The following is a 144,179-nucleotide window of genomic DNA, read 5'->3' as shown; positions in this document are numbered from 1 at the left end:
GCCTATTCTAAAAGTTCTTTGGTGTGGGCCTTTTTTGAGATGAGTGCATCAGATCGCACCGCTGCTATTTGCAACATATGTCTCAAGCGTATCTCGCGTGGCCAAAACATCAGCCGCTTGGGCACCACATGCTTGACCAGACATATGTTTTTTTTTTTTTTATTGCCACCTCAGTGAGTTTATTCGGGAGACTCAATTCACTTTTAAGTTCATCTATATCTCCTCCCACATTACACATCATTGTGGCTTATTTTTTCAATTGTGTTCTATTAAATATAATTGATTTACAGGTAAACAGCCAAGATATCGAATCTCTCTGCCTACGGCTCTTCTTAGTCTAGCCACCATGGTCATTTCTCTTGTTCTACACCTAGGTGTTTTAATCTACCCGCTTCTCCCCTACCCCACCCCCCCTCCTCTCAAACCCACCCCCACCCCTCATCGCATATAGACAAAAACACACTAAACAACATGCAGGAGAAAAAGAAGAGAAAAAAGACAAGGAACAAAAGGAATATAGACTCTACGAGACACACGATTTTTCTCGACTACCTATAAGGGGATCCCTAATTTCATCAATCCATAACTCCATATCCTTTCAAACTTCTTACTATTGCCCTGTTTAGTGTAAAAAACCCTTTCATTACTAATTATCTTCCTTATATTCGTCAGCCATGTTTCAGGTAATGGACTAGAATGTGACTGCCAGTTTTGAGCAATCAGCCTCCTTGCCTGAAAAAGGCATCTAGTAACTGGTGTAGATACGTTTTTAGGGATTTTATATCCCTCCGGTATAGCCAACAAGCAGGTCCTCGCTGTTGCATCCAGCGTCAAGCTAAAGATCTCATTCACATGCTCTATTACCCGTGTCCAGTATCTGAAAAGCTTCGGGCACCTCCAAAACATATGGATGAAGTCTCCAACCTGACCACATCTAGGACACTGATCATTGTCTCTCCACCCCATTTTAAAAATTTTCCTAGGTGTATGATATACCCGGTGAAAAAAGAAAAGTTGGGAGGCTTTCTGTGCCGGAGAAATAGAAACCTTGGTTCCCTGATCCATTATCCACTCCCAGTCGGGTACGGACATTGGTCCCACGTCCCTCTCCCATTTCCTTTTACTTTTGATCACCGGGATCTGGATCAACTGTATCTCCTGCGATCTAAATTGGGCCTGAATTGCGTGTCTGACCTGGAGATATTTGTAAAATGAGCGGTTTGATAAGGAGAATTCAGATCTTAAGTCAGCAAATGACCTAATAGCTGAACCCTGAACAATTTGCGCTAGCTTATGTATCCCTTGAGTTTCCCATTCCTTACATCTTTCAACTTTAAATAGCTCATCTAAGTTTCTATTATCCCATAGGGGAGCCAACACGGATATCTTCTGATATCCCAGTAGGGCCTTAACTGTTTTCCAGAGTTTAGTAACTTGAGTAGTTGTTGGACAATGCATATTAAGTGAGTTTGCCTCTAACGCCTCCACAAGCGTATTGTGTGGACATCCTAGCATTAACAGCTTGTGGCAGGGATTAGCTTCATTTATTGCTATTGCTCCAGCTAAGTGCTGCAGCTGGGCCGCTAAGTAATAAAGTCTAGGATATGGGATCGCCAACCCCCCTTCTTCCAACGGCAGCTGCAAAGTCCGTGAGCTAATCCTCGATGGACCCTTTTTCCATATAAGAAGTCTAAATAAGGATTCTATTTTCTTAAACCATCCTTCCCCAATCCATGATGGTGAGTTATGAAGGAGGTACAGAATTTGAGGGAGCCATACCATCTTAACCAAATTGCAGCGGCCCGCCATCAAGAGGGGGAGGCGACTCCAAATATCGGCCTTTTGTTTTAATTTTACTAGGAGAGGAGATAAATTATCTTCCAGGTATGAATTTACGTCCCTAGTAATCCATACCCCTAAATATTTAAACTTCTCAACCTGTTTCAAATTCAGAATATCCTGGGGAGGGCAAATAAACCCCCGTTCCAGCGGCAACAGAGCGGATTTATCCCAATTAATGGTTAATCCTGATATGAGACCAAATTCTCTAATCATCTTCATTGCCGCTTTCAATGAGGCTTGAGCATCCCCCAGGAAAAGCAAAATGTCATCGGCAAATAATGCAATTTTTTCCTCTACCTGTCCTCTCCTAAATCCCTGTATATCAGGGCTAGCCCTAATAGCGATGGCCAATGGCTCCACCGCCAAAACAAACAACAAGGGGGAGAGGGGGCACCCCTGCCTTGTGCCTCGTTCCAATAAAAAAGTCTCAGAGAGCTCATTATTAATTTTAATTTTCGCTCTTGGGTCTGTATAAAGCAATTTTATCCATTTAAGAAAGTTTGGTCCGAACCCAAATCTGATAAGCACTTTAAATAGATATTCCCATTCGAGGCTGTCAAATGCTTTGGCTGCATCCAGAGTCAGAACTGCTCTGGAGCTTCCATTATCTACCGGCATCTGGGCATTCAGAAACAGTCTACGGATATTGATACTAGTAGATCTATTTGGGATAAAACCCGATTGGTCAGGGTGTATGAGCTTATGGACAATTATTTTTAGGCGTGTTGCAAGCACCTTTGCAAATATTTTAATATCTGATCCCAAAAGCGAGATCGGGCGATATGAGGCCGGGTCCATAGGGTCCTTATCCTCTTTAGGGATAACCACTATCGTGGCTTCCAACATCGAGGAAGGCAAGGCTCCGCACTGCAAGGCCTGCTTCAGTGTCTCCAATAATTGTGGCAGCAGGACCTCCCCATATCTCTTGTAGACCTCGATTGGTAATCCATCGGGTCCTGGTGCTTTTAAGTTAGGCATCTCTGCCACCACTCTTTGGAGTTCCTCGATAGTAATTGGGGCCTCCAATACTGGTAAGTCTTCTGCTGTTACTGTTGGCATATTCAGATTCCCCAAAAAGGCCGCCATAGCTCCCTCTTCACTCCCCCCTTGGGATTTATATAGTGAGCTATAATAATGATAAAATGTGTTATTGATAATGGATGGTTCAGAAGTAGTCTCTCCCTCTAGGGTTCTAATTGATATTATCGCTGAGGGGGCCGTATTTACTTTAACCAGAAATGACAGCATTCGCCCCACTTTCTCTCCCTCCCCAAAATTTGCTTGTTTCTGCAGTATACGTCTATTGTCCGTCTTATGCCTAATGATTGTCCTATATTCTTGCTGTTTATCAAGCCAAGCCTTCTGTGTAATAGGATTCGGATTTGTAATATACTGTCTTTCTGTCTCTAATACCGCCTTGGTGGCTTCCTCTTCCTGTTTTTTCATCTCGGCCCTGCTCCTAGCGATTTGTTGAATAAAAAGACCTCTTAAAAAGGCCTTTAAAGAGTCCCAAATGACCCCCATTGATGCTGTGCCCATATTAACATTAATGAACTCTTTTAACATGGTTGTCACCCGATCCGTATCCTTCATTAGTTCCAACCATACGGGGTCCATTTTCCATTGGCCAGAATATTGTTTCTTACCTACACAAAGTGTCAATATTAGGGGGGAATGGTCCGAGACTCCTCTCGGGCCATATTCTACCTCGTCCACTCGTAACATCGCACTGCTATTCACCAGAGCCATGTCAAGTCTTGATAATGTGGAGAAAGTTGCTGAGTAACAAGAGTATTGTCGCTCCCCCGGGTGCCGAGTGCGCCATGCATCGCGTAGGCCAGCTTCGTGTAGGAAGCGAGCTAACCTCGTTGCATCTTTCATCGTTGATATATTTACAGTTGGGAACCTATCCAAGAATTTATCCAAAACTTCGTTAAAGCCCCCTACTGCTATCACAGGGATATCAGGTTTATCTATTACAAAGGCTAGTAACTCATATAAGATTTCCAGTTTAAATGGAGGAGGGACATATATGTTGGCTATCACGTAGGGATTATTTTCAATTTGGCAATATAAGAAAATATATCTACCCTCTACATCTATACAGCTATTATAACAAGAAAAGCAAACCGCCCTGTCAACAAGGATGCTAACCCCTCTTGCATAGGTTGAGTATACGGAATGGAACTGGGTCTGGAATTTCCGACCTTGTAGACACCGAATCGTATCACCCATTAAGTGAGTCTCCTGAAGGCATAATAATCCGGGTCCTTTACCCTCTAAAGCTGACAAGACCACTTTTCTTTTGGTCGGATCTCCCAGGCCCCGCACATTCCACGATACTATCCTAATTCTTTTCACCTGCATCACTACTTAGCAACCTATAAATTGGGCAGTTTTTTTCTTTTTTTTTCTCCTTTCCCTTTAAAAAAAAAGTGTATAAATATAATTAATATAATAATACCAAAAAAAAAAAAAAAAAAAAAACCTTCCCCTTTTTTTCTCTTTTACATACGTGTGCTCTATATAGTGCATAATATTTTCTCCCATCCCCTTCTAAGTAATGCATCTCCAAGTTTGTGTATCCTTGTATTACTTTTGTTGTCATTCCCTTAACCCACCCTCCCTTCCCAACTCTCCCTTCCCAACTCTCCCACCCAAATTTATGTGTCCTTGTGTTATTTTTGTTTTTATTCCCTTTCCCCCCCTTCCCATGTCATCTCTCCCACCTCCCCTTTTACCCAACTCCCTCTCCCACCCCCCTCGCCCCATAGGGCTACCCCCTAGGGGTACATTTGTGGCCTTCTTACAACACTCCCACCATTCGCCCATATCAATCCTACTGGGTGCTCTCACCCTTCACCCACTCATGGGAACCCTTTGTCCCCCACTACAAATACCCACTTGTACTCCGCACACCCTTGCTGCTCCACCCCTACCCCCCACCTATATTGTGCATAATACCAATGTAAAAATTTTCAACAAACTTACCCCTTATTCCTATCCACCCCCCCCAAAAAATATATACCCCCAAATCCCTTAAAAACCACCTAACTGCCCTGTAACGTGTATTTATAGGTATTTTTTAGTTTCATCTAACCATTGGGTTACTTCCTCTGGCGTATTAAAAAAGAACGTCTTTCCTAGTGCAGTCACCCTTAAGCGGGCTGGATAGAGGAGTGCATACTCTAACTTATATTTAACCAATTCTCTTTTGACTGGTATAAATTCCGCTCTTCTTTTCTGAAGATCAGGAGAAAAATCAGGATACAGAGAAACCCTAGCTCCCTTAAACCTAATGTCTCCCCTCATTCTGGCCTCTCGCAGTAGGGACACTTTATCCTGATAATTAAGAATCTTGAGCATTATAGGCCTAGGGCGCTCCCCCATATGGCGGATTTTTCCCGGGGTACGATGTGCCCGTTCTATTGCGAATATCAGGGTAAATGTTGCCGCCCCGAAGAGTTCTCGGAACCACCCCTCAAGAAAGCCTATCAGATTCGTCCCCTCACAATGTTCAGGGAGACCCAGCACCCTAATATTGTTTCTTCGATTCCTATTCTCCATCTCGTCGAGTTTGTCCGCTTGTGTAATAGCTGCTTTTTTAAGTGAATCCATTTCCAGCCTCATAGGCCTCAACTCATCCTCCATCGCACCCATACGTTCCTCGAGCTCGGTAGTTCTTAGTATAGTCCTATTCAAATCCTGTCTCATGGTCAATAATTCCTCCTTTATATATCTTAGCTGTTCATCAAAATTGGATATGGAGTTTTTACACTCCTTAATTGCGTTAAAAATGTCTCTTAATGTGGGTTCCTCATCCACATTACTCGGCATCAGGGCATGGGAACTACTTAGCGTTGTTTCCAAATTTATTGTTGCTATTGGTAATTTCCCCCCCCCCCCCCTCCCTTATTACCCCCTAATTTAGCAGCTGGTAAGATGGGATTGGCCAGAGACTGGCCCTGGCTCCTTCTGTCAGTAGAGGAGTTTTTGGCGTCTTTATTAAGTAAATTTCCCTGCTGAGTGCTTGAGTTGCTAGGTGAGGGTGGGCCAGAGTGGGCATAACGCTCCAATTTTGCCGCTGCTGACGCTGCCGCCATTTGATTAGTTTTGTCCTTGGCGGCACGGGTGATCTGTTGACCCTCTGCGGGTAATTGCTCCTCAGGGGATCTTTTTCTTGACATATTTAAGTTAAATGTTCACAAACGATCCCACCTTGCAAGTAATCAACTTCCACTTATCAACTGATCAAGCAGGTAAAAAACAAACAAAACTCAAAAAAAAAGGAGGGGAAGGGGACAGAAATGCTGTAACGTCTCTCCTTGTGTAAATGACCCTTATTTACTAAAAAAAAAAAAAAAAAAAAAAAAAGGCAATACTGATTGGCTACTGACCTCCAGCCCTAGCAATGGCCCCGCAGCAACAAATTCAGTGCTATAGCAAGATATTAGTGTATATCAGCATATATTGAACAAATCAGTAATTCACTTCAAAAATAGTTAGGAACAAAAGGGACCAGAAGGGAAAAGGGAGCACTTATCTTAATTGATGGTCCGTAGGCATATAGCGTTCCACAGGTCTGTGCAGGGCATCCAAGTTATCCAGCACCTTTTCTCTCTCCCCCAGAAAGTCAGACAAACAGCGCTGTCAGTATAGGTTTCATTCCACTGCCTCTCATCTCACCAATCACTCGGACAACTTAGTCTGGTTGGGAAGCAGAGAGCAACGAGCGAGGGAGGGGGGGGGGAGCGCTACACAGGAGTCCCCTCTCCCCTACACACCGCACGCCAGGCAACCCGCCGCCCAGCGTCTAAGGTGCCGGGCACGCCACACGTGTCCGCGCTCCAAGCTCGTACAGAGCAGGGGGAGAAGCAGGGGGAGAAGCAGGGGGAGAAGCAGGGGGAGAAGCAGGGGGAGAAGCTCCACAGCGTCACGGAGATCCAGGAGCCGCGTGAAGTCTCGCGAGAGCCCCAGCGAGACTCTCGGCTCTTGCTCCGATAGCCTGACACAGACAGCGGCAGTCCCCGTGCTCCAGAGAGGAGAAAAAAAGAAAAAAAAAACACTCGGGCTTAAAGGTAACAAACCGCAGCGGCTCAATTTAAACTGTCAAACGTTTCAGCGATATATGTCTAAGCATAAGAACCTGAAAGCCATACAAGCGCTGTGTACTGAGGGACTTTAGGCAGCAACAGCAGGTAACCCTGGGAGGATCCACACGAGGACATCAGAACAGGCAGGGCAACAAGGGGCAGAGCAGCACCATGCTCTCACTCCCCACACACCTCCACTCCCATCAACATCCGGCCACACCCCCCTGACCAGACATATGTTGACCTGCCATGCAGCTCGTTGGCAAGCGTACCTCAAAGACCCACACCAAAGAACAAAGTGGACCTCTCCTTGCTCCTCATCAGCTGGCATCTCCAACCCCACTAGACCTTCAGTCCTCTCTGAAACCTGCTCTGAGAGGAATGAAGGTGTAGAATTAGGTGTGTCACAGCCAAGTGCTTCCGGGAACTCTGCTAGCGGTACACCCACGTCAGATTATAGCAGGCAAATGTCTCTGCCCCAGCTGCTGGACCGGCGTCAGAAGTTCACTCCCAGCCATCCACATGCCCAGCAGTTGAATGCTAGCTTGGCTAAATTGCTAGCACTTCAACTGCTGCCTTTTCAGTTGGTAGACTCGGCCCCCTTCTGTGAGTTTGTACAATGTGCGGTTCCTCAGTTGCAGGTCCCCAAACGCCACTTTTTTCTCACGGAAGGCGATTCCGGCTCTCTACCGGCATGTGGAAGGCAATGTCCTTGCCTCGCTGGACAGGGCGGTCAGCGGTAAGGTGCATATTACCGCTGACTCATGGTCCAGCAGGCATGGACAGGGACGTTACCTGTCTTTCACGGCCCATTGGGTCACTCTTCTGGCAGCTGGGAAGGATGCCGGACAAGGTGCAGTAGTGTTGGAAGTTGTTCCGCCACCACGCCTCCAAAATGCTACTATTGGTTGTGACACACCTCTCTCCTCCACCCCCTCCTCTTCTTCTTCCTCCATGGCCTCTTCCAGTGCTCTGTCCTCAGAACCAGCGGTGCTCAATAGGCGTTCCAGGGACTACGCAAGTACGCAGGCAAAACGATGCCATGCCGTGCTTGCGCTGGTTTGTTTGGGGGACAGGAGCCACACTGGGGCGGATGTTTTGTCAGCTCTGCAGGGGCAGGCCGAGAGGTGGTTGACGCCACGCCAGCTTAAGCCAGGAATGGTGGTTTGTGACAATGGCACCAACCTTCTCTCCGCCCTCCGACAGGGACAACTAACCCATGTGCCCTGTGTAGCTCACGTCCTTAACCTGGTGGTGCAGCGGTTCTTGGGCAGGTACCCCGGCTTACAGGATGTACTGAAGCAGGCCAGGAAAGTCTGTGTGCATTTCCGCCGATCATTTAATGCCTGTGCTCGGCTGGCTGAGCTCCAAAAGGAGTTGAACCTGCCCAAGAACCGCCTTATATGTGACATGCCCACCAGGTGGAACTCAACGTTGGCCATGCTGCAGCGGCTGCACATGCAGCAGAGGGCCATCAATGAATACCTGTGCAACTACGGCACCAGGACAGGGTCAGGGGAGCTCGGTTTTTTCTCACCACACCAGTGGGGCATGATCAGGGATGCATGCACTGTCCTGTCACCGTTTGAGGAGGCCACAAGGATGATGAGCAGTGACAGTGCATGCATCAGTGACACTGTACCTCTTGTCCACCTCTTGGAGCATACGCTGCGTGGAATAATGGACAGGGCACTTGAGGCAGAACAGAGGCAGGAAGAGGATGACTTCCTTGCCTCTCAAGGCCCCCTTTATCCAGACAGTGTTCCTGCTGTGCCACCCATCACACGGGAAGAGGATGAGGAGGAGGAAGAGGAGGAGGAGGATGATTGTGTCAGCATGGAGGTGGAGGCTGGCACTCAGCATCAGCAGCAGCAGCAGTCTTGTAGGGATGATTTACAGTCCCAAGAAACACGTGGACTTGTACGTGGCTGGGTGGAGGTAGCTGCGGATCATGCTGCCCTTAGTGACCCAGAGGACTCCGGACCGAATGCCTCAGCTAACCTACGCTGCATGGCCTCCCTGATCCTGCAAAGCCTGCGGAAGGATCCTCGTATTCTTCGGATCAAGGAGAGGGACCATTACTGGCTGGCCACTCTCCTTGATCCACGGTACAAGGGTAAGGTTGCCGACCTTATCTTGCCATCGCAGAGGGAGCAGAGGATGAGACATCTCCGGGAGGCCTTGCAGAAAGGTCTGTGCAACGCGTTCCCAGAGACTGGGAGGTTACAAACTCCTGGTCCTGGACAACGTGTTGCTGAGGCATCGGTCAGAAGGAGCGGTGGAGAAGGTGGCCGTCTGACTGATGCTTTCAGACAATTTTTTAGTCCGCAGCCCCAAGGTATGATCGGTTCCAGCAACCATCGCCAGCATCTGATTTACATGGTGCAGGAATACCTAGGGGCAAGGTCAGACTTGGACACCTTTCCCACCGAAAATCCTCTGGCTTACTGGGTCTTGAGTAGGGATGAGCTTCGTGTTCGAGTCGAACGCATGTTCGACTCGAACATCGGTCTTTCGTGCGTTCGCCGAATTCCGAACGTTTGGGCCGTTCGCGGCAAAATTCGTGTGGCCCACAATGCACTGCGATGGCGCAATGCATTGCTGTCTCACGATTGGCCAAGCATGCACTGTGACCCCGCATGCTTGGCCAATCGCAGCGCCAGCAGCGAGGAGAGCAATGGTTGGACACAGGCATCCTGCCTGTGGCCAATCATAGCTCAGCCTGTGTAGTGCACGCCCCACACTATATAAAGCCGCCTTTCAGGCGGCCTCGTGTAGTGTTTGTTAGCATCTGAAGCAGTGGGTGTTCTGTGTACCTTCAACACAGTTACACACCAATCGTTTTTGGCTGATTTACTATTTTGCTCTTGTGTAGTGGTTACTGTCTGTGCCCTGACCGCAGTATACACCACTATATTCACCTCACCTATATAGCTAGTGATCTAGCTTTAATAATAGAGCTTGCAGTCAGTAGTGTTAGTGCGTGCTGTCTGCGTGCTCTGTACCCAGTACATACCACTATATACACCTACATAGCTGTTCTCTATTTGAGCCCGATTGTCATCTGCTGGAGTTATTGGAAGTTGTGCTGTGCTTCCAGCACAGCACAGTATACATCTGTATATACCCCTTTAACTCTGCTGTTTTCTGGTTATTGTCTGCGTGCCCTGACCGCAGTATACACCGTGATAATCACCTCACCTATATAGCTAGTGGTCCATCTTTAACAATAGAGCTTGCAGTCAGTAGTGTCACTCAGGAGATAGTGCGTGCTGTGTGTGTGCTCTGTACCCAGTACATACCGCTATTATCCACCTACATAGCTGTTCTCTATTTGGGCCCGATTGTCATCTGCGGGAGTTATTGGAAGTTGTGTGTGCCTCCAGCACAGCACAGTATACATCTGTATATACCCCTTTAACTCTGCTGTTCTATAAAAAAGGCATCTGCAGGAGTTAGTGGGTGTTGTGTGCCTCCAGCACAATATAAACTACCCAACCACTGTTTTACCCAACTCCCTTCAGGCCATTACCATGTCTGGAAGGCCAGCAAGGAGAGGCAGACAGGCGCGAGCCGATAAAAGAGGGCAAGCAGGCTCTGTGTCTAGAGACAACAGTACTGGTCGTGGACGCGGTGCATTGTCATCAGTACGTGGCCATGGGACATGCTTGTCCTTCTTTTCTGCAGCTGGACATGTTGAACCGCAACATACCAACGACTTGGTAGAGTGGATGACCAAGCCCTCTTCATCCTCCTCATCCTCTCTCACCCAGTCTCAGGGTAGTAGAAAAGCAGCTGCCAACACATCGTCGTCCCTCCTCTCAATGTCATCATCAGTGACTCCTTCCCTAGACCCACCACGTCCTCCTGAGGAGTCTCCTGAACTCTTTGAGCACAGTGTTGGGTACATGCTCCAGGAGGATGCCCAGTGTTTGGTGGGCTCTGATGATGACACTCAGCTAGAGGAAGGCAGTAGCGTGAGCGCAGAGAGAGAGGATGCTCAAGAAGCACAGCAATCTGGCAGTCATGTTCCACAAGCTGCAGCATACTGCCAGGTTTGCTACAGTGATGAAGAGGGAGGGGATGATGAGGGCACTGACTCCACGTGGGTGCCTGGAAGGAGGGAGGAGGAGGAGGAGGAGGAGGAGGCACATGTCCAACGAGGCAGGATGCCCTCCGGGGGCCAGCTTAGGGGCAGCACACCGACGGAATCACACCGCAGAGCTCCGCCTGCGCAGAGCGCTTCCTCTGCGCGTTATTCTAAAAGTTCTTTGGTGTGGGCCTTTTTTGAGACGAGTGCATCAGATCGCACCGCTGCTATTTGCAACATATGTCTCAAGCGTATCTCACGTGGCCAAAACATCAGCCGCTTGGGCACCACATGCTTGACCAGACATATGTTGACCTGCCATGCAGCTCGTTGGCAAGCGTACCTGAAAGACCCACACCAAAGAACAAAGCGGACCTCTCCTTGCTCCTCATCAGCTGGCATCTCTAACCCCACTAGACCTTCAGTCCTCTCTGAAACCTGCTCTGAGAGGAATGAAGGTGTAGAATTAGGTGTGTCACAGCCAAGTGCTTCCGGGAACTCTGCTAGTGGTACATCCACATCCGATTATAGCAGGCAAATGTCCCTGCCCCAGCTGCTGGACCGGCGGAAGAAGTTTACTCCCAGCCATCCACATGCCCAGCGGTTGAATGCTAGCTTGGCTAAATTGCTAGCACTTCAACTGCTGCCTTTTCAGTTGGTAGACTCGGCCCCCTTCCGTGAGTTTGTACAATGTGCGGTTCCTCAGTGGCAGGTCCCCAAACGCCACTTTTTCTCACGGAAGGCGATTCCGGCTCTCTACCGGCATGTGGAAGGCAATGTCCTTGCCTCGCTGGACAGGGCGGTCAGCGGTAAGGTGCATATTACCGCTGACTCATGGTCCAGCAGGCATGGACAGGGACGTTACCTGTCTTTCACGGCCCATTGGGTCACCCTTCTGGCTGCTGGGAAGGATGCAGGACAAGGTGCAGTAGTGTTGGAGGTTGTTCCGCCACCACGCCTCCAAAATGCTACTATTGGTTGTGACACACCTCTCTCCTCCACCCCCTCCTCTTCTTCTTCCTCCATGGCCTCTTCCAGTGCTCTGTCCTCAGAACCAGCAGTGCTCCGTAGGCGTTGCAGGGGCTACGCAAGTACGCAGGCAAAACGATGCCATGCCGTGCTTGCGCTGGTTTGTTTGGGGGACAGGAGCCACACTGGGGCGGATGTTTTGTCAGCTCTGCAGGGGCAGGCCGAGAGGTGGTTGACGCCACGCCAGCTTAAGCCAGGAATGGTGGTTTGCGACAATGGCACCAACCTCCTCTCCGCCCTCCGACAGGGACAACTGACCCATGTGCCCTGTGTAGCTCACGTCCTTAACCTGGTGGTGCAGCGGTTCTTGGGCAGGTACCCCGGCTTACAGGATGTCCTGAAACAGGCCAGGAGAGTCTGTGTGCATTTCCGCCGATCATTTAATGCCTGTGCTCGGCTGGCTGAGCTCCAAAAGGAGTTGAACCTGCCCAAGAACCGCCTTATATGTGACATGCCCACCGGATGGAACTCAACATTGGCCATGCTGCAGCGGCTGCACACGCAGCAGAGGGCCATCAATGAGTACCTGTGCGACTACGGCACCAGGACAGGGTCAGGGGAGCTTGGTTTTTTCTCACCACGCCAGTGGGGCATGATCAGGGATGCATGCACTGTCCTGTCACCGTTTGAGGAGGCCACAAGGATGGTGAGCAGTGACAGTGCATGCATCAGTGACACTGTACCTCTTGTCCACCTCTTGGAGCATACGCTGCGTGGAAAAATGGACAGGGCACTTGAGGCAGAACAGAGGCAGGAAGAGGAGGACTTCCTTGCCTCTCAAGGCCCCCTTTATCCAGACAGTGTTCCTGCTGTGCCACCCATCACACAGGAAGAGGGTGAGGAGGAGGAAGAGGAGGAGGAGGATGATTGTGTCAGCATGGAGGTGGAGGCTGGCACTCAGCATCAGCATCAGCAGCAGCAGTCTTATAGGGATGATTTACAGTCCCAAGAAACACGTGGACTTGTACGTGGCTGGGAGGAGGTAGCTGCGGATCATGTTGTCCTTAGTGACCCAGAGGACTCCGGACCGAATGCCTCAGCTAACCTACGCTGCATGGCCTCCCTGATCCTTCAAAGCCTGCGGAAGGATCCTCGTATTCTTCGGATCAAGGAGAGGGACCATTACTGGCTGGCCACTCTCCTTGATCCACGGTACAAGGGTAAGGTTGCCGACCTTATCTTGCCATCGCAGAGGGAGCAGAGGATGAGACATCTCCGGGAGGCCTTGCAGAAAGCTCTGTGCAACGCGTTCCCAGAGACTGGGAGGTCACAAACTCCTGGTCCTGGACAACGTGTTGCTGAGGCATCAGTCAGAAGGAGCGGTGGAGAAGGTGGCCGTCTGACTGATGCTTTCAGACAATTTTTTAGTCCGCAGCCCCAAGGTATGATTGGTTCCAGCACCCATCGCCAGCGTCTAATTTACATGGTGCAGGAATACCTAGGGGCAAGGTCAGACTTGGACACCTTTCCCACTGAAAATCCTCTGGCTTACTGGGTCTTGAGGATGGATCACTGGCCAGAGCTTGCACAGTATGCAATTGAGCTACTGGCCTGTCCTGCATCCAGCGTTCTTTCGGAACGCACCTTCAGTGCTGCTGGTGGCTTCGTTACCGATCACAGGGTGCGCCTGTCCACCGAATCAGTTGATCGACTGACCTTCATCAAGATGAATCAGTCTTGGATCACCCACAGCTACCAAGCACCTGAAGCTGATGTAACCGAATAATTTTTTTTGAAATACCACATCCCTTCAAGACTGCCTATGCTGATGCTGAGTGACTGTCCTGTTATGTTGATTGTCTATCCTTTTCCTCCTCCGCTGATATGTTGGAAGAACATTTTTGGTTCTGGGTGATGCCAGCAGCCCAATTTTTTCTGCCCCTGTTTAACAGGGGCGTTTAAGTACAGTTTTTGATGCAATGCTTTGCAGCAGGGCTAATTCCTGCATTAAAACTAGAGTATATGGCAGAGGTTGCAGTGTGATGGCACCAGTGCCTAAGGCCCAATTTTTCTGCCCCTGTTTAACAGGGGCGTTTAAGTACAATTTTTGATGCAATGCTTTGCAGCAGGGCTAATTCCTGCAATAAAACTAGAGTGTATGGCAGAGGTTGCAGTGTGATGGCACCAGTGCCTAAGGCCCAATTTTTCTGCCCCTGTTTAACAGGGGCGTTTAAGTACAATTTTTGATGCAATGCTTTGCAGCAAGGCTAATTCCTGCAATAAAACTAGAGTATATGGCAGAGGTTGCAGTGTGATGGCACCAGTGCCTAAGGCCCAATTTTTCTGCCCCTGTTTAACAGGAGCGTTTAAGTACAATTTTTGATGCAATGCTTTGCAGCAGGACTAATTCCTGCAATAAAACTAGAGTATATGGCAGAGGTTGCAGTGTGATGGCACCAGTGCCTAAGGCCCAATTTTTCTGCCCCTGTTTAACAGGGGCGTTTAAGTACAATTTTTGATGCAATGCTTTGCAGCAGGGCTAATTCCTGCAATAAAACTAGAGTGTATGGCAGAGGTTGCAGTGTGATGGCACCAGTGCCTAAGGCCCAATTTTTCTGCCCCTGTTTAACAGGGGTGTTTAAGTACAATTTTTGATGCAATGCTTTGCAGCAGGGCTAATTCCTGCAATAAAACTAGAGTGTATGGCAGAGGTTGCAGTGTGATGGCACCAGTGCCTAAGGCCCAATTTTTCTGCCCCTGTTTAACAGGGACATGTAATTACAATTCTTGATATAATATTTCACAGGAGGGCCCCTTCCTGTGCCTACCCAGAGTAACGGTGAGGACTTATAGTGTTGTGGCACCAGCACCACAACCACCAAAGGTCAATTTTTCTACCACTGTTCAACAATGGCATGTAATTACAATTCTTGATATAATCGTTCACAGCAGGGCGCTCCAGCGCCCACCAAGAGTCACTTTGAGGGCTTACAATGTTGTTGCAAAACCAACACCTTGTTCCGCCATTTCTGCAGAGCATATAGGGCAGGCCCCTACTTTCAAACATCCACTTTACAAACATCTCCTACTTGCAAACGGAAGGAGACAACAGCAAGTGAGATGAAAAAAGATGGACGACAAAACAAATTATACAGGGGTGATAACCCTTCCCTATGTTTTCCAAAAAGCTTAAAAATAGTTTTTTTGACTGGAGCTACACTTTAAAAATGTACCAGTTGAAAATTACAAACAGATTCAACTTAACACAACAAACCTTCACAGTCCCTGTCTTGTTTGCACCGCCTGTATACTGCTGTTCTGAGTATATAGGGCATGGGGGCCACACGCATTTCCTTTTTTTTAATATGGGTACGGGGTTCCCCTTAATATGCGTACGAAACCCAAAGGGGCTGGTAATGGGCAGGGAGGGCTACCCATGCCATTTTTCTGAATGATTTTCAACCATATTGCAGGAACCAGATATAAGATTAAAACCGCAAGCAGTTTTAAATGGTGTTATTTCCGTTTAATGTCATTTTGTGCAGGGACTGTTCTAAACACGGGAAACACGTGGCACTTCACAGGCATACTACAGACACCCCCCAGGCACCATATTTAAAGGAATATTTCACTTTTTTTTTTTCACTTTAATCGTCATTAAAATCAGTGCTCCCGCCAAAACGGTAGTTTTTAAAACTTTTTTTTGCAGTGACCCATGTCCCCTGAGGCAGGAGGCAGGTCGCCAAACCCTTTTTAGGACAGTATCTTGCATATTAGCCGTTAAAATTAGCACTTTCCAATTCGAACGTTCGAGTCCCATAGACTTCAATGGGGTTCTAACGTTCGTACCGAACGCGGGGGTCGTTCGCAAGTTCTGGTGCGAACCGAACCGGGGGGTGTTCGGCTCATCCCTAGTCTTGAGGATGGATCACTGGCCAGAGCTTGCACAGTATGCAATTGAGCTACTGGCCTGTCCTGCATCCAGCATTCTTTCGGAACGCACCTTCAGTGCTGCTGGTGGCTTTGTTACCGATCACAGGGTGCGCCTGTCCACCGAATCAGATGAATCAGTCTTGGATCACCCACAGCTACCAAGCACCTGAAGCTGATGTAACCGAATATTTTTTTTTGAAATATCACATCCCTTCAAGACTGCCTATGCTGATGCTGAGTGACTGTCCTGTTATGTTGATTGTCTATCCTCTTCCTCCTCCGCTGATATGTTGGAAGAACATTTCTGGTTCTGGGTGATGCCATTAGCCCAATTTTTCTGCCCCTGTTTAACAGGGGCGTTTAAGTACAATTTTTGATGCAATGCTTTGCAGCAGGGCTAATTCCTGCAATAAAACTAGAGTATATGGGAGGGGTTGCAGTGTCGTGGCACCAGCACCAGTTCCTAAGGCCCAATTTTTCTGCCCCTGTTTAACAGGGGCGTTTAAGTACAATTTTTGATGCAATGCTTTGCAGCAGGGCTAATTCCTGCAATAAAACTAGAGTATATGGGAGAGGTTGCAGTGTGGTGGCACCAGCACCAGTGCCTAAGGCCCAATTTGTCTGCCCCTGTTTAACAGGGGCGTTTAATTACAATTTTTGATGCAATGCTTTGCAGCAGGGCTAATTCCTGCAATAAAACTAGAGTATATGGGAGAGGTTGCAGTGTCGTGGCAACAGCACCAGTGCCTAAGGCCCAATTTTTCTGCCCCTGTTTAACAGGGACATGTAATTACAATTCTTGATATAATATTTCACAGGAGGGCCCGTTCCTGTGCCCACCCAGAGTAACTGTGAGGACTTATAGTGTTGTGGCACCAGCACCACAACCACCAAAGGTCAGTTTTTCTACCACTGTTCAACAATGGCATGTAATTACAATTCTTGATATAATCGTTCACAGCAGGGCGCTCCAGCGCCCAGCAAGAGTCACTTTGAGGGCTTACAATGTTGTGGCAAAACCAACACCTTGTTCCGCCATTTCTGCAGAGCATATAGGGCAGGCCACTACTTTCAAACATCCAACTTACAAACATCTCCTACTTGCAAACGGAAGGAGACAACAGCAAGTGAGATGAAAAAAGATGGACGACAAAACAAATTATACAGGGGTGATAACCCTTCCCTATGTTTTCCAAAAAGCTTAAAAATAGTTTTTTTGACTGGAGCTACACTTTAAAAATGTACCAGTTGAAAATTACAAACAGATTCAACTTAACACAACAAACCTACACAGTCCCTGTTTTGTTTGCACCGCCTGTATACTGCTGTTCTGAGTATATAGGGCCTGGGGGCCACACGCATTTCCTTTTTTAAATATGGGTACAGGGTTTCCCTTGATATGCGTACAAGACCCAAAGGGGCTGGTAATGGGCAGGAAGGGCTACCCATGCCATTTTTCTCAATGGTTTTCAACCATATTGCAGGAACCAGATATAACATTAAAACCGCAAGCAGTTTTCAATGATGTTATTTCTGTTTAATGTCATTTTGTGCAGGGACTGTTCTAAACACGGGAAACACGTGGCACTTCACAGGCATACTACAGACACCCCCCAGGCACCATATTTAAAGGAATATTTCACTTTTTTTTTTCACTTTAATCATCATTAAAATCAGTGCTCCTGCCAAAACGGCCATTTTTAAAAACATTTTAGGCATTGACCCATGTCCCCTGGGGCAAGAGCCAGGTCCCCAAACCCTTTTTAGGACAGTATCTTGCACATTAGCCGTTAAAATTAGCACTTTTAATTTCAAATGTTCGAGTCCCATAGACGTCAATGGGGTTCTAAAGTTCGTTCGAATTTGGGGTCCGTTCTAAAGTTCTGGTGCGAACCGAACCGGGGGGGTGTTCGGCTCATCCCTAGTCAGCAGCTACAGTTTATGTAGCTGCTGACTTTAAATTTTTAAAGAGGTAATCAGAACTCTTTAACCCAAACACTTGTAATCCACAAATACCTTTATTGAATGAAGAGCAGTGTGGTAATACAATAATATGCAGTAGATGTGATAAAAAGATTTTTAGGTGGTCAAAATGAGTATTGGCTTTTCCTAGCCAACATGTGTGTCTTGAGAGGAGGGAAGAATTCAGAAACCCACACAAAAGGAAAAGGAAATTACATTGCAAGAAGAGGAAGAAACTACAGAAAATGACATGCAATACTAGGAAAATTAGAAATTGGTGCAGCGCTCAGAGAAGGGGAACCTGCTCTGGCTCGAATGGCCTCCAGCCATCAGTAGTAGTCAAAATGAAAGGCAACTCTCAAGTCCATACAAATATCTTTATTGCTTACATGAAGTGGAGTATAAAAAAGGGTAAAATGCATTTCAGCAAGTAGCCTTGATCACAGCACGCACTTTGGAACGCTGAGGAAGTCCTGTCAAGGGACGATACGCGTGCGGGAGGACCTCGTGACGTCACTGCAGCCACCTATCTACTGTTTTTGATGAAAATATCAATGTTTGAGGAAAAAACGATTTAATGCCAATTTATCTACCATTTCATCCTAGCACTGGGTTAATAGTGCTGGTTTTTATAAATAAAGCATATATTTTTTAGCCACACAGCGTGCGCTATATATCTTTCATAGATTTTTTTATGGTATGACAGTCTGGCTTATGGGATTTAAGAATGACAATGTGCGGTAATTTGAAGTGGTCAGTTATAGTATTGCAATTACCTGGCGATTTAAGTGTCATCTGTGGTCATTCTAGAGGTGAATGCCAGTTAGTCCTATCTGGTAATTCAGGGATCCAGAGATTGAGGTGAGCGGTTTGGCTAAACGGTGGAGGAAGCACTAAAGAGGCACTTGCCTATGATCACCCTTATCACCGCCGAGGAGAACTTATCTGTCAACTCTTTCTATGTTTCTTTTAATAAAGGGGACTTTTTAATATTTTATATGCAAAATTAGTTTATTGTATCATTAGCGCTGCACTGTTATTTTTTATTATGTGCGTTAGAACAAGCACGTTACCTTGGAACAAAGCCCTCCAGAGGCGTACTGTCACCGCTAACAAGGCTTCCATCTTCCCCGGGCTTTCTTCTGGGTTCGTGGGCTCTGGCTGTATGAGTGACCGGAGCCACAATGACGTCAATTCCACGCATGTGCACAGGAGCCCTCGGCTCTGGCACGAAGCTCTGATGGTGCGGCACAGCATGCCGGACTTCAGGCTTACCTATAGGTAGTGGAAATATCTCCTAAACGTGCGCCGTTTAGGAGATATTTCACTCGTAGTGTGCCGATGATGTAATTGGCTCATGAGCTGTGAAGAAACGGACCTCCGTACCGTTTCTTCCCCCAGCGCGTGTCGTTACTGACGGCTCCCACGCGCATGCGCAGGAGTGACGTCATGCAGCTCCAGACAGTCACAGAGCCGGAGTCCGTGGCCCCCAGAAGGAAGAGGGCCGAAGATGGATGCAGCCTGCACAGGGGACAGCGATGGATTAGTTTGCAGCTAAGTTTCACATAATGGGCTTGCATGCGATGCATACTAGCCCATTATGCTTTTAATTTGCAGGGAGCAAAAGAGGAAGTAAAACCCATCAGCCACCCCCACATCAAATTATTCTCTGCAGCTATTACCTTTTGTACCACCACCCCCACCCTTTAGAATGTAAGCTCTACTAGCAGGGCCCTCCTGTACCTTGTGTATTGAACTGTATTGAACTGTACTGTAATTGTGTTGTCCCCCCTATACATTGTAAAGTGCTGCGTAAACTGTTGGCGCTATATAAATCGTGTATTATAATAATAATTAGGGTTTACTTCCTCTTTAACATGTTATGTGAATCGAATGCAGTTCAAAACGCATTTGATTCGTATATATGTGAACAGAGCCTAAACCTTATTATAGACTTACCTGTAGGTAAAAAGCACAAAGCGAACTTTACTGCCGCTTTAAACTCCATTTATAGACATCCTCCTTTACATATCTACTATTACATGACAGGTACTATTTAAACACAAGCAGTAACACAACTCCCACATTTAATGCAATTCATGACACCACTTACATAGGGCTAAGTGTATTGCACACTGCATTTATAACACAGATTTTTATTAGAAACATGTTTCTAATTAGAGCCTGCCAGTATTAAGTGCTACGTTTTTGTCTCTCATTAGTGCAACAGTAACACATCGGCTTGGATAACAGAAGCTTTCTGTGATGTACAAATTTAAGTTAGAAGACAGCGAGAACCCAATCAAAAGACTAAAAATGTGTGTACGGTAATTTAACATAGTGGAACACAGGGTTTTGTAAACCATATGGTTTATCTAAATAACCAGCAAACTCAAAATGCTAATTCTTTTATGTAGAAGATCTGTGGATAGAAGAGTGACGCAGAAAAAAAAAAGTGGTCTTGTAATATTAGATATACTGTAAATATATACTGTATGTAACAGAACTTCATTAAAACTTCAATATTTATTGATGAGTTCAAATAAGTTCAAATATATCCATCTTAAAATATATTCTAAAAGAGAGAGCGGCGCTCACGGGTCTTGAAAGGTGAACACACAATAAAGGCTTTATTTCGGCGTTTTGACGAGGCACAAGCTTGTCTTCCTCAGGATTGATCCTGAGGAAGAAGAGCTTGTACAACATAGAAATAAAGCCTTCATTGTGTTTTCCCCTTTCAAGGCCCGTGAGTGCCGCTCACTCTTTTGAATTATATGCATTACAGTCTTTGCTGTGCACTCAGGCCCATTTTTTATCTCTGATATGTCTGCAGTGGCAACCATTGAATATTATCCATATAAAAACATATATATAGCCATAACCCATTACGAATGGTCCTTGAATTTAAAGTGGTATTAAGATGGTGAACTTGACATGTTGCACATTTTGGGCTTCTTCAGGGGATGTATTGTCCGCTAAGGGGTCATGACACCTACAGGTGTAAAACTTGAACTTATAATTTAGACTAATCAGGAAATTTTTCCAGTGGTGTCCGCCCAGGAAAGACTATATGTGGCCACAGGAGACATACAAGGACAAGAACAGATGATGACCACACGGGAGCATAGATTCTTCACAAAGGGTATACCAGAGGTCTCAAACTGGTGGCCCTCCAGCTGTTGGGAAACTACAAGTCCCATGAGGCATTGCAAGGCTGACAGTTACACGCATGACTCCCACAGGCAGAGGAATGATGGGATTTGTAGTTTCGCACCAGCTGGAGAGCCACCAGTTTGAGACCCCTGAGATATACTGTCAGCTTGCAGGCAACCATTAAGTCTGCACAACAATCCTGCCCACATGGCTCCAGGAATGTTTCTGTAGCAACCATGTGAAGTGTTACAGAAGTTGGTCATGGATTAAGAAAGTGGAAACAGCGTTCTAGCGGAGGTGTTTTGCTTTTAAGATGGGATGATGCCTTAACAATGATTTTACATGACGGCAGTTTCAGACCACCACTGGGGGCACTAGCGAGAGCTTGCTCCGTGTCCCCGAACTTGGGTGCATTAAGCCCCGCTCACAAGCGGTCCAACTCTCCTACATGCTGCCAGCATAGGTTGTTTTACTGACCAACACTTAGCAGGTCAAAAAGCAAAAGTGTTCCATAAGCAGCCTAACTGCATTACAGTAATAAAGGGGATTCACTTGGTCTTAAAATCACCTATCACCAATGCCAACTAACCATGAAGGACCCTGCTTCTCATCATATTGATGGACATGACCTGGAACATAACACAAAACCCAATGACTATCATTTTATTTTTCTCAGGTACTTTTTAGTGTGGCAGGGTGGCCCGCTGTGCCAAATCACGTACATATACAGGTAGAAGGCACGCATACACACAGTGGCTGCCCCATCTGTGCTGTGCTTCGGTACAGCACAAGTCGCTCAGCAGGTCCCAGCCAATGATTTATAGCTGTGACCCACTGATCGGCTTAGTGAATCACAGTACAGAGCCCTATGTTTACTAATAAGACAGGACTCTGCACACAGAGCAGCGATGTGGCTGTTTTTCTGCAGGGGGGGGGGGGGATCAGCCATATCGATTAATACAAGCAGCACATATTACACATTGTTAGGCACACAGTTAAACCCTTGATTGCCACTAGATGTTAACCCCTTCCCAGCCAGTGTCATTAGTACAATGACAGTGTATAGTATTAGCACTGATCACTGTATTAGTGTCACCGGTGATATCAGTGTCTGTTGCTCATTTCCCACCCAATGACAGTTAGTGTAAGGCCGCGTACACACGCTGGGACTGTTCGCCCAACTTTGTCCGTCAAACAGTTTCGGCAAACAGTCCGCTCAAAATTAGCATGGACGGACATGGCCACACACGACGGACGAACAGTTTGCTGAAACCGCGCGCGATGACGTGAACGGCACGTACGACGGGACGAAAAATACGACGTCCTATACACTGCATTATAACTTTCGGCGTGTAAATCCTTTCTGAGCATGCGCGGAACTTAGTTTGACGAACAAGCCTACACACGAGGGGACTGTTCGCTGAAACAAGGTTTCAGCGGACAGTTTTTCGGAATTTCCGAAAAACCTTGTTCAGCGGACTGTTCGCTGAAACTGTCCGCTGAAAGCCCACACACGAGCGGACTGTTTGCCGAAACACTGTTCAGCGGACAAAGTTGGGCGAACAGTCCCCGCGTGTGTACGCGGCCTCAGATTTCCAGCTGCGATAACACTGTCCCACTATAAGTCATTGATCACTGCTGTTACTAGTATAAAAAATAAATAATAAAAAAGAACAGAAATTCCAGTTTATATACCATAGTTTGTAGACGCTATAACTTTCACGCAAACCAATCAATATACACAAGACATGTAGCCAAATACATTTTGCCCATTTTTCTTTATTGGATATGTTTTATAGCAAAAAGTAAAAAAAATTGGGAGGTTTTTCAGTTTTTTTAATTTATATAATACAAAATAAACAACCCAATGGTGATCAAATAACACCAAAAGAACGCTGTATTTGCGTGAAAAAAAATTTATATCAATTAAATTTGGTTACAGTTTTGCATGGTCGTGCAATTGCCAGTTAAAATAGCGCAGTGCCAAATAGCAAAAAAATGCCCTGGTCATGAAGAGGGTAAATCTTCTGGAGCTTAACTGGTTATTAAATAACCAGGGAAACAAAATGTATCATATTATCTTATTATTCTGCAGCGCGAAAATATGTTTCATGATGTTTGAACAGACAGAACACATAAAACGACTGATAGAAATAATGGTTGGGTGATGGCTGGGCTTAAAGAAGAATTCAAAGTATGTGTTAGTGGCGTAATGCGTAGAGGCAGAGCCTGGCGGCGGGAGCAATTGTCTGGACCATGTGAGACATTGCTGGATTTTTATTATATGCCTGTTTTGTATTCAATAAATGTAAGTGCATCTTATGAAGTTGGGGTTGTACTTTCATTTGTTTATTAACCCGGATACTGCACTATTGGAGGCTTTCTTTTTCACTCTTGTTACCTATGAGTTGTATGGAGATATGCCTAGAGAGAAACTAGACATGTGCGGCGTCAATAAATTAATTTTGTTTTGTTCTGTTTCGTATTAGCCGTTAATTCGTATTGTGTCCGAAATTCTATTTCGATTTGTACGAAATACGAATTTTCGGTTTGTTAACTTTTCGTAACAATTACGAACATTCGTTATGATGAATTTATCATTATGAGGGGCTCCCACCATACCTGTGCTGTGCTCATTATGAGGGGATCCCACCATCCCTGTGCTGTGCTGACTTCCTGGGTTTTTAACTTCATCATAATGAATAATCGTAATTAACGAACATTCTTATTTTGTCTGATTCTGAATCTCCCATCGAATATATACCAGTTTCTCACTCCCATATTAATAAAGGTCATTTTCCCAACCCTCACTCAGCAGCAGAAGAAAACCTCTGATTGGTCAACAAAACACCAGTCATGTTTCCAATGTAACGGAATTTTGTTCTGAAATTCGTAAACGAAATTTCATATTTATTACAAAATTTGGAAGCATAGCAATTCGTATTTTTGGATCCTCCCGAATGTATGAATTTACGGAAATCACATTTCATTAATCACACATGTCTAAGGGAAACCAAACCATTTAAAGAGGAACTGAGGACCCTTATCTGGTGTATGTGATTGATCTCTATTAATGCATTGTTGACCCTAGAGTTGCCACCTCATCCCTTTAATTACCACCTTAATCAGACACAGAACCTGTGTAATTAATATGTGTTTGGGTTTAAAGGGATGAGGTGGCAACCCTAGTTGACCGTTATGTGGGTCTCGGATGAAGGTAAGCATGTATTTCACCAGGTGATTGGAATTGGAACACTGGTTGTGAATTGGTGAAGCACTTCTTGGATCTAATGCCGCATACACACAATCGGACTTTCCGGCAGACTTGATCCGGCGGACCGGAATCCGTCGGACAATTCGATCATGTGTGCGCTCCAGCTGACTTTTTTTTCCCCAAAAGTCAGACGGACCTAGAAATAAACCATATTTCAAATCTATCCGACGGACTCAAGTCCAACGGATTAAAAATCAGGAAACCATTCATCTGTGTGCTGGTCCGACGGACCAAATACGACGCAAGGGCAGCTATTGGCTACTGGCTAATGAACTACCTTGTTTAGTCCCATTTACGCCATCACGTTCAAAATGAACAGACTTTCGAACGGACTTAGTCCGGTCGTGTGTGGCCAAGTCCGTTTGTTCAGAAAGTCAGTCGGACCTCTGCCGAAAGTCCGACGGGAAGACCGTCGGACCTAGTCCGTTTAAAGCTCTGGTCATGTGTACGCGACATGAGAATGAATTATGCACAACTTTATATGAAGAATCACTATTAGAGCACAGTTTGAGTGGACTTTTAGCACTCTGATTATTCTTATCAAGTTTTATCACCATCTCACCACCATTATCACCACCACTGATCTATGCATATATTTGCATGTAATTAATCCCTTTTTATTATGGAATGAATGAAATGTATGTAATTTTTTTTTTTTTTGCTCATGTTATACCGTTTTTTTGAAATATTACATTTTTTTGAACCATTATAATTATTCAGGCAGTGCTATCACACACTATACATATACAGTATATTGTCTTTTGTTGTGGGAACACATTTGGTGATAGCAGCAGCCACACACTACAGTTAGTATTAGGTAGCAGCGTGCAACATTATTTATTTGTATTATACTTCAGTTTTTTTCTAGTTTCCAGGCACATCTTCCTGGTATGAGGTCCCACGGGTATGGTAATATACAAAATTACATCAGTCCAGGCTGAACCAACGTACGGTAACCATGTATAAACACATCCATACCTGGAATTCTTCTTCAAATGATCTTATATTAGGTAAAATGTATTATGCCCCATACACACAGTCGGACATTGGACGTTGGATTTTTTACGATGGATTTTGGCCGAAATTTGTCTTGCATACACACGGTCGCACAAAGTTGTTGGAAAATGTGATCGTTCAGAACAAGGTGACGTATAAAATTTACGAAAGGACTTCGCAGAGGCCAGTAGCCAATAGCTTTCGTCCCCAAATTTTTTCTGAGCATGCGTGGCACTTTGTGCATCGGAATTCTCTACACATGATCGGAAAAAGTCCGATCGGATTTTGTTGTTGGAAAATTTTAGATCCTGCTCTCGAAATTTTTCCGTTGGAAATTCCGATTTCTGACAACATAATCCGATTTATGACCGTGTGTATGAGGCATAAGTCTTATTTAACGACATGCATAATTCCAACCTGGCAGTTCTTGCACTTTTGTATTATTGAAAAACACCGCAAAAGCAAGAATTTCAGTTTAGCAATTATTACCGTATATACTCGAGTATAGGCCGACCCGAATATAAGCCGAGGCCCCCAATTTACCCCCAAAAAAACTGGCAAACTTATTGACTCGTGTATAAGCCGAGGGTGAGACATGCCTGTCCATCCCTGTGTGTGTGTCCGCCCATCCCTGTGTGTCCGTCCATCCCTGTGTGTCCGTCCATCCCTGTGTGTCCGTCCATCCATCCCTGTGTGTGTGTGTGTCCATCCATCCATCCATCCCTGTGTGTGTGTGTGTCCATCCATCCATCCCTGTGTGTGTGTGTGTCCATCCATCCATCCATCCCTGTGTGTGTGTGTCTCCATCCATCCATCCATCCCTGTGTGTGTGTGTCTCCATCCATCCATCCCTGTGTGTGTGTGTCTCCATCCATCCATCCATCCTTGTGTGTGTGTGTCCGTGTGTGTGTGTGTGTGTGTGTGTGTGTGTGTGTGTGTGTGTGTGTGTCCAGCCTACCTGTGTCCCGAGCCTGTGTCCCGAGCCTCCGTCCCGTGCCTTGCCTCCTTGCCTCCGTCCCGTGCCGTGCCTTGCCTCCTTGCCTCCGTCCCGTGCCGTGCCTTGCCTCCGTCCCGTGTCGTGCCTTGCCTCCGTCCCGTGCCGTGCCTTGCCTTGCCTCCGTCCCGTGCCTTGCCAGGATCGCCGCTCTTCGTCGGCGCCTCGGCGGCCATTCTAAAATTCAAAAGCCGCGCCTCCGCCTTCGCCTGTGATAGGCGGAACACTGAATTTCCCAGCAGCCTGTGTTCCGCCTATCACGGACATCGTCTCATCCTCGTCCGTAGTACGAGGATGAGACGATGTCCGTGATAGGCGGAACACAGGCTGCTGGGAAATTCAGTGTTCCGCCTATCACAGGCGAAGGCGGAGGCGGAGGCGCGGCGTTTGAAGGGTAGAATGTCCGCTGTCTGTCTGCTCGACACGCTGATCGAGCAGGCAGACAGCGATGACTCGAGTATAAGCCGAGGGGGGCACTTTCAGCCTCAAAAAAGAGGCTGAAAATCTCGGCTTATACTCGAGTATATACGGTATACTGTACATTTTAGGAGGAATTCTATGAAAACTGTCTAATTTAAGAAATTTGCAATTCAAAAATGATCTCCTCCTAAGCGGATGTTGGAGAATTTGAAAATGTTCACTGAACAAGAAAAACAATGCGCTGAATCTGAGTTGCCATATTGGCATGCTGTACCAATTGTTTTTGTTGGTTGATGTCTTTCACTGGAGCATAATATAATTTGCTTATTGCAGTAGGGACAAGAAGTGTGGAAATCTATCTCTACCAGCTTACCACTCTGTAATATTGTGGGGTTCATCAAAACTTCTGGGGGGAAAAAAAGAAAATCTCCTGTAGTAAATTGAGGTTCCTTCCCCCACTGCAACCCCAGCAGATCCCATGTTTCTTCAAAATGGAGAGGTGCAGTTACAAACTTCATATGTAGTGCTGCCTATTCGTGAAATCTAGTATTTCAGCATGACCTGAAAATTTCCTTAGTGGGTGCCTACTATTGTTTGATTGGAAGGTGTGTAAGGTCTCCACAACATTACTACATGGAGGGGCCCCAGTCAAACAGCATTTCCTAGAAATCCCTTGTCATAGCGTCTACAGCTCATAGATTCCAAGATTTTATCATGAATCTTCTCTAATACTTCTCTGCTGTTTGTTTGTACAACGATTTGGTTGCAAGCATAGGAATGCTGACCAACAATGTGATTGCAAGTGTGAAAAGGAATAATAAACTTCTCCGTTCACCTAAAAGTGGTGTTGCCACCAAAAAATAAAAAAGTGTTTAAAATTCTTAAAAAAATAAAATAAAATCACCTCTAAATACCTGTTGCTAGGGGGTCCCTCGTAGTCTGCCTTCTTCCTTGCCCGGGCTGGTGACATCACTTCCCCTTGCACCGCACAGTCATCTGGGACCTGTCATGTGTCACAGATGACTGTGCGGCGTATCACGGCGCCCTGCCCTGCTCGCGCATGCGCAGTGGGTGCCTGACTGTGAAGCCAAAGCCGGGTGCCACAGTATGAATGACCGCGCCGCGAGCGGAGTAGGGAATGAGGGGGGGGCTTCGTTCCCCCGCATCGCTGGACCCTGGGACAGGTAAGTGTCTGATTATTAAAAGTCAGCAGCTGCGGTATTTGTAGCTGCTGACTTTTATATATATTTTTTTTTTTAGGGGCACCCCACTTTAACAATGTAAAGAAGATCTGTACTAATACAAAACATTCTATACTCACCTACCTGCTCCTGCCAGTGATGCCTGCAAACCATGAGCCTTAAAGTTGACCTAAAATCTGATTTGTGTAATGTTAAAATGGATTTTCAGTAATTTTTCATCTTCCCATCTATTAAATCTTCTGCCCTTGTTGTTTTGACTTTGGATAGTAAAACATTATTTCTCTTCCAGTAAATACCTTATACAGCCCACTTCCTCTTTCTTGTCTGGGCATTAGCTTAGGCTTATGACATCATGCACAGCTCTCTCTCTCACTCTTGTGAGAGTTTGCCAGGAAGGGAGGGGGGGTGAGTCATAAGAGGGCCAATGAGAGCTGCAGAGGTGGAGTAAGGTTGCCACCTGTCCGGGATTCACCCAAACAGTTTGGTTTTGGAATCATGTGTCCGGATTTCAGACTGCCTGAATCCCGGACACATTATTCAGACTTTACTATAGCCTCCCAGCAGGATTGCTGACTGCAGTTGTCTAAGCTGAGAGTGTCTGTTACACTCTGCTTCATGCTGCCCAAAGCCAGCACTAACAATCTCCCCCAAACACACACACACACAGACAATAGAGGAAAGAGGTCTCAATCTGCACCTTTTCCTCTTACCCCTACCCCTCTGTGTCTGCCCACACTCCAGACAGGGGAGGTAGACGCAGGCAGGGGTGGTGGGAAGGGTGTTATACACAGACAGGGGTGATGGGGAGGGTGTTATACACAGACAGGGGTGGTAGGGGGGTTAGACACAGACGGGGTGGTAGGGAGGGGATTAGACACAGGCAGGGGTGGTAGGGAGGGAGTTAGACACAGACAGGGGTGGTAGGGGGGTTAGACAGAGGTAGGGGGGTAGACAGAGGCAGGGGTGGTGGGGGGGGGGGTAGACAGAGGCAGGGGTGGTAGAGGGGTTAGACACAGGCAGGGGTCATGGAGATGGAATTAGTGGTGCTGGCACTTAGTTTCTCTCAGTGTCAGCCAGGCCTATAGCGATCCCTCTTTCATCATGGGGACTCTGCTCAGCAAAAAACTCCTCCCCTTTACGCTGTTGGCCATCAGCCTGTCAGCTGACTTTTTCTTGTCAGCAGCAATGATGGGGGAGCCATGGAGAGGATGTGCGGGTATGACAGCGAGTGCGATAAGGAGAGGAGCGGAGCTCGTCGGTGGAGCGGGGTGGGCAGAGCGGAGCCTGATCGGGTGGGACCACTGTCTTCTTGGGTGTCAATGTGCTGCCCCTCAGAACCTGCCGCCTGGGATCAATGGTCCCATTCGGTCCCATGGTAGGGCTGACCCTGGGTAAAAACACTCTAGCAATACACACCTAACTGAGCATGTGGAGAGTGCCCCCAAAGCTCTGTACTATCAGCAGATAGGTCGGGGGCTGTGGAAGTAGGGGAGAGTCAGAGAAGACAGGATCCAACAGCCTTTTTACACCATGCAGAGAAAAAACCCCATAGTGAGTATAACAAGCATGCTTTACTGCATATACTGTTTTGAGTGATTTTACTGTTGTGGGTTTAGTAACATTTTAGGATGCCACTCCTTGATGAGCATTAGTTAACTGTGGATCGCGTCCCGTCGGAAGTTCGGCCATCACTAGTCTCATGTCTGAAAAGGGAGCAAGTAGGAAGATACTGTTCACCATGTGTCACTCACTGTAGGTCTCCTTCTGAAAGATGTCTGAATGATGAAGGCCACCAACCTACATATTTTACAGGTACTATCCCAGGGGGTAAATGTCCTCTATCCCAGTCCTTTCCTTCTGACCTTTTTACAATGAGGCCGCGTACACACGGGCGGACTGTTCGCCCAACCTTGTCCGCTGAACAGTGTTTGGGTGGACAGTCCGCCCGTGTGTGGGCTTTCAGCGGACAGTTTCAGCGGACAGTTGGACGGACAAAGTCTTTCGGAAATTCCGAAAAACTGTCCGCTGAAACTGTGTTTGAGCGAACAGTCCGCCCGTGTGTAGGCTACTTTCGAAATGAGCAAACTGTTCCCGCTCGGAAAGTCCGCCCATTTCGAGCGCGTGTACAGGTAGGCGGGGCCCGCGAAGGAGACGTCGCGGGCTCCGCCGCTTGGAATGGGCTTAAAGGGGAACCCCAACTCCGAAAAAAATCGGCGTGGGGGTTCCCCCAAAGTCCACACCAGACCCTTGTCCGAGCACGCTACCCGGCCGGCCAGGAAAGGGGGGCGAGCGAGCGCGCCCCCCCTCCTGAGCCGTACCAGGCCGCGTGCCCTCAACATGGGGGGGTGCCTTGGGGAAGGGGGGGCCGCGAGGCCCCCCCACCCCAAAGCACCTTGTCCCCATGTTGATGAGGACAAGGGCCTCTTCCCGACAACCCTGGCCGTTGGTTGTCGGGGTCTGCGGGCGGGGGGCTTATCGGAATCCGGGAGCCCCCTTTAAGAAGGGGGCCCCCGGATACCGGCCCCCCACCCTATGTGAATGAGTATGGGGTACAATGTACCCCTACCCATTCACCTGTGAAATAAAGTACAAAAAAAAAACACAACACAGGGAAAAAATATTTTATTGCACAGCTCCGGGGGTCTTCCGTCTTCGGGGGTCTTCTCGCCGAACTCCTCCGCTATCTGTGTGTAGCTCTTTTACTAGCGGAGGAGTCCGGCTTTCTTCCTCCCCGCCGCCGGCCTCTTCTCCCGACTTCGGGGGTCTTGTCCCCCTCTTCGGTTCTTCTGCCGGGCCACCGCGCCTTCTTGTAGCTCTTTTACAGGCGGTGGCCCGGTCTTCTGTCGCCGCTGTCGTCGCCGCCGCCTTCCGTTCTTGTTCTTCTTCTTGTTCTTCTTCTTCTTCTCCTGGAGATGTTGACTCGACGAGCTCTCCGGCCGGAATGCCAGGGACACGCTCCGCTGCCACTTATATAGTGACAATGGGGCGGTGTCACATGGTATATGTCACATGGGTTGGTCACATGGTGACCCCGCCCCCTTACGATGTCATAGTCCCCATGTGACATCAACCCATGTGACCAACCCATGTGACATATACCATGTGACACCGCCCCATTGTCACTATATAAGTGGCAGCGGAGCGTGTCCCTGGCATTCCGGCCGGAGAGCTCGTCGAGTCAACATCTCCAGGAGAAGAAGAAGAAGAACAAGAAGAAGAACAAGAACGGAAGGCGGCGGCGACGACAGCGGCGACAGAAGACCGGGCCACCGCCTGTAAAAGAGCTACAAGAAGGCGCGGTGGCGCGGCAGAAGAACCGAAGGCGGCGACAGAAGAACGGAAGGCAGCGGCGACAGAAGACCGGGCCACCGCCTGCAAAAGAGCTACAAGAAGGCGCGGTGGCCCGGCAGAAGAACCGAAGAGGGGGACAAGACCCCCGAAGTCGGGAGAAGAGGCCGGCGGCGGGGAGGAAGAAAGCCGGACTCCTCCGCTAGTAAAAGTGCTAAACACAGATAGCGGAGGAGTCCGGCGAGAAGACCCCCGAAGACGGAAGACCCCCGGAGCTGTGCAATAAAATATTTTTTCCCTGTGTTGTGTTTTTTTTTTGTACTTTATTTCACAGGTGAATGGGTAGGGGTACATTGTACCCCATACTCATTCACATAGGGTGGGGGGCCGGTATCCGGGGGCCCCCTTCTTAAAGGGGGCTCCCGGATTCCGATAAGCCCCCCGCCCGCAGACCCCGACAACCAACGGCCAGGGTTGTCGGGAAGAGGCCCTTGTCCTCATCAACATGGGGACAAGGTGCTTTGGGGTGGGGGGGCCTCGCGGCCCCCCCTTCCCCAAGGCACCCCCCCATGTTGAGGGCACGCGGCCTGGTACGGCTCAGGAGGGGGGGCGCGCTCGCTCGCCCCCCTTTCCTGGCCGGCCGGGTAGCGTGCTCGGACAAGGGTCTGGTGTGGACTTTGGGGGAACCCCCACGCCGATTTTTTTCGGCGTTGGGGTTCCCCTTTAAGCCCATTCCAGGCGGCGGAGCCCGCGACGTCTCCTTCGCGGGCCCCGCCTACCTGTACACGCGCTCGAAATGGGCGGATTTGCCTCCGCCTTACGTGGGCGAGTCCGTTCATTTCAAAAGTTGAGCGAACTGTTTGGCAAACAGTTCGCTGAAACAGTCCGCTCGTGTGTGGGCAAGTCCGCTCATGCAAATTTTGAGCGGACTGTTTGCCGAAACTGTTTGACGAACAAGGTTGGGCAAACAGTCCGCGCGTGTGTACGCGGCCTGAGAATGATTGATTTGCTCACTAGAGTAGACATATAAAGCTAGAATTGTATATTCACTGAATGACAAATGGCAGCGTTCTGTTTTGTGGTTGAGTTGCCCTGTAATCTGTTCTGCAGACATCGCTGTCTTCGAAGTGTCATGTTGTATTCTTCTACTTATGCCCCTTTTTCTAAAATAATGCTAACGCTTTAATCTGCAGGCTCAGTATTGTTCCTCCTGGTCTGCTTCCTAAGCAGGGTTTTAGAAATATAGAATCCCTCTGCCGGCAGTACATCGCTAGTTAAGTGTTTCTTTTTCAATCATCCTTGCTACAATTAACACAGTCTGCAAGTCTCCTGCCAGCTGCCACCAGACTTCTAATACACTACTATATTCTGACTTGGTATGCAAGAGGCGTCTTCGGTGTTTTGAGTTTTGCAATTATGTGTGATTTGGATATGCTTTAGTGTTTTGTTGTCACTACAGTGGGTGAAGCAATTTTGTCTGAGCAAAACCTCCCATCCAGTCGCATAAATGTCAATAACGATGTATTTAACTCAGCTTCATTGCTGCGTTTACCGGAACAATATTTACTGCTGGTGCTTTCTAAGGCACTTCTGCCTCTTTGTTGTATAATATCACCATCACTGAAGTGGTTTCAGGTAAACACGCAGTATTGTTCAGAGTCAGACAATAGCAGCGATCATTGATGATTTTGAGGCTGTTAATATCTTTAAAAGCAAGATACCTATGTGAGAAGTTTCAGATTAAAGCTGTTGTTCTCTGACCCCTGGGCTGCATATTCTGAACAGTGATATAACTCATGTTGGTAATTTTCATTGCAATAGATCAGCAACTCTGCCAAAAATGCACTTCATTTCACTGCCATTTTTAGTCTCCCGTGATGTCTTTGTGTTGTCCAGTACAAAACAGATTACAGCGCACACATACAAAAAAATTACATTTATCCTGCAAGGCTGTTTAAAAACACCTGAATGTATTCAAAAATACAGGGGTTTGGTCATGCTATATGGTCGTATAGTGCTAAGCCCACTTACTGCGACAAAGTACCCCGAATTAGTGGGTCCTACCCTAGTAATAGAATGAAATAACCTGTGTCTCGACCACAGGACACCATGGTGGCAAGCTGGATTAGCTGCTGTTCCCCATCAAGCTGGTCAGGAGCTCTGCTCAGCTTCCTCCTCAGATAGGGCATGCACCTACATGCTCTGTCTCCGTCATTTTGTAACTCACGTATTTCGGGTCCAAGACCTATTCCCATTACAGTACTCACAGGTTTCTGGCACAAGACCCACCTTTTTAAATAAAGAATGTCCACAACAACTTGAACTCCTAAAGTCCAGTCATCTTCCCAAATGCTCCTTCACGAGTCCTCCACCAGTGGGTCCTCACATGGAGTCTTTTTCATGGCCTAGGCCCATTAGGCCTACCGACTACAAGCCTATACGGTGTAAGTCAGTGGTAGCCAAGTACCATTTACCTTCTACCCAGGGCCCCACTCACACCAGAAAAGGGGAGCAGTTTCTCTAAAAGGGGTACCACCAACTTGTATACAAGTAAAAAAAGTTTGCTGCTCTTAGGGTTGATCAAATTCATGTAAAACATGCAGAACACGCAACAAAAATTCAGAACAAGCAAAAAAATTACATAACACACAAAGGGTTAATAAAGTCCCATTAGGTGATGAAATAATGTGCTCATGCTTAAACTAACAACTCCCGTGCAATGGTGTTCAGAGTGGGAGCCCCACATAGATGTACACTCACCCTGGTTGTTGACCATCCATCACTAGTATGGTCTATTAGGGATGTGGGGATACCCCTAGGGAGTCTGTTGAAATTATGTCTCTTGCAAGTGTGCACCTCATAAATATAGATGGAAATGACAAAGGAAAACCTTTATTGGGCAATGCCGTAAAACCAAGTTTATTGAATACACAGATTAAAATAACTCCACTCACAACAGAGATGTTCAGTGGGGAAAGGAATCACTAACGGTGGCGGACCATGCTGGACAATACAAGTTTTGCATTACATCTGACTGTGTAAATTATTGCCACTGCACCATGCTGCACCTCACCTACAAGCTTTTCTGGAACAGAGTCATCTAGTAGCAGACTAGCTAGCTGCACTCAGCAAAGGAGGCATTAATAAAACTCTTCTCCAAGCCGGAAACAAAGGACAATCCTTCCAGGAATGAACCCCCAAGCCTGGACGAGACAGTGCAGGAGGATAATCCAGGGGCAGCATGGCAGGAGGATCCCACAGACACAGTAAGTACAAAGGCCCCTCTCCCTGCAGCCATGAATACAGCTAGCACAGGCCACCTTTTCTGCAACCATGTATGCAGATAGCCCAGCAGAGCCTGTCATGGAACCTACACTAGAGACATTCTGAAAGAAGACACCTCTTGTAACACAGCTATTACAGCTCTGACCACTGAAATCAAAGGAGTTAAGCAGGAGATATACCTTGTCAGGCATGACATGCAGAAGCTGCGCGACCGCACCGCTGCATTAGAAGGGAGACTGAGCCATGTTGAGGATGAGGTGGCGCCATTGCAGAGAGAAATAAATCACCTGCAGTCTCACTCCTCTGGCCACACTGCTTGCCTAGAGGACATGGAAAATAGACTCGGACGAAAAAACGTGAGAGCAGTGGGGATATCTGAGAGAGCCGAAGGGAAGAACCCAGTGGCTTTCATAGAAAACTGACTTACCAGTACCTTTGGTGATAAGTCATTCTCCAAGATGTTCGCAGTGGAGAGGGCTCATAGAGTCGCAGCAAAGCCACCCAGACCTGGTGAAATTCCATGTCCATTCCTCTTTAAAATGATCAATTTTAAAGACAGAGATGCAATATTGCAACATGCAAGTACCAAGGGAGATCCCATGAAAATTTGATAATGCAAGAATATCCTTTTATTCTGATTTTTCTGCAGAAGTGCAGCACCGGAGGGCCAAATTTACTGAGGTGAAGAAGCGCCTTAAAAACTTTGGGTCGCAGCTAACGATGAGACTCACTTTTTTTAAACCCTGCTACTGCCTCTGCCTAGCTAGATAGAGTGGAACACTCTGCTGAAAGCAGCTCCACATGCAAATTAATCACTGATGTCTCCTCTATTAAGGGTCAGGGATACTGAAACAGGAGCTTTGGTCATACTTTTTTCTAGCTTACAGATTGTTCATATTCCCTGTAAGGCAGATTAGTGAGACACTAGGAATCAACGCTATGCAGCGTTCTAATGAGAAGCATAAAGATGCAAGTTCCTTTGAATGGTTGTTTGAACCGAGATGTTGGGGCCCCCCTGTTCCCCTATGGTCCCACGAGGACACACTCCTGTTGAACTCTGCCTCTACTGAAGTTTGGAGAGGCAGGGATTTTGGACAGGAAACTGGATAGATTCTCATCCCACTTCAGAGGTGAGGCAGGTTTGAGTGGCCCAACTCCTTTTACCAAACTGATTAGTGAATTGGGGTTGAAGGATGTATGGAGAGAAACAAACCCAAGGGTGCAAAGCTTCTCGTGTTACTCAGCTTCGTACCGCTGTCTAACACGTATTGATATGTGCCTGGGCAATGTGGCAGCACAGGGTAGAATTGACTCTGCAGTCTATGTCCCTAGGAATATATCGGACCACTCCCCTCTCGTGCTAGGTGTTGATTTCTCCCTGCAGAAACAGAATAGGCTCTGGAAAGTTAATCCCTTTTGGTTCGCTTTATTCCCAGCCCTGGACCCCATCCCTAATTCGATTACGCAATTTATACAAGTCAACCGAGGTACAAACAACCCCATTAAAGACTCATATGCGGGGTCTCATTATAGAGCAGATCCCTGCCATTAAAACCAAAACCAAAGAATGGGAAAGCACTGTCCTGAATAAAGCTAGTGAGGTGGAAAGTTCAATATATACAGGCCCCGACAGCTGACACTGAACGCAGCTGGATAGAGGCCCAGGCCCTTTTTCAACAGGTTTCTCTCAATGCATCTGAAAATAAGAGATTCTTTATCAAACAAAACTACTTTAATGAAGGGGAACATACGGTTCACCTCCTGGCAGTGATAGCTAGGACACAGCAGGGTACTACACATATAGAATCCATATATACCCCACTTGGAGACAGTCTGTGAACAGATTTTTTTTAATATGTTTGCACATCTAAAGTGAACTCCACAGAGGAGCCACTCTCCCAATTACTGGATCAATGTCTCATACCTAGAGCAACAGAACAGGAAGTGGACATGCTGAATGGCCCACTCAAAATGGAAGAACTTTTACTGGCTGTGTCCCAAATGGCGAACAGTAAGGCCCCAGGCATAGATGGGTTACCGATAGAAACCTACAAACAATACAGTGAAACCCTACTGCCAAGCCTGTTAGAAACATTTAACGAGTCGTTTAAAATTGTCCGTCTTCCAGACTCCATGGGTGAGGCAGTGGTGGTGGTGCTTCCTAAACTGGGTAAGGACCCCCAACAACCAGACTCATATAGACCCATTTCCTTGCTAAACTCAGATGTCAAGCTACTGGCACGAATACTGGCAACAAGATTGGCAAAGGTTATCTCTGGACTGGTTCATGCAGACCAGTCTGGATTCATCCCGGCACAGTCCAGGGCACTGAACATCAGGAGGCTTTTCCCAAATATTCAGCTCCCAATAGAGAACTCGGGTAATAGAGTGATTCTTTCACTCAACACTAAAATTGACTAAATTCGGATTAGGGGAGAGGTTCATATCCTGGATCAAGCTCTTATATGCAGCACTGTCAGCAAGGATTAGAATAAATGATTCTCTGTCATAGGCCTTTCCATTGTTCCGGGGTACTAGAAAGGGGTGCCCACTGTCACCCCTGCTCTTTGCCCTAGCACTTGAGCCCCTGGCGGCTAGAATCAGAGCATCATCAGATATTATAGGCTTTGGACTGGGCCATAGGGAAGATAAAATATCACTATATGCTGATGATGCTCTACTGTACTTGGGGGATATGGTTGGCTCCCTAACTGCTGCTATGCAGATCATCGAGCTGTTTGGCAAATTTTCTGGTTTTGCCATCAATTGACACAAGTCGGTGCTCCTTCTGCTGGATGATCTGCCTTTGGCATTGCCTGATAGTGTGTCCAGGATACAAGTGGTCATGTCCTTTAGATATTTAGGAATAGTAGTGACTAAAGACCCCAAGGACTATATAACTCTTAAACTAAAACCTTTACTTCAGAAATTCAAAACGAAATGTGCTACCTGGTGTAGATTGCCGTTGACAGTTACAGGGAGAGCTATCTTAACTAAGATGATATGGACCCCGCAATTGTTATATATACTGCATAACGCACCTATCTGGATACCAAAGCAGTGGTTCCAATGTATAGACTCACAATTCAGATCTTTAATTTGGAAGAATAAGGTAGCTAGAATAAAATTAACTACCCTACAGTATCCTAAAGACCAAGGAGGAATGGCTGTACCCCATGCACAGACATACTTCTTTTTTGCGCAATTACAACACTTTACGGAATGGAATATACCTGATGTACCAAACCCATCTAAATCTGTATTTATCAATCCTACCACGATCCTTTCACCCTGCTCTGTCCCATATGGAAATAGGCTTCCCTATGGCTCCTCCCCGGTGTCTTACAGTCCGCCTCCTTAAAAAACTTTGGAGCAGTATCAAACGGAGATTAGGAATAAATGGTTTTCTTCCTAGCACACCAATTTGGCAGAATAGGTTCTACACAGAGCTAGCCCAACTCAGCGGTCACACGCGGTGGGAGGCGGCAGGGATGAAATACTTACATCAAATTTTCGATGAGTTAGGCCTGAAATCCTACAATAAACTAAAATAGGAGTTTCCACTATTGGGCAATTTTCAATATCAGTATATTCAGCTAAATCACGCAGTTAGATCTCAAAGCAACTGCTTGTCCCTGCACTTGGTAGAATCGACCTTTTTGGAATCTGTGTATGAGTAAACTGAAAAGAGGGGTATTATCTTCAGAATCTATACGCAATTGTTGACTCATATACAGGCACCTTTGCAGATGTAGCCAGCAAGTGGAGGCCCTGGTCAAAGTTGAATGCTGGGGAGAGGTAGACCTGCATCCAGCAGAGCCAGCTGTGGACTCCCTAAACCTTATGAAGGTGACAGTTTGTGAAAGGCCCTTTAGGCCTGGCAAAAAGTGCTGAGTGATGCTATCCCCCTGGAGGGTACTGGGAGAAGTGTACCTTTGAAGGAGGTGACTGCAGAGATCCCATTCCAGTAAGTACTAATGACCTCAGATAGAGGTAGAGACTGTCAGAGGGAAGATGGAGTACTTAAAATGCTACATGATGCTTTCACATGTGATTACTGTAATATACTGTCAAGTGACTCCAGATAGCATGTCGATGTGATGTAACAATGGGGCCATTTTCCAAGTACCACCAGTAAATTGCAGCACCCCTAATTATGTGTGGACATTCCTTCCATGGTGATTTAAAGGTAAATGGCTGGGAATGTCATGGAGGTTTCTGGCGTGGAGTAGGGGCACAATATGGCAGAGGGTACAGTCTCAGCAGGAGGGTCACTTTTCAAACAAGGAGAGGGGCAGGGACTTGTGCTTTTGGTGCCTACATCAGCCAATCACAAGCCCCTACTTACAACCTGCTTATTCCCATCCAAATAATCTCCTTTCTAATTACTTTTTATGGGCAGCTTTTCAGCCAAACTACTTGTGTCACATCACTGTATACTATGTATATATAGCATTCCTGTGGCTCTGGGAATACGGAAATATAAAAAACACATTTAAGCTGGCAATAACAGTGAGCTCCCATCATGTGATGGATGTTGCCTTGTCTATTTTTTTCCGATAAGCCTCCTGTCCACAGACTCCCACAACCACCAGGTCACAGTTGTATAAGCCTACTGGCAGGGGCCTTATCGGATTCTGGAAGCTTCCTTCAAAAGTAATGGGCAGCCAGATCCCGACCCTCCTTATGTGAATGAATAAGTGGTATATAGTTTAATTTCCAGCTGCAGCCAGAGGTTCCGTTCTATCAAACATCCATTTAGTGCAGTTGTTTGACCGAACCGGTGTCTCATTACTAATATTAACATCTTACGAATTTGGGAGCGCCAATATTTACTTGCTCCTGCCTGTTCAGCATACTAAATCCTCACATCCTTTTTTATTAATTTGGCTCAGAGTCTTGAATCTTAGCTAGGCCTATGGCAAACTAAATTTTCCCTTATCCTCATAGAGAGCATCAAGTACATAAACTCCACCCCAGATAGCTGCAGGTTTGAAAATGACTTGCCAAGCAACTGCTAGACTTGCCAGGCTTCACAAGTTTGTTGCACAAGTGCAGCAAGTCCGCATTGCATGAGTCCAGATCAACTTTCTTTGCAAACATTCTGCTGCAAGTTCTGGTTCAGTTATGTTGTGCAATAGTCATTTCACCACAGGGGTCGCTGTGGCTCAATTGTCATGCTGTAGACCAGGGGTAGGCAACCCACACACAAAGCCTCTTTTGCCAGCACTAGACTCCCTCCCCATCAGCAGAGCAGCACAGGGAGGCACTGTGCCCCCACACATTGTAAAAGATGGGAAACATTGTTTGGTTCCCTAACTTTGTTGTAGCTGTGATCATCAGCATTTGTGATGGGGAAGAGATTGGGGGCAGTTCTGCTGGGGGGGGGCGTCCCCGTTTCTAGGAGGAGGAGGACTGTCATTGACCACTGCTAAAACCAATCACAGTTCTGCTAGCCCCATCCACCATCTCGAGGAAGATGACTTGCTTGGTTGCCACTACCAATCTCATAAAGAAGGGATTTCACTGTGATTGTGAAAACCACAATCAGGTGACAGTTTGTGGAATTAGGCCATGTTCACACTGGTATGACAAATGCTCTGACGTTGGGAGCTCATGTCGCATTACGTGTGAAAATCAATGTTTCCCTATGGGAGCCGTCTTAACTGGTCCGACACAAGTTGGTCCGACTTTGAAAATGCTCCCTGCACTACTTTGGTCCGACTTCGATCCTACTTCAGCCCATTGAATATCTCTGAAGTTGGATCACCATCTTAACTGATCCGACTTTGACATGCAACTCATGGTCTGATGATTTTGAAGGGGAACTCTATGCCAAAAAAACAGCATGGGTTCCCCCCTCCAAGAGCATACCAGGCACTTCAGTCTGGTATGGATTTTAGGGGGAACCCTGATGCCAAAAAATGCATGGGGGTCCCCCCAAATTCCATACCAGACCCTTATACAAGCACACAGCCCAGCAGGTCAGGAAAGGAGGTGGGGATGAGCGAGCACTCCCCCTCCTGAACCGTACCAGTTAGCATGCCCTCAAAATGGGGATGGGTGCTTTGGGGCAGGGGTCCCCGTGCCCCCACCCCAAAGCACTTTGCCCCCATGTTAAAGGGGACAATGGCCTCTTCCCAACAACCCAGGCCATTGGTTGTCAGAGTCTGCGGGCATGGAGCTTATCAGAATCTGGAAGCTCCCTTTAACAAAGGGCCCCCCAGATTCTGCCCCCCACCCTATGTGAATGAGTATCAGGTACATTGTACCCCTACTCATTCACATAAAAAAGTGTCAAAAATAAAACGCAGTACACAGGTTTTTAAAGTAATTTATTAAGGCAGCTCCCACGTCTCTTCTCCCCTCTCTGGCTCTTCTGCCTCTGTCGGTTCTTCTCCCTCTGTCCACTGTCTTCTGCCTCTGCTGGGCCTTCTCCACTATCTTCTCGCTCTTTTGCCCGGTCTTCTCCGCTGTCTTCTACCTCTGTTCTTCTTCCGATGTTGACTCTGTTGGACTCATGGTGTGCCCCTATTTATATTGGCATGGAGCATGATAGGGCGGTGATGTCATAAGGGGCATGTCTCCGATGACCCTGCCCCATGCCAATAGAAGTAGTGGCACACTGCGCACCCAGCATTGAGCTTCTGGTAGCTGTTGAAACTATTCCTGAACCTTTGTGTCACTTACTACTGAACCCCTGCACTCTGTGTCCCTTTAAGCCACAGCCAGTATTCAGCGCAATGAAAATCACACCTAACATTTGCTGTGGCGCAGAGCGCAGCACTTTTTCTCAGCTGCAGGGGACCAACTTATGATCCTGCACACAGGCCCACTGCTTTTGGAAAATGACCCTGACCTGAGCTCATCATTGCTCATCCATTCCAGATGATTGTATGTGACATCATATACGTCAGAGTGCCCGATGTTAATTTCTCACTACTAAAGTAGTTTACAGCATTTTATAAAAAATCCTTTTCATGACTGAGCATGTGAAGTTGACATTTTTTTTGTTATAAAATCATCACGCTCAATTTCTTTGAAAACATTTTTCGGCACGCTGTGCTCAAAAGGTTGCCTACCCCTGCTGTAGACTAACCACTGCAACTTTACTCTTGGTAGAGACTTGCCATTCAAATTTGCTAAAAATTGGAAAAGTGTCGACTGGAATTTGTGCAGTTTGGCATCTTTGCCCTAGGTGCTGGATGACCTTGTCCCCCCACTGATTGCAGGTATTACATAAAACTTAGACTAAAGGTAAATTGAGTAATAATATCAATGATTTAATTTCTGATTTTTCCGCTTCTTTTCCTTGAGTTGTTCTTGGGGAATGTAAGCACTATCACATGCATAGTCATATGTACACATTTTCAGGGACTATTTCGCACATCCTTTATTTTTACAGCTTGGTGTAAATTATTCATTATGTTAAACAAGTCTCAGTTTGAAACAAAACCACATATGCTGTACATTAACTACAGTAGTATATTCCTCCATGAAGCACATTAAAGGAAAAGTATGCTAAAAAGGCAATACTCTATAAGTGGAATGCACCCTCCTCCCCATCGGTGGTTTCATGGGAAAACTTGATAAATAATGTGTTACCTATGTATAAGCTGGCATATATTAATAGGAATTGTCCTAAGAACTTTGATAGGGTTTGGCAGCAGTTGACTGCGTAGTGAAGACATTCTTCCTTCTGGTCTGATGGCTCTATATAATTACCCTCTACTGGTTCTTAATACGGGTTTCTGCTGTTAATGTTAATTAGACCTAGGGGAGGTTGTTTTATCTGTCCATTGTCTGTATGTCAATGACTTTACTGCGTATGTACATGTTGACGATTATTATGTACCACCCTGTCAAATGTTGTACCTGTACTATGTCTAAGTTCTTAAAAAACTACCATTCTGATCTTAAAGGAAAAGTAATCTAGTGGATCAACAAGAACTGGAAATTATAGTTTTACTTAATGCAGTACCATTCACATATGGGACACCCATTATTAGAAGTAATTATTTCTATAAGCAAATGTCCAAAAATAGTGTTTTCCTGGATTTCAGCTTTTAAAGAGAAGTATGGACAAAGCTTTTGTGGTCATATGTCTCTTGTGAGTCACAGGAGTGCACCTAATTTTTCTAAATTGCATTACCAGCTGATTTTACAGCGCCACTCCAGCCTCTGGAAGGATACTGATCATATTGATGAGATCCACCTAGATGCCTGATTGACAGCAGGCTCCAGCTCCCAGCACACAGCTGAGAGCCAAGCCCAGCTGTGCCAGCCCCCTCTACTATCCAGTGGTCTTAGAGCCCACATGAGAGCAATAGCCCCAAATTTAACACACCTGCTCCCAATTCACACCTGAGACCTTGTAACACTAACGAGTCACATGACACTGGGGAGAAAAAAAAATGGTTAATTGGGCCCAATTTGGACATTTTCACTTAGTGGTGTACTCACTTTTGTTGTCAGCGGTTTAGACATTAATGGCTGCATGTTATTTTGAGGGGACAGCAAATTTACACTGTTATACAAGCTGTAAACTCACTACTTAACTTTGTAGCAAAATGTAATTTCTTCAGTGTTGTCACATGAAAAGATGATAACATGTTTACAAAAATGTGAGGGGTGTACTCACTTTTGTGAGATACTGTATATTATATTAGGAAAATCTTCTTTATACTCCTATTGGGAGACACATAGCTCTCAAACACAAACATGATACATCTATGATTCAATTCACGGTTTTAGATAAAGTTGTAGAGGACCCTAGAGGGGGAGATTTTGATAAATTATTGCAACATGAGGCACAATGGATTTTTAAGTTTAATGCTACTTTGTCACCAGGGCTAAATGAAGCCTTAAACTACAAACCTTTTCTTTGTGGCTGCTTGGATTATGGGGATGTGTCGGGGATAAGCCATAAATAAAATGTGCAGTTTAGAATTGTTTATATACATTTTTTGTTAGGTTAATTGAGTATAGAATATTTTTGATATGTTATCGATATACTTTGTAATATGCAATGTAACAGCATATTATTTTCAGAAGGGACCAATGCTGCCTTTCCTTCTTCGGAGTGGGTGAGTGGCGCGCCATGCGTTCTTTGGTTGCTGTAGATCCATATAATTGGATGGGGCCTCATATATGGATATTATCTGGGGTGGACAGTCTAGTAACAGGCCTCTGCCTGGCCAAGGTGGTGGAGTTGAGGTTGTTGGACATCTGTGTTTCTTTAATAATAAGTCCTGAGTCCTTCTATATCCCCCTGATTTCTATGCATTGCTGGTGAGCGGCATTGTTCATCACGATCAATATGTATAAGTGAGTGGTATTTTGGGACTGATGACACTGTGGCCTTCTGCTCTGTGAGACGTTGATGGAAACTGTTCCTACAATTTAATTTCTCCATGGCCCGGAATCTGCCCAGCATGACTTGTGCTGGGAGACATCCTCCTGTTGATTGTGCCTGGAAAACGGCACTTACCATGCATGCACATACTTTAATTTTACTTGAGCTCACTGCATTTGTTGTGATGATGCGCGGGACATGGGATGGGCGTGTGATGCGGTCACACCCATCAGCAAGAACAGAAGTATCTGATGATACCTTTGACTGCAGGGAAATGCCTAATTAATGTGGGAAGGTGGAACTCCCACATTCACATAGACAGGATTTTTTAACACAGATGGATTCATTAGGTGATTAGATGCCGTTTTTTTGGAGCCAAACGCAGATCATTTTCAGTGAGACAACGGTGGCTGATGCTATGCAGGAGATAACAATCTTATAGATAAGTCCTTTTAGATGGATGTGGCTAGCTAACTGACTGTTTGGAATACTGGATTAGAGCACTGTTTGTTTTTATATATATATATATATATATATATATATATATATATAAACCTCTGGCTAAGGTCTTCTGCTCCCTGCTCACCACTATCACTTGGTAACACTGAAGTCCAGCTTCTGTGTTTACAAGTGGTAGCCCAGGGTTCAGTACAGTCATGGGCAGGAGAGGGTGCGTGGTAGGCTGCAACCTCTGTGGTTTCCATTTGTTCCCTGGTGACCAGTTGTTGATTCTCCTACTGCATGATCTCCCTTGCAAGTGACTGTAGTATTGTATAGTATGCTGGGAGGTACTACAGTCGGATAGGTGTTTCAGCTTAATATTGCAACAAAGGTAAGACATATGACAGACGGTAGAGCTTTCACGGAGGGGGGAGAAAATGAGGGCAGTGGAGGGAGGGGGTTGTATGCAGAGGGAAGGGCTACTATTTGATGCCATTTGGCAGGTATGTGTGTGTGGCAGGCATGGTTGAGTTCCTACACCTATTCTCTGAGAGAAATAGCCTTGTGTGTGTATATATATATATATATATTGTAGGGGATCTTCCCGGGGTAGGGTGTGTTTGGACACAGTTCACAGCAGACTTGGACTTGATAAAGCAGACCTTGGCGTTTATTCTTGGTACAAACAGTCCAACAAACAAAATATACAGCAACACCGTGCTTCTTGTGTATAACAGGAACAAAGTAATAACAAAAAACAAACAACCTGGCCCGGCTGGGCGCTTACTAAACAGGTTCTTCTCACCTATCTGACACTTATAAACACAGCGTCTTTCGCCTGGATATCGCAGGGTGGATTTTAGCTCCAGCAGTGGCTGTGCTTGCAGCTTCCTCAAACACACAGACTGTTCAATTCCCTGGCTGAGAGCAATCACCTGCAGGCCCAGCAGAGCCTTTACCTTCCCAGGCTAATTAGGATCAAAGCTCACCTGATCCAAAACCCAGAACTGGATCGGGGGGTGTGGAATGACAGGTCCCTCTACCAAACCTACCTGCCATTCCATATAAACCCAGGCCCGGCAAAATTAAATAACAACTCAGCAGCATATCGCTGCTGAGAAACTGATCCATCCTGGATTTACCATCTCACACTGTGTAGCAACCTAGGTGAGATGTACACCCCCTCGATCACTTCTCCAGTGACATGTCTACATATCCCCCCCCTCTTTTTCAGACCGGAGGGCTGAGCCTTTTGTCCCCACAGACAACTTACCCTTGACAATGCGTCAGCATTTGCCTGTAATTTCCCTGGCCTGTGTTCCACAGTGAAATTAAAGTTTTGTAGGGAGAGAAACCATCTAGTCACTCTTGCATTTCTCTCCTTGTTTAACTTCATCCATGTTAGGGGGGCATGGTCTGTCACCAACTTGAATTTCCTGCCTAGCAAGTAATATTTTAAAGATTCTAGGGCCCACTTTACTGCCAAACATTCTCGCTCCACAATGGCATAATTTTTCTCGGCCGGGGTTAGTTTTCTACTCAAGTACGTCACTGGATGCTCCTCACCATTCACTATTTGTGAGAGTACTGCACCTAAGCCTGTGTTAGAGGCATCTGTCTGGACCAGAAATTCTCGCCTGAAATCGGGGGTAACTAAGACAGGTGGTTGGCACAAGGCAGACTTAAGGCTTTGGAAAGCCTTCTCGGCCTCTGGGGTCCACGTGACCATTGCTGTCTTTCCGCTCTTTGTCAAGTCAGTTAGTGGAGCAGCAACTGAGGCAAAGTTCGGCACAAATCTACGGTAATACCCCGTAATACCCAGGAAAGCTCTAACCTGTTTCCTTGTCAGGGGTCTAGGCCAACTCTGTATTGCCTCAATTTTATTTAGCTGTGGCTTAATCAACCCCCTCCCAATAATGTAGCCCAGATATTTGGCCTCTTCTAGGGCTAGAGCACACTTCTCGGCATTTATGGTCAACCCCGCATCACTTATGGCATCCAACACGGCCTGTACCTTACAGAGGTGACTTTCCCAATCAGGGCTAAAAATGACCACATCATCGAGGTAGGCAGCTGAGTAATCCCGATGTGGTCGCAGAATCAAGTCCATCAACCTCTGGAAAGTTGCAGGCGCTCCATGTAACCCGAATGGCATCACTACATACTGGAATAGCCCATCAGGGGTGGAGAATGCAGTTTTCTCTTTAGCCTCACCAGAAAGTGGAATCTGCCAGTAGCCCTTTGTGAGATCGAGGGTGGTTATGTACCTGGCGTTACCCAACTTCTCAATCAACTCATCTACCCTGGGCATAGGATACGCGTCGAACTTGGAGATCTCATTCAACTTTCTGAAATCGTTACAGAACCTCCAAGTTCCATTGGGCTTTGGGATTAGCACAATTGGGCTGGACCATTCACTCTGTGACACCTCAATTACCCCCAGAGCAAGCATACGTTTTACCTCGGCAGATACGGCTTCCCTACGTGCCTCCGGTATCCTATAGGGCTTAAGGTTTACTCTGCTTCTAGGCTCAGTTTCAATGTGATGATGGATGAGGTGTGTACGCCCTGGGAGGTCAGAGAACTTGTTTTTGTTTTTCTGTAAAAATTCCTGAGCCTCCTGTTTCTGTGACACTGATAGAGTATCACCTACCTTGACTGGAGGGATTGGTTGTGACAAATTATTAACAGTATTTGTCGCCACCAAGGATTCCCTGTCTTTCCAGGGCTTGATCAAGTTTATGTGATAAACTTGGAAAGGCTTCCTTCTACCTGGTTGGTGCACCTTGTAGTTCACCTCACTGATCTTTTCAACAATTTCATAGGGACCTTGCCACTTCGCCAAGAATTTACTCTCAACAGTGGGGACTAGTATAAGGACCCTATCGCCTGGGTTGAATGTCCTGATTCTTGCGGACCGGTTGTAAATTCTACTTTGGGCCTCTTGAGCCCTCTGGAGGTGTTCCCTTACCAGGGGCATTACAGTGGCTATACGGTCCTGCATTTGTGCTACATGCTCAATAACACTCTTGTATGGGGTGGACTCATTCTCCCATGTCTCTTTTGCAATGTCCAGTAGACCCCTAGGGTGACGACCATAGACCAACTCGAATGGTGAGAACCCTGTGGACGCTTGGGGCACCTCCCTAATAGCAAACATGAGGTAGGGTAATAAATGATCCCAGTCACGACCATCTTTTGCCACCACTTTCTTCAACATATGTTTCAAAGTTTTATTAAATCTCTCCACCAATCCGTCCGTCTGGGGGTGGTATACAGAGGTACGGATGTGTGAGATTTTAAATAGTTTGCATAACTCCTTCATTACTTTCGACATAAATGGCGTACCTTGGTCAGTTAGGATTTCTTTGGGGATCCCAGTCCTAGAAAACATATAAAACAACTCACGTGCAATTGTTTTAGATGCAGTGTTTCTTAAGGGTACAGCCTCAGGATAGCGGGTCGCATAATCCATGACTACCAAAATATACTGGTGTCCTCTAGCTGACTTTACAATGGGACCCACTAAATCCATGGCAATACGCTCAAAAGGCACCTCTATAATAGGGAGTGAAACCAAAGGACTGCGAAAATGTGACACTGGGGCACTAACCTGACATGTGGGGCACGACTCACAGTATTTTTTAATGTCATCATATATGGCCGGCCAAAAAAATCTCTGGAGAACACTCTCTCGCGTTTTGTCAGTCCCCAAGTGTCCCCCAAGAACATGGTTATGTGCCATGTCAAGCACCTGACGCCGGTACGGCTTAGGTACCAGAAGCTGTTCCACAATCTCATCTTTAACCTTATTGACTCTATAGAAAAGATCATTAGTCACCGAAAAATGTGGAAATCTTTTTTCAGCATCTGGTTCCTGAGGTACCCCGTTCATAACAGCAACCTGCTCTCTCGCATTTTTGAGAGTGGGGTCCTGTAATTGTGCAGCCCCAAAATTATCGCTAGACACCTCTAAGTCTAGTATATTTTGCTTAGTGGGAGGAGCCTCCTCCTCCCCAGCCAGGACCTGCAAAGGAAAACAATCATTTTCATCCTGTACACTTTTATCATTCACAGTGGACAAGGCAACCACCTTAGAGGTATCCTCACTCCTTTTGGGGATTTTTCTTTTTTCCCAGAGAGCCCAGAATAATGGAAAATCGCGCCCCAATATTACATTATGCATGAGGTTTTTAACCACACCCACTTCATATTGTACGGTGCCTTGTTCAGTCCCGACTTTAGCCAGCACTATAGGGTACACTTTTGTATCACCATGTATGCACACAACACTCATATGCTTTTTAGACTCTAAGTCCCCAGTCACCAGGCTAGCATGCACCAAGGTTACGAGGCTTCCTGAGTCCATTAACGCTTTAACAGGAAAGTCATTGATTGTGATGTCGCAGATTTGCGGTTCAGTCTCTAGTCCAGGAACTGCAGCACAAGATGGTTCCGCAAATAGCGACTGACGCCGGCTAGCGTCACACTCCATGGGTTCAGTGGTAAGGGGGCAATGGGCAGACACGTGTCCCGACTCATGGCATCTCCAACACTGGATAGGGCCTGGTCTCTTTGGCAAGGAGTCCTTTTCAGAGCCCCTTAGCCACCCGGGACCATCACCAGTCTTTTGTCCCTGAGACACCACTTGAGCCCTTTTCCCTCCATCAGCACCCCTCCACACTCCCCCAATAGATGGAAGTCTCTTACCAGCTGACGGCACAGATCTGGCGCTCCGGGGAGGTGAAGATGCTGCAGGAACATCACGGAGGTAGTCCTCAGTCGCCTGGAACCTCTCCACAAGGTTGACAAGTTCGTTTGCATTCTTAGGATCACCTTGTCCCACCCAGCGTTGCAGGTCAGTAGGAAGCGCTCGGAGGTAGCGATCCATCACGACCTTCTCTAGGATTTGTGCAGGAGTAGAAGTGTCTGGCTCCAACCACTTTCTTGCCAAATGGAGTGGTCATACATCTGGGAAATCGCTGATTTGTCCAGACTGTAGCTCCAGTTGCGTACCCTCCGGGCACGGACTGCAGTAGTAACTCCTAGTCGGGCAAGTATCTCCTCTTTTAGCAGAGTATAGTCCTTAACCTCTTGCTCACTGAGGTCATAGTAGGCCTTTTGAGGTTCACCTGTTAAATAGGGCGCAATTACCTCTGCCCACTCAGCGGCTGGTAACTTCTCTCGCTCAGCCACGCGCTCAAATACTGTTAGATAGGCTTCAACATCGTCCTCAGCAGTCATCTTTTGCAGCGCTTTCTGCACAGTCCTTCTCCCAAAAAAAATCTCTGGAGCGGCTCCCATCACTGTGGGTGGATTAGCAACCACAGGCGCCTCTCGAATTGCTATCAGGTGCTCGATAAGTTGTTGTTGTGCAGCCATGGACTGTTCATGTCGTCTATTGGCCTCTGTCTGAGCCTGCTGTTGTTGCAAACTCACTTGCATAAACTGCTTCAGCATCTCCTCCATGTTGCTGGACTGTTCTTGGAGTGTAGTTGCAGCTTTCACCCAGGACATCAGCAGCTGTAGCCAAGTCTGTCCACACCGTTGCCCCTAGCAACCGTGTTGCCCGCTACCTCCACCAATTGTAGGGCATCTTCCCGGGGTAGGGTGTGTTTGGACACAGTTCACAGCAGACTTGGACTTGATAAAGCAGACCTTGGCGTTTATTCTTGGTACAAACAGTCCAACAAACAAAATATACAGCAACACCGTGCTTCTTGTGTATAACAGGAACAAAGTAATAACAAAAAACAAACAACCTGGCCCGGCTGGGCGCTTACTAAACAGGTTCTTCTCACCTATCTGACACTTATAAACACAGCGTCTTTCGCCTGGATATCGCAGGGTGGATTTTAGCTCCAGCAGTGGCTGTGCTTGCAGCTTCCTCAAACACACAGACTGTTCAATTCCCTGGCTGAGAGCAATCACCTGCAGGCCCAGCAGAGCCTTTACCTTCCCAGGCTAATTAGGATCAAAGCTCACCTGATCCAAAACCCAGAACTGGATCGGGGGGTGTGGAATGACAGGTCCCTCTACCAAACCTACCTGCCATTCCATATAAACCCAGGCCCGGCAAAATTAAATAACAACTCAGCAGCATATCGCTGCTGAGAAACTGATCCATCCTGGATTTACCATCTCACACTGTGTAGCAACCTAGGTGAGATGTACACCCCCTCGATCACTTCTCCAGTGACATGTCTACAATATATATATATATATATATATATATATATATATATATATATATATATATATATAAAATCACTATCTAGATGTCTGGTCTAAGTAGGGTCAGGGTGTTTTATAATGAGAGATGTTTTAAGAAAATAGAAAATCAGACGAAGTGGATCTTCTCCTACATATTGGTGAGTAACCTTCTCTACTCTTGTAATATAGCCGTTTTGTAATGTTTTTGTTTTGTATGTATCTGTTGGATTCTAAAGTAAAGACGCTTATTGTGTTTATTTAGGTACTTGGAATATCCTGTACTATAATCCACCCGCATAGAGCAATACTCTTTGGACATCTTGTGAGCTGGCTGTTTTACTCATTATGGTAATTTTGGTAGGCCATGTGGAAATTATGGTTTTATTTGCCATTGGTTGGAAGGAGTATAAGATGATTATGACATTTAATATGTCATTTTATGGAGGCATTACTCTACTTCACATGAACTTAAACAAAGAATCTCAGCATTAAAAACAACCTGAGAAATTGAACAATTCTCACTTGAAGACCCTGGGTCTTGGATAATGAAACTCTCAGTATGAATGAGGCTCGCTGTCTCTATGCCCCTCCCCTCTCCCCCTCCCATCCTTTCTTTCCCCCCCCTTGCCATTCTCCTCACTACCTTACCCCTCATCTGCTTTCCTCACCTTCTCTTCTCTATCCTATCCTCTTAGGCCTCCCTTGGCCTACCCAAATACTCAAAGGTATCCTGTTCTACCAATTTTAACCCCTTAATACTAAGGGATCCAGTCGGACCTTGACTTATTGGTCTGCTCTGTCGTCGCAGATTTAGCACTAACATCTGTTCTCCCCAGGTTGCAGGCTCCAACAGGGGCGCCCGGAACGGGGAGAAGGTTAACCGTAATGTACCTACTACATGCTTTATCCTGTGAATGTAGATGGGACCTCAAGTGTACTACATGGACAAAACAGAATGCTTTATTTTCACTTGTAAAATTTATAATGTGTTTAACATTCTTGGACCAGACAGCCTATTGCTGGGCTCCTGGCCCTGTTCCTTTCTTGAATTTACTGTTTATAAATGTTTATACTTTGAAAAAAAAAGACTAATAAAAACTTATTGAACCTACTATGTCATTTTATTTTTAACATCATAGGACAGTGATGGCGAACCTTGGCACTCCAGATGTTTTGGAACTACATTTCCCATTATGCTCAACTACACTGCAGAGTGCATGAGCATCATGGGAAATGTAGTTCCAAAACATCTGGGGTGCTAAGGTTCCCCATCACTGTCATAGGAGATATCCTCTTTCAATGGATATGAGGTTGATTCCACATTCTGATTTGGCGCTTTCTATTTTTACCTCTTTCCATTTGGTTTGGGGTGACACCCCTATTTTCAGTAAGTGCCCCCCTTTTATGGCTTTGATGAAGTTCAAAAGGGGTTATACATGATAAGATAGTTAACCTACTATTCTCTTGTTTTTTGTTGCCAGGATGATTTTGAGACTGTTTATTCATTGATGGAAACGTATCAAATACAAAGCTCCATCTACATTACACATGGCACGCCATTACCTTACCTTATTTTGGAGGCATACACGTGGTTTTCTTCCTTTTCCTTCATCAAATGAGGATATGTTACATATGGTGTGCTGTTTACCTTGCATATCTAGGTTTAATTAATTATGTTGTATTTCTTTTGGATAGGCCTACTGTTGTTTTGTCAAGATATGGTCCTGAGGAAGCAGATGGTGAAAGGCACCAACCTCTTGACAGAACAATACAAGCTATTACAGTTTGGCCAACTGCCTAGATTTACATACAGGTATAAGCTCTGCTCTTATTTTTATTTATAAATTCTTTTTATTCGTTTTAAAAGAAAAAGTACAGAACATAGCCTCGGGGCATTCCCCGGCTCACACAATACAACACAACAGGTAAGGCAGAACACCTACAAAACTATCCGCCTAACCCAAAGAACATACAACAACAAAACCCCATAGCTTGCTGCTAAAATTGACAGGAGCAATGTAAGTCTCAGTAATTAACATTAAGCGTAATGATGCACTATAGGCAGTCTACCAACAGAGATCTACAAGTGGGCGTTAATCGGATACTCAGGCATCCCAAACGCTACCCTAGAGAGAGCTTACCAGAGGAGTTGTCTACTGGATAGATTAGGTTGATAACCCAACAGGGCTGTCCCGCTCCCCAATCGTTGTCTCAGACTCCAACCATATATTCCAAACCCTCTGAAACTTCAGAGGGCAACCCCGGATGGAATATGCTTCTTTGTACAGTGGTATTGCAAGGTTAACTAATGATTTCCATGCACTCAGGGTGAGGGTCGCTGTAGGGGCCCTCCACCGAAGCACAACAAGTTTCCTTGCATAGTAGAGTAGCAGCCCCAGCAATGTGCGGACTGCCCGCGAGGGAACCAAAGCATCCACCAACCCAAGCAGACATATCTCCGCCGTCTGAGGTATAGGGATCGTTGTCAGCTCAGTAATAAAAGAGAGTATGCTTGACCAATAACGTTGAACCACGGGGCAAGCCCAAATCATATGAATGTACCCCGCCAAATCCGCTCCACAGCGCCAGCACTGTGACGAAGAGTCAGGGTAAATCCTATGAAGTCTACATGGGGTGTAATAAAATTTATGCAGTATTTTAAATTGAATTAGCCGATCTCTTGAGGAGATCAAATGTCTAAAGGGGGAGTCCCAAATGTCCTCCCAGTCCTCCCCATCCAATCCCGGCAGCTCCTCCACCCAGAATTCCCTAAGTTTTTCCAATCCACTATGAACCGAGGGCTGCAAAGCCTTGTAGATCATGGACAGTGGTTTAAGCAGCGACTCCTGACGTAGAAGCGTCTCCATACTAGACTGGTATAAGGTCAGGGGCGAACCACCAAACTGAGTCCCAAACGCATGACGAAGCTGCAGGAATCGGAAGAAGTACACATTGGGTAAATTAAACCTAGATTTAAGCTGGTCAAATGTCAGCAATGCACCATTCTCACAAACGTGGTGTAGACACTGAACGCCTCTTGACGCCCACACAATCGGATCCGGAATAGAGTAGAATTCAGGTAGGGAGGGATTGAGCCACAATGGAGTATTAGGAGAGAGCACCCGGGGCCCAGTCAGCCGGTGGCCACACACCCCAGACCACGCCCTCAGCACCGTCCTCATCGAGATTGTGAGAGGATGCGGAGCTCGGGGGCCCCTAAATAAAACGTTCCGCAGTGCTTCGAATGTGCCCACAATGGAGGCCTCCAAGGCAACAGCTGCGTTGGTGGCATCCGAGGTAAGCCAGCCGTGGGCATGCGTGAGCATCGCTGCTATAAAGTAGAGAAAAAAATTAGGGCACTCTAGGCCCCCCTGCGTCCAAGGTCTCTGTAATATGGACAAGCGGAATTGGGGAGGCGTGGCGCCCCACAAGAAACTGGAAATGTGTGAGTCCAAGCGCCGAAAAAGAATTTTGGGTATCCACGTTGGAGAATGGCGCATTACATATAGGAGAGGGGGAAGCAATTTCATTTTAATTAAATTAATTCGACCTATTAACGTAAGGGGGAGGTTGGCCCACACTTTGAGCCTATTCTGTGTGGTTTGTAGGATGGGAAGAAGATTAAGTTTACAAAAATCCTGTACCCTGGGAGAAATGATGACACCAAGATACTTAATTTGCCCCGCCCACTGTAGCGGAAGGGAGGGGTCAGCCAGCCTCCCAGCATCTGGGTCCACTGGCAGGATCTGGGACTTGTCCCAGTTAACCCTCAGGCCCGACAGATCCGCAAAGCACGATAAAAGCTCCAACGCCACCGGAGGGACGGGCCGGGATCCCGGAGGAAGAGAATAATATCATCAGCGTACAGTGCAATCTTTTCCTCCAAGGATCCCACCCGCACCCCCCGAACGTCGTCCGAGGATCGCAGCGCAACCGCTAAGGGCTCCACCATCAAGGAAAAAAGGGCCGGGGACAGAGGGCACCCCTGCCGGGTACCCCTCTCCACCGGAAACGGAGAGGACAGCACACCTCCCAGTTTAATTTGTGCATTTGGTTTCCGGTATAACATTCGAATCCACTTCCTATAGACGGGGCCAAAGCCATATAATCTGAGTACCTCCTCCATGTAGGCCCAGGACACTGAGTCAAATGCCTTTTCAAGGTCTAAGGCCACGAGAACCCTGGTGTCCTGGTCCGAAGAAGGGATTTGCAAATGAGTGAAAACTCTACGGATATTGACATCCGTTGACTTCCCTGGCATGAAACCGGTCTGGTCCATGTTCACTAAAAACGGGAGGATTCCCATCAGCCTGGTGGCTAACACTTTTGTCAGTATCTTCAAGTCATAATTGAGAAGGGATATAGGACGGTATGCCGAACAATAGGAGGCATCCTTCCCCGGCTTATGTACCAGAACTATGTGGGCCTGTGTCATCGAGTCAGGTCGAGATAGGGTCTCCAAACAAAGGGCATATAATTTATGGAGTCGTGGGACTAAATCAGCCATGTACATTTTGTACCAGTCACCCGGAAGTCCATCAGGGCCCGGCGTCTTATTAGGAGGTAGGGAGCGGATTGCTGCCTCTATTTCAATGATTGAAATGTCTGCTTCTAGTAAGGCCACGTCTTCCCCCGTCAAACCCGTCAGTGAGATACCCTGAAGAAATGAGAGGTGCTCAGGGGACAACTGCTCAGTGGTGGATCCATACAATGAGGAAAAATATATTTGAAATTCATTAAGGATGTCAGCTGGGTTAGAAGTCACACCCCCTGTCGCAGTATGTATCATGGGTACAACCGTTTGAAATTTGGGGTCAGCCACCAGACCGGCCAAAAGCCTCCCATTCTTGTCCCCGGATTCAAATATCCTGGCTCTAAGTGACCACTCCGAGGAGGTCGTCTTATCAGAGAGGTGTAGGGACAGCTCTCTCCGGGCCCGTGCCAGGGAGGAATATGCCCCAGGAGAAGGATCCGATGCAAACTCCCCCTCTGCCACACACACAGTGGACTCCAGATCCTTAGTCTCTGAGGCACAGTCCACCCTGGCAGCCTTTATGGCCGATATGTAATCCCCTCGTATAGTTGCCTTGAAGGTATCCCAAGCGATCTGTGGGGTGGACACATTATCATTACAGTCCCAATATTGAGCAATCTTCCCTCGCATATTCTCCTCCACCCTCTCATCTCGCAGCCAGCGAGTCGCTAGTCTCCAGCCACCCCTGCCCTTCCCCCCCCCCCAAGCTGCAGAATGACCTCCAGAGGGGAATGATCTGAGATTCCCGCCGGCAAGTATGCTGCCGAGGCTATATATGGAAGCATAGCCGGAGAGCAAAAGGCCAGGTCTATTCTGGAGCCCGAGTGGTGGACCGCAGACAGGTGGGAGAAGCGCCTATCCTGTGGATTCTTCCATCTCCAAACCTCCGTGAGCTGCAGGGCCGTAGCCCATTGCTCCAAATCCGTATCCGGAAGTCTGGTTGGATTGGAAGTATCCAGAGTCCTATCCAGAATACCATTAAAATCTCCCGCTATGAGAAGTCTCGTTACCATATGAGGAGCCAGCCTGTCATACATCGCGTGAAGCACAGATGTCGAAAAAGGGGGTGGAACATAGATGTTCACAATCGCAATCAACTGGGCTTCAATAGACAGCAGCAATATGACAAACCGACCCCCCGGGTCCGAGATAACATGTTCAACCTGACAATTTAGTGATCTATTTAGGAGAATGGACACTCCTCTGGCATAATTAGAATATGTGGCATGAAAGGACTGCCTCACCCACCTCCTGCGTAGGGCCAAATGTCTACTGCCCGTCAAATGGGTTTCTTATAGAAAAAGAATGTGTGGCTTGTGCGTTTGTAAATACTTAAACATAAGTGCTCTCTTGAAACGGCTATTTAGGCCACGCACATTCCAGGACAACAATTTAAGCTCCATCCCGTACATACATATATAGATAATAGAGCAGTCCATCGGACGGAGGGGGGAGAGCAAATCGCCCTGTCCCCCCACCCTCCGACCCGCCACACCCATAGCAGCATGTGCCAACCAACACCCACACATAGTAAATAGTGCATGTACTCAAGTATAAAGATAGCATTAACACATGAAAATTTAGCAGCAAGCAAACAACCCCTGCCAACCCGCCAGAACCAATGAGGTAGGTCAGCTTCATCCCCAAACAAAAACTGGAACAGTCTGTTACCAAAAACTAATCGCTGGGCGAGTAGAACCAAAAAAGGTCAATGTCCTCCACTCCTAGGTGATGCGATGACAGTACTTGAGTTGGAGACAGACTCGAACAAAAGAAAAAGAGAACAAAAAAGAACAATCGAAAATCAAAAAAGCAAAAAAAAGGAAAGGGGGAGGGGACAGCGTCCCCTAGTGTAACCGTCTTCCAAACGTTATAGCTCCGTTAATTGCAGGATGCAAAAAATAAAAAACACCAAAAGAACGAGACAGGAGCATAGGAGGTAACACCATAGAGGAGTAAGGCCATCATAGGACAGAAACATACATCAGCTCGGCATCCGGAACCATCGTAAACAAGGACGCCCTACCGCAGGGTAGAGAACCAGGAGTCCGCCTCCTCTGGGGAATCAAAGAACTTTGTAGCGCCCACATGCACCACACGCAGCCGGCTCGGATATAGCATACTGTAAGGAAGGCCCTTCTGCCTGAGGCGCCGACGGACGTCCTGGAAGGTTTTCCTCCTCTTCTGTAGATCCGCTGAGAAGTCGGGATACAGATGTATTTCGGCGTTTTCATACTTGAGGGTTGGATGTTTCCTGGCTTCACTTAGGATGCGGTCCCGATCCCGGTAGTTAAGGAACCGTACCAGGAACGGTCTAGGTGGAGCCCCAGGTGGGCGACGGCCAGTCGGTACTCTATGTGCCCGTTCCACCACGTAGGTCGGCGAGACAGGAGCCAAGTCCAGGATGCCTTTAAAGAAGGCTTCAGCAAAGTCCGCAGGGCGATCTCCCTCGGAACCTTCTGGCAATCCAAGTACCCACACATTGTTCCTCCTCAGGCGGTTCTTGGCATCGTCGGATTTAGCCACCAGCATTTTAACCGTGCCCTCCAGCGCCTCGATACGACGGTCATGATTAGCGGTCAAGTCTTCTGCGGCTGATATGCGTGATTCAGTTTCCGTGAGGCGGCCTCTAAACTTATCGAGGTCAGCCCGTATGCAGTTACATTCCTCTGCGAGTTTGTCAATATGGGTCAGTAGCGAGGATCTACTGTTTTCAATGGCAAGTAGGATCACCGCCGTGTCGCCAGAGGTTGGGACCTCCGGGGCAGGAGGGCCTCCCTGCCCCGACTCCATGCTCAAATCAGCTATCAAACTATGGAGGCGGTCAGTCGAGGCGGTGGTAGGGCGCTCGGCTTGTGCCAACTGTTGCTTTTTGCTGGAATGCGGGGTAGCGGTTTTGTGCTTCGCCGGCATGGAGGAAGGAGAGATGGGCAATAAAGCAGTCGCTGACGTACCGGAGTGTAAGACCAAGTCTCTCCCAGGTGACGAAGTTCCAAATGGACAGAGGCAGTCGGATGATCAGATAAGCAGCAGAGCAGCACTCAGCAGCAGCAATCCCAGACCAGCAGTCGCAGCAGTAGGATGGGAGAGAAAGGGCAGAAGGGATCAGGGGAGGCCGGTTCACACTATGTGGCAGCTGAGTTCAGACAGTAGCAGCAGCAGGGCTGGACATATAAGAGAGGTGAGGGCAGGTAAAAAGTCCCCCAGGCCTGAGGCACATCAACTGGACTCTGCTCCTGCTTTAACAGCCCTGGCCCGGTCAGCATGCGATGGGTAGGCAGGCAAGGATGGGCCCGGACCACCAGGCGAGGAGAGGCGCGGCCGCGACGATCCTCCGCGGCCGGCCGCCGTAGGAAAGACCGGGGATTCACAGGCCTCACTAGGCCGCACTAAGCCGGAACGGTCCGCGGCCTCCCCGCTCGCCCCCAAAGCCCAGAAACACCACCGGAGCACTCAGGGGGGAAAGCCCAACAGAGGTGGATGGTGGATGGGGATCCCCTACCTCCCGATGCGGCCTATTCCGTCCTGACTTTCGGGCCTTCGCAGCGGCAAGATGGCGGCCGCGAGCCTCCCGGCGGCGATCGTCCCACAGCGGACAGGAGAGGTGAGCAGGAGAGATACTGGCACCGATCGCCTCAGGGCACCCCAGGGATCAGGCCACGGTAGTTTTTGCGCTCCTATTTGGTCTGGTTGGGAAGGATGGTGGTGGATTCTTATCAGGATGCCCGGAGCTCTCACAGAGAACGTCCGCCGCCGCTCACATCCGGTTACGCCGCCGCTCACATCCGGTTACGCCCCCCCTTGTATGAGCTCTGCTCTTAATGTGTTATTTTTAACCTTTGTAATAAAACATTTTGATACAATTTTGGTTGCTGCGTCTCCTTCTGATACCGTTAAAGTCTGTACATTTGTTCTTTTTTTCTTATGTTTTTGGCGACCATTTTGAAATGAAGAGGGGCTATAAATAGCATGATCTGCATCACCAAAAGGATCCTGGTTGGTGAAGTGTATCTAGGGACAGTAACCCATTGGATAGGAACAGCTGAGCTCCACCCTTCAGCTAGGGAGTTAAATCTCTGTTTGAGTTGTGGTGCCAAATCCCTGAAGAGAAATAGTATCTACCAGCTGCACTGCCAGAAGAGCTGTCCAGGAACTTAAGCATACTGTGCAAGCACTGGATTCTTGTTCTCCACTGGTGTCTACTTCCCTTAAAGGAACAAACATGTTGCCTTCCTCTCCTGATACCTTTGCTACCAAGTAAGCATCCACTGCAATTAGACCCCATCACTTTTTTTTTCATTTGCTATGTATGATTAGAGATATTTCTCTGACTTCCTCTCCCAGAGGGAAAAAAGCTGAATTGAAATGTCTCCTGAAGGTAAATCCCCTCTTAAAACAGCAGCCATTGGATATGGTGTCCCCATTGGAAGAATTTCCACACCTGACAAATTGTGTCCTTTCCTTTCTATCACAGTGACAATAGTCACCAGGACAAATAGGGTAATCCTCACCAGCATGGACACAGGCAGAAATAAAAACCTTATATGGGGTTATAACTCCATCCCCATACCTTCCAACTTTTTGAGATGGGAACAAGGGACACCTACTAGCAAAAGTATTTAGGGATAGGACATACCCCTGCCATACCGCCCTTAAAGGAGAAAAAAATGTAAAAATGTAATGATTTGTTAAGCCCACAAATGATTTTCTTCTTTTTTTTTACCACTACTATTATTGGCATTTGAATGCAGCAATTTAGAAACCAGAAGAAAGGTTTGGAACTGTAAAACACTTCTTAGAAGATAAATAGTAATTTTTTGACCAAAATGAGGAGGAAGGAGGGACAGAGGGACTTCCAAATGAAGGGCAGGCCCTCGTAATCAGGTATAGTTGGAAGCTTTGTATTCCTACTTCAATCAAATGCATGGGCTTTAGAACTAGAAAAACTCTAATCTGTGACCAATGTCAAATATTTAAGACCACCAAGGATATGCACCTCAACAAAGAGACACTCTCTGGTCTCAAAGCATAAAGCCCCATTCACACGAGCCAAATGTCGAGAGACAACGGCCGGTTCAATAAAAAACACCCAGCATTCGGCCCGTGTGTATGCCAGCCGGTCCGACAGAAGCCAGACGTTTGGACGTGCATGCTGGAAAATCAGCAGTCGACCAGCTTCAGCCAATGACCAAGATTGCTGATCAGTGTGTCCTGATGGGGGGACCATCCCCCTGTCAGAACACAACAGCTCAGTGGGGGAGATTGCTGTACTAACGTCAGATCGTTAGTACAGTGGCTCCGACTAGAGCTGACAGAACTCATAGTGTGTAGCAGGATTTAGTCTATTAGATATGTGTTTTGTTCAGACCCTTTAATTTAAAAAGGAATTCTGTTGTTGTCTTTATTTTGTCTAATGTACTGGACAATGTCTAATCCATCCTTCACCATGGCAACTGCTACATTGGACTTCTTCACTGCCGGTAAGGAGAGCAGTTGGGCACGTGGATCTATATAGTATAACTTGCTTTGACTAATTTATTATGTTTTTGTTTACTTACATTATTAAATATATTTGCATTTTTTATATCTGAGTATAACAAATGATGTTTAAAAATGCAAATATATTTAACAATGTGAGTAAACAAAAACATAATTAAAAATACAAAAAAAAAAAAAATAATACTTTTTATCAGTCCATAAACTATAGCTTTTTAAATATTTTTACTTTTTTCAGTCAATTGGGCACCTCATATAAATGTATATAAAAAAATAGAATACAAATACAATGCCTTGAAAAGGTATTCATACCCCTTGAAATTCTCCACATTTTGTCATATCACAACCAAAAATATAAATGTATGTAATTATGTGCCACTTTTTGTTGAAGTGGAAGGAAAATGATTTTCATGTTTTTTTTACAAATAAATATCTGAAAAGTGTGGCTTTCATTTTTTACTCAGCCCCCTTTACTCTGATACACCTAACTAAAATCTAGTGGAATCAATTGCCTTCAGAAGTCACCTAATTATTAAATAGAGTCCTCCGGTGTAAAATTTAATCTCAGCATAAATACAACTGTCCTTCGTGAACAAACAGAATCACAAAGGCCAAGGAACACACCAGACATGTCAGGGAGAAGTTTAAAGCAGGGTTAGGTTATAAAACAACATCCCAAGCTTTGAACATCTCATGGAGTACTGTTCAATCCATCTTTCAAAAATAGAAAGAGTATGGCACAACTGCAAACCTACCAAGACATGGCCGCCCACCTAAACTGACAGGCTGGGCAAGGAGATCATTAATCAGAGAAGCAGCCAAGAGGCCCATGGTAATTCTGGAGGAGCTGCAGAGATTCACAGCTCAGATGGAAGAATCTGTCCCCAGGACAACTATAAAGCCCTGTACACAAGATCGGATTGTTGGCCAACAAAATCGTGGAATTTTGTCCAAAGGACGTTGGCCCAAACTTGTCTTGCATACACACGGCCACACAATTGTTGGCCAACAAATACAAATGTAGTGATGTTCTAGGTTGTTTTCAGCTCTTTAGCGCCACCCTTTGGGCTGCTTCTGCTAATTTCGTGTTAGTAAAAGTTTGGTGAGTGTTGATTCGTGCTTTTCTTTTCGTGCTTTTCATTTAGCGCTTTTCAGTTTGTGTTTTTAATTTCGTGCTTTTCAGTTCTTTCTGAATGGCCGTTCGTCAAACAGACATGTTGCGGAATCGGAGGAGATACCATGTTATCTATTATTGGCCTTGGAGTTATTGCTTTGACAATATTTTTTTGGTTGAATAATGATTTGATTTGGTATATTTTCTATATGTTTGGATGCATAGAATGCACTTTTTGGTTAAGTTCTATTGGCAGATAGCATGTCTAATTTTATTTGTTTTCTTTTTTAATGCACAATAAAAAAAAATGTGTAGAATAATACTTGGCTATGTGTGTTACTTCAAATGACATTTTGGGAGTAGGCAGTTACATTTTAAAAAATACAATGTAAAATTAACAAGGGGCACCAACATAGTTGTATCTTTGATCTTAAAAACTACGGGATAATGGTGTTGAATTAACTTGCCCGATAAAAAAAAAAAAAAAAAAAAAGCATAATAGTATTAAATATTATTCTTGATAACACTAGAAGAATAAAGCCTTTGAAAATGTGTTTACAATAACTCCATCAGCATCACCAGCAAAGCAGCTTCATTATTATCCCATTAAAGAAGGAGAAAATATGCGCTGCATTTTGAGATTTCATAAGTTGCCATGTCACGAATGTTAATTCTCCATTACAAATGCTAGTTTACAAGAACGACCGCTTCTGGCTCGTCCTTGCTTCTTGAGCATGCGTGTTTGTACTTTGGACTTTTGTCTGACGAACTTGTGTACACACGCTTAGAAAATCCAACAACAGACATTTGTCCATGGAAAATGTATAAACCTACCATCCAACATTTGTCCACGGAAAGCTGGCCAACAATTGTCTGATGGAGCATACACACGGTTGGATTTTCCACCAACAGCCTGTCGTCACACATTTCCCGTCGGAAAATCGTCGGAATATGTACCCGGCTTTAGTCATGCAGTCCACAAATCTGGCCTTTATGGAAGAGTGGCAAGAAGAAAGCCATAAGAAGTTCCAATTGCAGTTTGCGATAAGCCATGTGGGGGGGACAACAAACATGTGAAAGAAGGTGCTCTGGTCAGATGAGACCGAAATTTAGCTTTCTGACCTAACAGCAAAACTGGTGAAAAACGAACATTGCACATCACCCTGAACACACCATCCCCATCGTGAAACAAGGTGGTGGCAACATCATGTTGTGGGGATGCTTTTATTTAGCAGGGACAGGGAAGCTGGTCAGAGTTGATGGGAAGATGAATGGAGCCAAATACAGGGAAATTTTAGAAGAGAATCTGTTAGATTCTGCAAAAGTCTTGAGACTGGGGTGGAGGTTCACCTTCCAGGAGAAACAACAACTCTAAATTTACAGCCAGAGCTACAATGGAATGATTTAGATCAAAGCACAATCATGTGCAGGGCCGTCTTTAAGGCAGGGAAAAAGGGGAAGCTGCTCTGGGCCCTGTCAGTGTTGTGGGGCCCAAAGCAGCTGCCTCATACTTGCCAACTATCCCAGTTTAAATTCCCTTGTCCCTTGAAGTTTTGGATCTGTGCTGTGTCCCAATATCTCAGTGTGAAGTGCTGGTACTAATGCTGCCTAGCTCTGCTCTATTGTTGTGTTCAGATGACTCACCTGCAAACCCTGTGTTTACATGTAAATAACTGGCATTCATATGTAAATAGCTGTGACCAGCTGCACTGATATACAAATAAAGGCAGCATTCATATGTATATCATGCCCCCCTGCAGTGAGGCAATGATGTGCTGTAACCTCTAGAAATCAGTGAGCTGTATTACTGCACAGTAATCTCTAGCAACCAATTAACAAGCAGAAATCATTTGTGTAACTTCTAGCAACTAATCAGTGAGCTGTAATGTGTGATGTAACCTCTAGCAACCAGTCAGTAAGCAGTAATGATATGCTGTAACCATTGGCAACCAAACGCAATTGCTGCCTGATCTGATACAGTAAACTGATTTTAAGTCTAGCTGCTATTTAGTGTATGTCTCAGAGCAGGTGGAGAGTGAAATTGCATTGGGGGGGGGGGGGGATTTTTGCCCAGGGTACAATCAATATTAAAGACAGTCCTGATCATGTGTTAGAAGTACCCAGTCAAAGTCCAGACCTGAATCCAATTGAGAATCTGTGGCAAGATTCGAAAATTGCTGCTCACAGATGCTCTCCATCCAATCTGACAAAGCTTGAGCTATCCTTCAAAGAAGAAAAGGCAAAAATGTCACTCTCTAGATGTGCAAAGCTGGTAGAGACATCCCCTAAAATACTTTTGCTCTGTAATTGCAGCGAAAGGTGGTTCTGCAAAGTATTGACTCAGGGAGGCTGAATACAAATGCACCCCACACTTTTCAAATATTTTTTTGTAAAAAAAATAAGTTTAAAAACCCATTTATGACTTTCCATCCACTTCACAATTATGTACCACTTTGTGTTGGTCCATCACATAAAATACATTTATGTTTTTGGTTGTGACATGACAAAATGTGGGAAATTTCCTGGGGTATGAATACTTTTTCAAGGTACTGTAGATAGATAATAATAAATTATTAACGACACACTTTAGGACCACAATTCACACAAGGCCCAGAGAAAATGCAATATATATTATAAATTATTTTCAGGTAAATACCGTATTGTATTCATTATTCATGATATGTACTCCCTACTACAAATCTGGTATAAAGTGCTTTTAACTGCATAGAAACATTCTAAGATCTGTGTTGCCAAAAATAAACTTCAGATTTAAAGACCAAATATTTTATTTATCCAGTTAATCGCCTTTCCCCAAATGACAAGACTGCTGTGCCGGAGATCCCCACGGCTGCAGAGAAAACGTACAAACATGCTAGTGTCTGCGCTCCCAAGATGATCCAGCACTGAAAGGCGAGAATTTAAATGTAAACTATTGCAGATGGAGACTGTCAGTGTGGCTTATTTGACAAGTCTCCTGGACAATCTCCATCTGTCACAGTTTACAAGCAAACTCCAGTCTGTACACTGTGGAAAATGCTGGGAGCTCAGGTGTTAGCAGTTACATGTTTTCCTCAATGTTTGCTGATACCATGAAGCTGCCACTTTAGGGGCACGGAGTTCTTCATCACACTTCAAAGTGTTCAATATTTAAAACATGAATTTCAGGCAGAAATAAACATTGGTTAATACAGTTTTATATATATATATATATATATATATATATATATATATATATATATATATACAGGGCCGTCTTTAAGGCAGGGCAAAAGGGACAGCTGCCGTGGGCCCTGTGATTGTTGTAGGGCCCATTGCAGCTGGCTCATACTTGTCAACTATCCCAGTTTAAATTCCCTTGTCCCTTGAAGTTTTAGGCCGCGTACACACGGGTGGACTGTCCGCCCAACTAGGTTCGTCAAACAGTTTGACAAACAGTCCATTCAAAATTAGCATGAACGGACTTGACCACACACGACGAACGAACAGTCCGCTGAAAACTTGCGCGATGACGTGAACGGCACGTACGACGGGACGAGAGATTCGAAGTCCAATACACTGCAATGCAACCTTCGCCGTGTGAATTCTTTCTGAGCATGCGCGAGACTTAGTTTGTCGAACGAGCCTACACATGAGCGGACTGTCCGCTCAAACCAAGTTTCAGCGGACAGTCTTACGGAAATTCCGAAAAACTTTGTTCGTCAGACTGTCCGCTGAAACTGTCCGCTGAAGCCCACACACGAGCGGACTGTTCAGCGGACAAAGTTGGGCGAACAGTCCGCCCGTGTGTACGCGGCCTTAGTCCCGTGCTGTGTCTTGATATCTCAGTGTGAATTGCTGCTACTAATGGTGCCCAGCTCTGCCCTATTGTTGTGTTTACACATAAATAACCAGCATTCATATGTAAATAGCTGCATCTGGATATGTGAATAAAGGCGGCATTCATATGTATATCATGCCCCTTGCAGTGAGGAAATGATATGCTGTAACCTCTAGAAACCAATCAGTTAGCAGTATTACTGTACAGTAATCTCTAGCAACCAATCAACATGCATAAATCGTGCTGTAAGATCTAGAAACTACTCAGTAAGCTGTAATGTGTGCTGTAACCTCTACCAACCAGTCAGTAAGCAGTAATGATACACTGTAATCTCTGGCAACCAATCGCAATCGCTGCCTGATCTGATACAATAAACAGATTTTAAGTCTAGCTGTTAATTATTGTATGTCTCCTAGCATGTGGAGAGCGAAATTGTATTGGGGGCCACAAGAAAACGTTTGCCCAGGGTCCAATCGATATTAAAGATGGCCCTGTATATATATATATATATATATATATATATATATATATATATATATATATTGTGAGGGGTTAGCTCGGCAGCGGGTGTGTGTGACCCCCTGGATGGGTTCACAACACAAAATCAGGCACAGCAGACAGCGTTGTAGGTGCAAAAAACAAAAGATGCGGTTTATTTATGCTACATGCAGTGATACATATAACAGCCAAACAAAAATAAAACATGAAAATAAATCCTGGTCAGCTTGACCTCTAACTACACACTTAGATTCCCTGTCTAACAACTGAGTGCAGCCTTGTGCTGCACCAGTCCCTGTCTCTGTTGTAGAGGTTTGCCACACAGGCGTTAACTCACCGCACAGAACAGATATCACACTCCCCAGTCTATACAACACAAAACTGGTTCCAGGATGGAGCATCTCCCTAAGCATGCTGGGGTTTTTTGTAGAGGTCTTAATAAACCCACTTACTTCAGCTGGGCTCATTAACTCTTCCCCTCTAATTGTAAAAGTCTGCATAAAGCCTGAATCTAGGGCACACATATTTACCATCCTGGATACAACCAGGTGACTTTACCTGCGTGCTGCCACAATATATATATATATATATATATATATATATATATATATATATATATATATATATATATATATATAGCACTGATCCCTGAAGGAGCTGCTAATTTTAATTCTTTTAGGTCTACCGTTACCTCACGGTTCCACCATGTCCATCATAGGGGTCCCATTGGAAAGTTGTTCACAGACATCAGCTCCAAACACTTATGCCGCGTACACATGACCGGACTTTTCGACAGACTTGGACTTTGCAGCTGAGGTCCGCCAGACTTTCAAACGAACGGACTTGGCCACACACGATCACTCCAAAAGTCAGACGGATTCGAACGTGATGACGTAAAATAAGGAAGTTCATAGCCAGTAGCCAATAGTTGCCCTAGCGTCGGTTTTAGTCCGTCAGACTATTACACAGACGAACGGATTGTCCGCTAAAAGCAGAGTCTGACGGACAAATTTGAAGCCAGTCTTATTTCTAGGTCCGTTTTGGGAAAAAAAAGTCCGCCGGAGCCCACACATGTTTGAAGTGTCCGATCGTGTGTCCGCCGGACCAAGTCTGCCAGAAAGTCTGATCGTGTGTACGTGGCATTAGTCTTTTTTCCCAATGCTTTTATTAAGAAAATCAAATAGAGGGATGGAGGATTAGGGGAGATTCAGGTACCTTGCATTGCGAATCACGGTAGTTCTTTGATCCAGAGGACAACTTCCACAAACTGGATCTAGCAACCACCGGATAGGCCTCTCTCACTGATCTAGCAGCCTGTGCAATGCTCTGTCATAGTCTCTGCCACAGACTTGAAGAGTACAGTAGAATCGTTGCACAATCCTCTGCCACAGGATTGTCTAACCAATAACTTTTGCTTAGTCAAAGTACAGTCACACAGTACCAGCTTCATTCAGCCAAGCCGGCAATACAGTGAGGTAAATGACCCGGGATGCGTCCTTCAATTGAGTCTCCAGGCTCTTCTTGAGATACCAGCCTTGTTGCTTGGTCCTCTCTGAGAAAAGTCCTCCCCTGGTTTCTCCAATTGCTTGGCTTCTCCCTGCAGGCAAGACAGCACAGGACCACCCCTGGGCCAGTAGGCCCCAGAACTCCTGGGCCTACCTTCAGTGACGAGGCCTCGAGCCAGCCGGCCTGAGAGAGTCGAACTGCTACGGCACACCTTAGGTCAGGAGGGCCATCAGGTCGGAGAGAGACCCGGACAACGGTGTCTGTCCCTTAAGAACCCTCTCCCAGAATGCACAGCAGGTAAACCACTCCCACTGGGCTGTTTCCGGGCAAAGAGGTACTCAATACACCCAGCCTTTTACATTTCCAACACTGACCAATTATGAGAGCGCCACCCACAGCCAAGTGGAAAACTACACAACCCAGCTGAACTGGAAGAGAAACCAGAAATTTTAACAAAATCATATATATATACACCTTTTTTTTTAAATAAATGATTACATAATCTCATTTCTCAGCTGTACAGGGCGCTGAAATGTGGAGGTGGAGGAACAGCAGTACACTGATCCTCCCAATGAATGGCTGTGCAGGGGGATGTGTTAGCACAAGTCTTGGCCATTTTAAGACAGGTAGGCTGTTCTCCCAGCACAGCCAGAAAACTGACCACGCTGAGATAGATATGATTTCATGCCTAGAGTGGTCAGTTTGAAATAGAAAAGACTGGCTGTATTACCAGGTATTTCACACAAAGGGAGCAAAACAAAGAGAACATACGTTTTTTTTTTTTAACATGATTTTTAAGTGCATAGTACAACAGATATATATTGAGAATATGAAATGATTCCCATCATCCCTCACACGGTGGTTGAAATTTTTCATTCTTAATTGACCCTTTGTATATGCTATACACCATTATAAATTTATAGCAAACCTTTGCTTTAAAAACAGGGATTTTCGGTTGACATATATTAGATTTGCCAACTGTTCCTGCGCTAGATGCTAAAATCGAAAAGAAGGAGCAAACCAAGGACAAATGGCACAAAGCCAGGAGTATATTGACATGCAAATTTCAGTTTCTAAAGAGAAGCTCAAATAATGTTCTACTCCTATTCTCCAACTTCCATTCCACTGATTTTAAAGACTAACTCCACTTTTGTTGAAAAAAAAAAAAATCCCCTCCAGGTAATCCGTGTGCATTGCAAGGATTTTAACAAACTTTGTTGCAGATTCCTATCTTTTGTTATTGAAGGAATAGCTGTTTGTTTGTCTGTGTCCATGTTCTGAGTGAATCTGTATGGGAGTGGTTTTATAATTATAATTTACCTGCTGCACCTGCAGGGCTCTAATGAGGAAAGTCGCAGGGTCTGCATCCCTTTAGACGTGATTTCCCTTTTGAGAGTATCTCACCAACATTTTTGTCGCAGGGGTTTTTCAAAAAAAGGACTTGTATCTTAGTGCAGACTTCGGGGAAAATCAGTAAGCCAATCACACAGGAAAATACATTTCTGGGGGGCGTTCTGTACACAATCTGTGTACAGAATGCCTCCAGGTAGCCATTTTACAGAAAACGACAGCACTGCAGAATGAAAAAGAAAGTTAATTTTTAATAACATTCAATTGCAATATGCCTTGTGCCGTAATTGTATGTGCTATATTATTATTATTTTTTTATTTGCTATTTTTTTCCCCCATGAAAGTGGAGTTATCCTTTAAGGCAGTGGTCTCCAAACTGTGGCCCTTTGCTTGCCTTTTTTCCGGCCCTAGGGACTCTATTCCTCCCACTGATGACACAACTCTGCCATCTGACACTGACAACGGGGCACTATTTCTCCCACTGACACCAGTAACAGGTCCCTATTCCTCCCTATGATGACCATGATGGACCACTATTCCTCCTTCTAATACCAAATGTAGTGATATTTACTCCCAATGATGCCTGGAAAATTTTAATCCCACTGGTCAAAGTCCGACCCTCCTAGAGTCTGAAGGACAAAACCGGCCCTTTGTTTAGAATGTTTGGAGACCCCTGCTTTAAGGGATAAGCGGAGTTAAATAAAGTTTTGGGAATAGAGATGATGGGCCTCAACTTAATCTGCAAAAATTATAATTTGCCGAAAATGCTGGGTAAACCCGTATGTAATTATTGAGGGCGCCTGCCTTGACCTTAGGCCACCACTATGTTATTTAGAAGAGGAATAGTTTGCTTCACTTTAAGGGTTTCTTCATTCTCTTGCCATTTAAGTGACTTATGTGAATGGTAACTGGCTTTGTCATGAACTAATGAGTCATGAAATGTGTACATACTGCTGCCACGTGTTATATTCATGAAAGTAATTAGTGCATTGTGGACTTGCAGTTGATGAGTATTCTTCTAGCATGTAACTGCCTCTGTATTGCTGGGAATATTCTTATGGGAAATTTGAACTCATCACCAGCATAATGGTGCCATTTTATTCCTTTTTTTCGGGCAAAATAATATATTTTAGGTGAACTTGACCTTTAAAAGAGGACCAATCTTTACACATTTACATTTCACATAAACCAATTATCAATATGACCTTGAGTCAAAAATTGATCTCTTGCATGGATACAAAGTACTGCCCTAGTTCTCCCTCATGTGACCGAAATCCTAGACTTATACAGGGCCATATGCCAAGTGTCTCCAGCCTCCAGAGTACAGCCCATGTGCTTACCATGTAGATATAGTCATCATTGAGGCCAGCAGGCCACGGCTGCGCTACCGAGATAAGTAAGTAGGTGGGTATGAGGGGTATGGCTGTCCAGACAAACAGATACATTTTAGAGTATTAGGGCCGGTTCACACTGGGGGCGATGCGAGGCGACACGACTTTCCTCGCCGCAATCTGACAAGTCGCCCCCGTTCTGTACAATGGAACCGTTCTGAGAGGAGCGACTTGAGTCGCTCCGACTCAGAAAAAAGGTTCCTGTACTACTTTTGGGCGACCTCGGGGTGACTTGCATTGACTTCTATACAGAAGTCATTTGCAAGTCGCCGCTGAGGTCGCGGCAGGTCGCGGCGAGGCAAGTCGGTGTCGCCTCGCATCGCCCCCTGTGTGAACCGGCCCTTAAGGTTGGTTGGTCTGAGCTACTTTCTAACATCTGTAATTTTTAATACATATCTAACTAGAGCTAAAACCTAGGCATTTTGTTTTTAACCACTTGCTTACTGGGCACTTAAACCCCCTTCCTGTCCAGACCAATTTTCAGATTTCAGCGGTGACGCACTTTGAATGACAATTACGCAGTCATACAACTCTGTACCCAAATTAAATTTTTCTCATTTTTTTTCACACAAATAGAGCTTTCTTTTGGTGGTATGTAATCACAGCTGGGGTTTTTTTATTGTTTCTAATGTTTCATAGTTTGTAAACAGGTAATTTTTATCAATCTTCATTGATATGCGCTGATGAGGCTGCACTGGTGGGCACTGATGGGGACAGATAAGGCGGCACTGATGGGGACAGATAAGACGGCACTGATGGCCACTGATAAGACGGCACTGATAGATGGCACTGATGGGCACTGGTAGGTGACACTGATGGGCACTGGTAGGTGACACTGATGGACAGCACTGTTGATGAGGCACTTAGTGGTGACACTAATAGGTGGCACTGTGGGTACTGATGGGTGGCACTGTGGGCACTGGTAGGTGGCGCTGGTGGGCACTGGTAGGCGGCACTGGCAGGTGGCACAGATGAGCTGGCCGCAGCTCTCCTTGATTGGGACTGATGTCCCTCTGAGAGCCGCTGGTGATCGGCTTTTTTTCCTCATGCTGTCAGCGTGATGAGAAAAAATAGCCGATTACTGGCTCTGTTTACATCACATGATCAGCTGCCATTGGCCAACAGCTGATCACATGGTAAGGGGTGGCAGGGGGCAAGCAGGCCGCTCGGGCACGTGTGGACGTCGATAGACATACTCCCAGCAAAGTAGGTCCGCGCTGTACCCGTCATTTGGCTATAGCACGGATCCAAAGAAGTTAAATCGCTATGTATCATGAATTTTGTTTCCTTTTTTTTCTCTTGAAAATACTGTTTTCACCTTTTTTCATCGTCTTTTTGAACTCAGTACTGAAGAATTCTGAGCCCTTTTCATCCACCTCCTTTTTACATGCACTCACTCCAGCATTGGCTGTAGGGATGCCACCTTTTCTTCAAGCCAAACCCGAAGACTTTTGCAGCCTGGGAAACCTTTGGGGTCCCCAAGGAGAGAAGTAATGCGGCGCGCATATCGCGCTGTAGCGAACCGTGTGTGTAGCCAAATTATTCATGCCGACATCATCGCCCTGCCCCCAGTGATGCCGAACTTGCCCCCAGACAGCCGCAGATTTGTGTGTGATTATCTTGGGTACTTGAGGAGCCACAGCCCGGTCGGAATAATGTGCCCGGGTATCAGTCTGCCTGAAACTCGGACACATGATTCAAAACCTGGACTGTACGGGTGAATCCTGGACAGGTGGCAACTCTAGTTGGATGCATCTCATTGCTGTGATGGTGACAACAGTGAACCATGCTTGTGGTCATATGTGTCGATAATGCTGCTTGTAATCTCTATGCAGACATATATGACAGGGTGACAGAAAGGAGCACAGGAAGTATCTAATCAGGGACCTTCATGGTACAATTGTAGTATTATAATAAAAGCTGAAAATTTAAAATAAATAACTATTAAAATTAAAGTGTAATTAAAGAAAAAAATTTCTTTTTCCTTTTGGATAGAGTAAGGGAGGTTATAACCCCCGTCAGCTTTCTTGCCATCTGTGTTTCCATAAGGGAGATTTCTCTTCACTTCCCATCTCACAGCCAAACAGAAAGTGAGAGAAGATCCCTGCAAATTAAGGGAATTCTCAGGGGACCCCCCCCCCCCCCCCCCGGGTCACCAGAACCAGTGTCCCCATTAGATTTCCCTCAATCAACCCGAAATTTGGGATTTTCTTTTACTTTCAATGATAATGATAAACAGGATAAATAGAGAGGGTGACTCTCCCTAACGGGGACATAGACAGCAATAAAAAGGGGTTCTAATCCCTTTCCACTCTATCCAAAACTTAAAAAAAGCTTTTGTCTTTAGTTACACTTTACCACTTATGTGGAAATTTAATTACTTGATTTACATCTACAGTTTCCGCTGAGATATATACACTCACCCACCATTTTATTAGGTACACCTGTTCAATGGCTTGGTAACACAAATTGCTAATCAGCCATTTACATGGCAGCAACTTAATGCATTTAGGCATCTAGACATGGTGAAGACAACTTGCTGAAGTTCAAAGCTAGCATCAGAACGGGAAAGAAAGGGGATTTAAGCGACTTTGAATGTGGCATGGTTGTTGTGCCAGGAGGGCTGGTCTGAGTATTTCAAAAACTGCTGATCTACTGGGATTTCCACACACAACCATCTCTCAGGTTTACAGAGAATGGACCGAAAAAGAGAAAATGTCCAGTGAGCAGAGGCTGTGTGGAGGAAAATGCCTTGTTGATGACAGAGGTCAGAAGAGAATGGGCAGACTGGTTCAAGATAATAGAAAGGTAACATTAATCCAAATACAATCTATGAACGCAAAACACAAACCTTGAAATAGAGGGGCAACAGCAGCAGAAGACCACACCAGGTGCCACTCCTGTCAATGGATCCGATTGGAAAAACGTTGCTTGGTCTGCCGAGTCTTGATTTCAGCTGCAACATTCAGATGGTAGGGTCAGAATTTGGCATAAACAACATGAAAGCATGGATCCATCCTGCCTTGTATCAACAGTTCAACCTAGTGGTGTAATGGTGTGTGGGGATATTTTCTTGGCACATTTTGGGCCCCTTAGTACCAATTGAGTATGGTTTAAACGCCACGGCCTACCTGAGTATTGTTGCTGACCATCCCTTTATGACTACAGTGTACCCATCTTCTAATGGCTCCTTCTAGCAGCAGGATAATGCACCACAACACAAAGCTCAAATCATCTCACCACTGGCTTCTTGAACATGACAATGAGATCTCTGTACTCCAATGGCCTCCACACTCACCAGATCTCAATCTAATAGAAGCACCTTTGGGATGTGGTGAAATGGAAGACTTGGATCATGGATGTGCAGCCGACAAATGTGCAGCAACTGTGTGATACTATTATGTCAATATGGACCAACACCTTGTTGAATCTATGCCACAAAGAATTAAGGCAGTTCTGAAGGCAAAAGGGGGTCCAACCTTGTACTAGCAAGGTGTACCTAATAAAGAGACCAGTGAGTGTATACTTTTAGGTTTTTTTTTTGCTCACACTCTAGACTTCGTCTGATATTATTAAATATCACAGTATTCAGAACAATGAGAAGTCTATAGGTTAGATTCTGTTGAGTCTCTCTTTTATGACTAATATGTCAAAGCTTTAGAACTATCTGAGATTTTTAGTGGACTGCCTGTGGATATATTATTTACTATAATAAACACACCAGAGGTAACTGAATATAGATGCTTTTTGTCATGAACTGGAAGATTAAAAATTTAGCAGAAATCTTTGGGCACAGCAGTTGTAAACACATTAGAAAACATCTAAATTATTCTTAAATGTTCTAATGGCAACCAGACAAAAAAAAGCCTATAAACACATATCCCCCCAGCAGAGATCTGACCTGCTCACTACTGACATTAATGAATAAACATCGGGTGCATTATGATAGACACAAGTGTATAAAGTTGAACTCAAAACATAACATGCACTAATAAATTACATTTTGCATTAATAAAATCATAAGATGTATTTCACATGCACCTAGTAAAATAACCTGACTTTTTCTGGATATCTACATAGTCCATGTATAGCAATTGTGAGAAGGAAAGCCTGCACTAGGAGCCAAATAGAAACTGCTGTAGTGAACATGTTCTGAAGGAGTCCAGTCATTATAGTAGTCACTTCAGGGTTTAATCAACTGGGGGGGAGGTATATGCTTGGGCGGGCATACACATGTACAGTTACAGTTATATACGTGTGTATGTGTGTATATATATCCCCAGAGAGCCCCCCACTTACATCAGGGTCCCCAGAGAGCCCCCCCTTACATCAGGGTCCCCAGAGAGCCTCCCCCTTACATCTGGGTCCCCAGAGAGCCCCCCTTACATCAGGGTCCCCAGAGAGCCTCCTCCTTACATCTGGGTCCCCAGAGAGCCCCCACTTACATCAGGATTCCCAGAGCGTCTCCCTTACATTAGGGTCCCCAGAGAGCCTTCCCCTTGCATCAGGGTCCCCAGAGAGCCCCCCACTTACATCAGGGTCCCCAGAGAGCCTTCCCCTTGCATCAGGGTCCCCAGAGAGCCCCCCACTTACATCAGGGTCCCCAGAGAGCCTCCCCTCCCCTTGGGGACCCCTGCAGAGATTTGTGGGCAATGGTCCCCAGATTCGGGGCTATAGCCCCAAAAGCCACCCCCTAGCGACGCCACTGCCTGATGGTAATTTTGCTTTCCTTATGCAAAGCATGACAGCATATACTCATGGGTAGGCTCCGCCTCCTGCCCTATTCTAGGACCGAGTATACTATATAAGTAAGTCTCTTCCCTGCAGGCAGCATTCTCGTAACTTAGTACCACTGCAAAGCCCTTTTGGGAGGGACCTATATGCTGTCATGCTTTGCATCAGGAAAGGAAAATTACCGTCAGGTATGTATAAAATTTCCCTCTTTCCTGACACAGCATGACAGCATATATGTATGGGATGTACAAAATCACTAGACAACAAGGGTGGGTAATGCTGAAGTGTTTAAGTCGAGGATTAGAGCTATCTCCACTAAAGACTGAAATGTATTGCAGCTAAGGCCGCTGGGTCCACAAAAATGGGCATCCAACGTGTTGAATGTAGACCAGGTCATAGTTTACATGTTAGTTCTGGAGGGACTCCTTTGGAGTTCCGTCCAAGGATGCGCAGTCCAACTGGGAAAGCGGTCTCTGCTCTCAAATTGATGGATTTGTCCTAGCCATCTAAGTCCCTTGACTAACATGAGCCACACCACTGCAATTGTCTTTAATGGACAGCAAATGTCTTCTGATGCCATTAGACCTGAAGAGCCTATTGTTTTCTCCTTGAAGAAGGGCCAATCCTATGTATCTCTATAACCTTGAATTTCCAATGCTTGTGATACTTCAAACACTTTAGTTTGGATATGCCAGAAGGATGATGTTCTAACCGAGATGCAAAAATGCACAGATCTCTGTATAGTGCTGAGGAAAAGACTAGATCCATTTTGCCTGATAATTTCAGCAACAAGGTAGTTTATGGCTTAACACTTGAATATCTGAGATCCTTCTATACCTATTAGTCATATAAAATACTTCTTTAATGTTACTGGCCATATTGAGGATGTCTTATCCCTCTGAATGGAGAGTGAGACACTGTGTCCCACACTATTTGAAAGACCCCAGGGGGAAAGAACAATCTGCCCAGGTCTTTCGGAATTGGTTTGCCAAGATATGCAACAGTTACTGGATCCCAGAGAGTGAGGACACAACCGAGCCTCATCTATCCTTTAATGCCGTCTCTAGGCTTACTTGTATACAATTCAATCCTTACAGCAGGGAACAGAGGATTCCATCCTTTAAATTCATTTCCTCTAATTGAATGTACTTGAAGTTTGGAGTAGGCTTCATGACCTCCATAGGATTTCAAAACACTAAAAGGTGAGACCTCCAGGTGAGCCTTCATTTCTTGTTCTCCGGCATCTAGCTATAACTTGTCTGAATGTGGAAGATACCGTTGGCCACACTATATGAGATGTTGCTGTTGGATCTCAGGAAGGAGAATAGGAGGTTCTTGGATCTGAGACTGTACCCGCAGATATCATGACCTGCAGGCTACTGGGCAATTATTGTCCTCATCACCACTGAACGACTGCATAAGGATCCTGGAGACTATTAGGTTTGTTCAATATAAATATTGGCTAATCTGCAGACCCAGCTGGATGTCAGTAGTTTCACTGTTTCCACCTCTGGGAAGCCATCAAGGTTACTATCAGATCAATATCCTGATAGCCTTATTTGTTGCCGATCCCTTGACCGACTTGTTGGTTTGGAGACCATCTCTTGGTATCCAACGGCTTTGTACCTTACACCATCTGACCCAAACCTAAAGGGCTGGCAGACCTGACTGGGAGATACTTCTGACAGAAGTTGACTAGTCTTGCATTCCTTCTTGACAGCGAAGATAGGACTTCTCTATTTTGCTGAGTCTTTGCAGCATAGCGGAGGCTCTCTTTGTTGCGTTTTCGGAAGGACTTCAGTCTGCTACCACTGCAACTCTGACTTTGGACACCTTGTCCTCCATTGGCATGAATACCCAACAAGTAATAGATTGCGATGATTGGTATGCCTAGTAGCTGATAAGCTGAAAGATTAGCTATTTTAGCTACCTCCCCAAAAGGGACTTGTCTCCTCTGTGAAGATACTGTTTCTGGTGCAGGAAGAAAATCTTCCCTTACTACAAAACCAGTTAATACAGTTGTCAGCCTTCCCTTGGGCCCATCGTACCACATGGGTTACTACAGGCTACTTCTTTACCCTTTTGCGACCTTGGGATGCAACCAATGGGAAAGAGCTTTAATTTGTTCAAGTGAGATACTTATACTGTTGCTCTCTGAACTCTACTGTATTCTTCAGAGATTCAGAACTGCTTCCAGGTAGGTCATTGCTATAATGAGACTAGTTGGTCTCTTCATGATGGCTCCTCCCAATTTTTTCAGAGTATGAACTAGAACTTTTTTCCCCGGGTCCTTGAAGACATTGCACCAGACTGTTGCCCAAACAAGGCTCACCAGAAGTCCTTGCTCCTGCAAGATGGCCACTACTGGACCCAATATCCTGGGAAATGCCCGGAGTTTGTGGAAAAGCCACAGTCTGCCAGATGAACTCGTAGTGAACTCTCGAACGGCCAAGCAAAGGTACTTACAGAAACATGGGTGTCTGGAAGTGTGTATATAGTATACACACACACACACCTGCTAGGTCTAAAGGCACTCTGCAATCTTAACCTAGGTTTCCACTATTGTGTCCTAAAAGTCGTGCAATTTTGTTACGACTTTTATGAGACTTGAAGCAATGCCTTTGTATTCTAGAGGTCCATGGCCCAAGTTCAAGTCCCATCAAAGTGGGATCAAAGTAGTGCAGGGACTACTTTGAAATCCCTGCGTTTTGAAGTCGCACCGCTATTAACTTTACTCCTTGGATCATGGATTATGATTTGTAGAAGCCAAGCCTTACTGATGGCTGGAGAGATTGATTGCAACAATGCCATATGCAGTTTTGGATCCTCTAAAACCTTCTGCTTTTTTACTTTTGACTAAAGAACATGCATTCATAACCCATGTGCTCTAACGCATCATGGAGGGAACACAATGAGATGGAGGAGAGAAATGAAAATTCCAATGGCTTCCTTAATGCACAGGACCCACGCATCCTAAGCTCAAATTTACATATAGTGCATAAGTGAGTACATTAATATAATAACATAAGGGATTAATCCCCCTTCTAGATATCACCGCATCCGACTTGAACAGTCACCACTCTGACTTAAAAGCGGTATGTGTTACTTGTTGGATCAGCCATAAGGGTTAACTGACCACAACAGACTACCAGAGAAACAGCATACAGTCTTGTATCCACAGTGGCTGAACTGCATCACTGGCTATTTTATTTTTTCACTCTAGGACTAGCCTTCATAGAGAGTTTATAACTGGCCAGAGCTCTGCTTTCATCTTGTCTGGGATCCTGGCAGTCTGGCTACCGAAGTTAGCTCAACCGCAGGTCACAAAAGACTACTTAATAGTAGTATGAACCTTCTTCATCTCCAGATCCATTCCCTGCCCCAGGGTCTCTGCAAAAAATATTGTTTTTCTGCTGGCAGAATGGCATCCCTGGTTAATCTGATGAAACCTGTATGGCCAGCTGCTTTTGAGGCAGAGGTACCCTTTAAATGATTTAGTTGTTTGATTAGCTTAGTATCTGAGCATTATTGAATAGAGATCCACACAGTCAGTTTGGACAGAGTTGAAACATTCACTTTTTGCTTATGATATGCCAACGCAGCTGTTTGATTAGGCTTGGTATGGAACCCAATAGTGACTGTAGGCCTTCTCAGTCCCTGCCCATTTGCCACTACCTCTTGCCTGCAACTTGGCTTGCATTTTGGCTGACACACCAGTCCACTATGATTATTGTAGAGATTTCCTTGGTCTGCCTCTTTTGGCAGTTAAATACATAGTGGTTCCTTCAGGGCTAAAGAGGACCTGTCCCCTGTTGCAGAAGCATGTTGACTCTCCTCTTCCGGAGAAGTGGTGTTGGTGGCTGGAGAGATTTACAATCCATTATGCCCATAATGTGCACTCTTTTAGGATATTGAATATACCTACCTGCCCTCTCCTTAATGAACATTGTTGGTCTCTAGGAAGGCTGATCGCTACTGCCCCAGAGATGAGCTGAAAGACTTGAGCCATGCCTGGGAGTAGTTGTTAAAAAACCATCAGTAATAACCAGTACAAGCAGCAAACTACATATCCCTCTGTGGTGTACCACAAATAACAGAAGCCATTACACATTGCTAACAGGTAATACTAAGGAAATGTAACTAAGCAGATCCTGACTTTAATTTTAGCATCAAGGTCAGCATGTAAATAGCAGTTATTAGTACTGTAGTATCAATATAATTACAGGCAAGCAGCGCAGGTTAATAGTCAACAGACAATTAACACTAGCAGGTTAAACCTACCTTAGACAAATGTACCGCAAAAGGACCATACCACAACCAAGCATTAATATACAGTAAGACCAACCTGCAGGGCCAGGCCCTGCGTTAATAGGAACGGCTCAGCACCACCTAAAATCAGCCAAAGCATTAGCAATACTGCAGACACAGACCACAACCTGCGAAGCATTAGTAAACCCATTGGTCCAAGTTCAGAAACAGACTCCTCCAGCCCCAAACGCCTTAAAAAAGCCAAAAGTATTTAAACCTAGTCCATTATTTTTTTTAAATATCACTCAAAGGTTTACACTTATGTTAATTAAAGGCTTAACAATAAAGAAGCCAAATCCCTATACCCCTCTATTCACTTCTGATAAGTTAATAAATATTGAACGAAGTCAAATGAATAACTGCATTAATCTAATAATAAAAGTGTATCTAAACCCAAAATCAACAATATATGTGTTTTCTTTGGTGTTTACATAGTGTTACCAGGCTTGGGCCCTTATTACCAGAGGATGGCTTTCATTTGAGGGGTGGCAGCTAGTGATGGACGAACTTCCGACGGGACGTTTCGCGAACGCGAAACGCGAACGGACACAAACGTTCGCGAAAACGACCGTTCGCCGCGGGCTCCATTGACTTCAATGGGAGGCGAATTTCGCAAACCTTTAGGTCGAATTTGCGGCCACGGGGTAATTATTAGGGGGTAGCACGTAGTCCCACCACCTGGACAATAGCATAATACATGTATGAGGTGAATTTGGGATCGATAACTACAAGCATTTTTTTTTTATTTGGGAAATTGTTCTGACAATTCAGGACTATGGAGCTAATGAAGGCAATGGAGGAGAGGGAAGGTCAGGGACCAGGGTAGGCAAACAAGAGGGTGCAGGAGATACAGAGCACTGACAGCAGCACCGTAATACAGAGCACTGACATCAGCACCGTGACATACAGCGCTGACAGCAGCTCCGTGACATACAGCGCTGACAGCAGCTCCGTGACATACAGCGCTGACAGCAGCTCCGTGACATACAGCGCTGACAGCAGCTCCGTGACATACAGCGCTGACAGCAGCTCCGTGACATACAGCGCTGACAGCAGCACCGTGACATACAGCGCTGACAGCAGCTCCGTGACATACAGCGCTGACAGCAGCTCCGTGACATACAGCGCTGACAGCAGCTCCGTGACATACAGCACTGACAGCAGCTCCGTGACATACAGCGCTGACAGCAGCTCCGTGACATACAGCGCTGACAGCAGCACCGTGACATACAGCGCTGACAGCAGCTCCGTGACATACAGCGCTGACAGCAGCTCCGTGACATACAGCGCTGACAGCAGCTCCGTGACATACAGCACTGACAGCAGCTCCGTGACATACAGCGCTGACAGCAGCTCCGTGACATACAGCGCTGACAGCAGCACCGTGACATACAGCGCTGACAGCAGCTCCGTGACATACAGCGCTGACAGCAGCTCCGTGACATACAGCGCTGACAGCAGCTCCGTGACATACAGCGCTGACAGCAGCTCCGTGACATACAGCGCTGACAGCAGCTCCGTGACATACAGCGCTGACAGCAGCTCCGTGACATACAGCGCTGACAGCAGCTCCGTGACATACAGCGCTGACAGCAGCTCCGTGACATACAGCGCTGACAGCAGCACCGTAAGCAGCCCCAGGAGGAAGTCAGCACAGCACAGGGATGGTGTGATCCCCTCATAATAAGAACCCCCAGGAGGAAGTCAGCACAGCACAGGGATGGTGGGAGCCCCTCATAATAAGAACCCCCAGGAGGAAGTCAGCACAGCACAGGGATGGTGGGAGCCCCTCATAATAAGAACACCCAGGAGGAAGTCAGCACAGCACAGGGATGGTGGGAACCCCTCATAATAAGCAGCCCCAGTAGAAATATGACACCGCTCAACCTCTTCAAAGAGGAGGGTAGGGGCATATAGTACGGTGTGCTTTTTTGGGTCAGGGAAGTGAGCCAAATGAATTAAGAAGGTCTGTGTGCTTGATTCCAAAAATTGTTTATAGACATATACATGGTCTACTGATCACATGTGTTGAATTCCTCCGAGATCCATGCCTCATTCATTTTTAGAAATGTGAGGTAGTTAACACTGTGGTGAGCTAGGCGAGTACGCTTATCGGTCACAATCCCCCCTGCTGCGCTGAACGTCCTTTCGGACAGGACACTGGATGAGGGGCAAGCCAACAGTTCGATTGCAAATTGGGCAAGCTCTGGCCAGAGGTCAAGCCTGCCCACCCAGTAGTCTAGGGGTTCATCACTCCTCAGAGCGTCCACATCGGCCGTTAACCCAATGTAGTCGGACACCTGACGGTCTAGGCGTTCCCTGATGCTGGATCCGGATGACACCTGTCGATGGGTCGGCTGAAAGAATGACCTCATATCCGAAGTCACCAACACATCTTCAAACCGGCCTCTTCTTGCAGGCGCTGTTGGATTGGTACCCGCAAATCCTTCTCTGGGAGTGGGAATTGCTCCTCTGCCAGCGCACGCAAAAGCAGAATGCAGCATTTCTCGAAGCAAGGCCTGGAAGTGCTGCATTCTGACAGCCCTCTGCGACGGCGGTAACATTTCCGCCATTTTGTGTTTGTACCGGGGATCTAAGTACGTTGCCACCCAGTACTGGTCCTTGACCCTCATGCTTTTTATACGGGGGTCCCTATTAAAACACTGGAGCATGAAGGCCCCCATTTGCACTCAAGCGGAAGGTATGTGGTGGTGGTGGTGTTGTTGGTGGTAGTGTCTTTGGGGGTGCACATAGCAGAGAGTGAAGAAGAGGGTGCAGATCGAGAGGATGAGGAGGGTGCAGAAGAATAAGGCTGAGTGAGCCACTCAACCAAGTCTGGTGCGTCCTTTAAAGTAATTGAACGCACCTTCTGCAACTTCCCACTTTGGCTCAAGGCTGTTGCTCCTGCCCTACCCCTACCACCCCTGCGGAAGGGCCTGCCTCTTCCTCTGCCTGTCATTTTTTAAATCACCCTGTGACAAAACTCTTAGTCCCTATACCGCTGAAGGACTGCTGCAGTATAGGGCAGCGGTCAGCAGTAGTGCACGTCAACCCTATGTATTGTGGACCGATAGCGGTCCTTACAGAACAGCAGACTGTACTGCACTCAGGCCTATGTACCGTAGCACCCTATACCAAGTTACCAGTCCTTATAAGAACTTTTGTGGACCAAGCAGGTTGTGTGTTAGTGATTAGCAGACTGTACGTCAGTCCCTATACCAATGAAGGACTGCTGCAGTATAGGGCAGCGGTCAGCAGTAGTGCACGGCAACCCTATGTATTGTGGACCGATAGCGGTCCTTACAGAACAGCAGACTGTAACGCACTCAGGCCTATGTACCGTAGCACCCTATACCAAGTTACCAGTCCTTATAAGAACTTTTGTGGACCAAGCAGGTTGTGTGTTAGTGATTAGCAGACTGTACGTCAGTCCCTATACCAATGAAGGACTGCTGCAGTATAGGGCAGCGGTCAGCAGTAGTGCACGGCAACCCTATGTATTGTGGACCGATAGCGGTCCTTACAGAACAGCAGACTGTAACGCACTCAGGCCTATGTACCGTAGCACCCTATACCAAGTTACCAGTCCTTATAAGAACTTTTGTGGACCAAGCAGGTTGTGTATTAGTGTTTAGCAGACTGTGCGTCAGTCCCTATACCGCTGAAGGACTGCTGCAGTATAGGGCAGCGGTCAGCAGTAGTGCACGGCAACCCTATGTATTGTGGACCGATAGCGGTCCTTACAGAACAGCAGACTGTACTGCACTCAGGCCTATGTACCGTAGCACCCTATACCAAGTTACCAGTCCTTATAAGAACTTTTGTGGACCAAGCAGGTTGTGTGTTAGTGATTAGCAGACTGTACGTCAGTCCCTATACCAATGAAGGACTGCTGCAGTATAGGGCAGCGGTCAGCAGTAGTGCACGGCAACCCTATGTATTGTGGACCGATAGCGGTCCTTACAGAACAGCAGACTGTAACGCACTCAGGCCTATGTACCGTAGCACCCTATACCAAGTTACCAGTCCTTATAAGAACTTTTGTGGACCAAGCAGGTTGTGTGTTAGTGATTAGCAGACTGTACGTCAGTCCCTATACCAATGAAGGACTGCTGCAGTATAGGGCAGCGGTCAGCAGTAGTGCACGGCAACCCTATGTATTGTGGACCGATAGCGGTCCTTACAGAACAGCAGACTGTAACGCACTCAGGCCTATGTACCGTAGCACCCTATACCAAGTTACCAGTCCTTATAAGAACTTTTGTGGACCAAGCAGGTTGTGTGTTAGTGATTAGCAGACTGTACGTCAGTCCCTATACCAATGAAGGACTGCTGCAGTATAGGGCAGCGGTCAGCAGTAGTGCACGTCAACCCTATGTATTGTGGACCGATAGCGGTCCTTACAGAACAGCAGACTGTACTGCACTCAGGCCTATGTACCGTAGCACCCTATACCAAGTTACCAGTCCTTATAAGAACTTTTGTGGACCAAGCAGGTTGTGTGTTAGTGATTAGCAGACTGTACGTCAGTCCCTATACCAATGAAGGACTGCTGCAGTATAGGGCAGCGGTCAGCAGTAGTGCACGGCAACCCTATGTATTGTGGACCGATAGCGGTCCTTACAGAACAGCAGACTGTAACGCACTCAGGCCTATGTACCGTAGCACCCTATACCAAGTTACCAGTCCTTATAAGAACTTTTGTGGACCAAGCAGGTTGTGTGTTAGTGATTAGCAGACTGTGCGTCAGTCCCTATACCGCTGAAGGACTGCTGCAGTATAGGGCAGCGGTCAGCAGTAGTGCACGGCAACCCTATGTATTGTGGACCGATAGCGGTCCTTACAGAACAGCAGACTGTACTGCACTCAGGCCTATGTACCGTAGCACCCTATACCAAGTTACCAGTCCTTATAAGAACTTTTGTGGACCAAGCAGGTTGTGTGTTAGTGATTAGCAGACTGTACGTCAGTCCCTATACCAATGAAGGACTGCTGCAGTATAGGGCAGCGGTCAGCAGTAGTGCACGGCAACCCTATGTATTGTGGACCGATAGCGGTCCTTACAGAACAGCAGACTGTAACGCACTCAGGCCTATGTACCGTAGCACCCTATACCAAGTTACCAGTCCTTATAAGAACTTTTGTGGACCAAGCAGGTTGTGTGTTAGTGATTAGCAGACTGTACGTCAGTCCCTATACCAATGAAGGACTGCTGCAGTATAGGGCAGCGGTCAGCAGTAGTGCACGGCAACCCTATGTATTGTGGACCGATAGCGGTCCTTACAGAACAGCAGACTGTAACGCACTCAGGCCTATGTACCGTAGCACCCTATACCAAGTTACCAGTCCTTATAAGAACTTTTGTGGACCAAGCAGGTTGTGTGTTAGTGATTAGCAGACTGTGCGTCAGTCCCTATACCGCTGAAGGACTGCTGCAGTATAGGGCAGCGGTCAGCAGTAGTGCACGGCAACCCTATGTATTGTGGACCGATAGCGGTCCTTACAGAACAGCAGACTGTACTGCACTCAGGCCTATGTACCGTAGCACCCTATACCAAGTTACCAGTCCTTATAAGAACTTTTGTGGACCAAGCAGGTTGTGTGTTAGTGATTAGCAGACTGTACGTCAGTCCCTATACCAATGAAGGACTGCTGCAGTATAGGGCAGCGGTCAGCAGTAGTGCACGGCAACCCTATGTATTGTGGACCGATAGCGGTCCTTACAGAACAGCAGACTGTAACGCACTCAGGCCTATGTACCGTAGCACCCTATACCAAGTTACCAGTCCTTATAAGAACTTTTGTGGACCAAGCAGGTTGTGTGTTAGTGATTAGCAGACTGTACGTCAGTCCCTATACCAATGAAGGACTGCTGCAGTATAGGGCAGCGGTCAGCAGTAGTGCACGTCAACCCTATGTATTGTGGACCGATAGCGGTCCTTACAGAACAGCAGACTGTACTGTACTCAGGCCTATGTACCGTAGCACCCTATACCAAGTTACCAGTCCTTATAAGAACTTTTGTGGACCAAGCAGGTTGTGTGTTAGTGATTAGCAGACTGTACGTCAGTCCCTATACCAATGAAGGACTGCTGCAGTATAGGGCAGCGGTCAGCAGTAGTGCACGGCAACCCTATGTATTGTGGACCGATAGCGGTCCTTACAGAACAGCAGACTGTAACGCACTCAGGCCTATGTACCGTAGCACCCTATACCAAGTTACCAGTCCTTATAAGAACTTTTGTGGACCAAGCAGGTTGTGTGTTAGTGATTAGCAGACTGTGCGTCAGTCCCTATACCGCTGAAGGACTGCTGCAGTATAGGGCAGCGGTCAGCAGTAGTGCACGGCAACCCTATGTATTGTGGACCGATAGCGGTCCTTACAGAACAGCAGACTGTACTGCACTCAGGCCTATGTACCGTAGCACCCTATACCAAGTTACCAGTCCTTATAACAACTTTTGTGGACCAAGCAGGTTGTGTGTTAGTGATTAGCAGACTGTACGTCAGTCCCTATACCAATGAAGGACTGCTGCAGTATAGGGCAGCGGTCAGCAGTAGTGCACGGCAACCCTATGTATTGTGGACCGATAGCGGTCCTTACAGAACAGCAGACTGTAACGCACTCAGGCCTATGTACCGTAGCACCCTATACCAAGTTACCAGTCCTTATAAGAACTTTTGTGGACCAAGCAGGTTGTGTGTTAGTGATTAGCAGACTGTACGTCAGTCCCTATACCAATGAAGGACTGCTGCAGTATAGGGCAGCGGTCAGCAGTAGTGCACGGCAACCCTATGTATTGTGGACCGATAGCGGTCCTTACAGAACAGCAGACTGTAACGCACTCAGGCCTATGTACCGTAGCACCCTATACCAAGTTACCAGTCCTTATAAGAACTTTTGTGGACCAAGCAGGTTGTGTGTTAGTGATTAGCAGACTGTGCGTCAGTCCCTATACCGCTGAAGGACTGCTGCAGTATAGGGCAGCGGTCAGCAGTAGTGCACGGCAACCCTATGTATTGTGGACCGATAGCGGTCCTTACAGAACAGCAGACTGTACTGCACTCAGGCCTATGTACCGTAGCACCCTATACCAAGTTACCAGTCCTTATAAGAACTTTTGTGGACCAAGCAGGTTGTGTGTTAGTGATTAGCAGACTGTACGTCAGTCCCTATACCAATGAAGGACTGCTGCAGTATAGGGCAGCGGTCAGCAGTAGTGCACGGCAACCCTATGTATTGTGGACCGATAGCGGTCCTTACAGAACAGCAGACTGTAACGCACTCAGGCCTATGTACCGTAGCACCCTATACCAAGTTACCAGTCCTTATAAGAACTTTTGTGGACCAAGCAGGTTGTGTGTTAGTGATTAGCAGACTGTACGTCAGTCCCTATACCAATGAAGGACTGCTGCAGTATAGGGCAGCGGTCAGCAGTAGTGCACGGCAACCCTATGTATTGTGGACCGATAGCGGTCCTTACAGAACAGCAGACTGTAACGCACTCAGGCCTATGTACCGTAGCACCCTATACCAAGTTACCAGTCCTTATAAGAACTTTTGTGGACCAAGCAGGTTGTGTGTTAGTGATTAGCAGACTGTACGTCAGTCCCTATACCAATGAAGGACTGCTGCAGTATAGGGCAGCGGTCAGCAGTAGTGCACGGCAACCCTATGTATTGTGGACCGATAGCGGTCCTTACAGAACAGCAGACTGTAACGCACTCAGGCCTATGTACCGTAGCACCCTATACCAAGTTACCAGTCCTTATAAGAACTTTTGTGGACCAAGCAGGTTGTGTATTAGTGTTTAGCAGACTGTGCGTCAGTCCCTATACCGCTGAAGGACTGCTGCAGTATAGGGCAGCGGTCAGCAGTAGTGCACGGCAACCCTATCTATTGTGGACCGATAGCGGTCCTTACAGAACAGCAGACTGTACCGCACCCAAGCCTATGTACCGTAGCACCCTAGACAGACCAAGTTACCAGTCCTGATAAAGAGCTTTGTGGAACAAGTGAGTTGTGAATGATTAGCAGACTGCAGCAGAAGGGCAGCAGTCAAGTATAATATTCTTTCTATATTTGGAAGAAAGAATATTATACGTGTACAAGCCTATTACCGTACCACTGATACCAGTCCTGAAAAGAACCTTTGTGGAACTAATAGTAACAGCAAGTCTTTAAAATTATCCTCACTGCCTGACACACTGCTTCCTGCCTGTCCCTATACAAATTGGCAAAAAAGAGTAGGCTGGAACGATTAGCTGGAACAGCTCTTTTGTGGACCTGATAGTAACAGCTAATGATGATGATGATGATGATGATGAAGAAAGACTAATCTGGCTGAGCTGTCCCTAAAATAGCAGCATACAGCGCTCTGTCCCTTTATCTAAACTGACAAAAGAAACTCAGGCTGCTGACCTAACACCTATACCAGTCCTGAAAAGAACTTTTGTGTACCAAATAGCTAGCGTTTTCTCTGTCCCTACTCCACACAGGATCCTTTCCCTACAGTGACAGAAGAAAGAATGTAAAATGGCCACCGGATCGGGTGTATTTATAGGTTAGGGGGAATGTCCAAGTGTCCATGAGCTGTCATGTCTCAATTGGTTGTCCTGTAACACATGATAAACGTGTCACGAAAGGTTAAAGTTCTTGTATACATTAAACACGTAAGTCCGCCGGGGCGAACGACGGAAAAAGGCGTTCGAACCCGCGGACGGCGAAAGTCGGAAATTCGCCGCGAAACGACCGCCGGGCGAACCGTTCGGCCATCACTAGTGGCAGCTTGCAGTGTACTGGGAAGAGCTCCACATTACTACTTCAGATACTGGGATGTTTCCTCTAGGCAGGCATTGTCCCTGATTTCCCCCTACTCACCAGAAACCTCTCCCTGCACTATTCACTTTACCTCCTCATTGGGGTCTCTGTCACTGACCTACCATTCACTTTAGGTGCCCAAATGACGCAGATCTCCCTATTATATAGGGTCCCACACCAAGATGGCTGCCTGAGATTGCGAGAGATTACAGTATCCAATAGAACAGCTGACCTCTCTGAGAGACTGACGGTGTCCATGAGGGGACGATTCCCCTAACAGACCCCACTCAATATACAATACATCCCTCCTACACATGCGCACGGGAGCCGCCGGTCATGGCACAGTGCCACCTACAGGATGAATGGAAACCTGCACCTGCCTACAAGCTATCATCTGTTTTCATGATTAATACATCCCTATAAATATTAAAGTGGAGCTTCGCCCAAAAGGAGACTTTCCGTTTTAAGGCCTCCTCCACAGGTCCTGTTTTTGGAGAGGAGGGGGGAAGCTGGTACCTGATTTTGACAGGTACCTGCTCCCACTTCCGTTCTGGTCGCCTTAGGCGATCGGAAGCAGAAGCTCTCTTTCCCCCCTCCCTCCCGAAGTCTTCTGGGATTTTGTTCCCAAAGTCTTCTTTGACTGTTCCATAAGCTGGCACAGGCACAGAGCGCAGCACCACTGGTACATGCACAGTGGGCACCCAGCTGTAAAGCTGCAGGTTGTCACAGCAGGGTGCCCAATGCCCATAGTAAAGATGTCAGCGCCGCCGAGGGAGGACAAAGTGTGAAAACGGCTGGGATAAGTGCACCACTGGATTGTGGGACAGGTGAGTGGCTGTGTATTAAAATTCAGCAGCTACGCTTTTTGTAGCAGCTGACTTTTAATAAACACAAAAATGACTGGAACTCCTCTTTAAGATGAGATTCACCTATACAGTTGCTGTATATTTATATAGCCTTGTTGTGGCATGCATTAACTACTAAACTTTACGGAAGAGGTTGCTAGATCCGAAGACTTGCTAAACAGAATTACAAGGGTGGCCAGCAGCAGACATGTAGACAGCGCACCTTGAGAGCTCCTCCGGCACCGAAGTATCCTGAACAGCATCCGAACGCAGTGACCTGTCTCTGCCCTCGCAGACAGCTCCGGTAATATCCCCGCCACCACCGGGAATCAAAAGAATGGGTCGGAACGGGCCGGCCGGCCATAAATCCGCGATGGAGCGGGCGGCATGGCAGGCCGCGAACAGGACCAAAGATGCAAGCTGCTGAAGAGCAAGTCACACCTGAGGGGTGAGTCTGGTTCTCAAGCCTGCACACAGAAATCCTCAGGCGCCACCGCTAAGGCCAAACCACCGACCACTATCAAAGAACACTTTGCGGATTCCCCGCACAGCCAGCACACTCCAACGCCAGTGATACCACATGCGGTGGAGGGCACAGAGCCATGGGAGGAAGCTGGAGCCTGGGAGGAGGATAGTGAGCCGGGTTATTTATCACAGAGTGCAGGCAAGGAGGCAGAGGCTGAGGGGGAGCTGGAGGGAGAGGAAGAGCTCACTTTAAAACATGTAATGGAGGCTATTCATCAATGTCAGACTACATTAACAATGCAGATCGAATCAGTCAGATTGGATTTGTCTATTGTTAAACATGACACGCAGAAGAGCCGCTCTAGGATCTCCAATGCAGAACAACGAATCAGCGATGTGGAGGACAGTATACAGCCCATGTCTGCTACTATCCATACGCAACAACAGGATATTAAGGAACATGCCATGAAATTAGGAGACCTGGAGGACCGCATGCGCAGGAACAACCTGCGGTTTGTAGGTTTTCCAGAAGGTGAGGAAGGCAAGGATACGGAGCAGTCCTTGGAGCAATGGCTGAGAAATCTGCTTGGGCGGGAGTCCCTATCACCCTGTTTGTGATCGAACGGGCACATAGAGTACCTATGTGCCCTTTGCCCCCAGGGGCTCCTCCCCGCCCTATCCTGGTGAAATTGCTCCACTTTCGGGATAAAGAATCCATCCTGCGCACTGCTCGCAATCTTCAAGATATTCAATACAATGGAAAGAGAATCTCGATTTTCCCTGACTTTTCTGCCACCACTCAGAAACAAAGAGCAGCTATCACTAATGTGAAGAAGCGTTTGAGAGATAAACAACTTCCTTTTAGCTGTATGATGTATCCTGCTAAACTGAGGGTGATTAATGATGGCAAGGTCCAATTTTTTCTTTCTCCTGTGGAAGCCTCAGAATGGCTGGACGGTCTGCAATAGACCTCCTTCTCTAAGGTACTGCACGGACAGTGACAGTGTCGGTTCCGACTGGCGTTACAATGACACTGTATTAACTATGTGATAATGTTTAAGATCCACAAGACCTACCTCTAACATCCTAGCTGGGAGGAAGAATTGGCGGTGGGTTCATGTGATGCGGACCAGTGAGCGGTACTCCCCTTGGATGGAGGATTGCCTAGGAGCAGCTCCCCCTCCCTCCCCCCCCCCCCTTTATTTTTATTTTTTTCTCTTCCCCCCCTTTTTCTCTCTCCCCCCTCCCCCCCTTTTTTTTCCCCTCTCCCTCCTGCTCCTGGGCTTAATTGATGCCTTCTGCAGGAATATTTATCCAGTGGTCCACTAACTGTTTGCCACAAGCCAGCAAGGGATGCGCACCTGATAACTTTGTAACCCTGCTTGTAGGTGCCTTTATTGCTCACTATGACTTGCCGGAAAAAAAATCTTTTTTTTGTTCTCCTTTTGTTTTTTTCTTTTCTAACTGAACTGCCAAGTTTGAAATGCTAACACTAACTGGGAGATACGTCTGGTCACTCCCCAGTCTGATTTTTTTTGGTTATTGGGATGAAGCTCGTTACAGTTGGGGGCAATGAGCAGGGAGGGGAGAGGGGTGAATTTATGTGTTTAAGTTTGAGTTTTTCTTCTTATTTTTATTGCACGTACATTGCACATATACGCCGGAGGAGGGTAAGATTATGGAACAAGTGTGGTCAGTACTTGGTTCATGTAAGAAATATTCAAGGTGTCTTAATAACCGAGGTGGTGTGGAGGCCTGGTTTTCACCGGGATGACCTTCTGCCCCTTATTGTTCCATGGGCTCTCCATCCCGCCGATGAGTTTTAACTGTATTACCTGGAATGTTAGAGGCCTAAATTCAAAGATTATCTAAAACGTACTAAAGCGCAAATATTTATGCTCCAAGAAACTCATCTGGTGGGATCCCGAGTCATGGCCTTAAAGAATCGTTACATAGCACATGCCTTTCATGCAACTTACTCTAGTTACTCTAGAGGTGTTTCTATACTTATATTGAGATCTTTGCTGATCCAAGTATTGGAGGTCAAAACTGACCCGCAGGGTTGTTACATTGTGGTAGTTTTGCAATGCCAGGGAGTATTGTATACATTAGTGAACTTATATATGCCACCGCCCTTTGATCCACAAAGGCTGAGGGATTGTATGTCTATAGTACTCCCCATGGTACAAGGTCACCTCATTATAGGAGGTGATTTTAACAAGGTAATGAACGCTGATATGGATAGGCTCTGATGCACTGGATCACCATCCCCTGTGTTAAGAGAATGGGCGACAGCCTATGACTTGACAGATATATGGTGCTGGAAACACCCAGATCGGAGGGAGTTTTCTTGTGCACCGGCGTCCTATAGGACTCTATCTAGGTTGGATATGTTTTTTCTCTCCAGGAATGCGTTGCAGGGGGTGGGAGGGATTTCCTACCTACCGAGAGCAATCTCGGACCATTCTCCCCTACAGTTGACTATGAGAGTATCTAGGGAGTCGGGTAGCCAGGTATGGCAGATGAGTCCCTATTGGTTGCTGGAACCCATGGTGACATACACTTGTAAAGATGCGGTAATTAACTTCTGTCAGGAAAAACGGGAAGAGGCTTCAGAATTAATCACATGGGACGCCTTTAAGGCGGTCTCCAGGGGAGCTTACATGAAAGGGGTCCTGGATCTGCGGAAAGCAAATGGGGAACGAATACATGGGTTGGCCTCTAACTTAAAGGAGGCGGAGGATCGCTATATTAGGGATCCTTCCACTCTTTGTTATCAGCACCTACAAAGAATCAGCAGCTAATATGATCTAGCACTTCTCTCGAAAACTCCAGAGGATTTTTGACATGGGAGACAGGAGCGGAAAACTCCTGGCGTTTCTGGCTACACCGATTTCTGATCCCATAGTCGTCCCTTGCATTTATGATGCTTCTAACACACTTAGAGACGCATAGGAGGAGATCATTGAGACCTTCCAGAACTTCTATACAGACCTATATTTGTCACAGGCCCACTATACCCTCCCAGAATTATACGATTATGTCGATACTATTGAATTCCCTTCTTTATCCTTAGAACAAAAAATGTCCCTGGAAATGCCCATTTCTGTAGAGGAGATAACGCTAACTATTAAAACTTTTGCTAAACACAAAACCCCGGGTCCAGACGGATTTCCCATTGAATGGTATTTGGAATATCAGGAAGCCCTGGTCCCTAGACTGTGTAAACTTTTCTCCACTATTTTCGCACAGCGTTGTCTACCCCCATCTATGAAAGAAGCTCTCATTGTATTAATCCCCAAGCCTAATAAGGACCCTCTTTATTGCGAATCCTACAGACCAATTTCCTTAATTAACACGGATTTGAAGATTCTATCAAAAATTCTAGCTTCCCGTATAAACTCTGTAATCACCACTTTAATAAATTCGGATCAAACGGGTGTTTATCCCGGGGTGATCTACTTATATTAATATTCGTAGATTATTTACCAATTTTCAGGCCCCAAATGTACTAACAGTCCCTAGAGCAATAGTGTCCCTTGACGCCCAAAAGGCGTTTCATTCAGTGGAATGGCCTTATCTCCTCTACATTATGGAAAAAATTGGATTCGGAGACAAGCTCATTACCTGGATTAAAATATTGTATGATCAACCCACAGCCCGTTTTAGGATTAATGGCACCATTTCTGGACCTTTTAGAATTCGCAGAGGCACCAGGCAAGGGTGTCCTCTATCACCTCTTTTATTTGCGTTGGTGGTGGAGCCCCTTGCTAGATTAATCAGAGCTTCCACTGAGCTACAGGGAATGTGGATAGGCTCGTTGGAAGAGCGTATATCGCTGTATGCAGATGATATGCTGCTTTACTTGTCGGACCCAAAATATACGATCCATAAGCTGTTCAATCGAATCACTGACTTTGGTGCATACTCCGGGCTGAAAATTAATTGGACTAAGTCCATTGTGTTCCCAATAGATTCGGACTCTCCTGACGATCTACCGCAGAACTGTCCATTGCAGGTTGTCACAAAGTTCAAATGATTGGGAGTGACGGTTCAATTACCAATTGCAAAGTATATACCAAATAATCTTCTCCCCTGTATAGACTCCTTTAAGATTAAATTGAATAACTGGGTCAGCCTGCCCTTGACATTGATGGGGAGAGCTAATCTATTTAAAATGGTGTTTCTCCCCAAACTATTATATATTCTAGCAAATTGCCCGGTTTATGTGCCAAAGATGACTTTTCGGGAGATTGATTCCTTACTATCCACATTCCTTTGGTTCCCTAAGAATCCACGAATAGCGCTGACTACTCTACAATTACCCACGACCACGGGAGGGCTAGCATTACAGAATTTGAGATTGTATTACTACGCCTCACAACTGGTCTACATGCATTGGTGGCTTTTCCCACAGCTGAATAAAGCTGCTACTGCAGCGGAGGCGGCTCTGCTTTCCTCCTACGAAGCTCTGACTAATGCAATATTTAGGAGGATGGTTAGAGGAGAGGGAGGCACAGGCATGATCAAGGTCTCACTTAAAATTTTTAAATTGTGTCAGTCAATGGTCCCTGAGGTCCAACCCACAATATCACCGAATCAGCCCATTTGGTATAACCCTTCATTTCCGCACTTCTACGATGCCGGTAGGTGGGCAAGGAGGGGCTTAAAATATGTGCATCAACTGTATGAGGAAGGTACTTTTAAAACATTCCCCAGGCTACGACAAGAGCTGGGAATACCTGAGACTTGGGGTTTTAGATATCTAAAGCTAAAACATGCCACCGGCACCCAGCTGGGACTTAGGAATGTCTCCCTTCAGAACTCCGCGTTAGAAGGGGCATTGGTACGACCAGAACATACAAAACTGATCTCCACTTACTATAAAGTGCTGGGCGAACCTAGGTCTACTTGACTACAAACTTTGAAACATCACTTGATGATGGATATACCTGACCTCTCGGAGGATAACTGGGAAGAACTCATTAGTACATATTTTAGCACTGCTATCTCCGCCAGGGATAGAATGATACAGTTACGTGTCTTTCACAGAATATATTACACCCCACTACGACTCTAGATGCAGAAAATACCTAGCCAAGTGTGCCATAAATGTGGTAAAGGGGTGGGGAACTTATTGCATTTGCTCTGAGACTGTGAGAAAATAAGACCGTTCTGGTCCCAGGTGACTCACTTTATTGCGGTCACTTTTGACCTACCCAATATTTGCAGTCCTAAATGGTGTCTCCTCTCAATCTTTGAAGAAGTGGAACTTAGTAGCTATCGCAAACAGTTACTGCACTTTCTGTTATACTATGCTAGGAAGGCTATACTTCTGCAATGGACACAATCAGCACTGATCTCCTTAAATCAAAGGAAAACACTGATTAATCATGACATACCAATGTACAAAATCACATACGAGACCGGGGGATGTGCAGGGAAATTTCTAAAAATATGGTGAGACTGGGTTGAGAACGTGGACACATGTGAAATCCCTGAATACTGAACCTGACTACACCAAGAGTAATTCTATTGAAGGTTTTCTAGGGCCTATGGAGATGGGTCCGAGATTATTGGTAATGGGAACCAGTTTGCCCGGCGGTACGTGCAAGAGTTTAATTGTTTAGTATTGTTTGGGGAGCGGGGGAGGGAGGGGGAAGAAAATAACCACTTGATGTTCAAATGAAGAGCAGGTATAGTAAGATTAAAAGATATTGTGTTAGGAGGTGGATGTTTAATGGTAACCTTGTTACGATATGTAATTGTTCTAAACCATGATGTTGATATGCAATATGTATGTTGAACATTACCTGTCTGAAATGATTGTTAATAATAAAAGAAGTTTAAAAAAAAAACAGAATTACAAGTCCCTCGGCAGGTAAAATAGTTCACCCCCAGGTGTGTTTAGCTTGTTCCATTAGGCCTAATTCACACAGGATTTAACTCACAGCTGCGGGAAGAATTGCAAGAGTTCCTGCGTCCGGAGGCAATTATCTATCCGTAATTTCAAGTAACCACTCCATATGCGATTTCATCCACACACCCGCAGACAGCTGCAACAGCTGTCAGCCTGTCATTGCTTTGTACCTTCTCGGCAGCAGCAACTATCCATATCTCCATGTGAATCCAGACACAGAAATAAGCTGAATTCCTGCTGCAGCTGTGAGCTAAATCCCATGTGAATGAGGCCTTAATCGCTCCTCTGCATATTATTATGCATCTGTTAAATCTGCAGAAAATAAATATACTCATACAATTGTGTCAGAATCCTTTTTTTTTTTTTTTTTTTAGTTTGCTCTTACATTTAAAATTGCTGGTCAGCAGAGTGTCAAGGCGTACCGACTGAACAAAAGCAAAATAAATTATGTGACTACACACAATAGCGGTTGCCATTTTATGACCTGATGCAATAATTAGGACAAATGCAGTCATCCAGCTAAGAAACAGTAATATCACTGAGAGAAAACGGGAAGGAGTAACAAAAGCTAAAAGGCAATTGACAAGAGCTTCATCACTGTCACTTGCTTGCTCTTCACATCTCCAATTCTCTTTTTGGTATGTCTCAGGAAAGACCCATTTCCTGTCACAGCTAACTCTTCTAAGGTCATCTAGTGATGCCTTAGTGACATACAAGCATGGATGAAAAAGCATATTTAAACCCAAAAACAAAAATTGCATATACTGCAGATTACCAATCCTTAGATGTGGTGGCTGCATTCATTTTCTGTTTTTATTTTTTATATTTTTACCTGATGATTTGGTCAAGAACACACATTCTGTCTTAAAGCGGTTGTAAACCGCTGGACTATATTTTTTTTCTTTCCTTACCTGCAAGACAAAGGCATAATGTGCTAGTATGCATGGCATAATAGCACAATATGTGAAACTTACCTGAAAACAAAGCCTTCCAGCAATGCAATGTCATCACTGGAGACAGCTTCCATTTTCACCCGTCTTGCTTCCGGGGGTTCACGGACTCCGGCTCCGTGACTGGCCGGAGCCACGATAACGTCTCTCCTATGCATGCGCGCGGGAGCCGCGGGTCACGGCACAGGACTCTGAAGGAACAGCACGGATGGCCGTTTCTTCAGAGTGCATGCGCCAGTCATATTACAGGCTGCATGTACATCAAATAGCTCCTAAACGTGTGCCGATATTTACACTACCTATAGGTAAGCCTTATTATAGGATTATCTATAAGTAAAATTCAAAGATGGAAGTTTACTTCCTCTTTAACCACTGCAGCCCCGGAAGAATTTACCCGCTTCCTGACCAGGCCATTTTTGGGATACGGCACTGTGTCGATTTAACTGGCAATTGCACGGACGTGTCATGTTTTACCCAAACAAAATGTACGTCCTTTCTTTCCCACAAATAGAGCTTTCTTTTGGTGGTATTTTATCACCTTTGCGGTCTTTATTTTTTGCGCTATAAAAAAAAAGAAGAGTGACAATTTTGAAAAAAAAAACAGAACAAAAATATTACAGCGCACACATGCAAAACTAACATTTACCTCCAGAAAGGCTTTTTAAAAACACCTAGACATTTTAAAAAAATATGGGGATTTGGTCACACCATATTGCTACATGGTGCTTAAGCCCATTTACTGCGACAAAGTACCCCATGATTAGTGGGTCCTACACTATCCATAGATTGGGAGATCCTGCTTCTCTGAACCATGGGAGCTATACTCCTCTATATGGGAGAACATGAGGTCTCCACCATGACACAGGTGGTCACTAATGAGAGGTACTTACTGAGGGAGTGGGGTACTCCACCCAACAGGATTTGGTCAGAATCCATACAATAGACAAACAAGATATTTGGGGGGGGGGCACACCCTAAAAAATGCATAAGGATGGTTCTGCCATAAGACCATACAACAGAACAAAAATATTACAGCGCACACATGCAAAACTAATATTTACCTCCAGCAAGGCTTTTTAAAAACACCTAGACATTTTCAAAAAACATTATCAAAAAATATTTTTGTTCTGTTGTATGGTCTTATGGCAGCACCATCTTTATTCCTTTTTTTTAAGGTGTGCCCCCCAAATATCTTGTTTGTCTATTGTATGGATTCTGATCAAATCCCTTTGGGTGGAGCACCCCACTCCCTCAGTAAGTACCTCTCATTAGTGACCACCTGTGTCATGGTGGAGACCTCATGTTCTCCCATATAGAGGAGTATAGCTCCCATGGTTCAGAGAAGCAGGATCACCCAATCTATGGATAGTGTAGGACCCACTAATCATGGGGTACGTTGTCGCAGTAAGTGGGCTTAAGCACCATGTAGCAATATGGTGTGACCAAATCCCCATATTTTTTGATAATGTTTTTTGAAAATGTCTAGGTGTTTTTAAAAAGCCTTGTTGGAGGTAAATATTAGTTTTGCATGTGTGTGCTGTAATATTTTTGTTCTGTTGTATGGTCTTATGGCAGCACCATCTTTATGCATTTTTTTAGGGTGTGCCCCCCAAATATATTTTTGAAAAAAAAAACATCATATTTTTTACTTTTTGCTGGTCTGGCGTGGTAAGTGAGGTACCCCAGGGCTCTGTCCTGGGACAGATTCTGTTTAATTTATTTATAAAGAATATAGAGGATGGGATAAATAGCTCAATCTCAGTGTTTGCTGATGGCACAAAGCTAAGCAGGGCTATAACTTCACAGCAGGATATAGAAACTTTACAAGAAGACCTTAATAAAATAAAGGGGTGGGCAACTATATGGCAAATGAGGTTTAATGTTGAAAATCATAAATTAATGCACTTGGGGGCTAAAAATTTAAATGCAAATTACTCAATAGTGGGAGACCCTCTGGGGGAATCCAGGATGGGAAAAGATCTGGGGGTCCTAGTAGATAACAGACTCAGCAACAGCATGCAATGGCAAGCTGAATATTAGCATGCATAAGAGATAAAAACTATAATCCTACCACTTAATGAAACTCTAGTTCAGCCACATCTGGAGTATTCCATCCAGTTCTGGTCACTAATCCTCTGCTTGAGCTGGAGAGAGTCCAGAGAAGAATAACAAAGTTAATAGGAGGACTGGAGGACCTCAGTTATGAGGTAAGACTACAAGCACAAAACTTATTCTCCGTCAAGAAGAGATGCTTGAGAGGAGATATGATAGCAATAAACAAATACCTCAATGGTGATTCTAGCATAGGGAATAAACTATTCAGTCTCAGAGACACGGGGTCATTCAATGAAACTGGAGGAGAAGCTGTTCAACCTTAAACTGGGTATGGGGTTTTTCACTTTCAGGGCAGTAAGGATTTGGAACTCATTTCCACAATCTGTGGTTTCAGTGAGAAGTATTTAGAGTTGTAAAAAACTCTTAGATGAGCATCTTAGTGAGCACAATATACAGGGATATGGGATATGATTTTTGACATGCACACACACACAGGTTGAACTGGATGGACTGGTGTCTTTATTCAACCTTACCAACTATGTAATTAGGTAAGTTGAGCTAACAATGGCACACATAATGCACTGTGCTGAAATTGAAGAGGGGAGGGGTACATCATAGCCCTTGTACACACGGTCGGACATTCCGACAACCAAATCCATCTGATTTTTTCTGATGGATTTTGTCCGAAACTGGTGTTGCATACACACGGTCGGACAAAGTTGTCGGAAAATCCGATCGTTCGTAACGTGATGACGTTATTTTGTTACGACAGGACTACGTTCAGGCTAGTAGCCAATAGCTTTGGTCTAGGAATTTGATCTGAGCATGTGTGGCACTTTGTCGGATCTCTCGGAATTCTCTACATACGACAGGACAAAGTCCGATTGGATCATGTTGTCAGAAAATTTTATAGCCCAGCTCTAAAACGTTGTCGGTCGGATATTCCAACGGAAACAGTGCGATGGAGCCCACACACAGTCGGATTATCCGACAATGCAGTCCGATCGGACATTTTCCGTCGGAATGTCCGACCGCGTGTACAAAGGCTTACACAGCAGTCAAATATGGGTCAGACAATGTTGTGGTTAATAATTATAGGCCAGAACTGGCTTAAATGATAATAATATGCTCACCTGCTCAAACAGGGGCGGCTTGACAATACAGGGTATAAAATAGACATTTCTGACAATACTTTAATTACAAATGATCAATCATTAGAATATGCAACCAGAAAGCAGGTAAAATTGACTGTATGTGGACAATAAACGGACAATTATTGACAATATTTAAAAACAAACAGACATTTGTAACAATATGCAGACAGTAAATGGGAAATTGTGACAATATGCAGACAATGAATGGGTAATAAGAACAATATGCGGACAATAAATACATAATTGTGACAATGTCCGGCAGAAGGGAGACTCAGTAGGCCAGAGTCTCTGGGCATGATCCAAAGAGCTCCCAGGTATGCCAATCACCTGGAAGACCCTAAAAACAGCTATTCATTATCCTGAGTGTGACACCCTATGGCTTCATCTAGCATTATGCATAAAAAACACAAGAATAAGCAGGGCTCAAACTCTCTATTTATTTTAAAGTTTATGGAAACCCAGTTACTAATCTCTAATAGTATATTTAACTTGTTATTGCAATTATAAAAGTAATTTTCAATCTCTTTGAATTTGCAGCTTTAATTAAAATTATACCTGGTGATCCCATCATAAAGGTCCTTGTTCTGGCACTTTCTGTTATAGGAGGACAACAGCTGTCTCTGCCTCTGATTAGCAGCAAAGAGATGGAAAACTAATTACAAAACATGAAAACTGTATTTTTTAAAAAGCATAAAATATGGCACTTGATACACAAAATGTCTTAAGTTAAGGGTTTACATATATTTTAAATCAAATGCCAGTTAGGGCTCATACAGAGCCTACAGAGAGTTGTTCTTCTGCGTTTTACATGCGTCATCCATCAAATGTGCACCTGCAGATTCCAATATACTTCAATGGTGTAGTGTGAATGATGGTTTTGTAGCTGTGTTTGACCTGCTTTGCATTTTCTCAGACTCAGCCGGTCCTATGGGGATGTGCTTGCACTGCATTCAAAGCAGGTCAAACAGCCTTTTGCTGCATTTTGCATTCAAGCACATGTGTTTGAGCTGCGCGGTATTATGCCGCGTACACACAATCGTACATTCCTACAACAAAATCCATTGGATTTTTTCCGACGGATGTTGGCTCAAACTTGTCTTGCATACACATGGTCACACAATGTTGTTGGAAATTCCTACACAGAACCTAAAATAAATCTTTATAAGGGCTCATTCTGAGGTGTGCTGGGCAGCCTTGCCCAGCACATTCCCAACACAGTAAGCCTGTTCACTATGAAGGCAGTTAAAGTTAGTTTGTAAATAGGGTCCGAGGAGGAGAGGGGAGGTTTAGGGTCTGAGGAGGAGAGGGGAGGTTTAGGGTTGAGTCCCCCTTACTTTGTACTCACAGATCATATAATCTAGAATGAAGGCAGCTTCTCCTTACCCTCTCCTATTATGTGATAATTAACATGATGGGGGAGAGAGGAAGAAGGGAAGTCTGCCTGGGGTGAGTTCTCAGTCTTAGTGCCAGCTCACTTCCACCCCCTGCAGGTTGGAGGGATAAGAAGACCTAATCATCTTTCAGCTATGGGCTGCTGCTCTTTCTAGCAGGAGTGACACTGCAGTCACTAAGGAGCGGGATAAGTGACCAAATCTGCAGCACCCTGAACACATTTACTTTATGGAGTGGATCATGTTTGACACTCCAGAATTAACAATCACATCTTTCTTGAAAATCCATGTCTTGAAACTGACAATCACCTAGCTCTTTGGTATTGTGCTTAATTTCCTGTGGAATGAGGGTCCTTCCCCTCTTATGTCATCTCTGGCAGACCAATATCTCTGCAGTGATCACTCAGTGCCAATGAATTGGTCAGGAGAACGCCCAGACTACATGATGTTGTGTTTCTAAAGTGGAGTTTCAGCCATAAGGACACTTACCTGTCCAGGGAGCCCGCAATGTCGCCCCACCCCCCGAGACCGATCTGTCCATCTGATCAGGTGCAGGTTCAGCCCTTGTAACTAAGGGAAACCGGCAGTGGTGCCTTGAGGCTTCACTGCTGATTTCCTACTGCTCATTTGTGAGTTGTGCGGCACTTTGTAAATCACCAGTTTGTCTTCTGGGATGCACACAGATCCCAGAAGACAGCGAGGGGGCTCGCCGCACAAGAGGATATGACATCACGCATCACGGCCCAGCTGCAACGGAAGTACACTTAGTACTTCAAAAAAGGTACAGTACTTAAGGGAAAAAATTTAAATATCCAAAAATGAGGGGTGGAGGGTTGGCTTTTAGTTTAAGATCACCTTTCAAAAGTCGGTGGAACTCTGCTTTAAGTCAAGAAAGGTCAGCGGTGTGCTACAGATTGGTACTCACCCAGTCATACCCTTGCCCTTTAAATCACAGCTCTCCAATTCTACCAACATTTCTATACTTACATGTATATTTCTCCCATCTGTGCAATATAAGGGCTCTTTGATTTTGCACGATAAATCTACAAACAAAAGGAGTGTTCCAAGGCAGAAAGTAAAATCTGAGTATTGAGTTCAAGACAGGGGAGGAATAACTTACATAACTCTGCCATGATAACACTCCCCTTTGGTGGCATAATTTAAATATGGTAGTTTTTGGGGGGGTTTAGCAAGGACGGGGACTTCTATATAACTATTTCAATACTATATGTGATATGCCTTTAAGTGTTTCCTATTTCTATATAGTTCTATATTAATGTTATAATTCATTGTTCATTATAATTCATTTCATCAAATTTCTTATTTAGCATATGGATTTCCAGATTACAGTGGGTTGGCAGGGAACACAGAACATCAGCAGTCATTTCCTTTAAGGCAACGTAGCTCTTATTGAAACTGAAACTCTCAAACTGAGCCATCTGATTGGGGATTCAATGAGATGAGTCATTCCCATGAGTGTGTAAACTTCTGCCTAAGATACTGGGTCTGTAAACAAGTTTCTTCAGCAAAGGGGAAAACAGAGATAAACACGTGTAAAGAAACCCACAGCTCCACCTGCTGACTTAAAAAAGAGATTAAAATATGAATATGCAATATTTTTGTCCTCACTATAATTTTTGAATAAATAAAATATGGTAAAGCCATTATACAATGTTTTAAACATACAAAACAATAACATTACAACACATAACATGGACAACTGGTGATGATGGGCTTACATATGGATAACATTACGTTGGATAACATATAATTGTACACATTAAACCTTGCACTCAGAGGTGCTTTCCTGCTTTTTTTTTTTCATGTCACCCAGGCAGGATGCGGACATCCAAAAAGGACTCTTTTCCTTTGCAGTAATTAAAATAAATTAAAAGTAATTAAAATTTTCATGACCAGGATAAAAATGATCTTTAGGCTTATTTAACTTTAAGATTTTTTTCTAACATAGTAATTAGTTGGGGGGGGGGGGGCAAAGGATTGTGGGGGGGTATTAATGCCCAGAGTTTAATTTTAAATAATTGTGAGTAGTTCTTCTTTTTCAGCCTCCATTCTGTATCAGGTAGCATGCACTGCTTCATCTAATTGTAATGGAAGACTAGATTTACACTATTTTAATGACAGAGGGATCGTCTGCTGGCTGCTGAGAACGCCACTATGTACTTTCCATTCGCGAGCGCGTCCTGTCATGTAGGAATACATTTGCTTACTAGAAAGTTAGAACTAAGATGTAATCTCATTTTGTTTTCAATAGACCGAAGCAAAATTAATTATTCATTAGGATATTTTCTTAAAGTAGTGTCTTAGCCTTAATTTCCAATTCCCTTAATGCGGTAAGGATCTGTGCTGGCAAGCTATCAATTATTAATGGAGTTAAAACAATATTTGTTTTACATACGATAAATTCCTTTGGGGGAGCATTAAATCTGCTTACAAATTCTCTGTTAGCTTTTCTCTTCTGCACAGAAGAGACTTGAGTGTGGTACAGCAATGCCAGCCGATAGCGTTCGGGGGCTTTATTTTGTTTTCAAAGTTAGTTAAAGTATTGTTATTAAGAAAACTGAAAAGTTAGACTTCCCGGAAGCATGCAATGCCAGGGGAGTATCATGTTTTAAAACAGGACTTACGTGATAATAATTAGGCTGGGGTTTTAAAATGCATTATCATAGAAATGCTTTTTTTTTTTTTTATATATATAAAATTACTTTAATAACTTTCAGAAAATTGTTTGCTTTTTTTGTTTATTTCTTGTGTGGATTTCATTATTTTGAGATATTATGTATGAGAATAAAAATAATTTGTTTCCAACTAAACTGAAAAAAAAAATATTAGTAAGCATGTACATTATTAGCAAACATTACAGATGCCATATACTTAGCCTCAATTTGTTGGGTGCCACCAAAAGATATGTTTGGAGTAGCTTGGTTCCTCTAATGTTTATTTCAGGATAAAACCTGACTTGTTTTTTCTTCCTATAGTGTGACCAAACCAATTTGCTTCTATATTGTCCAGCTGCTGAACAATGTTTGTGGCTGCTATCTCTCAGATAATGCAGTCTAATTTGTCCCTATTATAGTGCAGCCTAACCAAGCTCCTTAAAAGCTGTGCAGCCGCTGTACATCATTTGTGGCTATTGACCCTCAAGTCAAGCTTATAAGGGGCAGGAGAGTTCCAACCACCCCCCCCCCCCCCCAGGTAGCAGTTCTGGATCAATTGCCAAAAGCACTCACACTTACATGCGAGGAAGGGGAATGAGTCACATGCACCCTAGATGGGAAAGAATAGGTCTGCAAAAGCCACAGTCATTCAAGTCATCTTGTCAGCAGCTCAAATAATCCTGCCCCCCTCCTGCCAGCCATAGGGAATGGGGAGGAGGATAAGCTTTACTGCTGAAAGAACGATGTGAAGGACAGTGCTTGTAGCTGCAGAAGCTAGTGCAGGCTAGGTTTAAAGCTCAGTTACAGGCAAAGCTTACTAGTATTAAATTAGTTGAACATGGTAAGGAGAAAGTTCACAGTTACCGAGTAAGCTTAATGTGCCTGGAATCAAGCATTAATGAATGGGCCCTTGAGCCATGGTGAAGGGGAATGTTGATGGTGGAAGCATCTCATAAGTTAAGAGCCATTTACTGAACATGCTTTTAAATAATTAGAACAGGCAAGCGATTGGATACCTTTACTAGAGACAGTTAGGACAAGAGTGAGGCTAGTTAAATGAAAGTAAAGCAAAGTCACAGAGGGGTCAATTTACTAAAGGCAAATCCGCTTTTCACTGCAAGTGCACTTGGAAGTCCAGTTGTTGTAGACCCAAGAGGGAAATTTTTGTTTGTACTAGATTGCACTTGATTGGATAATAGAAATCAGCAGAGCTTCCCCTTATTTCAGATCTTGCCCTCAGATCTGCAGCGACTGCACCTCCAAGTGCACTTGAATTGCAAAGAGGATTTGCCTTTAGTAAATCAACCCCACTGACCCAAAATTATGCACCCGCATGAAGTTTTACCACTCTCCCAACCTAATTATTTGTTATTGTCATGGCTTAATTGGCAGAGTTTACCTTGCCAGTTGTCTATAATTTATTAATTTTCTTACAGTGCTGTAGATAGTTGGAACCCTTTAATACACTTGTAGGGTGGGGCCACTCGCCCTGCATGTGGAGGTACCTTTCACCGTGCACACGCATATCAATGCCTGGGACCAGGCGGGGGGACTGCGGTCATGTGAAAGTCTAACATTAAGGCAGTTCCCTGACTTGGAGATGAACGGTGTCAATGTGTGCAGTAATAAAATCATGTATACTGCCTCTGATAAAAAAAAAATTGCCAAAGCCCCTGAACTCAACTCAACAAAAAAACAATAGGGTTGATTTATTAAGACTGAAGAGTGCAAAATCTGGTGCAGCTGTGCATGGTAGCCAATCAGCTTCTATCTTCAGCTTGTTTAATTAGCTTTAAAAAGTCTGGAAGCTGATTTGTTTCTGTGCAGAGCTACAACAGGTTTTGCACGCTCCAGTTTTAGTAAATCATCCCCAATGTGTCTATGTGCACTTATTTTTAATCTTTTACATAGCTATACCTGTAAAAGGAGCCAGTCTGAAGTGATCTAGCAGGACTTAACTTTCTGACTAAAGTTCCACATTAATGAAGAATACACCACAGTAAAAATCATCGAAAAATTAATAAATAAATAAAAAAAAAATTCTTGAGTTGCACTTTCAGTCTGAGCATTTTGGATATAATTCTAAATGGAAATGCTGGTGGGTGTTTTAAATAGGCTTTTAGTAGACTTTAACAAACTTGGAGGAATGTTAATGCTTGGAAAAACTTGCTGAAAACCTATTTAACCACTTGACCACTGGGCACTTAAACACCCTTAATAACCAGACCAATTTTCAGCTTTCGGTGCTCTCGCATTTTGAATGACAATTACTCAGTCATGCAACACTGGACCTATATGAAATTTTTGTCCTTTTTTTCACACAAATAGAGCTTTCTTTTGGTGGTATTTAATCACCGCTGGGTTTTTTATTTTTTGTGCTATAAAAGAAAAAATACCGAAAATTCTGTAAAAAAATGAATTTTTCTTTGTTTCTGTTAGAAAATTTAGCAGATTAGTAATTTTTTCTTCATAAATTTTGGCCAAAATTTATACCACTACATATCTTTGGTAAAAATAAGTACAAATTGGTGGATATTATTTGATCTTTGTGAAAGTTATAGAGTCCACAAGCTATGGTGCCAATATCTGAAAATTGATCACACCTGAAGTACTGACGGCCTATTTCAATTCTTGAGACCCTAACATGCCAGAAAAGTACAAATACCCCCCAAATGACCCCTTTTTGGAAAGAAGACATTCCAAGGTATTTAGTAAGAGGCATGATGAGTTTTTTGAAGTTGTCATTTTTTCCCACAATTCTTTGCAAAATCAAGATTCTTTTTACTTTTTTTTTTTTTTTTCACAAAATTGTCATATTATCAGGTTATTTCTCACACACAGCATATGCATACCACAAATTACACCCCAAAACACATTCTGCTATTACTCCCGAGTATGGCGATACCACATGTGTGAGACTTTTACACAGTGTGGCCACATACAGAGGCCCAACATGCATGGAGCGCCATCAGGTGTTCTGGAGCACCCAGGACAATTCTGACATTTCTCTCCTACATGTAAAAATCATCATTTATTTGCTAGAAAATTACATAGAACTCCAAAACATTATATATGTTTTTTTAGCAAACACCCTGGAGAATACAATGGTGGTCTTTGCAACTTTTTATCTCGCACGGTATTTGCGCAGTAATTTTTCGAATGCTTTTTTTTGGAAAAAAAAACAGTTTTGTGCTTTAAAAAAAAAAAAAAAAACACGGTAAAGTTAGCCAAATTTTTGCATAATGTGAAAGATGAAGTTACGCTGAGTAAATAGATACCTAATATGTCACTCTTCAAAATTGCACACGCTCGTGGAATGGCGCCAAACGTCGCTACTTAAAAATTCCCATAGGCGACGATTTACATTTTTTTTACTGGTTATATATATTTTGAGTTACAGAGGAGGTCTAGGGCTAGAATTATTGCTCTCGCTCTAACGTTCGCAGCGATACCTCACATGTGTGGTTTGAACACCGTTTTCATATGTGGGCGGGACTTACGTATGCGTTCGCTTCTGCATGCGAGCACATGGGGACAGGGGCGCTTTAAAAAAAAAACATTTTTTTTATTGTTCATTTTACTTTATTTATTTTAGTTTGACATTTTTTTCCCCAAAAATAATTTTTTTGATCACTTTTATTCCTATTACAAGGAATGTAAACATCCCTTGTAATAGGAATATGGCATGACAGGTCCTCTTTACAGTGAGATGTGGGGTCAATAAGACCCCGCATCTCACCTCTAAGCTGGGAAGCCTGAAAAAAAAAAAAGATTCTGGCTTTGATCGTACTAGCGATTCGGTAGAAGCACCGGAGGGCGGAGGGCGGCGGGGGGGGGATGTCTATGGCTGGGTATTGCAGGGTATCACCGACTATGGCTGGGTATCTCAGAGTATGGCTGGGTATCTCAGAGTATGGCGTTGCAGAGTACTGCGTTGCAGAGCATTGCAGGGTATCGGCGGGTGTTGCAGAGCATTGCAGAGTGTTGCAGGGTATTGGCGGGTGTTGCAGAGCATTGCAGAGTGTTGCAGGGTATTGGCGGGTGTTGCAGAGTGTTGCAGGGTGTTGCAGGGTGTTGCAGGGTGTTGCAGGGTGTTGCAGAGTGTTGCAGGGTGTTGCAGGGTGTTGCAGAGTATTGCAGAGTATTGCAGAGTGTTGCAGAGTATTGCAGGGTATTGCGGAGTGTTGCAGAGTGTTGCAAGGTGTTGCAGAGTGTTGCAAGGTGTTGCAGAGTGTTGCAGAGTGTTGCAGGGTGTTGCAGGGCGTTGCAGAGTGTTGCAGGGCGTTGCGGAGTGTTGCAGGGCGTTGCGGAGTGTTGCAGGGCGTTGCGGAGTGTTGCAGGGCGTTGCGGAGTGTTGCAGGGCATTGCAGAGTGTTGCAGGGCATTGCAGAGTGTTGCAGGGCATTGCAGAGTAATGCAGAGTAATGGCAGGGTATTGCAGAGTAATGCAGAGTAATGGCAGGGTATTGCAGAGTAATGCAGGGAATCGAGCGGTTAATTTTCGGTGAGCAGCGATGTGGGCACTGCAGATGCAGCCCACATCGCTGCTGACACCGATCTCTTCCCCCTCCGCTGTACCGATCGGTACAGAGAGGGGGAGGGAGGAACCGGCGTCATAACATGACGCCGGCTTGTTTACAAGTGATCACTCCGTCATTTGACGGAGCGATCACGTGGTAAACAGCCGCGATGAGCGGCCGTTTACCGTGATTCGTGATGCGCCGGGTCCACTGGACCCAGCGGTCACGGATGCTCTCGTGTGCGCGCCCCAGGGGGCGCGCGAGAGCAGAATTCTGGGAGGCCGTTAATTAACGGCCTCTCAGGCCGCGTACACACGCGGGGACTGTTCGCTCAACTTTGTCCGCTGAACAGTGTTTCGGCGGACAGTCCGCTCGTGTGTGGGCTTTCAGCGGACAGTTTCAGCGGACAGTCTGCTGAACAAAGTTTTTCGGAAATTCCGAAAAACTGTCCGCTGAAACTTTGTTTCAGCGAACAGTCCCCTCGTGTGTAGGCTTGTTCGTCAAACTAAGTTCCGCGCATGCTCAGAAAGGATTTACACGCCGAAGTTTGCATTGCAGTGTATAGGACGTCGTTTTCTAGTCCCGTCGTACGTGCCGTTCACGTCATCGCGCACGGTTTCAGCGGACTGTTCGTTCGTCGTGTGTGGCCAAGTCCGTCCATGCTAATTTTGAGCGGACTGTCCGCTGAAACTGTTTGACAAACAAAGTTGAGCGAACAGTCCCCGCGTGTGTACGCGGCCTCAGAGTTAAACAACCGCCCTGAAGCCGTTAATCGGCAATGGGTGGTTGTTAAGTGGTTAAAGTAGAACTCTTAGGTGGATCACTAAAATCTCATATACAGTACGCATTAACATGCTAAAGTGATATCAGAAGTTGTTTTCAGTCTTTTTACACCTGTAGCTTTTATGAATAATACCTGGTGATTCTACCATGAAGGTCCGTGTTCAGGCCTTCCTGTTATAGGGTGACAGCGCTCTGCTCCTTTCTCCCCATTGTGATCCTGCGTGTCACCCTGGCATGTGCCCTGGTGAAGATTAGACATGTGCATTCGTTTTCGTCCGAATGCATTTTCGTCCGAATTTCAGCTATTTTCGTTTTCGTTTTGACAAACAATAACGAAAGCACAAAATCCGAAAAACGAAAGATCCGACATAAATAAATGCTTTATTTTCGTTCGTTTTCATTGTTACAACAGTTCGATATAGAATAGGAGATTGGGTCCTGCCCCAGGGGACATGTATCAATGCAAAAAAAAGTTTTAAAAACGGCCGTTTTTTCGGGAGCAGTGATTTTAATAATGATTAAAGTGAAACAATAAAAGTGTAATATTCCTTTAAATTTCGTAGGGGGGGGGGGGGTTGTCTATAGTATGCCTGTGAAGGGGCGCATGTTTCCCGTGCTTAGAATTGTCCCTGCACAAAGTGTCATTTATGCAGGAAAAAAAGTCCTTTAAAATCACTCGCAGCTATAATGAATTGTCGGCTCCGTAATACAGAGAACACTCATTGAAAGTCATTGATAAAAAAATAAATAAATTAAAAAAAAAAAAAAGCGTGGGGGTCCCCCAAATTCAATTACCAGGCCCTTCAGGTCTGGTATGGATATTAAGGGGAACCCTGCCTCAAATTTAAGAAAAAATTTGACGTGGGGTTCCCCCTAAATATCCATAACCAGACCCTTCAGGTCTGGTATGGATATTAAGGGGAACCCCGCGTCAAATTAAAAAAAAAATTGACGTGGGGTTCCCCCTAAAAATCCATACCAGACCCTTTATCCGAGCACGCAACCTGGCAGGCCGCAGGAAAAGAGGGGGGGACGAGAGAGCGGCCCCCCCTCCCTCCTGAACCGTACCAGGCCACATGCCCTCAACATTGGGAGGATGCTTTGGGGGTCTGTGACCCCTCAAAGCACCTTGTCCCCATGTTGATGAGGACAAGGGCCTCATCCCCACAACCCTGGCCGGTGGTTGTGGAGGTCTGCGGGCGGGGGGCTTATCAGAATCTGGAAGCCCCCTTTAACAAGGGGACCCCCAGATCCCGGCCCCCCCCCCTGTTTGAAATGGTAAGGGGGTACAAAAGTACCCCTACCATTTCACAAAGAAAGTGTAAAAAATGGTTAAATAAAACAAACACACTTTTGAAAAATTCCTTTATTAAAAATAAAAAAATAAAAAAAAGATTCCAGCGGCGGTAATCCACTCTTGCTATCCAGCGACGGACGGTCATCTCTCCAGCGATGTCTCATCTCATTCAGCGCAGCGAATACATCCTTCTTCTGTCTCCTCCACGGAGACACTGCAGGCATTCCGGCGGCTGACGTTTCTTATATGCGGAGGGCGGGGCCACCCGTCACCTGACCCCGCCCCCCTCTGACGCAAGGGGAAACCCGGGGTTCCCTGTGACGTAGGGGGGACCCGCACCCCTCTGATGTAACACAGGCAGGTTTCCGTTACATCAGAGGGGGGCGGGGTCACCCATACGTCACGGGGAACCCCGGGTTTCCCCTTGCGTCAGAGGGGGGTGGGGTCAGGTGACGGGTGGCCCCGCCCTCCGTATATAAGAAACGTCAGCCGCCGGAATGCCTGTAGTATCTCCGTGGAGGAGACAGAAGAAGGATGGATCGCTGCGCTGGATGAGATGAGACATCGCTGGAGAGATGACCGTCCGTCGCTGGATAGCAAGAGTGGATTACTGCCGCTGGAATCTTTTTTTTATTTTTTTATTTTTAATAAAGGAATTTTTCAAAAGTGTGTTTGTTTTATTTAACCATTTTTTACATTTTCTTTGTGAAATGGTAGGGGTACTTTTGTACCCCCTTACCATTTCAAACAGGGGGGGGGGGCGGGATCTGGGGGTCCCCTTGTTAAAGGGGGCTTCCAGATTCTGATAAGCCCCCCGCCCGCAGACCTCCACAACCACCGGCTAGGGTTGTGGGGATGAGGCCCTTGTCCTCATCAACATGGGGACAAGGTGCTTTGAGGGGTCACAGACCCCCAAAGCATCCTCCCAATGTTGAGGGCATGTGGCCTGGTACGGTTCAGGAGGGAGGGGGGCCGCTCTCTCGTCCCCCCCTCTTTTCCTGCGGCCTGCCAGGTTGCGTGCTCGGATAAAGGGTCTGGTATGGATTTTTAGGGGGAACCCCACGTCAATTTTTTTTTAAATTTGACGCGGGGTTCCCCTTAATATCCATACCAGACCTGAAGGGTCTGGTTATGGATATTTAGGGGGAACCCCCCGTCAAATTTTTTCTTGAATTTGAGGCAGGGTTCCCCTTAATATCCATACCAGACCTGAAGGGCCTGGTAATTGAATTTGGGGGACCCCCACGCTTTTTTATTTATTTATTTATTTATTTTTTTATCAATGACTTTCAATGAGTGTTCTCTGTATTACGCAGCCGACAATTCATTATAGCTGCGAGTGATTTTAAAGGACTTTTTTTCCTGCATAAATGACACTTTGTGCAGGGACAATTCTAAGCACGGGAAACATGCGCCCCTTCACAGGCATACTATAGACAACCCCCCCCCCCCCTACGAAATTTAAAGGAATATTACACTTTTATTGTTTCACTTTAATCATTATTAAAATCACTGCTCCCGAAAAAACGGCCGTTTTTAAAACTTTTTTTTGCATTGATACATGTCCCCTGGGGCAGGACCCGGGTCCCCAAACACTTTTTAGGACAGTAACTTGCAAATTAGCCTTTAAAATGAGCACTTTAGATTTTGAACGTTGGAGTCCCATAGACTTTAATAGGGTTCTAAAGTATGCTATATAGTTAGCTCCGTCAAATCTTCTTTATACATTGACAGACACCATAAGCCTTCCAAGACAGATTCGAACGTAATTCATGTGGATTTTCGGACGAATGCAATTTTTGAACGAAAAACGAAATAAATAAAAACGACTTTCGGGAGTAACTAAATAAATTAAGTTTTCGGACGAAAACGAAATTCCGAAACGAAATATTTTACTCTGCACATGTCTAGTGAAGATAAGAGGTGGCTGTGCTGATACATTGTGCAGTCATTGTCCAATGCTTTTAATATCACAAAGCTGGTCCAGAGCAATGATGTATACTGTAGTTAATGCTGGAATGTATACCTAGAGACAAGAAGTTGAAAGGCTGCAAAGGTGATGAAGTAGTGTTGACAAGCAAAAAAGAAAGAAAAAAATATGAAAATGGTATTTTTCCAAAACAAATTTTTTTTCTTAGTATTTGTTTATAATACACAGTGCTTCAGCAAACTATTAGGTCCCTTTCACACATGCGGACAGTATGTCCGTATTTCATCCATCCGTTTGCAGATGAAATACGGACATACATGCATCCCTATGGGATAGCGGGTGTCTGCGGATGAACATCCGCAGACACCCGCTATTGTCTGCCTCCGCTACTGTCCGATTCTGCAGACGGAGGAAAATCCTATTATTCTATCCGTCTGCAGAGCGGATCGGATGAACATGGACAGACGGGCCCCATAGAGGAGAATGGAGAGCTGACAGGGCGGTCCCTGCACAGTGTGCGGAGACTGCCCTGTCCGCCGCCGGCTCAGCGGGGACAACGGAGCGATCCCCGCTGAGTGAGCGGATCATCATGGGGCGGATCATTACTGATCTGCCCCGTGTGAAAGGGGCCTTAATTATATCTGTTTCCACGCAATAGGATATAGGGTGTATTATTGGCAGCTGCTGTCACCAAGCATTATGTCCAACAACAGTAGGATATATATGATTATTATGAAGGTATTAATGGTGTAGCGCTACCAAACCCCACCTTACTATTGTGCTTCTAATAGTAAAAAGTGCCCCCCGCGCTGCAAAAATGTTGCAGTTCAAGTAACATGTGCAAATCCTCCAAAGAGCTTTGACTAACCCTATATATATATATATATATATATATATATATATATATATATATATATATATTAATTACACAATATACTGTGCAATAAAAATACGGAAATACAAAATGTGCATTTTCAATGCTGAAAAGCTCTGGATAGGGCTAGGTGTCACTGTGGGTGGGATGGGGGTTCTAGAGGGAATTAGGGGCTCTGCAGCAGACTTTGTGGCCCTGTAGGGGCCCTGAGAGGTTTCTGGAGGAAGCTGGGGACAACAGTGGGGGGTTGGGTCTCTCCAGGAGACTAGGGGCTCGGCGGGAGCACTGTGGGGAAATATAGGGCCCTGCAGGAGCTGGGGGACATTATTGGAGGTTGGGGCACTATGGGAGGACTGGAAGCTCTGCAGCAAGTTAGGGGCACTGCAGTGTGTTGGGTGGAACTGTTGGAGGCTGAGGGGCACTGAGGGCTCTCAGTGATCACTGTGGGAGGATGAGGGGCACTGTAGACCACTAAGGGAGACTAAGGGGCAATATGGGAATTGGAAGGCACTGTGAGAGGTTAGGGGATCTGCAGCTGACTGGAGCCACAGTTCAGCAGCAGGCAGCAGTCAGGTGGTTTAGAGCCACCAGAAGCTTGTTAAATGCTTTATAAGTGTTTGCTGAATCTGATTACATTCAGACTGGCATTATTAGCTACAATTAAACATTAACTTCATGTTTAGGACCTATGATTCTCTAAGGGCTCATTCAGTCGCCCATTCATTTTGAACATGCAGGTACTATACCTTACCCCATTAAAATGGGCTTGATTCTTTATTTTAATGCAACACACCACAACCCTTGGCATGTGCATTTTGGTGTGCTGGAGTGGACATCGTTGCCCACTACTGTAATAATGCATTGAGTGCCATATAAAAATGGATAGCATCACAATGCACTACACTGTTGCATTGTGGTAAAATGCATACTTACTGCTGGTTACTGCAACACACAGATATAAATGTACCCTAAATGTGTGCTTGAATAATAACACTGTTTAACTGGTGCTATCATTCTGAAAATTATTTTTCTAGATTTTTTTGCACTGATGGTAAAAAAAAAGTTTGATAAAATATTTTCTTGCCTCTTCAGCCATGCACTTCAATATGTAGTGTTCTGAATCAGAATAAAAATAAATAAATAAATAAATAATTCATGGAGAAAGAACTGTGCTGGCAATAGAAAGGCAGATTGTTGTCAGATGTGGGACAGACAAGAGGAAAGATATGCAGTCTGTGCAAAACTGACGAGTGATGGATGAGAGACATCTCAGTCTTCCCTTGTATCCTCTTTCCATCCAATTTATTAGACATGTTTTGAGCATGTCATTAAATTAGGCATCTGATACTTCTTCCTTTTTCCTATGCTGAAAGCAGACCAAACAGGGGATAAGGTAACAGGTCACATGTCAAATTGTAGTCACCGGGAGGACTGGAATTCACAACAGTGCGGAGAACTGGTGTGCTGGTAAGTCCTCTTTTCTAGTCCATGCTTCTACCCCCTCCCACCCCCAATACAGTCATTCTGCTGTCATTGCCAGTATATGGAAACTGTGAGTTCCAACAAGAATACAAATATCAATCACAGAGTTGTTTATTCACACATTGTGGAGGGTGCCATCAACACAGCTGGTGGCTACTGTCTAAAAATGGAGAAACGGATCCTCACATATTTACATCTAAACACACCCTAGATTGTACGGATTTCTGGTTCCTTAATTACTACAATAACCTAGAAAAATGTGCTGCTAGTTTGTCGCAGTAAAATAAAGCCCAATTAAAACATTTACTTAAGGTAAATAAAAAAGCTACATTTTAAATGTCTTGCAGGTCCTAGTTGTTTAATAGTGCCAGCACTCAGCTGTACAGAGGAATCATCGGAGTCAGGGCTTAGGCAGGTTGACTACAGGGTATGTTCGTTTTGTAGTGGCTGGCCCAGGCTGGGAGGAAAGAATTAATCATTGATAGGTGGCACTGATATGCAGTACTGATGGACACTGAAAGGCGGCACAGATGGGCACTCATAGGTGGCACAGATGGGCACTGAAAGGCGGCACTGATGGGTACTTATGGGAGGCAATGATAGGCGGCACTGATGGGCACTGATAGGTGAGCACTGATGGGCATGCATGGGCACTGATAGGTGGCAATGATGGGCATGGATGGGCACTGATAGGTGGAACTGATGGACACTGATGAGTGGCACTGATTGTCATCACTGATTAGGAGGCACTGGCAGGTATTGCTGGTGGGCACTGATTGGCATCATGTGTGGTCACACATTGGCAGCATGTGTGGCCACACATTGCCACCCATAACCACCAGGGGTGCCATATCCAGTGGTCATAAGTACTGGCCATCCCTGGTGGTCCTGGTGGCATCCCTGGTGGTCCTAGGGGGGCATCCAAAGGGGGGGGGGCTGCGCTGATTCAGCGCAGACCCCCTTGTCAGAGGAGCAGCCGATCTGTCAGATGCGAGTGTGGAAAAAACATTAAACGGCTCTTCCTATTTACATTGTGATCAGCTCTAATTGGACACGGCTGGTCACGTGGTAAAGAGTCTCGGTCGGAGACTCTTTGCCTAGATCAGAGTTGCGGTATGTCAGACTGACACACTGCAACAACGATCGCCACGATGCGTGCCCCCTGCTATCCTGACCACGTCATGCGACGTCCGGTCAGGATATCGCAACCACTTTGCCAACGTCATTTTGCTATATGGCGGACGGAAAGTGGTTAATTAAAAAAGAAAAAAAAAAACACACGACTAACGTGCACTGCTCATTCCTAACAGAAGTGAGAGAGAAAAAAGGTGAGGCTCAGGAGCTCACATTACAATGAGGCAGAAAACCACAGTAAGAAACAATTTCATGGAAAATAGATTACAGGGCAAATAAGGATATCATTTAGTGTCACGTTAAGATGTGAAAAAACATTGCATTGCATCAGGTGCTTAAAAGCAATGCTGTGAATGGGGCCTTACAATATGGCAAGCAGGGAAGGACAAAAATTTGAGCCATTCAGCATAGAGGTTGTAAAATGTATACCGTAATTTCATGTTCCCTACCCCTGGACTAGGGTATTCCTTTTGATTTTATTTAGAGCATTTTAGTGTTTTTGATTTTACTGGCTGGGTGAAAAAAAAGAAAGAAAAGAAAGATCTGATAGAAAGAGTGCGGTGACAGAACATCTGCCAGGTTTGTTGCGTAGCGGATAAAACAGGTGCTGTTTCAGTGAGTAGGTTTTAATTTAAACCCACAAGGTTTTCACACAGTTCCCTTAATGGGATCCGTGAGGTCAGTTTATAGACAGCAATAATAATGAAGGTTAATTACTGGATATATAGATATCCACACCGCTTCTTTCTGCCAGCACTATCTACATAATGCATAATTAATTCAATATTGTAAATTCAACTGGCCTGCCTAAAATATTAAAGGAACAGTCTCATAAAAATAATATTCATGTAATTAATTATGGCTGAACCCTTCTGCAAGTTTTATATTGGCTGGATTCACACAATACAGTTATACTGTATACATGCTGAGCTTTAGCCTTTACTGCACTTTAGCAAGCATTTTGCTTTGAGCATATTGCCGAGTTAAAAACACTGCAAAAATGCAAACGCAGCCAAATATTTGGTACAATGCTGTATAACTTGATAAAGTGCAGCAAATTGTAGAACAGGGTGCATTAAGGCTTGATTCACACCTGTGCATTTTTAGGGCTTTTTGCATTTTGCATTTTGCAGATTTGCACTACAGCCCATTTAACATGGTTTCCTATGGAACACATTCTGTAGAGCAAATCTGCAAAATGCAAAAAGCAAAAAAAAATGCATAGGTGGGAATCAAGCCTAAAGATTCACGTTAACATGCAGTGTTTTTAGAGGGCAATAGTGTATATCCAAATGGATAATAAAATTCCTCCTTTAGGCTGGATTCACACCTATGCATTTTTTGTGCTTTTTGCATTTTGCAGATTTGCACTAGAGTAGATTTAACGTGCTTTCCTATGGAACACGTTCTATAGTGCAAATCTGCAAAATGCAAAAAGCACTAAAAATGCATAAGTGTGAATCCATCCTTAGGCTGGACTCACACCTATGCATTTTTAGTGCTTTTTGCAGATTTACACTACAGAACATGTTCCATAGGAAACAATGTTAAATGGACTGTAGTGCAAATCTGCAAAATGCAAAAAGCACTAAAAATGCATAGGTGTGAATCCAGCCTTAAAGTCCAACTCTATCAAAAACTCTTTTTTCATATAAACCTAAATGTAAAATAGTGCAGTGCTTAATGAACTACATAAAAAATTGTATATAACTTGCAATATATAAATGTAAAAAATGTCATACAATTTTTTTTTTTTTGTATTCAGATATATGTACTTTTGTGATTTTTTTGCACTGTTGCACTTTTTTATGCACTTTGATTAATTTGCAGTTGTATTTTTATGACATTTTTTACGTTTACATACTGCAAGATATATACTTATATAATTTTTATATAGTTCATTGAGCACTGCACTATTGTACATTTAAGTTTATATGAGCATTGTCAGCTCCCAGTGCAAGCTGCTGAAGCTTCCTAGTGCTCACTACACTGTGGGGGTTATTTAGTAAAGGTAAATCCACTTACAAGTGCACTGCAGGTGAACTTGGAAGTGCAGTCGCTGTAGATCTGAGGGGGACATGCAAGGAAAATTTAAAAAAAGCATTTTTTCCTGTACATGGTTGGATAATAAAATCAACAGAGCTTCCCCTCATTTCAGAGCTTCCCTTCAGATCTACAGCGACTGCATTTACAAGTGCACTTGTAGTGCAAAGTGGATTTGCCTTTAGTAAATAAACCCCTATGTAATTGAAGCTTAAGCCTCAGACAAGAATTGAGATTCTTATGGTCAGTCAAAATGAGGACCGGCGCAGTGGTACCTTTGAGGAGATGCCTCCATTCTTTAAGAGTTAAAATGATAGCTAACAATTCTCTGTCCCCAATCTCATAGTTGCATTCTGCAGGAGACAAGTTCCTAGAAAAGTAGCAACAAGGATGCATAGCGATCTCACAGGTAGGATGTTGAGACAGATAGGCACCCACTCCAGTCTCAGATGCATCAACCACAAGAATGAAGGGTAGTGTAGGATCAGAATGTGCCAACACAGGAGCAGAAACAAAGGCAGCCTTGAGAGACTTAAAGGCTTTAATGGAATCCCAGAGACCAATTTTTTGGGTTACCATCCCTTCTGGTCATATCAGTCAGGGGTTTGACCAGAGAAGAGAAGTTCCAAATAAATTTCTGATAATAATTGACAAAGCCCAGAAAACGTTGTAACGGATGTAGACCTATGGGTCGAGGCCACTGTAGAACTGCAGATAATTTCTCTTGGTCCATCGAAAATAAAAAAACAGCAGTAGAAATGTCATAACCCAGAAATTTAACCTGTTCACGATGGAACTTGCACTTCTCCAACTTACAATACAGGTTATTATCTCTCAGCCTCTGTAGCATGCGGGAGACATCTGTGTGGTAGCTCTCTAAGGATTTCGAATATATGAGAATATCGTCGAGATAAACCACTACACATTGCTGCAACATATCTCGGAGGAGATCATTGATGAACTCCTGAAAAACACTGTCCTGTCCTGGTGTTAAACACAGTTTTCCATTTGTCGCCTCCTCGATCCTCACAAAATTGTAAGCCCCTCTCAGATCAAGCTTTGTGAAAACTGTTGCTCCCTTGAGGCAGTCAAATAATTCTGTAATCAACGGAATCGGGTATGCATTCTTAATCGTGATGCGATTCAGACCCTTATAAATCGATACAAGGTCTCAGTTCACCACTCTTCTTTTTCACAAAGAAGAAACCAGCACCAGCAGGAGACGAGGACTTGCAGATGAACCCTTGAGAAAGTGCGTCAGAAATATAGTCCTCCATAGCTTTATCCTCCAAGACAGACAAAGGGTAAACCCGGCCATGGGGAGGCATAGTATATCCCAAACTGGTTCAGAAACCCTCCACATTGAACTGGATCACCCCCAAATCACTGGGGAAGCAGAGCGGAACCAGACATACCTCTTACAGAGGTAATATTCGAGGTGGGTGCCTGCACAGAGACTGGAGCAGCAGCAGGGATGGTCTGCAACACAGGTTGTAACAGAACACCCACTGTGGGAGGATCCAAGTGAGCAGTGTGAATCAGGAGCGTCTAATGCTATGGCAAACTGATCCATGCGGTGACCCTCCTCGTTCAACCTGGAAAAAATATAACCACTAGGTGGATTGTCTACATCTTCTGAATTCGTGGCCTTTACTTACTGCCAGGAATCATGAAACAGACAGAGACAGAAATGCAGTAAAAATCACATCTTTTGATAAAATGGTAAAGGAGATGATCAACAGGTAAGTCTTTGTGGAATGATGAGGACTGGCAATTAACTGATAGCTGAGCAACCTGAGCACAGAGAATGAAGGGCTGAGGGCCCAGCCCTGACACAGAGTTACCAGGGGCCTCTTGACTGTTTCTCTGAATAATGCTCTCCTTGTTCGGCCTGTCCATTTAGTTGGGTGGCCATGTCTTGGTAGGTTTTCAGTTGTGCCATACACTTTCCATTTCTGTGTGATGGATTGAACAGTGCTTTGTGAGATGTTGAAAGCTTAGGATTTATTTATAACTTAACCCTGCTTAAAAATTCTCCACAACTTTATTCCTGACCTGTCTGGTGTTCAGGATGATGCTGTTTGTTTACTAAGGTCCTTTAACAAAGCTCTAAGGCACGATTCACACCTAAATTGGCCGCGGATTGCACAGCAACACTGCCCGTCCCAGTTCTCCATTTCAGGGATAAATCAGGGCTGAATCTTCGCCTGAATTGGGCCCTGAAATGGATGCAAAGACACACAGCGTTTCTGTGCAGCCCACTCCGCAGCCGCCCTGGAGACATGTGAACCCCCTCCATGCAGAGCCGGTCACATTCTCCTGCTATGCGAACTGGATGCGTATCCAATTCACATAGGTGTGAGCCCAGCCTAAGGGCTTAAAAAAACAGTTGTATTTATACTGAGATTAAATTATACACAGGTGGACTCTATTTACTAATTAGGTGACTTCTGAAGGCAATTGATTCAAATTTAGTTTAGTTAGGGGTATCAGAGTAAAGGGGACTGAATACAAATGCACGCCACACTTTTTTGTAAAGAATTTGTGTGTGTGTGTGTGTGTGTGTGTGTATATATATATATTATTTATTATATTATTATTATATTATTATATATATACACAGTATATTGTTAAGAATTTTATACTTCCCACAAGACTCTGCATTAATCTGTCTGTCAAGTAAGTGTTGGCATTCTTCTGACTCAGCTTCATATCTTGTTTGCAGTATAAAAACGATACACATAGGCAGCAGTTGTTCACACCTTTTAATGGCACTTGCATCCTGGGAATTCATGGAGGATGTCAGCAGTGTTGAAATGTCATTGTACAAATATGTCTCTTTTTTTACAAATGCTGCTTTTCCATTCAAGTCTTTTTTTTTTTTGTAAAATTATGCGTATTCTTGTAACTCCTGTACATTTAGAGAAGGAAGGAAGACTGGAAAGGGAAGGAAGAGAGGAAAGAAAAAGAAAGGAAAGGGAAGAAAGAACATATGGGAGGATGGAAGGAAGGGGGGTGGAAGGTCAGTCTGGGAATTACCAACCCCACCCAAACATGAGCTGGATTAGGAATAGGGATTAATAGCATATATGCTGAATACGTATTTATTAGGAGAATTATGTGGGGTAGTTAAAAGTTAAAACACGCCCCTGGTTTATACTACCTATATCTTCTGCCAATCAAACCTTTTAGCTTTTATTAGTATACCACTTGTTTGAATCTTACCAGCTAGCCACTGACATCAGATCCCCCTTTGGGAAACCCATATGCAGTAGACAAATAAAGCAGAAGATACAGTATCTCACAAAAGTGAGTACACCCCTCACATTTTTATAAATATTTTATTACATCTTTTCATGTGACAACACTGAAGAAATTACACTTTGCTGGGTCCCTTGGACACAGCGCATCACCGATTAGGGTAAAGAGCCTATGAGGTAGGTTCTTTACCATGTGATCAGCTGTGTCCAATCACAGTTGATCACATGTAAACAGATGCCGGTTATCAGCATGTCAGTGTCCGTCAGCGCGGTCAGTGTCTGAGGAAAGAAAAGCCGATAACCGGCTTTCCAGTTACAGGGGATATTTACTCTGATAATCAGGGCACTGATGATCAGTACAGCGCCATCAGTGCAGCATATCAGTGCCCATCAGTGCAGCCTCATCAGTGCCCATCAGTGCAGCCTCATCAATGCAGCCTTATGAGTGCCCATCAGTGCAGCATATCAGTGTCCAACAGTGCAGCATATCAGTGCCCATCAGTGCAGCAAATCAGTGCCGCCTTATCCCCTGTACACACTGTCGGAGATTTCCACAACCAAATCCGTCGGGTTTTGCCCGTCGGATTTTGTCCGTCGGATCTTGTCCGAAACTGTTGCATACACATGGTCGGACAAAGTTGGCGAAAAATCCGATCTTTCAGAACGTGATGACGTAATTTCGTTACGATGGGAATACATTCAGGCTAGTAGCCAATAGCTTTGATGTAGGAATTTGATCTGAGCATGCGTGGCACTTGGTCCGATCAAAATTCTCTACACATGATCGGAGTATGTCTGATCGGCCCAGTTGGTCGGGAAATATTTCCAACATGTTGGAAAATTGGGTCCGACGGATATTCCGACGGAATCAGTCCGATGCATACCACATACAGTCGGATTATCCAACGACACGGTCCGATAGGACACATTCCGACAGATTCTCCGACCGTGTGTACAAGGGCTTATCAGTGCAGCCTCATCAATGCAGATCATCAGTGCCCACCAGTGCCGCCTCATCAGTGCCCATTAGTGCAGCCTCATCAGTGACTATTAATGCAGCCCATCAGTGCCCATCAGTGCATCCAGTGCCCATCAGTGCAGCCAATCAGTGCCCATCAATGCAGCCTATGAGTGCCAATCAGTGCAGCCCCATCAGCGCACATCAGTGAAGTTGGAAATTATTATTATTATTGCAAAAATCTTATAACAGAAATTAAGAAAAACATTTTTTTTTTCAAAATTTTCAGTCTTTTTTTGTTTGTTTAGCAAAAGTAAAAAACCTAGTGGTGATGAAATACCACCAAAAGAAATTGTAATTTAAAGTGCGACAGCTCTGAAAGTTGAAATTTGGCCTTGGCTGGAAGGGGGTGAAAGTGCCCTGTATTGAAGTGGTTATTATTCACTTTGCCCCTTCCTCTAGTAGTCACGTCAAGAGATCCTACAATCTGCTGATTTGCTGTGAAGTTTACCTTCCAGATAATCTACTGTTCTACTGAATTGTAGCAACCACCACATTTTCAAATCCTCAGCAGGCTGCTTAAAATAAAAGTTGCAGATGTATACATCCAATTTCTGCAGCTTTCTGCCACATTCTCTTGTTAGCACAGTGAGCAGCGCCATTCTAAGTGTAATAAGTTAATTAAAAGGCTTTCATTTGCTCTAAAATTAAACTTACATTTGAGCAGTATTTTACAGGCATAAGTGGTTCTTTTGGTAGTCCTGGGTGTTCTCTTGGTTCCATTTGGGCTGCGGTGAAGGGTTAGCCCTTGGCTGCTCCAGTGGCGTCCGTGGCTCCGAGGCGGGAAATTCCCACAGCAGACACGTCAGCAGGGCACGTCGGCAGAAATTTTCAATTGTTTGAGAGCCCAGGTTCAGAGCATGCGTACTCCTTCGCCAGGTGTCTAAAGAAGGACTGACCCTTCACCGCAGCCCAGCTGGAACTGAGGGAACATCTATACCACCTATACATGTAAAATACTGCTCAAATAGGAGTTTAATTTTAAAGAAAATGAAAGCCTTTTAATTAACGTATTACGCTTAGAGCGACACTGCTCTCTTTTCCTTCTCTCATGCTCTTTTGAGCAGCTCTCAACACACACCAGAACCTTTAACACAGGTCTGGACCCAGAGGAAAATGGACTTCAAAAGTCTTCAAAGACTAGATTTTACTACTGTTATCTCTTGACAGATCTCACTAGAAGTTCCTGCCAGCGCTCCATTTCCCCCTTTTTTCTTGTTAGCACAATGCAGCTTGTGATTTTAGGTCTCTGACTCCCTAAGCTCACAGGAAGTTCATTGAACGATGCTAGCTGTCATTTAGCTTGGAAGAAACCCACCTCCGGATCACAGAATGGTGGATCTATTCAGTGCGTCACTACTGGCTTCCAGGTTCTGCCAGCAGCCTATGCATATCCAATGACTCCTGGGTCTCCAGTGACCCCTATGCATTTTAGTCCGCTGTTACATTGGTATATCTGCTGACCCCAATGTTCCTTAGGTTCCACTGAATCATTTGTCTCCAGTGACACCAGCATCTCCAGTGATGCCATCATTCCTGAGTCTCCAGTGACTCCTGTCTCCAGTGGGCTTGCGTCTCCACTGACCCCAGCATTCCTGACTTTCCACTGACCCTGTGTCTCCGGTGGCTTATGTATCCCTGGGGACCCCTTCATTCTGGAGTCTCAAGTGACTCCTGTGCCTCCAGTGGCTCTTGCATCTCCACTAACCTCAGCTTTTCTGACTTTCCACTGACCATGTGTCTCCGATGGCTTACGTATATCTTCATTTCTGAGTCTCCTGACTCATCTGTCTCCAGTGACTTCAACACTACTGTGTCTCTACTGACTCCTGTGTTCATATGTCAACCAGTGACCCCAGTGCATCCTGAGTTATGTAGTGACCATAGAGCTCCCTCTGACTAGACATGTGCAGAATGGAAAAATGTGCTTAGTTTCAGATAGATTTGTTATGTTACTAATTTTGTTTTGTTGATTCACTTCAGGATTAATTTACATTTGTCAAATTTTGTTCTGTTTATAAATTTTATTTGTTAAAGGAGGCTTCCCTGGGCAGTGGTTGTGGGGGTCTGAGGGTGGGGGGCTTATCAAAGAGGCCTTTGTCCCCATCAACATAGGGAAAGGGTGCTTTGAGGTGGGGGGGCAGAACCCTGCCCCAATTCCCCCCCCCATGTTGAGGGCATGTGGCCTGGTATGGTTCAGAAGGCGGGATGCTCGCTCACCCCCCCCCCCCCCCCCCTTCCTGGCATGCCAGGCTGCATGCTCAGATAAGGGTTTGGTATGGATTTTGGGCAGGTTCCTACATTGTTTTTTTTGTTTTGTTTTTGGTGTGGGGTTCACCTCAAAATCCATACCAGACCCTAAGGGCCTGGTATGCATATGGCTTCGGGGGGGCACACACTGTTTTTTTCAGAATTTTTTGACGGCATTCTTTTGTTTACAGTTCAGCTGTCAATAGAAAAGCCCGCTGACTGGTGATAAGTCATCGGATGTTAAAGCAGTGGACCAGCTGATTATTTTTTTTTTTTAAAGTCACCAGCTACAAACACTGTAGCTGCTGACTTTTAATAAACACACTTACCTGTCCAGGGTGCCTGCGATGTTGGCCGCCCGAGGCCGACCTGTTCCTCATCTCTCGGGTCCCGGCACCGCCATTCATACTAAAGGAAACAGGCAGTGGAGTCTTGCAGCTTCACTGCCCGTTTCCTACTGCACATACGCGAGTCGCGCAGCACTTTGTGAATGGCCGGCTGTGTTCTGGGACACACACAGTTCCCAGAACACAGCGTGCCCCATTCCCCAGAAGACAACGCGAGGAGAAGACTGAAGACCACTGCGGTGCAGGAAGTGGCAGATTAGGACAATCTGCCTAGCAACAGCCATTTCTGGTCAATTAAAAAAAAAAAAAAAAATGTTTTTTCCCCAGATTTTTAGGAACATTTTGATGTCATTTTATTTTTTTTGAGGGTGGCCCTCCGCTTTAACAACCAGATATTCTTCACATAGTATTTGAATCGGTCAATATTTTTTGGATGTATCAGAATCTCAGAATAACCAACATTTTTTCATTCATATTCGGACCGAAAGGAATTGCTCGTCTACCGCTGACTTCACAACATTCCGTTTTATTCAGTAACCCCAGAGCATCCAGTGACTCCAATGCACTCTGGGTGGCTCCTTGACACCTGTGTTTCCAATCAGCCTCAGGAATGCTCCTGTACACTCTAAACTGACTTTCTCCCGAAGGATTTGGACCCCTGCCCGTGATATGGAGATAAGATGAGTAGGGTGAGCCAGGCATGTACTGGCCATCGGAACTACCGGGAGTTTCCCGGTGGGCCGATGGCTCAGTGGGCCACTCTGATGTAAGGGGGTTGCTGATGGACCACTCTGATGTAAGGGGGATGGTGATGGGACACTCTGATGTAAGGGGGCTGCTGATGGGACACTCTGATGTAAGGGGGCTGCTGATGGGACACTCTGATGTAAAGGGGCTGCTGATGGGACACTCTGATGTAAAGGGGCTGCTGATGGGACACTCTGATGTAAGGGGGCTGCTGATGGGACACTCTGATGTAAGGGGGCTGCTGATGGGACACTCTGATGTAAGGGTGCTGTTGATGGGACACTCTGATGTAAGGGGGCTGTTGATGGGACACTCTGATGTAAGGGGGCTGGTGATGGGACACTCTGATGTAAGGGGGCTGCTCATGGAACACTCTGACGTAAGAGGGTGCTGATGGGACACTCTGATGTAAGGGGGCTGCTGATGGGACACTCTGATGTAAGGGGGTGCTGATGGGGCACTCTGATGTAAGGGGGCTAGTGATGGGACACTCTGTTGTAAGGGGGCTGGTGATGGGACACTCTGTTGTAAGGGGGCTGGTGATGGGACACTCTGTTGTAAGGGGGCTGGTGATGGGACACTCTGATGTAAGGGGGCTGGTGATGGGACACTCTGATGTAAGGGGGCTGGTGATGGGACACTCTGATGTAAGGGGGCTGGTGATGGGACACTCTGTTGTAAGGGGGCTGGTGATGGGACACTCTGATGTAAGGGGGCTGGTGATGGGACACTCTGATGTAAGGGGGCTGGTGATGGGACACTCTGATGTAAGGGGGCTGGTGATGGGACACTCTGATGTAAGGGGGCTGGTGATGGGACACTCTGATGTAAGGGGGCTGGTGATGGGACACTCAAAATGTAAGTGGGCCGGTCTGGATGAAGTCCAGGGCCAAATTTCTGTCCCAGTCCAGCCCTGGGGTGAGCATTGCAGTAAGAACTGCTATTATTTTGTCATGGCTTTTTTTTTTTTTTTTTTTTTTTTTTTTTTAGGGACCTGCAGTTGGGCTTTAATAATATTGATATGTCTTCTGACATTGACATACTAGCATGTTCGTGTCCTGTTTGACATTTCTGTAAGAAAAAAAGCAACATGGCACAGAGAGATGCAAACGTTTCCCAACAATTCAACAAAGCAGATTTTCTGTAGAAGTGTTCAGGTTGTCGCTTAGAAGCAACATAAACGAAGCCTCATTTTCCACACATCGAGCTTGGCAGGTTACACCAGAGAAGCCTGGAATAATGTGCACATGTAATAATAACACAGCAAGTCAAATGAGGAGAGAGAGACTGACTAGCTGTTTGCCAGGAAAGGGAAACAGACTCAAATTTTTAAGGGAGGTCCAAAAATTCACATCGCCTTAGCAGCTCATAAGAAAAAAAGTGATCACAGCTTGAAAGTCCCATTGCCGAATCCTTGCGGCTTTTTTTGGTGGAAATTACGAGGAAAGCGTTGACTGCGGGAAGAATTCAGGTTGTTTGTGTCTCTGCCAGCTCATTAAAATGGTTTATGTTATCAAAGACTCATTCAAAACCATTTTCAGATGATTCTTTACTCCCAGCAGCTCCTCCACCTGCCTGAAAATTTTGTGTCCAGCCTCCCAGGTCAGAATTTCAACATGAAAAGATTTGCTCCTCATCAGCTTCCTTCGGGATTATTTTACAGATAAAAACTACACTTCTAAAGCATCCAAAAAAAAAAATATTCCTATTATTCATCATAAGGCACAGTTTCATTTGCATGTTGCTGGTGCACAATGCTGTGAACTGCATCCCCCAATGCAATCAAATATTGCAAGGTGCTCCTGGTGCTCCTGCCATCATCAGTGGTCGCTTAATGAACACCAGATGCCAAATTACATTTTTTTTTTAGCCAGTTGCAAGTAATCATCTTAGCAAAACATTACTGACGCTTCCTTATGTAAGACCCCCTTTAAGAATACAGTACAACTATAGTAGTGGGCAATTAAACAGTGCACTACAACGTGTATGCTGGGCGTTGCGCTGTACTAAGTTACAATAAAAGGTCATGTAAATGTATTTTATCATGGAGGTACATTGACAACACATTCAAATTGAATAGCCTGCCTTAATGCAAAATGCATTAACGTGCAAAATACAAAACACAGAATAATAAAGGGGCCCTTTGTGCCCGAACCAGGTAAAAAAAAAAAATCAGCTCATACTCATCTGAGTTTATTTTATATTTTACAGCAGGTGTTTCTGAATGAAAGCATAGCTGAGGTTCATACGTGTCCGGTACAAATTCTCCCTCCGTTTTCACTGCGAATTTACAAAGCAGCTGTTTAGCTGCGATCACTGCATGTGGTTCTGATGTGAATTTTCAGAGTCGGCGGCCACCGGCATCTTTAAGAATTTACTGGCTGTTAAGAAGCGCGCCAGGAAGCCGGCCACCGCGTCCTTAGAACCAATAACTAATGAGCTGTCAGTGGATTCCCGCTGACAGCTGAATGTAAACCAAAAGAATTTGCAGCAATGAAAAATAAATAAACAAAGCAGCGTGAGGTCGCCCCCCCATTCCATACCCTTCCGGTCTGGTATAGATTTTAAGAGGAAAAATAGAGGCATGGGTTCCCTCCCTCCAATCCATACCAGACCCTCCCATGCCAAATATTGTTTTTAAATGGCATGGGGTCCCCCCTAAATCCATACCGGACCCTTATCCAGAGAATGCAGCCTTGCAGGCAAGTAAAGGGGGGGGTGAGCAAGCGTTACCCCCCAAACCATACCAGGCCACATTCCTTCAACATGAGGGAGTGCTTTGAGGAAAAGGGGACTCTGCCCCCCAAAGCACCTTGTCCCCATGTTGATGGGGATAAGGGCCTCTTCCCTACATCCCTGGCTAGTGGTTGTAGAGGTCTGTGAGCAGGGGGCTTATTGGAATCTTGAAGCCTTCTTTAACAAGGCGGTCCCCATGTGATTGTGTATGGGATACATTGTACTCCTACTCATTTACCAAAAAAAGCATCAAAAAGAAATAAAAACACAGAGACAGTTTTGGCAATTCCTTTGTTAAAAAAAACCCCCAAAAAAACAATAAACAATGTCCCCAGTGTAGATCCAGTATCAATCACGATGAACCTGCCCCCTTGTGACATCATTGACCCAGCATGAATCGGTTGATGCCGTTATGAGGGGTGGGGCCACCCAGTGACATTGCCAGGTGTCCCCGCCCCTTAGTTATTTAAGAACAATCAGACAGCGGAGTTGGCAGAGAGCAGGAGTCAGCAACAAGTACGGAATGCTTTTTTTTTTTTTAGGGGTCAGCGGCAATGTTCATCTTGATTGATGCTGGATCTACACCAGGGGACATGTTTTTTTTTTTTTTTTTAATAAAGGAATTGTCAAAAACTGTCTGTGTTTTTATTTATTTTTTACACTTTTTTGGGGGGAATGAGCAGGGGGGAGGCTGGTATCTGGGGGCCCCCTTGTTAAAGAGAGCTTCCAGATTACAGTAAACCCCCTGCTCACAAACCCCTACAGCCATGGTTCTGGGGAAGAGGGCCTTGTCCCCAAAGCACCCCCCATCCATGTTGAGGTTATTGGGCCTGGTTTGGTTCAGGAGGGAGGGGGGGCACTTGCTTGTCATCGTCATCGTCCCCTTTCCTGGCCTACCAGGCTGCATGCTCAGATAAGGGTCTGGTATGGATTGGGGAGGACCATGGTGTTTTCTGGGGGGTGGGGACCCACGCCGTTTTTTTATTTATTTTGCCATGGGGTTCCCCTTAAAAGGCCTTTTTTTTACTTTTAGTGTGGGGTTCACGTCATACATACACATACTAGGGCCAATTTAGAACATGCAAATTCCAGGCTCAAATTGTTATTGATTTGGACTGGGTGGGGGGCCTCTATGCCATTTAAAAAAAAAAAATGTTGGCGTGGGGTTCCCCTCAAAATCCATACCAGATCTAAGGGTCTGGTATGGATTTTTTTTTTCTTAATTTGGTGTGGGGATCCCCTTAAAATCCATACCAGACCGGAAGGGGGCCCTACACTGTTCTTTTTATCAATTCATGTTCAAAACTGAGGACATGTGTGATTCAGATGCGTTCCCATAGAAGGAGATGAGCCTGGAATTTGCATGTTCTGCCTGTGTGGGTTTCCTCCTGTTAATCAGGTTTCCTCCCACTCTTCAAAGACATTCTGGTAGGTTGATTGGCTCCTGTCTAAATTGGCCCTAGTATGTGTATGTATGACGTGAGTTAGGGACCTTAGATTGTAAGCTCTTTGAGGGCAGGGGCTGATGTGGATGTATAATATACTGTATATATAGTGCGCTGTGTAAATTGACAGTGCTATATAAGTACATATAATAAATGAGTATGTACTACTCATCATAAATGCAGATTTGTTAATTTTATTACTGATTTATTTACAGCGCATGTTTATGTGCCTGTATGTACGGGCCCATTAAAAGCAATTAGATCAGTAAAAAAAAAAAAAAAAATGTATCAATAACTAAGGCCTCATTTACATTGCCATAAAAAATGAATTTACCATTTTGTATTAACCCAAAATCGCACAGTGACATGTGTGAACATGCTCCATTGAAAGCCTGGTCTGGTCCCCCCATAGTACACAGAACATGTAAATGCAATTTTTTTTTAGTAAATATAAACTGCTAAATCTCATCAGCAGTATATAGCAGACTTGTGACTTCTATCAGTGTCTGGTTAAAGCTTGTAGGAGGAGTTTTCATATTGCACTAGCTGTCCTATCAGGATGCAGGACCCCTGATCCTCTGTCTGGACAGTGCTGATTGGCCCTGTGCTGATCTCTCTCAAAAAATAAATAAACACTCTAGCACTCTAGCAGTACGCACCAAACTAAGCATGTGCAGCCTGACTTCAGTAATTCTGTCTTACCCGGACTTGTTTTGGAGACAATGCAAGTACGTGAGGATCTGTACATACAGTATCAAACAGCCTTTTACAATGCAGAGGATTAACCCTTAGGTTCCACAGTGAGTATAACAAGCATTATTTTCTGCATATACAGACTGATTTTACTGTTGTGGGTTTAGTAACACTTTAACTGTAGAGTGGAAATCACTGGATGCAGTGATGTCATAGTATATTCCCTGAACCCTGATAGTAGGATAGACAGTGATGTCATTATTCAACTTTTGGATAGCTCTAAAACATAGAAGGGCAGGAACGCAAGAGAATGAGGGCCTAAGGAGGTGAGAGAAGATGATCAGTGCTGAAACTTCTCCATCTGCTGGCCATCACTCAGCACTACAACTCAGATCTCTGCAGTGCATACCTGGATGCTGGGAATTCAGCCTTTAAATTATCAACTAGGTTCTGTGTTTGCTAAGGCCCTATTCAAATCTCGCAATTTGGCATCGCGAGCAGAATCCCTGTGATTCTGCCCGTGATCCCAATTTCCACATACACCTTGAATGTGTGGATGGGGAAATTGAGGCATTTTCCTTTGTTCATCCCACTGGTTGAACAAAAAAATGCATAATGTATGGGCTACCTTAGATTTTTTATGCATATTGTATAAGCTGTGTTTAAACTCAGTTTGTCTTTTCTTATCCTGTTCATTAGCATGTTTTCTCTGCTTTTGTCCCATTTTCCTGTCTGGAAACTGGATTCTGTCTGTGCCTCTTGAGGTTGGTCATACAAGGCTCAAATGTTGGCCAATCCCTGCTTAAATGCCCTGTTGACACCAGCCAGCTCAACAAACATCGACCAACAAATTGAAGGAACCAGGTAGAAAATTGTCAGCTGAACAGTGCCTGCAGCCAATCAGATGCAGTCAGTGTTTGGGTATTCAGACAGGTGAGGGTGCTGTGGCTGTCTGAATGCAATAGCAGTAGGGGAGATTCCTCCTATCAAGCTGTGTGGGGTGGATAGAGAAATACACTATATTGTTAAAGGTATTGGGACGCCTGCCTTTACATGCGCATGAAGTTGAATGGAATCCCAGTCTTAGTCCGTAGGGTTCAGTATTGAATTGCCCCATCCTGGGCATTGTAGCAGCTTCAACTCTTCTGGAAAGGATGTCCACAAGGTTTACAAGTGTGTCTATGAGAATTTTTGACCATTCTTCCAGAAGTGCATTTGTGAGGTCAAGCACTGATGTTGGACGAGAAAGCATGGCTCGCAGTCTCCTCTCTTATTTATCCCAAAGGTATTCTATCGGGGTGAGGTCAGGACTCTGTGCAAGCCAGTCAAGTTCCTCCACCCCAAACTCTCTCATCCCTGCCTTACTTTGTGCACAGTCATGTTGGAAGAGGAAGGGGCCATCCCCAAACTGTTCCCACAGATTTGGAAGCATGAAATTGTCCAAAATGTCTTAGTATGCTGATGCCTTAAGAGTTCCCTTCACCATACACCCCCCCCCCCCTCCCACCAAATGATTTGGACCAGTGTACAAAGCAAGGTCCATAAAAACAGGGATGAGTGAGTTTGGAGTGGAAGAACTTGACTGGCCTGCCTCCTTCTGGCCTCATCCCGATAGAACACCTTTGGGATGAATTCGAGTGGCGACTGTGAGCCAGACCTTCTCCACCAACATCAGTGCTGGACCTCACAAATGTGCTTCTGGAAGAATGGTCAAACATTCCCATAGACATACTCCTAAAATTTGTGGACAGCCTTCCCAGAAGAGTTGAAGCTGTTATGGCTGCAAAGGGTGGGATAACTCAATATTCAACCCTATGGACTAAGACTGGAATGCCATTAAAGTTCATTTGCATGTAAAGAAGGTGTGCCAATACTTTTGACAATATATTCTAGGTTAGATTTAATCCATGGGTTGAACTAGATAAATCTAAGAGTGTATGGCTAGCATGGGGGACACACAGTAGGGGGTCAAAGGGACAATAAAAGGAGTTCAAGGAAAGAAGAATGCATGCAAAGTAAAACAGATTTAGGTATATTGCTTTAACTGTAATATTATTTCTGATTTTACAGTTTGCCTAGACTCTTCATCATGCTGACTGTAATCAGCCGAGACTATGTCCTTGACTTTCATAAAAAAAAAAAATTCAGCCTAAAAGAATCACGTCTGGAGCTTTGCATGAAATTGTACACAACTTTTAAGCAGCATGGTTTGTTAGCTTTGGACAACTTTCTAGTACAAATTGTACAACCAAAACTAATTATACAGAAATATATGGGTTTCATCACCCAAAAACAATTTTCCACATTCCTACACCTAACTGCTTCCATAAGATTGTCTACAGATGGAAAACGAAAAATCAATATAAACATAATGACACCAATGTTTTGGTGTTAAACAAGATCATAAAATGCTATAGTAACAAGCTTAAAAAATGAAATGTATAATTAATGGGCCAAATGATGACAAAACAAGATATGCAACAAATATACTTTATACTTTCGTGGTCATGTTGTGAAGCTAATCAACGAGGACCTACCCAGTCCCCACTCAGATCCCCCACTGAAGGTCGTAGATTGTCCATGCTTGTTATAAAGAGTCAAGTAGTTTGTATATTGCTTATTGTTACGAGTGTTGTACAAGGTAAAAAAACATGGACCAGTGGCAGGAAACAAAGTCACATTGAGTGTGAATTTAAAAGAAAGACTAGATGGTTGCCACAGAAGAACTTTAACTTTTTTTAAGAGAACCTGAAATACAGAAAATGGTCACGTGGTTAGGGGGTTCCGATCCAGTATGATGTGCTGATTACATGGTCCTGGTCCTCCTGACCAGCCCCCAGGAAGGCTATGGCCTGGGGTGCGGATCCACCCGGCTTTAATGCCTCGGGGCTGGCTAGCCCAGGGCAAGGAAACTAAAGGAGGATTCTGAGGTAGTTGGTAATTCTCTGGTTCAGGAGAAACCTATTGTACTTCGAGCATTCCAGGGGAGGACTCTTTAGAAGAACACCACGTACGGGTTGGTTTTCTTACCAAGAGCCTGGAAGGGGTGAAGTTACAGAGAGAATCCGGTCTTGTGGATATCGCCAAGCAGGCTGAAAGATCCAGGTATCCTACAAGTGTTCTAAAGCTTAGTTTCCCTACGTGTTCTGCAACAACGTCTGTAACAAAGACTTTGTTCCTGAGTAAGCACCTTGTTGACTGCTAGGCCTTGTGAGAGAGGGACTGTCCAACCTGAGTGTTCATCCAGCTGCGAATGGATATTCTCTGGATGCCGTCAAAATAAGCAAGTTCTTTAACGTTTTTGGACTTTGACATTGAGAGTACCTGTCACGTACCTGGTGATGGAGCCTGATATGCAGAGGACGGCCTCTCTTACAACTCTGACTTGGAGCCCCTGATAGAGCTGACAGGAAGCACCGAGATGCAGAGTCGCATGAGTGCCTGGTGGGATCGCTGAACCTGGAGCTGGATCGGAGCACTCGGCCGGGCTGTAGAGGTGTCTGTAGAACTCCCAGAGCAGTGATAGGCAGGTAGCTGGAACAAGTAGACAACTGATCCCCACAGGCAGGAGTGCAGATGCAGCAGAAGGGATGGTGGCACCCTCAAGGCTGAAGAGAAGGCAAGTACAGGCAGGCCGGGTCATACACAACGGGCACGTCAGGAACAGGGGCTGAAGCAGAAGCAGAATCAGATTACAGGCCGGGTCGTCAACAGGCTGGCAGCGGAGTAGCAGAAGGAGCAGGCAGGTGTGGAGTGGGGGACAAGCCGGGGTCGGATGCAGGCAGGAAACAGGAACGTCAGGAAGCAAGCCGGGTCACAAAAGGAACAGACGTCAGGTAGCTAATTGCAGGTTACACAGGGAACGCTGTAGAGCAGACAGCACTGAGCCTGGAAACTGGCTGAGTTTAAATAGCCTGTTTGGGCGGACAAAGCTGTCACATGGTGCGTGCACACCAATGGCATCCTGACAGGGGCAGAGGTAATAGGTCATCTTCTTCTGCAGCCATCTTGGGTGCTGGCATGCCCTTCCTGACAGGAATAGGTAACAGGTCGTCTTCTTTGGCAGCCATTTGGGTGCTGGTATGCCCTTCCTGACACTGCCCCTCCCCAAAGGGCAGCCTCCGGATGCCCAACTTGGCCCACTTGTCAGGATGGGAGTTCTTGAAAGTCTGAACCAAATCTTGGGCATGGATATTACCTTCGGGTTCCCAGGAGTTGTCCTCTGGCCCATACCCTTTCCATTTTTATCAGGAACTGGATCTGATTTCTTCTCTTCCTGCAGTCTAAGATTGTTTCTACCTCAAACTCTTCCTCCCCGTCAATAATTACAGGTTCAGGCGGACCGGAACTTCGTCCTGGAAAGGGGTCAGGAATGGCAGGTTTCAACAAAGTTATGTGGAACACAGGGTGGATTCTAAATGACTCAGGCAACTCTAATTCATACGCAACCTCATTGATCAGTCTCTTCACCGGAAAGGGTCCTATAAATTTAGGGCCCAGTTTCTTCGAGGGACAGGCCAGTTTCAAATTAGTAGTTGCTAGCCACACTTGGTCACCAGGGTTCAAGATCAATTCTCCTCTTCTTTTCCTGTCAAAAACTTCCTTATTGTATACCTGTGTCTTGGCCATTGTTTCCTGTAGCAGTTTGTTATTGGCGTTGAAGAAATTTATAGTTTCGGAAACAGTTGGTACAGGGGAATCTGGAATTGTATTAGACAAAAAAGAAGGGTGGAAACCGTAGTTTGCAAAAAATGGAGATTGCTTTGTAGCAGAGTGTACTGAATTGTTATAAGAGAACTCGGACAAGGGAGGAGAAGCCCAATCGTCTTGAGAAAATGAGGAGAAACATCGCAGGTACTGTTCGAGGGTCTGATTAGTCCTCTCTGTTTGCCCATTTGTTTGTGGGTGATATGCAGAAGAAAATGAAAGTTCAATCCCGAGCGAATCACATAAGGCTCTCCAGAATCTGGATGTAAACTGCACCCCACGGTCGGACACAATATTGGCCGGAATCCCGTGAAGCCTTACGATCTCCTTAACAAAGGTTTGAGCTGTTTCTCGAGCAGATGGTGTGCCCTTCATGGGCAGGAAGTGTGCCATCTTAGACAGCCTATCGACAACTACAAAAATGGTGTTGTGGCCCTCAGATGGGGGGAGTTCTACAATAAAATTTATTGAGATCATCTTCCAAGGTCTACTGGGAACTGGTAAGGGTTTTAGAAGACCCCAGGCTCTGGATCTGCTGGTTTTATTGCGGATGCAAGTGGTACAAGATTCTACATATTTCCTACAATCTTTCTCCACCCCCGGCCACCAAAATGTCCGTTGTACTAATTCAGTCGTCTTGCCAATGCCAAAGTGACCTGCCAGCACATGATCATGGCATCGCCCCAGAATGGCCATTCAGAGGTCTTCCGGCACAAAGACCTTGTCTTAGTGCCAAAGTAGCCCATCCTTTGCCAGTAGAGAGACCCCAGCTGGTGAAGGGTTCCTTACTAGAAGGGGTTATCGCCCGAGGGGTTACTGGGGGTTACCTTGCAGGCACACTCCCGATTCCAGCATTCTGCATTCATGGAGGCCAAATGCAGGACCTGGCCCCAAACCCCCCCCCCCCCCTGGCGCCCACATCAATGGATTTGATTGACAGCAGCAGGAGCTAATGGCTGCACTGCTATCAATCTATCCAATCAAGAGCTGAGAACCCCGGGCAGAGAGACAGCGCATACCTGTGGGTCAAGTTCTAGGGCTCAGGTAACTAAAACGGGGGGGCTAGGGGGCCGGTCACTGTCAGAAGTTTTTTCACCTTAATGAGGTGAAAATACACATAGGTTTACAACCCCTTTAATCCTGCAAAGAAACCCTTGAAATTTTGTCAGGTCTTGAGGAACCCTGAAAAAAAATTCTGATCCACAGCTCATGGCACATTAGTATGATCAATAAGTCTTAGATATAATAATAAATAAAAGCATAAAGACATGGAGCTTGGAATGTTAAGCCATCAATACATGGATCAAAATTCAGTCAGTTCAGCAGGGATCGGACAATTTTCTATCCATGCATGTGTAGCCTGGTTGTAAAGAAGTTGATCTACCCATCAACTCAGTACAACCAGCCTGTTGGTTTTTTTCTGATCTATCAGTGCTGTCAGGTATAGCAAGAAGTCTGATCATTGTATTCTGACAGCGGAAAAGGCTCCCCACCATCAGAACACAATAGCACCATCAACTTACTTTAACCACCTTCAGACCGGACCATTTTGCTGGTAAATGACCAGAGGTCTTTTTACAATTTGGCACTGCGCTGCTTTAACTGGTAATTGCGCGGTCATGCAATGTTGTACCCAAACAAAATTTGCGTCCTTTTCTTCCCACAAATAGAGCTTTCTTTTGATGGTATTTGATTGCCTCTGCGATTTTTATTTTTTGCGATATAAACGTAAAAAGACCGCAAATTTTGAAAAAAAATGATATTTTCTACTTTTTGTTATTAGAAAAATCCAATAAACTCAATTTTAGTCATACATTTAGGCCAAAATGTATTCAGCCACATGTCTTTGGTAAAAAAAAAGTCAATAATTGTATATTTATTGGTTTGCGCAAAAGTTGTCACATCTACAAACTAAGGTACGTTTTCTGGAATTTACACAGCTTTTAGTTTACGACTGCCTATCTCATTTCTTGAGGTGCTAAAATGGCAGGGCAGTAAAAACCCCCCCCAAATGACCCCATTTTGGAAAGTAGACACCCTAAGGAAATTGATAAGTGGCATGTTGAGCCCATTGAATATTTTATTTTTTTGCCTCAAGCGATTGAATAATGACAAAAAAAATTTTTTTTTTTTTTTTTTTTTACACAAAGTTGTCACTAAATGATATATTGCTCACACATGCTATGGGCATATGTGAAATGACACCCCAAAATAAATTCTGCTGCTTCTCCTGAGTACGGGGATACCACATATGTGGGACTTTTTGGGAGCCTAGCCGCGTACAGGGCCCCGAAAACCAAGCACCGCCTTCAGGCTTTCTAAGGGCGTAAATTTTTGATTTCACTTCTCACTACCTATTACAGTTTTGAAGGCCATAAAATGCCAAGATGGCACAAAACCCCCACAAATGACCCCATTTTAGAAAGTAGACACCCCAAGCTATTTGCTGAGAGGCATTTTGAGTCCATGGAATATTTTATATTTTGCCACAAGTTGCGGGAAAATTACAAACTTTAATTTTTTTTTATTTTTTTTTCACAAAGTTGTCACTAAATGATATATTGCTCACACATGCTATGGGCATATGTGAAATGACACCCCAAAATAAATTCTGCTGCTTCTCCTGAGTACGGGGATACCACATATGTGGGACTTTTTGGGAGCCTAGCCGCGTACGGGGCCCCGAAAGCCAAGAACCGCCTTCAGGTTTTCTAAGGGCGTAAATATTTGACTTCACTCCTCACTACCTATTACAGTTTTGAAGGCCATAAAATGCCAAGATGGCACAAAACCCCCACAAATGACCCCATTTTAGAAAGTAGACACCCCAAGCTATTTGCTGAGAGGCATGTTGAGTCCATGGAATATTTTATATTTTGCCACAAGTTGCGGGAAAATTACAAACTTTAATTTTTTTTTTTTTTTTTTCACAAAGTTGTCACTAAATGATATATTGCTCACACATGCTATGGGCATATGTGAAATGACACCCCAAAATAAATTCTGCTGCTTCTCCTGAGTACGGGGATACCACATATGTGGGACTTTTTGGGAGCCTAGCTGCGTACGGGGCCCCGAAAACCAAGCACCCCCTTCAGGCTTTCTAAGGGCGTTACAGTTTTGAAGGCCATAAAATGCCAAGATGGCACAAACCCCCCCCCCAAATGACCCCATTTTGGAAAGTAGACACCCCTAAATTTAGGGGTACACTAGTGAGACTAGGTAATAAATGGCGGGTGCCCTGAAACTATAAAAAAAATAACTAACCAACCAGCGTCACCTGTAACAGTTATATGGTGATCACTGGTGAAAGGGTTAACTAGGGGGCAATCAGGGGGCTTTATGCGGTAGTATATGGGGGTCCCTGGCGCTATAAAAAGCTGCGGCGAACCTAAATACCTACCTGCCTAACTAGCGTCACCTGTGACACTAATACAGTGATCAGAAAAACGATCGCTTATTAGGCTGGGTTCACACTGGAGCGATGTGGGAACGCCACGAATGCGCGGCGGGTTCCCGCATCACATGCCTCCCGGCGGCAGTTCACACTGCCCTATGCGAACTGCTGGGAGTGTCAGTGAAATGTTAATGACACCCCCAGATCAGTTCGCATATCGCAGTGCGATCTGCAAACTCGGATCGCATGGTGTGAACACCCATGCGATCCGATTCTGCTGCGGACCAAAAAAAGGGTCCCGTGCGAGTTTGCGGCGGGTGCGGCGGGTGCGACACGAATTCAGCCATACTATCTGTATGGCTGAACTCGAATCGCACAGAGATCGGATGTGATTTGCACTGCAGTGCGGTGCGAATCACATCCGTTCTCATAAACCGCTGCAATGTGAACCCAGCCTTAGTGACACTGGCGACGGGGGGTGATCACGGGGTTAAACCTTTATTGGGGGGGTTAGGGGGGTACCTTAGAACTAAAGGGGGCTAACCCTAACTGCCCTAACAGTTATTACAGTCACAAATGACACCCGCCGGGTGATCAGGGGGTTAAACCTTTATTAGGTAATAAATGGCGGGTGCCCTGAAACTATAAAAAAATAACTAACCAACCAGCGTCACCTGTAACAGTTATATGGTGATCACTGGTGAAAGGGTTAACTAGGGGGCAATCAGGGGGCTTTATGCGGTAGTATATGGGGGTCCCTGGCGCTATAAAAAGCTGCGGCGAACCTAAATACCTACCTGCCTAACTAGCGTCACCTGTGACACTAATACAGCGATCAGAAAAACTATCGCTTATTAGGCTGGGTTCACACGGGAGCGATGCGGGAACGCCATGAATCCGCGGCGGGTTCCCGCATCGCATGCCTCCCGGCGGCAGTTCACACTGCCCTATGCGAACTGCTGGGAGTGTCAGTGAAATGTTAATGACACCCCCAGATCAGTTCGCATATCGCAGTGCGATCTGCAAACTCGGATCGCATGGTGTGAACACCCATGCGATCCGATTCTGCTGCGGGCCAAAAAAAGGGTCCCGTGCGAATTTGCGGCGGGTGCGGCGGGTGCGACACGAATTCAGCCATACTATCTGTATGGCTGAACTCGAATCGCACAGAGATCGGATGTGATTTGCACTGCAGTGCGGTGCGAATCACATTCGTTCTCATAAACCGCTGCAATGTGAACCCAGCCTTAGTGACACTGGCGACGGGGGGTGATCACGGGGTTAAACCTTTATTGGGGGGGTTAGGGGGGCACATTAGAACTAAAGGGGGCTAACCCTAACTGCCCTAACAGTTACTACAGTCACAAATGACACCAATGCAAAAAAAAAAAAGCAATTGGTGTCACTGTGACTGGGGGGGCAAGGGTAATTGGGGGGTGATCGGGGGGTAAAGGGAGGGTGTGAGTGTGCCTGGCATGTTCTACTGTATGTGGGGTGTGTTGGTGCAACTCACCGAACCTCTCTCCTCGGTGCCGGAACGAAAACTACCGACACGGAGGAGAGAATACATCACTTCCTCTCCTGTGTTTACATTACAGGAGAGGAAGTGATGTCACCGGACATTTTCATTCGCCGGGAGCGATCGCGAGGGGGTGGCCATGAATGAATGGCCGTCCCCTCGTCCGGGATCGCTCCCGAACGAATACCGACCGCTGCAGGCACCGGGCAGGGGCCCGATCGGGCCCCCGACCGGCGGGCAGGCAAGGACGTACATGTAAGCCCTTATGCCTGGCCGTGTCATTCTGCCGACGTACATCGGCGTGCGGCGGTCGGCAAGTGGTTAAGGAGTTACTTTAGCTAGCGAAGACAAGAAGATCAAAGACTGAGGCCGCGTACACACGGGCGGACTGTTCGCCCAACCTTGTCCGCTGAACAGTGTTTGGGCGGACAGTCCGCCCGTGTGTGGGCTTTCAGCGGACAGTTTCAGCGGACAGTTTCAGCGGACAGTTGGACGGACAAAGTCTTTCGGAAATTCCGAAAAACTGTCCGCTGAAACTGTGTTTGAGCGAACAGTCCGCCCGTGTGTAGGCTACTTTCGAAATGAGCAAACTGTTCCCGCTCGGAAAGTCCGCCCATTTCGAGCGCGTGTACAGGTAGGCGGGGCCCGCGAAGGAGACGTCGCGGGCTCCGCCGCCTGGAATGGACTTAAAGGGGAACCCAACGCCGAAAAAAATCGGCGTGGGGGTTCCCCCAAAATCCACACCAGACCCTTGTCCGAGCACGCTACCCGGCCGGCCAGGAAAGGGGGGCGAGCGAGCGCGCCCCCCCTCCTGAGCCGTACCAGGCCGCGTGCCCTCAACATGGGGGGTGCCTTGGGGAAGGGGGGGCCACGCGGCCCCCCCACCCCAAAGCACCTTGTCCCCATGTTGATGAGGACAAGGGCCTCTTCCCGACAACCCTGGCCGTTGGTTGTCGGGGTCTGCGGGCGGGGGGCTTATCGGAATCCGGGAGCCCCCTTTAAGAAGGGGGCCCCCGGATACCGGCCCCCCACCCTATGTGAATGAGTATGGGGTACAATGTACCCCTACCCATTCACCTGTGAAATAAAGTACAAAAAAAAACACAACACAGGGAAAAAATATTTTATTGCACAGCTCCGGGGGTCTTCCGTCTTCGGGGGTCTTCTCGCCGGACTCCTCCGCTATCTGTGTGTAGCTCTTTTGCTAGCGGAGGAGTCCGGCTTTCTTCCTCCCCGCCGCCGGCCTCTTCTCCCGACTTCGGGGGTCTTGTCCCCCTCTTCGGTTCTTCTGCCGGGCCACCGCGCCTTCTTGTAGCTCTTTTGCAGGCGGTGGCCCGGTCTTCTGTCGCCGCTGCCTTCCGTTCTTCTGTCGCCGCCTTCGGTTCTTCTGCCGGGCCACCGCGCCTTCTTGTAGCTCTTTTACAGGCGGTGGCCCGGTCTTCTGTCGCCGCTGTCGTCGCCGCCGCCGCCGCCTTCCGTTCTTGTTCTTCTTCTTGTTCTTCTTCTTCTTCTCCTGGAGATGTTGACTCGACGAGCTCTCCGGCCGGAATGCCAGAGCCGCGCTGTGCGGTCACTTATATAGTGACAATGGGGCGGTGTCACATGGTATATGTCACATGGGTTGGTCACATGGGTTGATGTCACATGGGGACTATGACATCGTAAGGGGACGGGGTCAAGAAGGCGCGGTGGCCCGGCAGAAGAACCGAAGGCGGCGACAGAAGAACGGAAGGCAGCGGCGACAGAAGACCGGGCCACCGCCTGCAAAAGAGCTACAAGAAGGCGCGGTGGCCCGGCAGAAGAACCGAAGAGGGGGACAAGACCCCCGAAGTCGGGAGAAGAGGCCGGCGGCGGGGAGGAAGAAAGCCGGACTCCTCCGCTAGCAAAAGAGCTACACACAGATAGCGGAGGAGTCCGGCGAGAAGACCCCCGAAGACGGAAGACCCCCGGAGCTGTGCAATAAAATATTTTTTCCCTGTGTTGTGTTTTTTTTTGTACTTTATTTCACAGGTGAATGGGTAGGGGTACATTGTACCCCATACTCATTCACATAGGGTGGGGGGCCGGTATCCGGGGGCCCCTTCTTAAAGGGGGCTCCCGGATTCCGATAAGCCCCCCGCCCGCAGACCCCGACAACCAACGGCCAGGGTTGTCGGGAAGAGGCCCTTGTCCTCATCAACATGGGGACAAGGTGCTTTGGGGTGGGGGGGCCGCGCGGCCCCCCCTTCCCCAAGGCACCCCCCATGTTGAGGGCACGCGGCCTGGTACGGCTCAGGAGGGGGGACGCGCTCGCTCGCCCCCCTTTCCTGGCCGGCCGGGTAGCGTGCTCGGACAAGGGTCTGGTGTGGACTTTGGGGGAACCCCCACGCCGATTTTTTTCGGCGTTGGGGTTCCCCTTTAAGCCCATTCCAGGCGGCGGAGCCCGCGACGTCTCCTTCGCGGGCCCCGCCTACCTGTACACGCGCTCGAAATGGGCGGATTTGCCTCCTCCTTACGTGGGCGAGTCCGTTCATTTCAAAAGTTGAGCGAACTGTTTGGCAAACAGTTCGCTGAAACAGTCCGCTCGTGTGTGGGCAAGTCCGCTCATGCAAATTTTGAGCGGACTGTTTGCCGAAACTGTTTGACGAACAAGAATGGGCAAACAGTCCGCGCGTGTGTACGCGGCCTGAGTACTTTAAGTGAGATCTCACGCATAGCTTTAAAAGTAGGGGGAGCTCCCGGGTATATATATATATATATATATATATATATATATATATATATATTGTTTACAATTGTTTATGTTGAAATCCATTGTACTGTCGTTGGATGACAGCACAATTACTGTAATCACCTTTTGAAACAAATTCACAGTAAAATATATCTGGTTAAGTATCCAGTTGTGTGAAGTGTTGCTTTCTCCCAGCAGGTGGAGCCAGTGGATCCTGAGAATTTAGTACAGGTATATTGTATTACATTATATTGTACTGTATTTTATTGTACCACATCTGTGTCAAGGGGACTCAGCCAATTCAGGGGGGGTTTATTAGCAGAGTGCAGGCCCGAATCAAATTTCTCCTTCGGGGGTCAGTGCTACATATACATATATTTTGCTATTAAACAACATTTCTAATCATATGAAGTTAATAACAAGATTCCCCTTTACATCAGAGTTCACAGAGTTCCCCTTTACATCTGAACTCACATCGTTCCCTTTCACTATAAGAGGTAACTCAGCAAGCTCTGATGTAAGGGAGATCTCTGGGGACTCTGACATAAGGGATGCTCTGGGAACCCTGATTTAAGGGGGAACACTGAGAACTCTGATGTACGGAGAGGACTCTTATGTAAGGGAGAACACTGTGGCTTCTGGTGTAAAGGGGAACTCTGATGTAAGGGGTGCTCTGAGAACCCTGATTTACCTTAGTGTACTCATTCAGAGGAGAGAAAAAGGGGAAACTTCAGTCACAGACAGGGATGGATGGTGAGCTCACTTACCCCTTGGCAGTCAGCATCTCTCATCCAGTTGTATCTGAGGCTGCTGGACTTCAAATTTCCAGCCCCAACTTTCCTTTTCTGAGGCACAGCGCCAGGGATTGGAGTGTGGGCAGACGCAGAGGCTTAGGGGTGAGGGGAAGGAGAGGTGCAGATCAAGCCCTCTCTCCTCTCCCGTCTGTGTGTTTGGGGGGGGTTGTTAGTGCTAGCTTTGGGCAGTGTGAAAGAGTGTAACAGATACTCTCAGCTTAGACAACTGCAGCCAGCAACCCTGCTGGGAAGCCATAGTCTAGTCTGAATAATGTGTCCGGGTTTCAGGCAGTCTGAAACCTGGACACATGATTCCAAACCCAATCTGTCTGGGTGAATCCTGGAAGGTGGCAACCCTACCTCCAAGGTGGCAACAACTTTGTTACTCCTTAGCCGGTGTTGTGTCTAAACAGCCAACTCATCGTGTATTGTAGTGTATACGCTGCCAGTGTTCTGTGAAAACAGTCAAGTCATCAAAATCTGCAATTACTACTGCTGGAGAGTTGCCGGAAGTGATGTAATTAGAGATTTTGATGAGCTGGCTCTTTTGACAGAACCCCGGGAAGAAACTCTCTGCTATCCCTCCCTATCACAGGAGTTCTTGTGGGTCTTATAGGTCGCAGCTGCATTCACTTCTGCAGTGCACCTCTCCTTGCAAACTACATTTTCCAAGGTTCCAAGTGGCTTCATCATAGTCTCTCTAGTCCTTTCTGTCTCTCCAGCTCCTCTAGTTTGCAGAGGCAAGGTAGCATGGTGAGGGGAATATAGGGCTGTAAACAAGCAGGAGAAGACATCGGCAGTGTCTGTATACTGAGAGTAACCTTGCCAGCGTCGCTAAAATTAAAAACATTATCAGTGCTGGAAGACAAAATCCTTCCCCTTTTAATATCAGTCTGTTAGTAGCTGCCATGTATCCAATTTTACCAATTCCTTGTCTGGATTTGAAGAAGGGAACCTGT

The sequence above is a fragment of the Lithobates pipiens genome, unplaced genomic scaffold (genome assembly GCF_037356315.1).
Source record: "Lithobates pipiens isolate NorthernLeopardFrog02 unplaced genomic scaffold, aLitPip1_a1.2 Scaffold_22, whole genome shotgun sequence".
Lineage (NCBI taxonomy): Eukaryota > Metazoa > Chordata > Amphibia > Anura > Ranidae > Lithobates > Lithobates pipiens.
The sequence above is the reverse complement of the archived record's forward strand: the minus strand, read 5'-3'. Positions refer to the sequence as shown.